Here is a 130,888-nt window from a genome sequence, read left to right as displayed (position 1 = left end):
TCTGTTCACCAAGAAAGCCTTGGGGAAATGGGTGCTCCCAGGACTGAGTTATGAGGCAGTAAAGGACCATGGTGCCTTCCACTTATTCTCAAATGGTTAATCCACTGATTACATGATAATGTTATGCTGTTGGATTATACAGAGTATCTAGATATGTCCATCTTTTTCTGCCACCCCTTTCTGCCTTGGGGTCACTAATGTCCTCATCCTTGTGTGATCACTGTGTAAGCCACAGGCTCCCTGGTCACATTCCCACCCTACTCACCATGTGACTGGGCAGCCCCCTGCTCCATCCCTCTTCCTGTCCCTCCACACATCTCTACCCTCTGGAACTCACCCTGCCTCCCACTGCAGAGGATGCTGCTTCCTCTGCCCAGCCCCCACACTGGCCAGCATCGAGTCCAGGCTGCTGCTTGCCGCTCCAGCGCTTTCTCCCTTGCTCTGTTCTCATACCCCAGTGGCGGCCTAAGCTTCGGCTCTGCTGCATAGTGGTTGGGTCCATCTTCTGCTGCATTCCCAGAAGCATGAACAGGAAGCTGGATGGCAAAGGGCACATCCGGGACTCGAACCAGGACTGGAATCGGCATTAGAACCAGCTCTCTGATATGGAATGTTGGTGGTGTAAGCAGCAGCTCAGCCTGCTATGCCACAGTGCATGCCCCCATGCCATGACCCCTTCTCCAGGGATAGGATCCACCTGCAGCTGCCCCAGGGTCGCAGCCTTCACTGCATGTGCCCCCCATGGTCCCCTGCCCTGCACTGCACTGCATTCCTGATGGGAGAAGCCACAGAGATGGACTTTGTTGGGAGAGTGTGGTGCTCAACTCCGCGCTGTGTCCGATGTGTGCAGAAACCTTTCAGACAGGTAAATGAGCCTGTGGCCAGGGTCACGAGCAGCAACGCTTTCCTGCAGGGCCTCAAACTGTCCTGCTGAAACGTTGCAGGAGACAGTGCCCTGTTCCTTACCCTCTGCTTGTTCCTCCCACTTAGGAGAAAGTGCAAGGAGGTATCTGATCAACATAGGTGGCTGCCTTGTTGCCAGGGAAACAGGATGAGTTCTGGGAAGACGTGTGAGGAATGGCAATGCCTAAGCCCAGTGCTTCCAGAGGAGCCTGGGTCAGAGCCCTAGGAACAATACAAAGAATGGCTGCTCACGGGGTTGGAGTATCTGTGGGGTGAGGAAAACCTCCTGAAATTGTGCCTGAGGTTGCATACTCTATGAATACTGACAATGTACTTACTGGCACAGTACACCTGCTGCACCACGTCACCTGTGGCTTATATCCCATACACCTGTGTGAAAAAGCAAGCTGTGGCAGAGTCACACTGGGAAAGGTACCACCAAACAAACAGCCAGCGCACATACAACCGACCTCTGGAACCAGCTGTGTGTGGCCCTCAGCCCTGGCCACAGCTGTAACCAGCTGTGTGTGGCCCTCAGCCTTGGCCTGTCTCGCTCCAACACCAAGGCTAGCTCCCTCCCTGGCGCAGGAGGGTGCGGCCCTGCCCCCTCACCCGTCTCCATTGCTGTGCTGGGAGCAGGAGCACTGTGTCCCTTGTCTCTGCAACAATGCCCAACACAGTGCCTGGCACGGAGTGGCCTGCCGGTGTGTGTCTGTTAAAAAGTGAATTCTGTTCATTATTTTGATACATTTTTCTTTTAGATATCTAGTAAGTGTATCAATCAGATATTCAATTACTTGATAAATATGCAATGAGTATGGCCATAACATAACTGCCAGTGAAGGTAAGCATGGCTGACATTTGAGATTCTGGGAGCATTGTGACAGACACCCTGAAAGCTGAAATTCTTCCCAACACGTGTCACCTCCTGGATCATGAGGCATGTTGAGGTGACCAGCATTGGGGAAGGAACACCATGACAGCCACTGCAATTGTGTGGGAAATGCTGTCTGTCTGCCCAACCAGCATCCCTCTTCCTCCCTGGGTGCCCTCCTGCAGCTAGCTCTGATGAGGGTACAATCCACCTGTCCTGGTCCAACCTAAGGACACCACAGTGAGAACCCCAGCCCTCCCCGCCAGGTACCCGATCACATCATCATCATGCCACCTGGAACTGCACTCCCCAAGGCACCTACCAACCTGCAGACCCCGGTGCCCCTGCCAAGAAGGGAGGAGGGTGTGTGTCTGCACGTGTCTATGTGTGTCTGTGCATGTGACTGTATGTCTCTGCGTGTCTCTGTGTGCATCGGTATGTGAGCATATGTCTGCATGTGTATCCGTGTACATGTCTCAGTGTGTGCTATAACTGCATGTGCCTTTGTGTGTCTGTGGGTATGTGTATCTATGGGTTTGTGTGTGTCTGTGTGTAACTCTGAATGTGTCTGTGACACTGTGTGTATGCATTTCTGTGTGTCTCTTGTGTGTATGTGCGCACCTGTGTATTTGCATGTATGTCTTTCTGTGCATGTATGCATGTGTGTCTCTCGGTGTGTGTCTGTATGTCCCCAAGAGCTAAAACTGATGGACAGCAGATTTTTTCCAAGGGAAGGTATGAGTGAATGAACGCATGGATCCCATCAGCCCCCCTCCCCTGAAGATTTCTCCCCAGCTCAGGAAGAAGTGGCTGCAGATTGCCACGGCCACTGCCAACTCCAGCCTCAACCGCTGCGTCTCCCACGCTCAGGGCTGTCTACTCTCTGGCCACACCTGGAAGAGCGCCTGAGTCCCACCATCGCTCCACTGCCCACCTGTCTCGCCCTTTCGTGCCCACCTCCCACTGTGCCCCCCTCTAACACAGCTCCCGCTGGAGCCCTCCTCCCTTAGCACCTGGGCCTCCCTGTGCCCTCTGACAATCCCAGGCACCTGTGTCAGCAAAGCTGGCCCCAGGCCAGGCCACCTTTCCAGGGAACCCTCATCACCTGTCATCAGTATCTCTCACTGTCCTGCCCTGAGGCCACTGGCCCTTCACCTTCACCTAGTCATCAAACACCTGTGGAGCGCTCACCCTGGACCAGACCTTGATCTTGGGGCACTTCCTGCAGGGGAGTGACTGAGATCCACCGCCCCCTCCCACTCCTGGGAGTGATTCAGCCAGCAAGGCTTCCTGTTCTTCCCCCTGCAGGTGACTGCCTCCTCCTTGGGAGCCCTGGTGCTTTGCCAGCCAGGCCCTTCGCCCGTGTAGTTGGGTCCCTTTCGAGGTACACAGACCACCGCCTCCCCACCCCTGCCACAGGTTCAGCCCCAGCACACTGTCCATGGTAGATATCACCCGTCCCAGCGTGCTCCCTGCAACCCTAAATCCACCCCGTGCTGCCTTCAGACCCTGTCCCCTCCCCAGCTCCCCTTCCTGAGGCTGCAGAGTTTGCTAAAGGGCTCAGGCTCACAGAGCTCAGTGTTGTTGGTTTACTCTAGAGATTCAACTCAGCAGGAGCCCCGTGGAAGGACAACAGGGGTAAGAAATGAGGTGGGGAGTGCCTAAGGCCCACTTCCTCAGGTCTCATCCTCAGGGGCCTTACGGAACCTAGTGGGATGGTCCTGGAGGTTTTGGTGCCAAGGCGTGATTAATCACATTCAGTCCCAGAGGTGTGTGTGTGTGTGTGTGTGTGTGTGTGTGTGTGTGTGTGTGTGTGTGTGTGTGTGAGTGTGTGTTGGTGTGGGGCAGGAGTGGGATAGGTTGTTTGAAAGTCCCAGCTTTCTAACCCAGCCTTAACCTTTCTGACTAATTCTTCAGATTAAACTCTCCTGGGCCTATGCAAAGTCACCCTTTTCACATGGGAAAAGAAACTCTTAGTACTGCCCAGATGCCAGGGGTCTTAGAAGCTCCTGTGTCAGAAACTGCCAGCAAATACCCAAATCTCCTTCTGGTTACATTGAGGTGTCACCTGTTCCCACCATCTCCTCCATCGCAGAGCATGCTGGGAGCCTCGCGCCTTAGGTGCTCTGAGTGGACAGGGGCCACCCACAGAGTTTCCTTTCCCTATGACCAGCTGTCCCACTGGTCCTCCCTCCCTAGGTTGGCAAACAAGCCTCAGCCTTCTTCCCTGGTTGCTGGGCTCCCTCCCAGCCACTACCACTTCCTGCATCCTGTGCCATCCACTTGGTCACTGTCCTCCCTGTTCCCTGCCATGCTTGCCCATTTACTTGGAAACAGAGGTGTCTATGGCACATGCTTTGTGCTCCGGGTGACAAGGGGACAATCTCCCAAAGCCAAGGTTCCAATATGGAAGGCAAAAACATAAAAACGGGGGCGAGCAGAGCTGAAACGTCTCCTGCAAGGAGCAGCATTCTCTCGGAGGAAGTGGCAGGACCCGGGAACCTGGGCAAGTCCAGGCCAGGACTAGCCTGTGCAAGTGGAGCCGTGCCCTCTAGCCACGGCACCCCAGCTGGACCTGTGCCGAGTGTCCAGGTCCCTGTGCCACCACATGGGAGACCAGGATTAAGCTCCCAGGTCTTGGCTATGGCTTGGGAAGTTAGTTAGCAGAGGGAAGTTGTCTTGCTCTGTCTCTCAAATAAATAAAAGTTAAAATTTAAAAAGCGCTTTAAAATGAATATTATTTAGGATAACAGAAAAGAGAACAAATTGTACATCTTGGGACTGGCATGGTGGTTCAACAGGCTAATCCTCTGCCTGTTAGTGCCAGTATCCCATATGGGTACTGGTTCATGTCTTGGCTGCTCCACTTCTGATCCAACTTCCTGCTTACAACCTGAGAAAGCAGTGGAGGATGCCCCAAGTGCTTGGACCTGTTTATCCAAGCAGGAAAGCCGGAAGAAGTTTCTGGCTTCTGGCTTCAGATCAGCTCATCTCTGACTGTTGCGACCATTTAGGAAGTAGACCAGCAGACAGAAAACCTTTCTGTGTCTCCTTTTCTGTCTATAAAGTCTGCCTTTCAAATGAAAACAAAAAAGTCTTTTTAAAAACATTTTACATCTAGAACTTGTTAAATCACAAGTCCGAATTCCCGTGGAGTCATCAGCTGTGGCTGGAAAGTGGACATCCAGGGTGGCTGGAATGTCCAGACGTTGTCCCCATCCACTTCCCAAAGATGCTGCCCTCTTGACTTCCACACAGTCTCCTGGCTTGGCCCGTCGTAGACTTAAGTGCTATGTTCTCATTAGTACCTGTCACTGGTGGGTGGAATTAACTGTCTGGTGTGCCATGGTGTGTTCCAGTGGCCTGTTTTAACCTTTGGGCTATGATAAATAATGTTGATTTGAGTATCATGGTACAAGAATTCATGTGCTCAGGCTTGGCACGATGGCTCAATTGGCTAATCCTCCTCTTGTAAGAGCCAGGATTCCATATGAGTGCTTGTTCTAGTTCCACTTCCCATCCAGTTCCCTGTTTACGACCTGGAAAAGCAGTGGAGGAGGCCCAAGGCATTGGAACACTCTACCCATGTGGGAGACCTGGAAGAAGCTCCTGGACTCTGGCTTCAGACCAATCCAGCTCCAGCTGTTGTGGCCATTTTGGGAGTAAACCAGTGGATGGAAGATCTTTCTGTCTCTCCTCTCTATAAATCTGTTTTCCAATAAAAATCACTTAAAAAAAAAGAATCTATGGGCTCAGCATTTCTTCTCACTAAAAACAGCTTCGTTTTTAACTTTATTTTCATGAACTTTCCTAAGTATCCTTGTAGAAATGTACACCTTTCTATTGCTTATGTGTCAATGAGTGAAACCGCTGGGCTAGAGGATGTACACATGTTAAATTCACGTAGATAATTCCCTATGGTGTCCCATTTGTTCATACACCTGTTGGTGTTGTGTGAATACATCCTCTGGTACAACTCTTGGTCCTGCAGGAACTTTGCATTTTAGCTGTTTTACCTCTGTGTGAGATGACAGTCCTTCTGGTTTTAGTTTGTATTTTCCTGGTGACTAATCACGGAGAGAACATTTTACTGTGCTTATTGGTCATTAATGTATTTTTTATTGGACTGTTTATTTCCTCATTATTGAATCCTAGGCGTTCTTCATATATTCCAAATACTAGGCTATTGTTAAATGCATTTGTGTGACTATTTTCTGCTCTGGGTTTTAAAATAAATGTATTTATTTGAAAGGTAGCATGACAGTGAGGAGCAGGAAGAGAGACAAGAGAGTGGGAGTTTTCATTTCTGAGTTTATTCTGCAAATGGCTGCGATGGCTGGGCAGGGAGCCACCTACGGGCTGACCCCTTTGGGAGACTGCACAGATCCTGTGCACATCCACTCTCGCTCTCATCTCTGTTTCCAAGGGGCAGGTGGTTTGAGAGCCCTGAGGGCCCTGGACAGGGCATCTGTGGAATTACCTCTTTTCCAAATCAGTAACTTTCATTTGCTGGTCACATGTCGATCTCCCTAAACGCTGTTAGAAAGCTGATCGTTCACTCATGTTGGTGTCTAGTCAGAAGTTAACCAAGGACAGTGTGTGGGAGGCCCCACAATCAGGCATGGTGATTTTCCATGGGATGAACTGGCTTGCTGTCACAATGTCAGCTGACAATTTCATCCCCAAGGCCGAGGCTGGGATGAGCACTCCACACGGAAGTGGGCCTGGGGCCACCCTGTATTCTCCAGGGGGATTAGGCCGTGTTGACTCTGGGTGAACAGCTGACAATGCTCTTATTCAGAGGATTTTGTGCATTACATGACCCAAAGTGACTCCTTCCAAAGAGACTGGAAATGCGCGCACATTTGTACTTGGTGTTTATACAACGTGTAGGCGTGTGGTGGAAGGAGGAAGTGTACTCCAAAGGCGTAGACTCTCAATGCAGTCTGTTTCAGGGCGGGGCTTCATGGTCAAGTCTGAGCAGTCTCCTGGACAGCCCAAACCACCTGCATTATCAGTCTCCCTCCCAAACACCTTGTCAATGGGGATGAGCAACATCCTATCCAGCCTTGGACTTCTGATGTTCGGGGGGGGTTTAACAACTGACCACTAAATGCTCAGCCAGCCTGAAAGATGAATGGAAAAGGAGGAGCTGACCTTGTGGCACAGTGAGTGAAGCCTCAGACTGTGACATGGGCAGCCCGTACTAGAGCACAGATTTGTAGCTGCTCTGCTTCCAACACAGCTTCCTGCGATTGCACTTAGAAAGGCAGCAGTTATGACCCACACATGTGGGTTCCTGGCCCCCACATGGATCAGATGAAGCTCCTGACTCCTGCTTTCAGCCTGGCCCAGTCGTGGTCATTGTGAGCATTTGGGGGGAAGGGAGTGGATTAGCAGATGAAAGAATTCTGTCTCTTATTCTTGCTGTAACTGCCTTTCAAATAAATAAATAAATGTTAAAAATAGGAATCATTTTTTTTTTAAGATTTATTTATTTATTGGAAAGTCAGATATACAGAGAGGGGGAGAGACAGAGAGGAAGATCTTTCATCCGATGATTCACTCCCCAAGTGGCTACAACAGCCAATGCTATGCCGATCCAAAGCCAGGATCCAGGAACTTCTTCCGGGTCTCCCACGCGGGTACAGGGTCCCAAAGCTTTGGGCTGTCCTCGACTGCTTTCCCAGGCCACAAGCAGGGAGCTGGATGGGAAGCGGAGCTGCTGGGATTAGAACCAACACCCATATGGGATCCTGGTATGTTCAAGGTGAGGACTTTAGCCACTAGGCCACGCTACCGGGTCCAAAAATAGGAATCATTTTAAAAGAGAGAGAAGGGTGATTGCTTGGTTAAGTTCTATTTTCTTGTACAAAGATAATGACTAGCATCATGCCGGCTTCTACCAACCACAGCAGACAAAAAAAGCAGTCTCATTTCATCTAAAGTCCTGCTTAACTTTGTCCATGATGTAGGTCATATCTCACTCTGGTTCATTTAGGACAGTTCAATGTCCATATTAATAATACTAATGAAAATAGTAACACATTTCTACAAATAACATTTGTGAAGGGTAATTGTGTTAACTTGACCATAACTTATTTGCTTTTTACTTATTAATTTATTTAACCAGTAGATACTAACTGCCTCTTAGATGTGATAAGCAAACAATGAATTTCTAAGGTCATATATTTTATAGTTCATTTTATCAATGTCCATTTGTGAATTTAAATGCAATGAAAAATAAATCTTTTTAAAAAAGATGTATTATTATTATTATTATTGGAAAGGCAAATTTACAGAAAAAAGGAGCGACAAAGATCTTCCATCTGCTGGGTCATTCCCTAAGTGGCCACAACAGCTGGAGCTGAGCTGATACGAAGCCAGGAGGCAGGAGCTTCTCCCAGGTCTCCCATGAGGATGCAGGGTCCTAAGGTTTTGGGTCATGCTCTGTTGCTTTCCCATGCCACAAGCAGAGAGCTGGATCAGAAGTGGAACAGCACATGGGATGCTGGCACCACAGGGTGGAAGATCAACTCGTTGAGTCATGGCACTGCCCCATGCAGAACAAATCTTAACGACAAAAATTTAGCTACAAACTTTCCTCTTTGCTTCTCATGCCACATAACGCGGATTAGACAGAAAATAAGATTGTGTTGTAACAGAGAATACTATCCACATGCAAGGAGTAGCTGTACCCCGGAAACTGCTAACATTATCTAACTGGTACACTGGATGACGCCGCGTTAGCACGTGGAGAAGGATCTGCCTACACGGCGCTTTCCTGTGGAGGTGTTTTCTACAGCGCAGGTTCACATGTGTCATTACCTTTGGGATCTGCTTTCTAAAAGCTTACAACCTAGGCAGGTGCCTTGGCCAATGCTTAATTGGTGCCTGGCACATAGAGAAAAAAAATACCCACACACACTTGCTGAATGAATGCATGGATGAATACAGTCTTAGTCCACATGAATAAAAGGAAGTATTAGACCCACACAGTTCCAGTACTTCCTGAATGCATTTCAGATCAACTCAGACGTGGAGTTTGTACACACCAGCAGCCAATCTGTGTAACTGCCACCTGCCAGGATCTATTATGTGAAGGGGGAAGTGAGTCCCTCTTTTGTCCATAGTGGGAAAGCTCTTGTGTTGCTGGTTGATGATAAAGGGGGTGATTTCATAAGTTGTGCCAGGTAGGATTTTAAGATGACCCCGGTGACCTTCACCCATGTAAAATCCCTTCCCCTGTGGACACGAAAGGTCTTTTATTAAGTTCTGGGATGGAAAAGATTTTGCAGATGTAGTTAAGGTTACTGACCAATTTACCTCTAGTTAAGGCCTAACCTGTCACATAAACCCTTTGGAAGGAGTTAATCTGCTCCAGAAGAGGGGCCAGAAAGAAAGGTGCTGGCTGGCCACACTCTTTCTGTGTTCTATACGCGGGACCATGGTGAAAGGACAGAAGGAAGTGAAGTGCCAGCCAGTGGGAAAATGGGAACCTTGGTCCCACAGCCGGGAAAGACCAAATTTGGCTGATAGCTGATTTTTCCCAGTCTCCCCTGCAGGCCGGCCTTGTTCCAGCCTGGCACCCTGAGCTGAGGAGCCAGCAGGATTAGACTGCCCCACAGGGCTGCAAGGTAGCTGGTGGCTATTGTCACAAGCCACCAAGTACGCAGTCACTGTCCCGCAGAAATAAGACCAATCCATTTGCTACTGTTCTCACAAAGGTTTGGACAATCCCTCTGCAGGTTACAGGCAACGATGGTTCTGAGAACAGGAGGGGTTAGGCAGGTACTCCTGGCTGGTCACCTCAGAGCTGATGGGTGTCGGGGGGCTGAGCGGTATGAAGGCCACCAATGCCTCAGCGGGGCACGCAGATGGGCAAGGTGGTGGGTATGTGTGCCCACCAGGCTTAGGAATCAATGCAAGAACACATTTCTTCCTTATCTCTTCTTTTTTCTAAGATTTATTCACCTCTATTGGAAAGGCAGATTTACAGAGAAAGGAAATACAGAAAGATCTTCCATCCATAGATTCATTCCCCAAATTGCTACAATGACCAGAGCTGAGCTCATCCAAAGCCAGGAGCCAGAGGCTTCCTCCTGGTCTCCCACACAGGTGCAAGCTCCCAGTGCTTTGTGCCATCCTCCGTTGCTTTCCCAGGCCATAGGCAGGAAGTTAAATGAGAAGTGGAGCAGTCAGGAAATGAACTGGCACCCATAAGGATCCCAGTTCTTGCAGGGGAAGGATTAGCCAATTGAACCAGTGTGCCAGGTCTGAAAACATTTCAAACAACACAGGCAGTGAAGGCAGTCAGTACATGGACAAGACAGAGGCTGCTAGGAAGGCATGGGGGAGAGGCTCTTTGGGGGCATCTCTGAGCGGGGGTGAAACTTCAGCTGGGTTCACCCAACCACATAAAAGCCAAAGTCAGAGAATTTTGGGCAGGGAAGAACAAGCACAAAGACATCAAGGCAGGAAGAGCAGCAAATGGTGATGAATCTCATCTATAAGACATGCTAAAGCTGAGCCGTGCAGATCCAGGCAGGGAGCGGCCGGTGTTGGACTTCCGTGTGAACGTCCTGGGCCACAAGCAGGGAAGTCATGCTGCCTGGTGCACTGTTTGTTCATTTAAGCCTTACTGATTTGAAAGACAGAATTGGAGAGAGACATATAGATACAGATCTTCCCTCTGGTGCTTTACTTCCCAGATGACTGCAGCAGTCAGGGATGGGCCAGGCTGGAGCCAGGAGCTTCTTCTAGGTGTCTCATGTGGGTGGCAGAGGCCCAAACACTTAGGCTGTCTTCTGCTGCCTTTCCCAGACCATTAGCAGGGAGCTGGATCAGAAGTGGAGCAGATGGGACTCAAACTGGCACCTGCTTGGGATGTCAGCCAGCATTGCAGGTAGACTTTGCTCACTATACAACGCTGGCCCCTGATGTACTGGTTTATAACATGCCTGTGAGGGATGGGGAATGGGGGAACTGGCCTCACAGGGGAGGGGTAAGACCTAGGAGACTAAGAAGCTGGCTCTCACAGCAGCGGTGGCATGGGACAGAGGGGACTGTGATGATGTGGAAACCCAGAAAGCTTGCTTTGGAGACACGGGCAGGTCAGACCTTCTGGCAGCTCTGCCTTGGCCAGCAGCAACTCTGTGCTTGACCAGAGCCCTTCTTCCCAGAAGAGAAGGGCGAGGAGGGACAAAGGGGTGGTTAAGGTGGGAAATCTACCCACAGGTCTCTTAGACTGCTTCCTGCAGAGAAGGCGAAGAAACGGGTTCTAGAAAAAAAAAAAAAAGAAAAAAAGAAAGAAATTTTGTGGGCTTGGCTCATCTGGCCAGCCCTGCCCAGGCTCCGGCAATGCTGGATGGGGCTTACTCCTGAGGCCCCAAATAGGCAATTCACTCTGACCTTATCTGGAATCAATGAGGACACTGCCTCTCCTCCATGGAAAAATGCACAAATCCAATACCTTTTCTCAGCTTAGGGAGACTTCAGGACTCCTTGAACAGACAGAGTCCTGGCGCTCCATGCTGACCAAGGGTTCGCGTGGCAGATTTATCCAGGGGAGATTCAAGAGAACCCCCACTGACCAGGTCAGGATGCACGTGAGAAAGCCGTATGTCAGCTTTAAAAAAAAAGTCTTTGTTTACAACTTATTTTCACTTAACTGAAAGGCAAAGCAGCAAAGACCTTCCTTCAGCTGGTTTATCCCCTGAATGCCCAAAGCAGTCAAGCCACTGTTTGTGATGTTAGCAGCCTATAATACAGAATCAGTTCAGACTAGCAGTTCTGCTCCCAACCCAGCTCCCTGCTCCGAAGATGGTCCAAGTGCTTGGGACTCCTGGATGAAGTTCCTGGTCCCTGGTGTGGTCTGGCACAGGCCTGGTTGTTGCAGCCACTTAAGGAATGAACTACCACACAGAGGCTCTCTCTGTCTCTATCTGCTACTCTGCCTTTCAGATAAATAAATCTTTAGAGAAAAGGCATTATGCCATTGGTTCTTGTATTACTATAAACCAAAAATAAGCCTGTGCATTGTTTGCAGGCAAACTTTAAAACTTCATGACTTACTATGAGGCGTCGCGTTGCTCTGGGGGAATCAGCTGCCCCTGCACTGGGTAGGGAACACAGTGACGTCACAGGAGGGTTTCCACACTCTCTATCCCTACTAATCAATTCTCTGGCACAATTTAACTCCTCCCACCCCACCTCAGTCTGGCCAACTGCCAGGCTCCGACTTGTTCCAAGAAGTCCTGCCACCTCTCCTCTTCCTCATCACGGTGGCCAAGTGGGGGCGTGTGTCTGAGCTTACACACAAACCTGGTCCTGCCATCAGCAGGCGGGCCGTCTCAGATGGCCAGGGCTGCGGCACTGTGGCACTGCAGTTTAGACCACTACCTCCAATGCCCACATCCCACATGGGTGCTGATTTGAGCGCCCTCTGCTCCACTTCCGACCCAGCTCCCTGCTACTGTGCCTGAGAAACTAACAGAAGGTGCTCAAGACCTCTGGGCCCGGCTTCCACCTGGTCCGGCTCCCCTGTTGTGGGCATTTGGGGCGCGCAGCAGCCGATAGAAGGTATGTTTTTGTCTCTTCCTCTCTGTCACTTTGCCTTTCGGGCGCAAATAAAAAGCAGGTAGGGAGGCCAGCCAGGAATCTGAGAATCCAAAAATGGCACTTATTTGAACTTGGGCAGGAGGAATGAAAATGAAGGAAGTGTTAAGAGATCTCTCAGAAGCACGGCGGGGCAGCGTGGCTGCAGGCCCTCCTTCGGCCGGAGTCAGCGGCCAGCGAGTGTGCTGAGGAGGGCCGACGGCGGCTTAGCCGCCCAAAGGAGATGTGGTTGAGTGCCATCCAGGACTCAGGATCCAGGATCCAGGGGCTCAGGGTCCAGACTGCCAGGGCCCAGGGACCCGTCCAGCCTAGCACGCCTGGTTCTGGAGTGAGTCCGGGAAGCGAACCAGTGGAGGCAAGGTCTCTCTTTATGCATTTTAATAAAACCGAGTCTTTCAAAAGAACTCTTCCCCCTCAGGTTTTCATCTCTGTGAGAACGCTGCGTCTTCAGATTTCTTAAAGATGGAGTTAAAGAAAAGGAGGTGGAGAGAGCTTCCCGCTGTTGATTCACACCCCAGGTGGTCATCACAATGCAGGCCGGGCCAGGTAGAAGCCAGGAGCCTCTCCCGGGTCTCCCACGAGGGTGCAGCGGCCCAAAGACCCGGGGCCCCCTCCACGGCCCGCCCTGAGCCCCGGCCACCGGGCCAGCGCTCCTCACCCCGCCTCATCTCTCTCGGACACCTCGCCTCCACGATCCGCCACCTTCCTTCTTCCGGGGACGCACACGCTTCCTGCGGGCCGGAAGTGCGTCATCGTCTTGCGCCGGCACCGCACGCCGTGCTGCCGGGCGTCTGGGATTCCGGTGCTGCGGCGTGTAGGTGCGTGGGGATCCGGCACCCCGGCTTCTATCGCTGTCCCTCGCCGTCGCCATGCAGGTTTCCAGCCTTAACGAGGTCAAGATTTACAGCTTAAGCTGCGGCAAGTCTCTGCCGGAGGTGAGTCGCTTTCCGATCTCTCGGGGCTCTTTCGTGCTGGGCGTCCGGTCCTCTCTCTGCTGGCCCCCGGGGCCTCTCTGTCCGAGAGGGGCTCCCCGGCCTGTGTGTGAGCCGGACCGAGAGGCGAGGGTTCCGCCGGGAGCGGGACCGAGCTTTGCCGGGAGTTGGGCGACGTTGTCCTGGGCTTTGGTGGTGGTCCGTGGAGGACAGCTTGGGCAGACGGGGGGACAGACAGCCACACTGTCCTGCCCGTGCATGTGCTGGTGCTCGACTTGCTCGGCGTGCCCGGGGCTGGGGGTCCAGCGGTGGACTGTGCGTGTATGCGGCTGGTTGCGTGGAGGGCAGCGTCTCCCGGCTGTGCTGGACACGACTTGTCCGGTGGTCAGAGCTGAGAGGGGCGTTTTGCGAGATTCAGGGAGAGCAAGGGGGAGGTAGCCGAGTCACACGCCGGGACGGCCATGCCTCGCTTCTCTTTCCTTGACGGATGATCGAGGCTCAGGCCAGGCATTTCCGGGGAGGGGGGAAGGTTCCGCGAGTTCTTTTCCATGTTAAGACCCTGTGCTCGTGGGAAAGTGGTTTAAAAGCCTGTCACTTGATAGTGCGCCACTGTTGGTTGTTAACTAGAATGCATACAACTCTTTCTTCAGAAACGTGGGGACCAGTGGCCAGAGTCCTCAGTTCTCATCAGGATTTCAGGTTCTCTGCCTGTAAGCCCAGGGTGCCTAGTGCTTGTGTCAGATGGGGTACCTCTTGGGAAAAGGGCTAAAGAAAATGAGTGGGAGGGAGGGTGAGTGCCAGGGAGGGGCCACGTGGAGTGCGTGCTGGGGGGGGGACCCCCCAGGGGGTTGCCTGGGATCCGGCATCTGCTGGCCAGCCCAGCTTCCTGCTGACCTGCCGGAGGAGGCAGCAGGTGATGGCCTGTGTTCGTGAGTCCCCACCCATGCCCGTGGGAGACCCGAGTGGAGGTCCAGGCTCCCAGCTTTGGCCGGCTGGCCTTGGGTGGTGGCTGACCTTCCAGGGGGGAGGTGATCCAGAGGGGGGGGAGATTCCCCCTCTCGATTCCTCCTTCTTTTTCTCTGTTGCTCTGTCTTCCAACTTAAATAGGTGCAGCTCTTAAGAGTGCTTTGTGTGCTTGGAAGACAGTTGTGGTGCCTTCAGCATTGAGCATAGGGCTTTGGACAAAGTGTCCACTCTCCTCGTGGCTTCATTTCAGAAGTGTGAAGGGTGAGGGCTCGCCAGTCCTGTGCTGACGTGGCTGAGAGCCCAGTGCTGAGAGAGCAGGACGCACGGATGTCCCCGAGTGGCAGTGTCCTTGGCCTGGGGGAGGACTAGACTGGGGAGGGGTGAGTGGGAAGGCTGAGGTGGCCCTTGTGGGCAATGGAGAACATGTGCTTATCCCTAGTGCTGTTGGGGCTCACTGGAGTTTTAGGATTATTCTTATTATTTTAAGCTCTCTTTGTTTATTTGAAAGGCAGAGTTAAAGAGAGAGGTCTTCCATCTGCTAGCTCACTCCCCGACAGTTGGTTCTTGGCTTCGGCCTTACCCCAGACTGGGGTGTTGTGCGTTTCAGGAACAAACCAGTGAATGAAAGATCCCTCTCTCTGTCTCTCTCTGTCTCTTTCACTGTCACTCTGCCTCTCAAATAAATAAAGAAAAAGGCCATCACCTGAGCCAAGCCTTTGACAGACTCAGGCCCCTTGCTCCTGTGCCATGCAGCGCCCGGCACCTCCTGAGCGAACCCCCTTTCCACCTCCGTCTCCCCCTCGGTGTCCAGCTCGAGGTTTTGCTTGGGGTACCCTGCTACTGTCAGGCCTACCTCTCCCCTCAACATAGCACCCCAAGTGGAGAATGTTACCCTGGTGACAAAAACACCTTCCTTCCGGAGGAGTGGAGGGGCAAGAACGCTGGCATGCCAGGATTTGTTTGGAGGCAGCTCGGCGCAGGCTCTGAAGGCTCAGTTCTCTGCCTTTCCCAGGCTCCGGTCTCACGCTCAGGTCCCAAGTGGCCGTGTGGGCAGACAACCTGAGGGTTGGGATGCCATGACCTTCCAAAAGCAATGCATTTGGGCTTTTGGAGATGGTATTTGGTGGCTGGTTTTGATTTGTCTTTTAGCTTGCTTTTCTTTCATATCCTCTCTGGTGGACTTTCTTAGCCTTGGTAACCATTGCTTGTTGTGTTGGCCACCTCATGCGTGGTAGGCTGTCCTCTGCCTTCTGTATACCAGGGCGCACCTGTGCCTGGGACAAGGGATGCCCCTGGAGGTGCTGAGGGGCCTCCGGAGGCCAGTGTCCTGGGAGAGTCTGAGAGAAGTGCTCCATCTGGCCTGTCGTGGAGTCGCCCTGCTTGCCAGCTGAGGTGCTGAGCAGAACTGCGCCAGCACAGGGAACCGTAAAAAGCACTCTTTATTTCTTAGCAGTGCTAGTGTCTCGACTAGTTATCCGTCTGGTTTTATTCTTTGCTAAAAAACAAAAAAGTTATTTCTAGAAGAAATTTCTTCTTTTGAGAGTTTGACTGAAAACGCAAAGCTGCTGAATACCCCAGTCTAACCCATAGTATGTGAGGCTTGAGGAGAATTGGTTTTCCCTTATTAAACAGAAGGCTCAAAAGAATACTATTTAGGGCCCGGCAGTGTGCTTTGGCCTAGCGGCTAAAGTCCTCGCCTTGAACATGCCGGGATCCCATATGGGTGTCAGTTCTAATCCCGGCAGCTCCACTTCCCATCCAGCTCCCTGCTTGTGGCCTGGGAAAGCAGTAGAGGACGGCCCAGGGCCTTGGGACCCTGCACCCGTGTGGGATACCCGGAAGAAGTTCCTGGATCCTGGCTTTGGATCGGCATAGCATCGGCCATTGCGCTTACTTGGAGAGTGAATCATCGGACAGAAGGTCTTCCTCTCTGTCTCTCTTCCTCTCTGTATATCTGACTTTCCAATAAATAAAATAATAATAATAATAAAAAAATACTATTTAATAAGTGAAAATATTTTCAAGAACAGAAATCCAGAAGATTTGTTAGAGTTGATTTAGGATTACGGAATCATATTTTATTTTTTAGGTTGTGTATTGCTAGTGGTTTAAATTTTTAATCTGAGCAGATACTGGGGTTTTTTTCGCAAGCAGAAAACTGTACAGTTACGTTTGTTTTCAACTAGTCTCTTTGTTTTCTCTAGTGGCTTTCCGACAGGAAGAAGAGAGCGCTGCAGAAGAAGGATGTTGGTGAGTGGTGAGCGTCCCTGCTTTGGCTCGTGGGCCACCCGTCCGGGCAGTGTGCTGTCGCTCGGGGACTGGCGGTGCACCAGTGCAAGAAAGGGTTGCAGCGCTGCAGTAGGATTAACGTACTGGGAACCAAACGTGTGTCCCCTTTTCCTTCTGAGGAATCTTTCTGTGTGACTGCTGTGCCATAGTGGACGCAGGACTGGATTTTTCCCTGTTAGTCTCTTACCATTTCATAAGTTGGAGACAAGGAGCAAATTACACGGCCGTGCAACCTCTCATTCCCCTCTGACTGACCCGGGGGCGCTGAGCACTCGGTGGGAGCGTGTTGCTGAGTCCTGAACTTGCAGTGCCCCTTGCTTGGATAGTAAACTCGTGGTCCAGAGGGGACATGTTACCTCAGCCGAGGCCCTGGAGTCACCCCAGCAGGTACAGGGGGGACTTGTTACCTCAGCCAGGGCCCTGGAGTCACCCCAGCAGGTACAGGGGAGACATGTTACCTCAGCCGGGGCCCTGGAGTCACCCCAGCAGGTCCAGAGGGGACATGTTACCTCAGCCAGGGCCCTGGAGTCACCCCAGCAGGTCCAGAGGGGACAAGACACCCAGATGGAGCAGTTCGCACTTGTGTTCCCTCTGCATCCGATTCTCTTTCTGGTCATCAAATCCATTTGTCAGTCTTTGAGAGATGAAGAGAAGGAGCATTTAATTTTTGGACAAAGTAGCTTTACATATGGGCTATACAAATGTGGGTATAATCATAAAAGATCCTTGTAGAAAGTTATTTATTTGAGGGGCAGTGAAGGCTGCCAGGCAACCCCGTGGCTCATTGCTCAAATGCCTGCGGTGGTTGCTGTGGGGCGTTCTGGGAACTGGGGGCCCAGTTCCTAGTCACATCAGCAACCTAGCTCTTGGAGCCGTAGTCACCTGCCATCTTTCACAGCGCATGTCAGCAGGAGCTGGACTGTGGAATACACTGGAACTTGAACCTAGGTGCTTGGCTGTGGGATGTGGGTGTCCTAGTTGGTGTTGTAATGAAGATTTTGATTTAACTTCAGCAAAGAGGATATGAATATAATATCATTTTATAATGCAAATCATTTTGGTGAGCAAATTTTTGCTAAAGTTTCTTCATACAACTTATCATATATAAAAGTAGGTTTATCTTATTCTAACATAAGAGCTAAATGCCCCAGGGTAAGTATCTTAGAAAAATAGTCCTGTCATAGTACTGAAGCCAGGAAATTAAAACTTTAAATCAAAATAAAACAAAGAGCTGCTTTAGTACTGTTTATAGATTCTGATTTCATCTGGTTCTCCAGTTCCAGTTCTTGTGTACAGCAAAACAGCCTCAGACTATTTTCAGGAAAAGAGATTGTTCCTTAGTTGACATGCCCTAAGCAAAAAAATCTAAAATGGAAGATGCCACAAAGTCTGATGCTGTTCGCTGACCTGACACCACTGATGGTAAATGCCGTACAGGTAAAACACAGCTGCACTCGGCTGGCATAGAGTGAGCTCAGGTGGTGTGTCAGGTGCACTGGGAAGTTGCCTGGAGCAACGTTCAGGCAGGTGTACACGAAGTTCAAGTGGGTCTCCTCTTTAGACTTGGATTTTTTGCGGTATTTGCTTATGTATGTGCAGCTCTTATAAACTGCCCCCAAATCTGAAATTTGACACATTTCTTTCTGGTCCAAAGCATATCAGTAAGAGATGCTTCCGTCTTGACGATACCTGGGCAGTGGTAGTGGTTGAATGTTTATTATGTCCACTTCTTATCCAGTTGTTAAAACTGGATTCTTTATCATTATCATAGAACTTTTTTTTTTAAATTAAAATGATACTTTTTCTTTTCTGGAAAGTAAAAAATAATTTAACTTAGAATTGAGAAAAAGCCTTTTTAGTAAGACGTTTTTACTTGAAAGAGACAGAGGTCTTTCATGTGCTAATTGACTCCTGGAAATATGCACAACTGGTCGAGCCAAGAGCCTCAGTCTGGGCCTTTCGCGGTGCATATGAACCAAGGTGCTACGCAGGTGATGAGCTGCTACGTCCCAGGGTGTGTGTGAGCGCGAAGCTGGACTTGCAAGCAGAGCTGGAACCCAACCCCGGGCACACTGGTCGGAGCTGTGGGTCTCCCAAGGGCCATTTAGCCCTGGTGCCAGATGTATGCACTTTGTTCCATGTTCCGTAGTGGGCTCCTGGCGTGGCCCCCGTGGCTGGGGAGCGTGGGGGTGTGCTTTACCGGTTTGTGGGGTGCTGTAATGAGGAAGGAGCATGCATCTGTTAAGCTAACTTTGCTTTTTCTTTTTGTAGATGTCCGTAGGAGAATCGAACTTATTCAGGATTTTGAAATGCCTACTGTGTGTACCACTATTAAGGTGTCAAAAGATGGACAGTATATTTTAGCAACGGGTAAGCATCTTCTTGAGTGTGACTTACCTTCCTTTTATAGAAGGAAATACATATTGTGGTGACAAAGATCACTTTTTTCCTCTGAGATTTTAATATTAAAAAGTTTAAGAAATATACAGATACTGAGAAAATTGCGCAATGACCCTCCATTTATCCACGGAGTAGATTCTGCAGTAAGTAATTACTGTATTTGCCTCAGCACAGATCTCTCCACCAATCACCCCCGTTTTCTGATGGATTTCAACGCACATTGCAGATTTCAGAAAACTGTATTTTGCTCCTAATGCTTTGGCATGTGGATCATCAACTACACTTTAAGTGCCAGTGTTTATTCATGTCTTTTTTTGAGGTAAAACATAGATCTGTGAAATGCGTGGATCTTGCGTTTCCTGGTGGGTGAGTGGTGAGAACTAGAGGCCTGTTGGGTTACAAAGCACTCCTTTGTGCCGGCAAGGCTGCTGCTGCAGGCCGTCCTGCTCGCCTGCCACAGTGCACGCTCTGCTCTGGGTCTGCTTTGTGAGCTGGTCTGTGTCGGGCAGTGCCCCTGGGCTTTGGTCTCTGGTGGACTCGTCCCTGTTGCGCTGTGTGGTGGTAGCTTGTCCCTCACCACTAGGTAGTGTTCCGGCATGGGAGTACACCTCAGTATGCCCCCCCTTCTGCGTGCGGTGGGTGCTTGGGCCGTTTTTGCTTTGTGTTCACCGATAAAGTGCTGTGGGCAGTGTCTCTGCAGGCAGCTTTGTTTGTGCATGCTCTCACTGGTCTTTGTTGATTCCTTAGAGTGGAGTTGCTGGGTTGTGTGGCAAGCAGGTGTTATAGGAAGCCACTAGGTCCTTCCCCAGGTGGGCATGACGTGGCACTCCCTCCAACAGTGAGCTAGGGTCACAGGACAGCACATTTTTCCTATGATTTTATGTATGAGATACTTTTTTTTTATATTATAAAATTGTGCATTAGCGATGTTAATTGTGGTTAAAAAGAAGTCACGCAATAGGGGAGTTTTGGATGTGTTGTCACAATGAGCTCTGTCACCCAGCCATTTTAGTTATTTGGTTGTTATATCCTGTGTGTCATCCGAACATTTGCTTGTTTAATAATATTGGTCTGGGCCCAGCCCAGTGGCCTAGCAGCTAAAGTCCTTGTCTTGAATGTGCTGTTATCCCATATGGGCACTGGTTCTAATCCCGGCAGCTCCACTTCCCATCCAGCTCCCTGCTTGTGGCCTGGGAAAGCAGTCGAGGACAGCCCAATGCTTTGGGATCCTGCACTTGTGTGGGAGACCTGGAGGACGTTCCTGGCTCCTGGCTTTGGATTGGCGCAGCACCGGCCGTTGAGGTCACTTGGGGATTGAATCATTGGATGGAACATCTTCTCTGTCTCTCCTCCTCTGTGTATATCTGACTTTCTGATCAAAAATAAAATAAATCTTTAAAGAAATAATATTGGTCTTTATTTTTTTCCCTCTCTTTCTTGCTGTTGTTTCTACTTTGTTTGAAAGGCACATCCATGTGGGAGACCCAGAAGAAGCTCCTGGCTCCTGGCTCCGGGCTGGCTCAGTGCTGGCCTTTGCAGCTTTTGGGAAGTTCAGCGGTATTTGGAAGACGCTCTCTCTGTAACTCTGCCTTTCAAATAAATCAGTCAGCCTCTAGATGATGATTTCTCCTGGAGGCAGAGGTAGAGGAGAGACACAGATGGACAAGGAGACAGACAGCGCTCATGCTTTGGCTGACTCGGCATCTGCCTGCTATGGCTGCGAGTTGGGGTGCCCTCCAGGTGTGTGGGTTCCCCCAGGCAGCCTGGAGCCCTCACTGCTGCCTCCAGGGTGTGCAGTGGGAGAGGCTGCCCTCTGCAGCCAGTGTCCGGGATCACACCTGGAATCCACTGTGGGCTGCCTAGGCCAAATGCCTTCCCTGCTTTTCTTATTCAGAATGCTTGGTTTTAGTTTTATCTTAAAATTTTTTCCCCAGAGAATATATGAGACATAGCTAGTGAGAATGTGGAACTGAGCCTTAAATTTTATCTTTTGCACTTGTATCTTATTAGCCATAGCTGCTGGCTGTGCACGGGACCCGTGTAAGAGGCAGTTTTGGGCTTGCCTTCTCCAGAGTCCGTTCTGTGCCGTGGGGTGGGGGCACGTGGGCTGTGCTCACTTCTCTGCTGAATCCCAGAGGGTTTTCCTTCGCTCTTTGGCACAGTAGACTAGAACCAGGGGTAGTGCTAAAGACTGAACCATGATGGGACTAGCCAGGCACTTGGTTCCTTTTTGTAAATTAACTGAGATCGTGCCAAAGTTGAATCTATCCCTTTTAAAAACTTATTTCCAATTTGATTAATTTATTTTGGGGGAGATTTGCTTTTTTCAGAAAGACAGATTTATTAGAAAGGAGATAGAGAGATAAATATCCTCTGCTGGTTCACTCCCCACTCCCCAAGTGGCCACAGTGGCCGGAGCTGAGCTGATCTGGAGCCAGGAACCAGGAGAGTCCTCCAGGTCTCCCACGTGGATACACGGTCCCAAGGCGTTGGGCCATCCTATACTGCCTTCCCAGGCCACAAGCAGGGAGCCGGATGGGAAGTGGAGCTTCCAGGACACAAACTGACACAAATATGCTATGCCAGTGCTGCAAGCGGCGGTTTAGCTTGTTATGCCATGGCATGGCTCATAAATCTATTCCTAGTGGTCGTGTTAGTTCTGCTGGTACGTAGGGAAGAAGTATAGGAAATTATGTATATTCATAAAATGCTTATGATACAGCAGCTCACTGGCTTTTAGGTTTCTCTGGAGATGAGATCTTAGACTTTGATCACACCAGAAAGCGTGGTAAAGCTTTGTTCTTTTGTTTGTATTGGTTTTAAAAATGAGATTTACTTTCGCCTGATTGGAATGTGTTAGACTTAACACAAAATGCAGATGTTAGAGAAATATGTGAATGGATGGTGCAGGAGCAGCCCGCCAAGGAAGCTAGGCGGTGTTCTAACTCCAGCTCCCGCCATGCGGAGGACACATGTTGGTTGTACAGCCTTGGGACTGTGTGTGTCCATCACAGCGCGCTCTGGGACCCTGCTGCCTTCCCTCTCCCTGCACGTGGCCGTGCGCTTGGGCAGCCTTCCGCGGGAGGAGGGGGTGGGCCTGCCACCTGCTGTTTATGAGCTGTGTGCCAGGCCCTGTGTGCTTTTACCATCGCTGGCTTCAGCACGTCCCTATGGGTGGACATTTTATTCGGTTTGTCTCTAGCTACGTATCTTCCTCTGTGTCCCGGTACACTTGTGGGTGTTCTTGTGTAAGTTGCTCTATGGATTTGGGTTGTGTAGCTATCAGTACCAACAGGAAGTCTGTGCTAATCAACCACAGAGTGTGGAAGTGCTTATTTCTTTATTTTTAAAGATTTATTGGTTTATTTGAAAGGCAGACTGGCAGGGAGGGACAGAGAGAGATACAGAGAGAGCGAGAGAGGGAGAATTCCAGCTGAGACTTGGCTTTAGCTGAGCCTCTTTCCCTGCCTCCCAGGGACAGCAGGAAACTGGATGGGAAGGGAAGCGGCTGGAACTTAGTTACTGAAGAGTACAAAACCCTCAATTAAAATCAATTAAGATCAATAAACTGACAGCTTGATCAGACATCCTGTCTTGCTGTCCATTCTTCGTGTCTCTTGTCCCCCAATCTCTCCTAGATGGTTGCGACCCCCGTTGACCGTCGTACTAAACGGGACAGTGCTGATATGGGATGCCGGCATCACAACCCACAGCACGATCCTGGAAGTACTCATTTTTAATCCTTCCAACACAGATATTAACTATATTTTGTATCTTGGCTGTTCTGATGTGTTAAGTATCTCAGAGTCCTGCCTTGTGAAAACATGAGTCAAGTTGCCTCTTGTGTATCCAGCATCCCGTATCAAAGTTCCAGTTCAGGTGCCAGCTGCTCCACTTCCAATTGAGCTCCCTGCCAATGCGCCTGGGAAGGCAGTGGAAGTTGGCATGAGCCCTGGCACCCCTGTAGCCATGTGGGAGACCCACATGGAGTCCTGGCTCCTGGCTTTGGCATGACCCAGGCCTGGCTGTTGCAGCCATTTGGAGAATGAATCAGTGGAAGGAAGAGCTCTCTCTGTTGCTGTTTTTCAAATAGACAAATAGATATTTTTAAAAAGGTATTGCATATTTTAATCTACTTTTGTTGAACTTCTTATAATGTTTAGTAGTTAATAATTTGTATTTTCATTTTCTATGATTTCTTTCTTAATTCTATGTTCATTTTCCTCTTTGGATGTTTAGATTTTTAAACAAGGTGTGCATGTGTTAATCTGCTTTTGCTAGACTTCCTGTCACGTTTATTATTTGTATTTTTATGTTCTGTAACTTCCTTGTTGGTTCTGTGTCCCTCTGCATCGGGGGCTGTTTGGAAGGGGCTGAGTTAGTCCCTTGCTCTCACTTGGTTCTGGTGAGGACTGTCTTTGTCAGCCAGCTGTGTAGCGTTGTGACTCTGCAAAGTATGTCTTGGTTTTTTGCTTTTGCATCACATTCCTTTTTTTTTTAATAGGAACATACAAACCTCGGGTTCGATGCTATGACACTTACCAATTATCCTTGAAGTTTGAAAGGTGTTTGGACTCAGAGGGTAAGAGACAAAGACTTCATGTGAACAGCTTTTTTCTCTTCTTTTCTTTTCAAGATTTATTTCTTTGAAAGGCAGATGGGGTGGTGGGAGAGACAGAGATGGAGATCTTCCGTGTTCTCACAGCCAGGGCCAGACCAAAGCTAGCAGCCTAGGATTCCCAGGTCGGTGGCAGGGGCCCAACACCTCGTCTTATCCACCGGTGCCCATCAGATGTGCCTGCTTCAAGCCTCCCAACTCGCCCTCCTGCTGCTAGGCAGAGGAAGCTGCTTGGAAAGCTCGCAGGCCTCCCTGCCGCACTCTGACGCACAGAGCAGAGGGCTCTGCATGAATGAGCATGTGTTACAGATGTTTGAGAGGACGCTCCAATCAGCTAGTTGACTCCCGGGATACCTGCGACAGCCGGGACCGGGCTGGGTCGACCCCCGGCCGGGAACTCAGGCCTGGTCTCCCGCACAGGTGGCAGGAGCCAAGTGACGTTAGCCACACCTGCTGCCTTCTTCCACCCTGGAAGAAAGCTGTAGCCAGTTGTTGAACCTGTGCGCCCGGAGGGGATGCAGGCCTCGCGGGGGCTGTCTGAAACACAGAGCCTGCCTTCCCTCGAATTCTGCTGCAGAAACGTTGTCGGGGTGAGGGAGAAGGCCGCTGGAGGGCGTTAGTTACGTTTCTGGCCAGCAGAGAGGGAAGGTTCAAGTGGGGAGCGCAGCTGCGTTTGCCGCTGGGCCTGGAGAGTGAAGGGGAAGAAGCTGACGGGGTGTGTTCTCTGGGAAGCCCGCGGTCCCGTTGAGTTTGGAGAGAGCTGCGGCTCTGTGCGCCGCCCTAAAAATAGCTGCTTCACAGTTTTTGTTTAGCAGGTCACCCGTGAAACGATAAAAAGTTACTGTTTTTGTAAGCAACAGTTTTTAATGTTTTTGAATGTAAACATCTGGAAGTCTTGAACATCTCAGAAAAATAGCAGCAAAAGTTGACAAGTCATTTTCTTCTGCGACTTTGCCTCATATGCCAAAGCCTAGTTAATGTGATGTACTTTTATTGTCCAGTTAATGTTTTTGGTGGCCATATGGCAATTTTGTTCTCATTTATTTAGACAAAAATGGAAAACTTACAGTGATATTCATGTGTAATTTCTGAGTTGAACAAGGACTTTGTATTAAGGTTGCATTATTTTTCTTCTAGTTGTCACCTTTGAGATTCTGTCTGATGACTATTCAAAGGTATGTGTGATAGCATGGGTCTGTACTGGCTTTACCTAGGAAATGACTGAGTGGAGTTTATTGTAAGAAGTGTTTTTATGATATTACTATTGAATGAAAAATGACTAGTAATCTATCATGTTCTTCTGTGTTTTTGGTTTGGTGTGTGTATGATACTTAGTGTCTTTTTTTTTAAGATTTATTTTTATTTTTATTACAAAGTCAGATATACACAGAGGAGGAGAGAGAGGATGATCTTCTGTCTGATGATTCACTCCCCAAGTGACTGCAATGGCCGGTGCTGTACCAATCTGAAGCCAGGAGCCAGGAACTTCTTTCCAGGTCTCCCACAGGCTTTGGGCCATCCTCGACTGCTTTCCCAGGCCACAAGCAGGGAACTGGATGGGAAGTGGAACTGCCAGGATTAGAACTAGTGCCCATATGGGATCCTGGTGTGTTCAAGGCGAGGACTTTAGCTGCTAGGCCACCGCACCGGGCCCAACCTAATGTCTTAAACAGCAGTGATTAAGACAACCTTTGGCTAGTCTAATATTAAAATGACCTTTCCAGTTGTGTGTGGGGGTGTTGTTTGTTTAAGGATTTATTTATTTGAAAGACAGAACACCTGAGAAAGATGGAGAGGGAGATTTTCTATGTGCTGATTCATTCCCCAGATGGCTCCAGCAGCCAGTTCTGGGCTGAAGCCAGGAGCCAGGAACACTATTCCTGTCTCCATGTGGGTGCAGGAACCCAGGGACTTGAGCCATCACCCTCTGGCTCCCCAGGCATGGTAACAGGAAGCTAGGTAACAAGTACAATGTCTGGGACTTGAGCTGGCACTCTGATATGGAATGGCAGTTCCACAAATGGCAGCTTAACCCATTGTGTCACGACGCTGGCTCTCAGACCTTATTTATTTGTTTTACAAACATTTATTTATTGAAGACAGAGTGACGGAGAGTGAGTGGGGGACAAATAGAGAGGGAGAGAGAGATCTTCTGTCCTCTGCTTCTCTCCCCAAAAGGCTGCTGTGGCTGGGACTGCAGCAGGCTGAAGCCTGAAGGCTGATGCTACATCCAGCTCTGCGCGGCGGTGACGGGGCCCAGGTCACTGGTCCGCCAGCCCCCCACCTTGTCAGGAGCATAGCAGGGAGCACCTGGCACTCCTGTGTGGGATTCGAGTGTTGCAAGCCTTGGCTTAACTTGCTGCATCATGAAGCTGACTTGTGAATGTGTTGTTTTAAAGATAAAGATTTATTAGTTAATTTGATTATTTGAAAGAGCTACAAGCAAAAGGAGATGGGAGGAGAGAGAGATAGAGATGGATCTTCTTCCATTGGTTCATTCCGCAGACAGCTGCAGCTGCAGTGAGCAGGCTGAGGAGCCAGGAGCTTCTTCTGAGACTGCCACGTGCGTGACGGGCCCAAGGACCTGGGCCTCTTCCTCTGCTTTTCTCTGGCTGTTAGCAAGAGCTAGACAGGGAGTAGAACGGGGATGTGAACCCGTGCTGGAATGGGATGTGGGAGTGAGGGCTGCCTGCTGTGCCACAGTGCCTGAGCACCTGCCCACTTGGTATTTAGAAGACTCAATCTTCTTAGAACAACTGACATGTAACATTTGTTATTCTGGGACCCAGTGCGGTAGCCTAGTGGCTAAAGTCCTCAACTTGTACCCACCAGGATCCGGTATTGGGACTGGTCCTAATCCCGGCAGCCCCACTTCCCATCCAGCTCCCTGCTTGTGACATGGGAAAGCAGTCAAGGACGGCCCAAAGGTTTGGGACCCTGCACCCGCTTGGGAGACCCAGAAGAAACTCCTGGCTCCTGGCTTTGGATCGGCTCAGCTCTGGCCATTGCAGGCACTTGGGGAGTGAATCATTGGTCAGAAGATTTTCTTTCCTGTCTCTCTTCCTCTGTGTATATCTGCCTTTCCAATAAAAATAAAATAAATAGTTTTTTATTTTTTTTTTTTTTTTATTTTTTTTTTTTTTAAAGATTTATTTTTATTATTTTTTCATTGGAAAGGCGGATATACAGAGAGGAGAGACAGAGAGGAAGATCTTCCGTCCGATGATTCACTCCCCAAGTGAGCGCAACGGGCCGATACTATGCCGATCCGAAGCCAGGAGCCTCTTCCGGGTCTCCCACGCGGGTGCAGGGTCCCAAAGCTTTGGGCCGTCCTCGACTGCTTTCCCAGGCCACAGGCAGGGAGCTGGAAGGGAAGCGGGGCTGCCGGGATTAGAACCGGCGCCCATATGGGATCCCGGGCGTGCTAGGTGAGGACTTAACCACTTGCGCCACCGCGCCGGGCCCAATAAATAGTTTTTTAATATATTTTTTATTTTCAATTTTGGATTATGTGGTACAATATTGTATAGGCTGGGATTTTCCCCTCCCCCCCAAACTCCCACTCCCAACAGATTTTCCCCACTTTACTACAATGGTGTATTCCTTCGTAAGGAATCATAATTCTATCAGTCTCTTATTTAAGTGTACCCGACATTGTTGGTACAGACAATGTCAGACAGTCCAGCATCCCATTTTCTACACATGTCCAACAGTTTCATTGGGAATCCATCTTTTGTCCGGAAGCAGGGATGCATGTTCTATTAGTCCTCCTCATCTGTATATGACAGACCCCAGTACTCCATCACTGTACATTTCCATAATTGGGAAGCCATGAAACTAGGTCAGCAACAGCAACAGCATCGACTGTTACCGGGTGTGAGCAAGATCTCTCCAGACATGTCTAAGGTTGATTAACGAGTCTTTATTAACCAATCTTGGTGATAATGGAGCATACTAGAAATAGCAAATCACAAGTCCATATGGCAATCCAACCAATCATAATCCCGAAAGGAACAAACGGTCATTACCCTGAAGTCCATCGTTAAGCTGAAGACCTATGTCCCAGCTTCCCCAACAATATAAGTTATCCTAAGAGACATGTAACAGATGACCTGGACACACTTCCAAAGCTGCAGACATCCACCTTTCCCTGGCTTCTCTGCCCACATTCCGTCACTGCTAGGCCTCACCTCTCCTGGAACTGCTGACAGCACACAGACCAGAAACAACATTGCTATATCCATTGTCCCATCTAAGCAGTACACAGGGACCATGATTGCTCCGACCAGCAGAGCCAGTAACGTGGACAGGGAGAGGGTCTGGGGATGAGGCACCGACAGGAGACCAGTGATGGTGGAAGTCTATGAAGTCTTGCTTTATTGCTCCTTCACCTCTCCTATGCTGTTCCCCCCACGTCCTAACTTAGTAGGACATTGGGTACAGATGAGTTCTAGTTAGTCTAGGTGTTTTTAGCCACAAGCCCAGGTCCTGTTCCTGCCCAGCTCAACAAGTGGTAATCAACTCCTTAGCCCACTGTCAATGGGTGCTGGCTATCACTGGCTGCCCCCCATGACATCAACAACAAATTACAGCACCATGAAAAAACGCCACTGAGTATCCAACACATGAGTGACAAAAAGGAAACACAGAAGTTTCTTGGGAAAAATGATGCCACTGTGTAATCATGAGCCAGTGATGAATTCGATGAGAAAAGAAATTATTTAGAATTAACAAAACTGAAATAAAAAACATCAGAACACATGGAGTATAGCCAAAAAAGTAAACAAACAAACAAAAAGCAGTATGGATCAGATTATTGGAGTTACACTTTCCGTGTTGTTTTCCTTACATAAGAGAGAACATATGGTACTTGTTCTTTTGTGATTGGCTCATTTCACTGAGCATAATGGTCCCTTAAAAAAATTGTGAATCTGAGTATTGATTTCCCAAGTTGCTTTCATTTTCTTGTTCATAAGAAAAAACACAGTAAAGTAACTTTAATTATTTTAACACTGGTGGCCATCACTGTTCTGGAATGGTCCACGGCACAGTTACATTTGTTTCTTGATACCAGTAGTCCATCTTGGACTCTGGTTGTTGTTTTTTACCAGTTACAAAATTGCCAGTTAATTACTTACTCAATTTTAAATGACTGATTTTAGTGATGCCAAAGGCAGGTTTAGCGTCCTTAGCTGATCTGTGTTGTATATTATCTTTAGTTCTGGAAATTGGGGTACACTTTACCCTCTGTCTAGGGCAGTTGTTTAGCACATTTTGACACATGCAATTTTGTAATACATTTTCTCCAAATCTTGGTAAATTTAGCTGTATCACCCACAGATTTTTAAGATATCTTTTTTGTGCACTGAAGTTGAATTGAAACCCGTGTGTCAAGGCCCGTGTGGTATTTCAGGGTTATTGAAGTGTCTTAGACAGGAGGTGGCCCCTGGAGGTGCCTTCCGAAGTGCAGGTGCCAGGTACAGGGGACATTTCCAGCCCTTCCGTGGGGGGCTGCAGCAAGACTGGCTGGCTGCAGGGGGCATTCCCTAATGGAGCACCTGCGTGCAGAGAGGGGGAGTGGCTGAGGGCAGAGGGCTGAGGGCAGAGGGCAGAGGGCTGAGGGCTGAGGGCAGAGGGCTGAGGGCAGAGGGCTGAGGGCAGAGGCTGAGGGCAGAGGGCAGAGGGCTGAGGGCTGAGGGCAGAGGCTGAGGGCAGAGGGCTGAGGGCAGAGGGCTGAGGGCAGAGGGCAGAGGGCAGAGGGCTGAGGGCAGAGGCTTTCTTCCGGCCTTGGTTTTAGTGCTGTTGGAGTAGATGTTCTGCTTAGGAAGCTGACTGACTGTCTTGTTTTGTTTCAGATTGTCTTCTTACACAATGATAGGTACATTGAGTTCCACTCGCAGTCAGGTTTTTACTACAAAACCAGAATACCCAAGTTTGGGAGGGATTTCTCTTACCACTACCCATCGTGCGACCTGTACTTTGTGGGCGCGAGGTATGTCTCCTGCCACCCAACCTGCTTCTCTGGAATTTCTTATATGTTTCTTTCTATTTAAATGCTTGATTACTTTTATAATAATAATAATAAGTAATGTGGTTATTGTAAAAGCCAGAAATTTTAGAAAATAAGGGATAAACAAAAGAAAAACTTGTTTACATATTCATGTATCTTATTTATCTATGAGCATTTATTTATGTTTGTATTTGAAAGAAAGAGAATAAAGTTTCATTCACTGGTTCACTCCCCAGAAGGCTGCACCAGCTGGGCTGGGCCGGGTGTCAGGATCTCCTGTGTGGCAGGCTCACCTCCCTGGCCACGGTCTGCTGCCTCCCCGTTGCAGGAGAGGTGAGGAGGCACTGCAGGGTGGAATACACACGCCTAGGACAGTGGCTTAACCCACTGCTCCACCATGCCCAGCTCTCCTGTAGTTCTGACACCTGTTATTAGTATGAGATTTTTTTACCATCAGAAGTGACTGTGATGGTTACTGTCAGTGGTTGGACCAGGAGCTACTCATCAGAACTGTGGAAGTCTGGTTAGCGCAGTGCAGTTGCTAATGTGTGCCCATGGTGTCGATGCATTTTTAGTAAAAAGGAGGCAAAGAGAGAAAATAGAGACCAGCAGGCAGACGAGACAGCTCCTGTGTGCTATGTCATTCCCTAAATGCTGGCAGCAGTCAGGATTGGGCTAGGCCAAAGATGGGATCCAGGCATTCATCCCAGCTCTGTGGGCACGAGGGACCTGGGTCCCTGAGCCAGCGCCTGCTGCCTACCAGGGTCTGGTTAGTGGAAAGCTGAAGTCGGAACCGAACCAGATGTGAGTGCAGGCACTTCTCAGAGACGGGGATCCTAACCCCCGGGCCTGAGGCTGCTCACAATAGCTGAGATGCTGGGGTGCTACCCCCCCGCCCCTGGGCCTGAGGAGGCGGCTCTCACAATACTGCTTTGTTTTGTTTTGCTTTTTAGTTTTCCAGATGTGTTTACTTCCTATATCTTGTGGTTCCTGTTTGTTCAGTATCAAGCATGAATTTCTGTTTAGGTATTAGTGATTTAGGTCATATACAACTAGGGACCGTAGTTTAGAAAAATGGGGGGTGGCTGGCTTTAAAGAGGTTTAAGATGTGGTGCCCGCCTTGGCTGTGGCTGCTTGAAACATTGGCTTCTGTTAGTGGGGCGTAGGTAAGCTGCTGGGGTGCTCCAGCTGGGCAGGTCAGTTTCCTTCCTTCCTTCCTTCCTTCCTTCCTTCCTTCCTTCCTTCCTTCCTTCCTTCCTTCCTTCCTCCCTCCCTCCCTCCTTCCCTCCTTCCCTCCCTCCCTCCCTCCCTTCCTTCCTTCCTTCCAAGATTTATTTATTTTATTGGAAAGGCAGATGTACAGAAAGGAGGAGAGACAGAGGAAGATCTTCCGACCGATGATTCACTCCCCAAGTGGCTGCAACAGCTGGGCTGCGCCAATCCAAAGTCAGGAGCCAGGAACTTCTTTCCAGGTCTCTCAAGAGGGTGCAGGGTCCCAATGCTTTGGGCTGTCCTGGACTGCTTTCCCAGGTCACAAGCAGGGAGCTGGATGGGAAGTGGAGCTGCTGGGATTAGAACTAGTGCCCATATGGGATCCTGGTGTGTGCAAGGCGAGGACCTTAACCATTATGCTATCGCACCAGGCCTGGCAGGTCAGTTTCATAGCTGGCTTAGCATGCTTAAATGCTACCCTTTCCATGGTTATAAAACTACGCATTCACAATGGAAAATGGGGACGATACAGCAAAGAGTAAGAAGTAGCAGGCATTGTGCTGCCAGGGCTAAGCTTGGGCCACTTGCGTCTCAGCTCAGTCCCTGGACTTGGAACCCGCGTCCGCTTTGCATTCAGCTTTCCTGGTGTTTTCCTGGGTCTCCTAGGCCTGGCACACGTGTATAGGTGCGCGTTAGACTTTGGAGTTTTGCGTTCTCTGTGTTATCTCTAAATATTCTGCTTAGTTGATTCATAATGTTTCCTTGGCGGATGAGTGATTTAAATCAGTTTTATATGTAAACAAGTTCAGAAATAAGACATTTTTAGGCTTTGAATACATTTTTTTCTGTTGGCTTATAGATAAATACTCATTGTGTGTATATATATATATATGTTCATAAAATGTATGTATTTACTTGAATATATGGATTAGAAGCTTGTTCTAGATTACTGAGTTCTAAAATTTCCTTTATTGCTTCGCAGCTCTGAAGTTTATAGATTGAATTTAGAGCAAGGCCGGTACTTGAATCCGCTGCAAACAGACGCTGCGTGAGTATGCTGCTTGCTGTTCTTATTTTGACCAGGAGATGGAGCCAGATGCTCACACTGTTACTATGAGCAGCTCTGCACTGAAGTGGAGCTTTGGCCCAGCGGTTCTGGCAGATAGCAAATACGTGTATTTAAAAAAAAAAAATAATTTTTCTTTTCCGAAAAGTTTACTGAAAGTCCCGGTGATCTTAAAATTATATAAAACTTACTTAGTAACTTAGTTATTATTATTACTTGTAGTATTCTTTCAAGTTTCTGTCATAGTTCTGTTTTGTGTTATTTTTCCCCCATGGGAAAATTTTGAATGCAGTTAGAGTCCTATTTCTTAATTTTTTTTTTTGGCTAGTAGACATGTCAATGTTTTTGTTTCTCTCTTATCATATGTTATAGTCCATGCTCCCCTCAGAGGGGAATGCTTTAGGAGTGCGTCTGTCTTTGTTATCCGTCATAATGAACAAGAGCAGTGACTTCAATAGTGGAAGTGTGTGTTATGGGCCAGGTTAGAGAATTACTTGACAGCGACGTGTGTGTGTGTGAAGAGCGAGGGGTCCGCGTGCTGCTTGTGATGCCCGGCCTGGCCAGGCTGAAGGCTAGAGCTGGGAACCCAGCGGGGGTCTCCCCGGGCATGGCAGGAAGCCACCTGCCCGAGCCGTGCCCAGCTGCCTGCCAGGGCCCGCAGTAACAGGACGCTGAGTGAGGAGCCGGAGGTGGGTATCGAACCCAGACCCTCGCAGATGGATCGTGCAGGTCCCAGCCTCTGTGCTCACCGCTAGGGTGAGTGACCCCTGAGGAGCTTTCCAGGTTCCAGGAACCTTGGAATAAAAACCCAAGCAAACTCTTCACGTCTTTCTATTTGGCTTAAATTGTTCTTATTTTCTTTCGAAAGATTGTAGTGATTTCCTGACGGCATTGGCACATGTGAAAGCTGTCTGCCCTCTGGCTTGTAGCTTCCTGTCGCAATCCCCGCGTCTTCTGTCCTTGAGTGCTTCGGACCTGCGGTGGCATGAGGCAGTGGATCAGAGCCGGGACCAGTTCTGGTCCTCCCCATGAGCTGCTGGAGCACCTCCGGGGCTGGCCTCTCCTTCCCTGCCGCCCCACAGCACCCCAGCACCCCACGGCAGAGCCTGGGTCGGCGCCTTAACCCTTTCATGCCAAAGAATGAGAAGCTGTCCTTTTCCCTCAGTTTGGGTTGCTGCAGGAGGGTTTTGAATGTCCCTTCCCCCTGCAGCGGCTGCCAGCTGGTGTGTTCTCCCCTTGGCTTTGCTGTTTCAGGGAGAATAACGTTTGCGACATCAACATGGTGCACGGCCTGTTTGCCACAGGAACCGTCGAGGTAAGCGCGTGCGGGCGCGCTGTCTGCCCGGGCTGGGGGTACGTTTGCTCCCGAGTGCTGTGAGGCGCCGGGTGCCTGGGAGCAGGACAGCCGTGCGGTGTGTATTTCCAGTGTGTGGGGTCGTTGATCTGGATTGCTTGGGCAGGCTTCCACACGGGGCTCAGAGACTGCATCTGCAGGGCTGAGGGGCCTAGCGTGGCCTGCCCTCCCTGCTGCACCTGGTCCCCTCTGGAGACGGTGTGTCTGGGCTCCCAGCTCCTTCCCCACGTGGCAGGAACTTGGTTCTGAACGTGGGGTGCTCCTGCGGGCCGACCTCTCGCTGGAGAGACTGGGCTCACAGAGCTCCGGGTCCTTTTCGCAGCCACGTGGCTGAGAACCACGTGCAGTGACCAGAGCGAAGGCAGCGAGCAGGCGTGGCGGCCCGGGACGGGCGGCCTGTGGCGTGGCTCTGCTGGGCGCCTGCGCAGGCACATTGCCCACCGTTTGCGATGCTTCCAAATTAGTGTCCTTGCGGGACAAGAATTTAATTTTTCTGTTTACATTTTTAATTTATAACAATGATAAATACAGTAAAAAAGAAAAATACAAGCGTGTCGGAGGCAAGTGGTTAGAAGGTGTCCCTGGGGCCTCTGGCCGCCGGTCCGAGTGCCTGGGGTGTTTCCTCCATATGTGCCAGTACGCATGTGTGTACAGGTGTTGGTTTTGAAGTTTCTACGAGTGAAATCGCAGGTGCGCATGCTTGCAGTGACGTCACGTTCTGGAGGTGTGTCCCTGGCAGTTCACAGCTGTGGGAGCATCCTGGCGCAGTCAGAGCGACTCGGCTGTGACGTCACGGGCGCGAGTCCCGGCCTCAGCAGGCTTGTGCTCTGTAGTGCACGGCTGTGCAGTGTGCCATCTGCTGCTGTTGATAGTCACTTACACTGTAAAATTAATGTTTTAAAACTGATGGGTAGGATTCTATTGTTTGAGTGCACTGTGAGTTACTAAAGCAGGCCCACAGGCAGGAAGTGGAGTTTTTATTCAGTCAGATGACTTGCACGTTAGGAAATGAGGATTTGAAATGGGGCCTACGAGGCTGAACTTACAGAAATATGTAAAGCCTTGAGTCTGTTAGGATGTTATTATTTTTTTAAGATTTATTTATTTTTATTGGAAAGGCAGATATACAGAGAGGAGGAGAGACAGAGAGGAAGATCTTCCGTCCGATGATTCACTCCTCAAGTGAGCTTAACGGCCAATGCTATGCTGATCCGAAGCCAGGAGCCAGGAACTTCTTTCCAGGTCTCCCACACAGGTGCAGGGTCCCAAAACTTTGGGCCGTCCTCGACTGCTTTCCCAGGCCACAAGCAGGGAGCTGGATGGGAAGTGGAGCTAGTGGGATTAGAACCGGCGCCCATATGGGATCCTGGTGTGTTCAAGGTGAGGACTTTAACTGCTAGGCCACGCCGCCGGGCCCAGGATATTATGCTTAAGTCATGTTTCTTAAGATTGCTAAGGGCAATATATTTTTGAAAAATTTATTAACTTATTTAAAAGAGGTCAGAGAGAGGAGAGAGATATCTTCCACCCCCCGAGTCACTCCCAAATGGCGACAACAGCCAGAGCCGAGCCGGGCCAGGCCGGAGCCGGGAGCTTCATCCAGGTCTCCCACGCAGGTGCCAGGGCCCCACTGGATTGTCATCTGCTCTTTTCCAAAGTGCTTTAGCAGGGAGCTAGCTCTGACTCAGAGCAGCCGCAAGTTTAACTGCCAGCCGTGTGGGATACTTAGCGGGCTAGGCCACGACACTGGCCCCAAGATGTTTTTCTGAAAGAGAATGTCTTCACCTATACAATCATGACATCATGATTAATAAATAAATAAATTTATTTACTTATTTTTTTTTTACTGGAAAGTCAGATATATAAATATGAGGGGAGAGGAAGATCTTCTGTCCCCCGATTCACTCCCCATGTGGCTGCAGTGGCTGGAGCTGTGCTGATCCAAAGCCAGGAACCATGAACTTCTTTCATGTCTGCCAAGCGGGTGCAGGGTCCCAAGGCTTTGGGCTGTCCTAACTGCTTTCCCAGGCCACAAACAGGGAGCTGGATGGGAAATGGGGCACCAAGACACAAACCAGCACCCATATGGGATCCAGGCACAAGCAGGGTCAAGATTTTAGCCACTAGGCTACCATGCTGGGCCCGTGACTAAGGAATTTAATACTGATATGATATATTAAATTTTAGGCATTGGTACAGTAGTATTTAAATATTTTCCCAGTATTCCAAACTATCTGTATAGCTATTCCCCTGCCCACCCCCTGCTGTAATCCAGGTGCAAGCATCATGCATTGCGTTTTAAATCTTTTTATTCCCAAGTGATTTTTTTTTTCTTTTTATTTTGTGAAAGAAAATCAGCTCATAGTAAAATGAAACTTATTGATTATTCTTATTTGGAAGATGTAGAGACAGAGATAAATATGGACAGCTGTCGCATCCATTGGTTCTCTCCCTACATGCGTGCATGTGTCGGGACGGGGTTAGGCTGAAGCCAGGAGTCCAGAACTCGGTCTGGGTCCTGTGCATGAATCACAGAGCCGCAAGTGGTGCCACCGTCTGCCACCGCCAGGATTGCATTAGCTGGGACTGTACCAGGCGCTCCCTTGGGGGAAGCGGCCAGCCTAAGTGCAGCCTACATTGCCGCACCAAACACCTGCCACAGTAAAGGGCTTAAACAGGTCTAAAGTAACAAGTTCTGTTTTATTCTCCGTGAGCGAATCCCTGCTGGTGAGGCGGCCCTTGGCCCTGAGAGGCTTGCCGGCTGCGACTTTCATTCGCCCTTGGTCTCCGTGTTTAGGGCCGAGTGGAGTGCTGGGACCCCAGGACGCGAAGGAGAGTGGGCGTGTTGGACTGCGCGCTCAGCAGCGTCACGGCGGACTCGGAGTGAGTAGACCCTAACCCGGGGAGGCCGTCCGGCACCCCGAGCCAGCGGCTCAGACTGAGTTCAAGCACGTCAGTGCGGGCTAAGCCCTTGAGAGAGCTCTGCTGTCAGGCAGCACGAAGAGGGGGAGCCGGGGAGGGGGCTTTCCTAGTCCCTTGCACAGTGCTCACTTCCGTTGCCGGGATCTCTGCCAGGGTGGGTGCTCCTGCCCTGTGCCACCTAGGGACAGAATCGGGTGAAGAGACGCGCTGTGAATCCTGAGGCAGAGGGGACTGTGTTTCATGCTTCTCATTGCTGTTTGCCTTGAGGGTGCAAACCTCAAAAACTAAGTGGGGTCACCACAGAAATCGTGGAAGTCCCCATCCCCCCCGCTGTTCCCCAGGGTGCCTGGTGTTTCCCAGTGGTCGGGCATGTTCCTGGCCCTTGTCAACACAGGAGGGAGCAATAGGCAGATTGCTTTGGACCCTGCGCTTGAGGTTGACTGCTGCCATGAGCCCGGGAATGCCTCCCGGCTCCGGGTGCTCAACGTGCTGCCTTGACCTGCTGGCCCTTTCAGCTGTGCGGGAGGGCGTTCAGGGCTGTGGGTTGTGTGTGGGAGGGTATTCGCTGCTTCTGCGTCCTGTGCAGGGGATGGGGTTGGGGGAACGTTCATGGCTGCCGGGTCCTGTGCGGGAGGGCCTTCAGGGCTGCCGGGTCCTGTGCGGGAGGGGGTTAGGAGCTGCTGGGAGCCCTCTGAAGTGCTATAGTATTTTGTGTATTTTGCATTTGGAGCAAAGGAAGATTCATTTCCTTTTTATTAATTTTAACAGATTTATTTGTTTTTATTGGAAATGTAGATTTAGAGAGAAAGATCTTCTGTCTGCTGGTTCATTCCCCAGGTACTCACAGCAGCCAGAGCGGAGCTGATCCGAAGCCAGGAGCTTCACTGGGATACCAACCAGTGCCAATATGGGATCCTGATGTGTGCAAGGCGAGGACTTCAGCCACTTGGCTACCATGCCGGGACCCCGGTTCCTTTCCTTTAAAAAAAAAAGTCAGTTCTTGCTCCACTTCCCATCCAGCTCCCTGCTTGTGGCCTGGGAGAACAGTGGAGGACAGCCCAAATAAATTCCAAACCTTTTAAAGAAATCAGTTTATATAAAACAGTCTTACCCAGAGAAGAAATTAAGAGTGCCATGCAGGAAGGAGACCTTTGTCTAATTGCATCGTCCCTTTGTGGTAAGCTGACGGGAGTATTTTCATCCGTGTATTGTGATGTTGAACGTGGACCCAGGGACACTCGTGCCTAGCCCTGGCTTTCACTGAAGGAGGCTCCGGCGGCTCCGTTACTGCTGCTTTGAAGGATAGTACATTAAACTATTCTAAATCGCACAGCTTGCTTACTCTGTGCTTGGTAACAGAATAAGCCAGTGGAAAACGCAGAGTGTATTGGTGTGGAAAAAAAAGGATCAGAAGCTTGTGTGTTTCGGAGGCAGAGGAGGTGTAAGCTGGAGACCCACTCCTGGAAAGCAGTTACTTTTCCTTTGTTCTTAAACACTAACTTGTCCTGGAATTTGAAAAAAGAGCATTACTTTATGGAAGTGTAAGGAAGCTAGGCCAGCAGGCGTGCTTCGTGCTTCGCAGTGTGTCCTGGGCTCCTCTCATTCTAGATGTAGTGGTTACAGTAGAAGTAACATTGTAGGAAACTTAAGGAAAGAAGGCAAGAGAACATTCTTATCTTTGGGGCCTGGTGCAGTAGCCTAGCAGTTAAAATCCTTGCCTTGCACGTGCTAGGATCCCATATGGGCACTGGTTTTAACTCCAGCAGCCCTGCTTCCCATCCAGCTCCCTGCTCGTGGCCTAGGAAAGCAATCGAGGATGGCCCAAAGCCTTGGGACCCTGCACCTGTGTGGGAGACCCACAAGAGGCTCCTGGCTCCTGGCTTCTGATCGGCGCAGCTTTGGCTGCTGTGGCCACGTGAGGCGTGAACCATCGAATGGAAGATCTTCCTCTGTCTCCTCCTCTCTGTATATCTGATTTCCTAATGCCTTAAAAAAAAGACACCATAAATGGGGTGCACATGCCTAACACAATACATAGCACCTGAGAGTTAAAAAAAACTTTCTTAACTTTGGTATTTAGAAACGCGGTGGTATTTATTCCGTTTCCTTTTATACTAGAACATTGATTTTTAAGCATTTTGGGTGGTCTCCTTTGTCCTTGAAGGTAGACCACTTTCCAGCTCTCGTATTTTTTTTTGCTACCTGAAAAGATAATTTTATTATTTAGAAAGATGATTTATACTGAATATAAAAATGATGGCAGATTTGAAAAATACTAAAAAGGAACATGGAAACAGAAGCAGCCTGACGTCCCAGGGCGACGGAGGGGTGGCTGAAATAATCAGCTCGTGACGGCCACGCAGGGCGCTCACGGCGTGCGGTCGCGTGTTGCCCTCATTGCCTTCGTTCCCTCGGCCGTCTGTGTTTAGGGCATTGAGGACAGGGTTAACTCGTCCTACAGGATGTCATCTGCCCACCCGATCACAGCGAGCCTCACTCCCTCGGGCCCCTCGGGCCCCTCAGACCCCTCAGCCTGTGGCAGGTGTCCCAGCGCTGTCACTAACGGGAACGTGTCAGGGAGAGTCTGGGGTGCTGATAGCTAACGCGTGGTGGAAGCAATGGCTGACAGGGTGTGCCTTCTGTTTGCCAGCCCTAAGTATTTCACACATACCAGAGTACTCGCTGCCTTCCCTCTGTGCTGGGCACAGTCACTGTGCTTATCCATGGCCTGTGTCCTGGAAGGATGCTCCACCCAGGCCACCAGGGGGACGGGCAGACCAGCGGTTGGTTGTGGAGTTGTAGTGCCATTAGGTAGGACAGCCGCGAGCCCCTGTGTGTGATGGGGCAAAAAGGCGGGGCATATGCCAAGGCGTGCATGGTTTTTCTTGCTCAGTTAATTTCAGGTGATTTTACAGATTTAGTTCTTAATACTAGGTTTACTTTTGTCCTCTGAATGTTCTAAGCTGCCACTTCATTGTTTAACCAAGTTCTGGAAGGTTGAACCAGGAGGGTGAGAGGAAGCAGCCCTGGGATGGAGGAGGCCGGCGTGGTGCCGACATGGCGGGCTTGTCGGCCTGAGAAGCCCCGCGGAATCAGCTGGAAGCCTTTCAGAACTAACGGGGTGGCTGCGAAATAAATGTGCAAGATTTGATAGCTTAGGTGTTTTCAGCAATGTGCAGTGAGAAAAATGTCATGGGAAAATCATTTATAACCACAGGACTACATAGAGAAAACAACACCATTCTTACTAGGAAACAAAGTTTTAGTGGAGCAAGCTTATCACTGTATTGAAAAATTATTTGTTCAAAAGGTTTATTTATGTATCTGAAAGGCAGTTACAGAGAGTGGAAATAAAAAGTGAAATCTTTTATCCACAAAGGCCCTAACCAGGAGCCTGGCTTTGCCAATTTTGCCACAAAATTGGCCAGGTTCAAGTGCAAGACCATCTTCTGCTGCCTTTCTGAGCACTTTAGCAGGGAGTGACTGGAAATGGAGCAGCTGGGACTCAGTTTGGCATGGGTGCTGGTTTCACTTGCTGCCAGGACCCCAGCCCCTGAGAGTGAGTGATTCTAATCAACTAAAGATGAGGCAAGGGTCTGCATGTTTCGTGTAGTTCCGGGCTGAGGCTGTAGGTGGCAGTAGAGACTTGAGGAAGCTGACTGCCAACTGCCTGGCCTGGGCAGGAAGCGTGGACCAGTGTGGAGAGCAGGACTGCTGTCCACCTGTGACCCAGCACCTGGATCTCTGCCCACTGTGGAGCATTGCTTGTGGTGCCGAGCACGTGGTGGGTGGGTGAGAAGTGGTCAGACCATTCGTTCTGTTTTCTACAGATTCCAGTGGCCTCATTTGGTGATTGGTCTTTTTCCTTTAAAGAAAAAAAGATTTCTTTGGTTATTTGAAAGGCAGTGAGAGAGAGAGTGAGATCTTTAATCTGCCAGCAAGTAGGTTCATTCCCCAAATGGCTGCAAAGGCCCAGCTGGGCCAGGCTGAAGCCAGGAGCCTTGAATGCCGTCTTGCTCTCACTGGGGTAGCAGGGCCCCAACCACTTGGGCTGCCTTCCTCTGCTTTCCCAAACACATTAGCAGGGAGCTGGATTAAGATCAGAGTAGGTAAGCCTTGCACTCTCATTGGGATGCCAGCATCACAGGTGGTGGTTTAGCTGGCTGTGCCACAGCACTGGTTCCTGATGATTTATCTTGATTTACCGGGACATGGATAATTTTAAAATGATCGTTGTAGCCATGTCCAATTAGAACATTTCTGTTAGTTAAAAAAGGATGTCTCTGAAAATACCTTGTTCTGGCTTAATTACATCGCAGGCATTTAGGCTAAGAGTGGGACTGTCTACACTCTGAGTGCTTGGTTGTAATTCTTGGCCCCATCTCCCGGCTCCGCATTCCTGCTGCCGCAGAACCTGAGTGCAACAGTGGAGGCTCAGCCCCCTGATTCCTGTCACCCCCGGGAGGCTGGCCTTGAATCCCTGCGCCCCAGTTTTAGCCTTGGTTCCCCTTCAGTGGTTGGATGTATTTGGGGGTAAACCAGTAGATCGGAGCTCACCATCTGCCTGTATCAATTAAGAAGCTAAAAGAGTTAAATGAAAGGTGAAGAGGGTTGCATTTGAATATGAAGAGTATGTGATGAAAGGCCGGGTGTAGTCACCGTTTACACAGAAAGCTGGGAGGATGACTGCGTTGTAGAGTGGAAGTGAGGGTTAACTGAGTGAACTTGGGAGGTTGACCATATATGTTCATGGAGTGTGAACATTTTCTCCTTGCAGGATAAGCACTTTGCCAACCATCTCTGCTTTGAAATTTCACGGGGCTCTGAATATGGCCGTTGGGACATCCACGGGGCAGGTAACTGTCAGCACTGGAAGCAAGTTTGTGTTCTGAGCCCTCAGGATGAGGTGTTCCTGTTGGGGCAGAGAGAAGGGGAGGCCCCCGCAGGCCGCGTTCCTCTAGCTCCCGAGGAGCCCTGCTTTGCTCGGTGGTGGCCTGAGATGTGCTGGGGCGAGAGGGGCAGTTCTGTTGGCCCGCAGAGCTTTGGTCCAGTGTCCCTTGGAGAATTTTCCGGATTGTGTGGAACAGTGTTCTGGGGTTTGAGCTGGGAGTTCTGCTGCAGATTGCCGTGGGTTTGAGTATAGGTGGAGGCTCTGAGAAGTCCTGCAGACTTGGCTTTAGCTCAGGCGGGCTCGTGGTGGCGCTATGGTCCCGTGCTGAGTGGTCAGGGTCAGCAGTGGGTCTGAGCGCACTGCGGTGCAGCCCTGTCCTTCCCTGCCCAGCTCCAACGCTGCTCCCAGAGGGGTCTGAGATCTGTCACTCGTCGCCAAGACCAAACTTCTTACGACGGGGTCAGAGTAGGCCACTCCTCCAGGCAGGATGGTGATGGCTGTCACCACAGTTCTGCTGGCAACGCCAGGCCTTCCCGTTTGATTCAGTTGCCCTGTCATTGTCTGCTATGGGACAGACCCTCTGTGTGTATTTGCTGAATTAGCAAATGAAGTAAGTTCTTTAAGAGTTGTTCTTTTTTTTTTAATAAAACTTCCTTTCTTAGCATAGCTCAATAGTTGTTAAACTTGTGTGCCCAAACATATGCCCAGGATTGAATTCATAAAGCTATGTTCTCTAGGAGTCACTTAAGTGATTGTTATAGAAAATTGTTGGCTGTCTTTAGAATGTCAGTACCTTGAGTAGGGATCTTTATTCTTTCAGAAGAAGGTAATGAAACAGATGGGAATAGTAGCCTGTGTGGTTTGCTGCTAACAGTGTCTCTTCTTTGTTTGAGGTTCTCTTGTATGATCTTCGGTCCGACAAGCCATTGCTCGTCAAGGACCACCAGTACGGACTGCCCATCAAGTCAGTGCACTTCCAGGAGGCAATGGATTTGATCTTGTCTGCCGACTCTCGGATTATCAAAATGTGGAACAAGAATACAGTACGTATTTTTGGTTGAAATTGCTTTCTTCATTACTCATATGCTTCCTCTCCTGCTACCTTTGCTGAGTTACGTTGGGGCCTTCAGGAAGAGGCAGCCAGCGTCTAACTGGGACATAGTCAGTTACCTTAGGTTAACTGGTCATTTTCTTCCTGTGAAGAAATTCTGATTTGCTGAAACTGGCATGCATTGTAGATGTTTTCTGAGTGAAAATCATTGTTTAAGAGTTTTGCTTTTCCCTTCCTTCAACTCCAAGTGTCATTTTAAAGTGTGATAATCCACATAGAATATAGCAATATGTGCTGGTTTGAATTACCTTCTACTTTTCATTTTATTTATCTACATACATATTTTTAAGGACTTATTTAATATTTATTTGAAAGGCCAAGTTACAGAAAAAGGTAGGTAGGTGCGTGCACACAAACACACACACACACCAGATTTTCCATCCACTTGTTCATTCCCCAGATGGCAGCAGTGGCTGGGGATGGCCCAGGCCAAAGCCAGGAGCCTGGGATTCCTTCTGGGTGCATTAGCAGGCAGGTGGATAAGAAGTGGAGCTGCTGGGACTCAGACCGACGCCCGTGTGGGATGCTCACACCGCAGGCAGCAGCACCCCAGTGGCAGCCCCTGCTTTTCATTTTAAGCCCGGGCATGTCTTGGGTGTGTGAGAGAATAGCAAAAGGTTAGTTTATTGGGGTATTCACTTTTGTGTGGTGTCCCTCATTGCATAGTAAATCTGTATGCCTTTTCACCTGCCCTTTTTTTTTTTAAGTTGGCTCATTAAATTACTGGGAAAACACAGTGAGAATAACAATTGTTTTTAAGCATTCTTTACAGTCATTAGAAACAGCATCTTTCAAAAACCTATATATTTTTTTTTATAGTTGATATGTAATTTTTTTTTTTATTGTTGCTTACATTGTATTATGTAGTACAGTTTTATAGGCACTGGGGATTCCCCCCACCCCTCCCATACCCCTCCCCCCATGGTGGATTCCTCCACCTTGTTGCATAACCATAGTTCAAGTTCATTTGAGATTCATTGCTTGCAAACACTTGCCTAGCATAAAGTTCAGCGTCTTATTGTCCAGATAAGTTCAGTGGCCTCTTGGGGAGACCTTCTATGGTCTGAAGATAGGTCTAACAGAGTAAAGATCCGGTCAGTTAAAAGCCCCAACAAGGCGTCAGTATCAATATACAACATTATGGAATGATATGTAATTTTTATGAAGTGGGGGAGTTGAGCCTGGTGGTTAATATGCTTCTGCCCTATTTTGGAATGCCTGGGTTGGGTACCCACCTCCCGCTCTGAACTCCAGCTTCCTGCTGACCTTGAGCAGCATGTGCTAGCATGACACCTGCTTGGGCTCAGTCACAGCTGTTCTGAGCATTTGAGGGCATGAACTAGTTGGGCGAAAAAGTTCGCATTTGAGATGAAGTTGGTGCACAGATCGTCAGCCTCGGCGTCGGTCACCTGTAGCAGGTGTCTCTGGCCGGAATTTTTCTCTGCTGTTTTTCTGGCCATCCCAAACTAACTTGAGTCAAAACAGTCTGTTTGCAACACACACTTTGAAAACGTGAAGTTCTGCTCAGGAGGGTGTGTGCATCCCGCCAAGGCAGCGGGTGACTGGGCCAGTTTGCTTGCAGACTGCTTACTTGCTGCAGTTTTCCATAATATGGATTGGGTAGAAACTGTGACTACTTCCATTTCATTTCCTTTTTTAAGAAAGTATTTATTTTATTTTTATTTGAAAGGCAGAGTTACAGAGAGAAGGAACGATAAAGATTGAGCTCTTGGCATCTGCTGGTTCACTTCCCAGATGGCCGCAGTGGCTGGAGTTGAGCCGAGCTGAACTGAAGCCAGGAGCCAGGAGTTTTCTCTGGGTATACCCCATGGGTGCAGGGTCTCGAGGCCTTGGAGCACCTTTCACTGCTTTCCCAAGCCACAAGCAGGAAGACGGGTTGAAGTGGAACAGCTGGGACTTGAACTGGCACCTGTGTCAATGCTGGCACTGCAGGTGGAAGCTTAGGTTACTATGCCACGCTACCATCCCCTTTCACTTCTGTTCCATGCTGCTCTTCCTTCCTTCTCCTTTGCCTTGAGCAGAAAAGGAGGCAGCTGTGTGTGTTTCACTGCTGGGTATCGAGGAGCGTGAAGTTGGCACCGGATCTATCCAGTTCTCTCTGTTGCCCTGGCAGCTCACCTTGTCCTAGTTTGGCTTCCAAAAACAAGTTACAAGCTTAAGAGCTTGCAGAAATTTTGCTGGTCTCACATGAAATCATTATGCTATCATCACTGCCATAAATTTGATGTTGGCATTTTTTTGTCTGCTGTGACTAAACACTTCCTCTTGACTAACACCCAGGTTCCCTCGCTTTGCGTGACTTACTGGCCTTGTTTATCTTTCTCATTGCTTTCTCCACACCCAACTTCTTGTCTTCTTTTTTCTGCTTTTTTACTTTCCTTCTCATTTAATTTCTTCAACTACAACACATCTGCTAAGCCCTTGAAGTGGAGATGTGTGTCCTTGCCCGCAAGCCGTGTGGGTCTCCGTGTGTGGGCAGGAGTGTGTCTTCAGTGATTGTCCTGCTCCTCAGCCTGGGGGGCAGTGCGGCAGAACTGCTGGCCTTCCCCACTGGCTCGCTCTCCTGCTCTGGCCTCTCTGGGAACCACCTGAGTCTGTTGCATAGATGGGAAATTTTCCAAAAGTTGATGCACAGAGATTGTAAGTGCTGCCGTGTCCTGAAAGGGTAGGCTTGTCTACAGCTTTATATTCCTGTATTTATTTTTTGACAAGTTGCCTTTTTTTCTTGCCCCCTGTTTCTTCATCTCTGAAATGAGAATATTTGATAAATTTATCAAAGGAGTTCCCAAAGATTTTTCAAATCTAAACTCTGTGGTTATTTTGTTTTCTTTGCAAAGTGTAGGTGGTTGAGTTATCCCTCTAGTTTGCTTGCTTTATGTGACATTTCCAAGAGTTGCCTGCCTTTAACTATCCTTATTCATTTTTGCTTACATTTTAGGGGAAAATATTTACTTCCTTGGAGCCAGAGCACGACCTCAACGACGTGTGCCTGTATCCCAATTCAGGTATGGAGTGTGTGGCAGGCGGTCACTCGGTGAGGCAAGTCTAGGCACTGCGTCATTTCTTAAGGCAGAATTTGGCTTGGTCTGGACAGTTCTTGCTATATTATTCTTACATGCAGAAGCCAAGAAAAGGAAGTGGTGTTGATGACTCAGAAAATGGCACTCTTCATGACTCAGTGAGTCTTCAGCCTGCCTAGCTATTAGTAGAAACAGGTAACAATATACAGGCTTGTGGCAGGTGCAGTGCTATTTTAGTGTGCTCTTAGCTCTTTTATGTGATTAGCAGTAGTGCCTGTGGCAATTGAGGTTAGGGATTGGAGAAGGCCGGAGCAGCCTGATGATACAGAGATGACACAGAGCCTGTGTGCTTTGCTCTATTCTGTGTGGTGTGCTGTTCAGCAAATTGCATGGTAGATTTCAGAAATTGGTAAGGCCTTTGAGGCAAATCTGAAGAATTTTGGGGTCCGAGAAAAAGATGAGATCAATCTACTGTCTGGCAATACCGTCCTCAGGTCTTTATTTAACATTTATTCATTTATTTTACAAACAGAGAGGAGCAAATTTTCCATCTGCTGGTTCACGCCCCCCACTCGGCCTGGGCTGGGCCTGAATGTTGAATTCATCAACATTGCTGTCTGCTTGCTTGACCACACCTTCCTCCTTCCACTCTGTGCTTTACGTTTTCTGCTTAATCATAGTCTGCTTAATCATGTTTTAGGAAAGCTACAACCTCTTCTTTCTTTATCTGCTCCCTTACTCACTTGGGAATAATCCCAGCCCTGTGAGGATTATTGCTTTGTAATGGTTTCCTGACCCCAAGGCACCCCAAGCCTTGAAGGGCCTGCCTCCTGGCCCACTTTCCAGTCTCTGCTCACTCACCACGTGCTGCTGGAGGCGGGGCACAGCTGGGGCTCCAGAATCTTGGGGCGGGTCACGCTGGTGACTTGGGGAGCTAGCAGCCCTACCTGCATCTGAGGCTCATTCTTTCTGCCCAGTCAGGACCAGCGAGTTCAGCAGCATCGGCAGAGGAGAGAAGGTGCATTTTGGGGTCCAAAATACCTAATTAAGGCTTATAGATGCAAATTACCCAGCCTCAGCTTTCTCACCTCCTTACAGGGCTGTTGGGGATTGCCTGTACTTCCATTACTTTTTTTTTAAAGTATTTATCTTCATTCATTTGAAAGACAGTGCGAGGCCTTCTGTTCCAGGTTCATTGCCTGAATGAACAGCCGGGGCCGAAGCCAGGAGTTCACTAATTGTATTGGGTGTGAGTGTGTTTGTGTCTGTGACAATCCATTGATTATATTGGTGTGTGCATGTGTGTGTGTGAGAGAGAGAGAGATGATGAGAGAGAGAGAAAGAGATGATGATGATCCATTGGTAAGACAAGACAGGCAAGATGAGAGAGACCACTCTGCCAGCACTCTGCCTGAATGGTAACTGAGCTCAGTCACTCAGCATTTCAGTTTGTCACAGCATAAAATATCCTAGCCTTCTTCTTTTTAATCTTATTTTTTTATTTTGATGATCTTTACTTAGTTGATTAGGGCTCAAAGGGTCAAGGGCTGCAGGAACGAGGGTAAGACCACTGTTTCTACATTCTCTTTTTTTCCTTCCTGCGTCGAGGGGAGAGGGAGAGACAAAGGGAGAAGCCATATCCAGCCTTCCAGCCATCCCAGGGTCCCTGGCGTGGGGCATGCTCCTAGGGCACTGCTCAAGTGGTTTCAATAGTTCAGCTGTTCTGAATTCCTGCCAATCTTGCCCTTCCAAGCACGATGAAATCTCTTTAGAATGTACTGGCTGACATAGTCCACGTTAGCGTCTCCACTTGCCCAGAATTTCACTGCCAACACTTGGCTGAGCTAGTTGATCAATTTGTTCTGTCCTCTGTTGTGGTCCAGGTGTCCTCTGCAGGCTCCAATGTGCTACCACATCCTCCAGGTGCACCTGGATATGCTGGCCACTGTTCTGTCTGAGCCTCTGAGGAGGCTCATGGTTGGGGTTCTGAGTCTGGCATTTCGATGAAGGGGATCCCCAAAGAAATTTTGTCTGAAGTGATCCCAGACCAGATTCTCAGGTGTACTTGCCAGTCCTTCACCCTTATCAGCCTATGCATATGGTAGTGGTTACAATTGCTAGGTCAGTTCTGTTTCTAGCCTTGTCTTCTACACAAACCAATGGGTGTTGGAGCCCATCCCAATCCTGCCCACCACACTTGGCCATGTAAACCAGTGGGAGCTGCAGCCTAATTGGGGCGGCTCCCAATAACCCTCACCAGGCCCGCCCCCTGCCCTGGTTTCCATACTTGCCAGTTTGTACAGCAGACTGGTCCAGACTGTCCCATATCCTATTAAGCTCTCATACTTGTCAATTGGCATTAAAGAACTGGTTCAACCCAATAGCTGCACCATCCAGCCCACACACTGCCAACTGGTGCCACTAACCATCTAGCCATGCCTGCCCAAGTCCTGATTCTCATGGTCACCAGACAAAGTGGCATCCCAGAAGAGAGGTGCCCACTGTTTCCCTCCTGGGCCCATTTCCACTCTTGGATCATGCACTTTCCAGATGGTTCTTCAGTTTGGCTTGAAAGAATTAGCACCCAGTGCCAGCATCTGCCAGCTGGTGCCATGGCAGAGCCCAAACAATCCACACCCACACTGACCTATGCTTGCACCAGTACGAACAGTCAACCCAGGCTGGCTTTTCCCTGACCCAGCTCACATGAGGCCAGCAGGTGTTATAGCTCTTCCAGGTCTGGTCTGCCTTCATCCCAATTCATGTTCTCCAGTGAGAGTGTTAATCCAGCGGGGGAGCCCTCCACATTCCTCCTACCAGCTCTTTCCGGCCCCCGGGTCTTGCATGTACTGGTTGGGTGCTGTGGCCCTGTCTGGCATGGCCTGCCTCACCTGAACTTTTGCCAGTGGGTGCTGTAGCCTGGCCTGGCCCAGCCCACCCCAAATTCCAGCTCAGGTTTGTGGAGGCTAAAGCCTAGCCCAACCCAGCCAGTACCCAGTCCAAGCCCTCATGTGTACTGGTGTGTGTTACAACCAAACCTGGTCCAACCCATATTCTGTTCTGGTGCTCGGATTTGCCAGTGGGTGATATGAACTGGCCCTGCCTGGTTCACCCCTGACCTGCACCAAATTATGCCACTGGGTACTGTTCCCTGGCCTCTTCTGGGCTGCTTCCTATCATGGTTCTTGCGCTCATCTGCATGGACTGTGTATCGATAGAGGAGTTTCCTGGGCTCCTCCATCAGAACCTCTCCCAGTGCCAGATCTCATGCACGCGGGTGGGTCCTTGGGCCAGCCCTACTCAGTCCACCTCCTGACCTAGCAGGAATAATGGCCTTTCCTGTCCGGCCTTCAACTCATTCCAGTTATTATTGTCGGGTGTTACAGTCCAGTCTAGCCTGGTCCACACTTCTAGCTCACACCCTGCTTATCAGGGGCAAAAACCTAGCCTAGCCGGACCTACACCTACCCTTGTCCTCATAAGCACCAGTGAGTGTAGGGTCTAGCCCAGTCTGGCTCACTCAGGCCCAGCCCACACTTGTGCCAATGTATGCTGCAGCCTTATCCAGGCCAGAGTGTAACTCCTACTCCAGCCCCGTGTTTACCAGTGGTAACTCCAACCCAGCCAGGGCGTGTCCTTAGCTCCTCAACCAGGTCTGTTCCCAGCTATAGATCTTGCTTGTGGCAGTGGTTGCTCTGACCCAGCTTGGTCTAGTCCTTCACCTATCATGACCTTTGCTTTGGATGCTGTAGCCTGTCCTGACCCAGCCTACCCCAAGTCCCACTACTTGCTGACAGGTACTGGAATCTGGACCTGCTCTGTTTGTTCCCCTCCCAGTCTCATGCAACCTTGGTAGTTGTGACAGCCTAGCTGAACTTGACCTATGCTCCAGCCTGGTTTCTGCTCTTGCTGGTGGGTGAGGTAAGGTTGGCTCGGCCCTGCCAGGTCACCCCACCCCCTCTAAAACCAACCCACATATTACCCAACAGTTGGAGTTACCCTGCTCATGCTGCCCAACACCCAGGCCTGAAACATATGCTCATGAGTGGGAGCTGTGGCCCCCAAGAGGTTCCCCAAGTTTCCAAGTTTCCCTGCTCGACCCACAGCCTGACCCAGAGTGCACATGCTTCAGCAGGTGCTAGGTCCTGGCCCAGCTTAGCCTGCCACTCCATCTTAGCCTTTGTATGAGCTGGAGGATGCTGCGGCCTGGCCTGCCTTACACTCTGTGGTAGGATGCATGTGCAGGTGCTGTAGCCTGGACCTGCCAAGCCTGTTTCCAACCCCAGCACCCGTGTCAATGGGTTCCATGGTCACTCCTAGCTCAGCCAATCACCACCCCAACTCTTAAGCTAGCCAGTGGGAGTTGTATTTCCACACGGTTGGGCCCATTTATCCCCCATAGAATCTACCCCGGACCTGGTTCTCTCGCGTGATGATTAGTGTCGATCCTGCCTAATGTGACCAATCCCCTGTTCCAACACTCAGTCAGGTATTGGTATCTAGCCCTGCCAGAGGCCTCCAGCCATAGCTTTCGTGTGGACTGACGTGTGGCAGTCAGCAATGTTCTATGCTAACAGCCCATCTCAGGAATCCCATGTGGGCCGGTGAATCAGTCTGACCCAAACATATCTTATGGGCTCTTCCCTGCCAAACCAACAGCTCTCAGCCCCCTCACTTACCTGCAAGCACAGTGACCCCGTCTCTGGGAGTCACACAGGATCCATCCCTTGCCTACACTCACGTTGGCCTTATCCACGGATGTCCCCAGGCAGCAACTCTATATCCCAAAAAACCCTGGAGCTCACTGCCAGGTAGCCAGCAGGTAGAGCTGGCGCCACTTGGCACAATGGCCACCCAAAGCCCAGGACTCACTCACCGTGTGACAGCAGTGGCCATGGCCTGAGTCCAAGAATTGGGTCCGACCTGGCTCAGGTGCACTCAGCAGCTGCCATGCTGCTGCGGGCTCCTTTCACCCAAGCCCGTGCCGAAACCCCCCTCGACTCCCCCTCTTCTTAAGAGCCGTTATGGATAATGACTTCCTCTGAGAGAAGGGAGTATGGCTGGGGAATGGCCAGGGCTATTTGTGATGCACTGGCTTTTTCAAAAATAATATTTATTTATTTCTATTGGAAAGGCAGATCAGATTTACAGAGAAGGAAATACAGAAAGATTTCCTGTCTGATGGTTTACTTCCCAAGTGGCCACAATGATCAGAGCTGAGCTGACCTGCAGCCAGGAGCCAGAAACTTCTTCCTGGCCTTGCTGGCAACTGACCACCCTCGACTGCTTTCCCAGGCTACAGGCAGGGAGCTGGATGGGAAGTGAAGCAGCCAGGTCATGAACTGGTGCCCAAATGGGATCCCAGTGCATGCAAGGAAGGATTTAGCCAGTAAGTTATCGCACTGGGCCCTCTGATAATCTTTATGTCTTCCCTCTGTGGATTCTTCCATTGTATCTTTTTTTTCCCCTTTAAAGATTTATTTTTTAATTGGCAAGTCAGATATATAGAGGGGTGGAGAGACAGAGAGGAAGATCTTCCATCTGTTGATTCACTCCCCAAGTGGTTGCAACAGCTGGAGCTGTGCTGATCAGGAGCCAGGAGTTTATTCCAGGTCTCCCATGTGGGTGCAGGGTTCCAAAGCTTCGGGCTGTCTTCAACTGCCTTCCCAGGCTACAAGCAGGGAGCTGGATGGCAAGTGGAGCAGCTGGGACATGAACTGGTGCCCAGGTGCGATTCCAGGACATGGAAGGTGAGGACTTTAGCCACTAGGCTACCACACTGGACCCTCTTCTGTTATATCTTACAAGTTGATTTTTTTAGATTAAAAAACATTTTCAATATAGTTTTAAGTTTATAAAACAAATTTTGAGGTAGTAATACACAGAGTTCTCATATGCCCATCTCCCTACTTTTCTTGTTAGAATCATCTGTTAGTGTATTTGTCACAGTTTATGAACCACATCCAGTTATATCTTTTTAATCCAAACTCTTACTCTGCTAGCCTCTCTCAGCCTCTAGTGATCAGCATTTGGGGGGGGGGGGGGCTTAAGTTTTAAGGTTGTTGTTGCTACTTTCATGCGTGAGGGTATTTATCTTTCTGTGCTTCCCTGTCTTCACTCAGCATGACATCCCCTGGTTGGTTCGTTTGCTCGGGTGATAGGTCTGCGCTCTTCTGCAGAGAAGGGAGCTTGTCCCTTGCCGTGTGCTCACCTTGCCATTGTGTTTATTTTCAGGAATGCTGCTGACTGCCAATGAAGCCCCCAAGATGGGCATCTATTACATTCCGGTAAGTGCTGTGCGGAGAAACACTCGAAATGGAATGAGCAAGGACACGTGGGCCTTGCCTGGGTGTGTTGTGGGCTCTGGGCACTCAGCAGGGCTGTGTCCCTGAGGCCCACTGCTGTCCGCCGGTGCTTGCCCAGGCCGCCAGGGACAGCCATTAGCACCGTGTCCATGGCACAGACGCGCAGCTCTTCACACTGTGTTTGCTTTTGTTTCCAAGTATTTTAGAATCTTAACCTTTCAACTGTGAATGGTTCAAAGATCTCATTCACAAGCCGAAGCCTACTGCTCTTCCAGTCCTCTCGTTGTGGTGTCTTCTATTAAGTGTTGTAGAGGGAATGTTTGTTAACAAAATTCAGCTGTGAAAATACAACCAGTTTACATATTCTCACCCAAAAGAAATGACAGCCAGAAACACAGGCTGCAGTTTACAGAGAAGCAGGTAGATTTTGAGGCACACGTGGCCAGCCTCTGTCTTGCAGGGTTACCCCTCCTGTGAATTCCCTGAAACCTGCTAGGGTATGCCTTTCCACAAAGGGTTTTTCCACATTCATTACATTTTTAGAATGCTTTCCCTGTGTAGTTTTGCTGATGTTTGTTGAAGTTTACTTTGGACCAAAAGGTGTTTTCCACTTGCATTGCCTTTCTAGGGTTTTTCCTCTGTGTCAGATCTCAGACAGACAGTGAATTTGTTGCATTAAAAAAAAATAAATTTCATACAAATAAAACATTTTGGATCAAAATGGTCAGTGGTGACATATAATTAGCAGGTTTTTTTTCCCCCCTGAAAATTCATACATTCCATAAGTTTCTCCTTCTATTATTTAGTCTCCAGTGGGAAAGAAACGAGGCAATGTGATCTGCTCAGCGGAAATACATGGCATAGGGGGGTATTGTGCTTCTGAGTGGTTGGAAGGCTCTCGGTTGTCTGAGATGCGGGGCCTAGGGGGCGGCCTTGAGGGGTGTGAGCAAGCGTGTCCGCTTCCAGAGGCACAAAGCCTGCTGCATGGGTGTTTTTTCCGGGTAGCTCAGGGGAATCTTGGAAAGTGTTCTTGCTGTCGCCTGTCTGTGGGTTTGGAAACCTCATGACGTGACTGGCAGGACTGTGGCCGTTCCTTTTGGGTCACAGTGGAATGAAGGCCATCCTGGCAGGCTGCATTTTGGTTTCCCCAAGGTGTCATCTTTTCCTTGTCCTTAGGCTATCCACACAGGGTCCTTCCATATTCCTGTCTGTCTCGTCTTGTTTGATCAGACATCTGTGGAGTGCTCAGGCACTGAGCTGTACCTGAGCAGGTGCCGGTGGGCAGGGCACCGCCCTTTTCCTCCAGGAGTTCCTGCCAAGTAAGTAAAGGCAGGAGGTGATTTGTTTTTTCCTTATTATTTTTTTAAGGTGAGCTTTACATTTATTTTCACTTTGAAGATTTATTTATTTGTTTGAAAGGCAGAATATCAGAGAGAGAGAAATTTTCCATCCTCCGATTCTTTGCCCAGATGACTGCAGCAGCTGGGACTGGGCCAGCCCAAAGCCAGGAACTCCAGCGAGTCTGCGATGAGGCCAGCAGAAGCTCTGTCCTGTGCTGCTTCCCAGTGGAAAGCTGAGCGATGGACGGAGTGGTTGGACCTTGAACCGGGCTCTCTGATACTGGGCACGAGTGTTCCAAGCCGCTCCTTGACTGCTGAGCCCAGTCCAGGTCTGTGGATGCTGTGAGAGTAGAAAAGAGTTAAACTTTGAAGGCTCATAGGGGAGTGGTCCAGGGAGCAGTGTGGCGGGTACGCAGGGCTTCCGAGGAGAGGGCCGAAGCTGCATGTGGAGCTGGATGGCATGTTCAGGCAGGCTGGGATAAGGAACGGAAGAGGTGCCTCAGCTCTGAAGGAGAAATACGTGATCGGCATTAGAGGAGGGCAGGAAGTTGAGAGCCACCCTAGGAAAGGTGCTGTCCACCCAGGGTGGCCTGGGAGTGTGGAAAGCAAAGGACTAATGATAGGATCAGACTCATGTTGTGGGGAGAAATACTCTGGCTTGCACAAGGAGAGTGGATCAGATCGGATCCATTCAGTCTGGAATCTGGACCTAGGCTGTGCAGTCCGCAGCAGAGATGAAGGCACCGATGGGACCTGTGGCGGACCTCCTTGATTCTTTTGGGTCCTGGTTTGATTCAAAAATAGAGGTTGACTCTGGCAAGCAGTCATTTCAGAGTGTGATTTTCCGACTTGCCCACGCGGGTCTCAGTGGCATTGACTGTGACCTGTGCAGGCCTTCGGCCAGTGCTGCACTCAGAGGCGGCAGCAGCCCAGTTGCCTGCACTCACCCCGGGGTCGAGGCCAAGGTCTTGTTCATCTTCCTCATGGGAGCACTCCCAATGTGTTGATCTTCAGTGACTGCCCGCTGAGGCCTCCAGTCATACATCCCTTTGCTGCGACACAAGTCAGCAGAACCAGCTAGGGGGCAGGGAGCACTTCCGCAGATGGAGTGAGAGGGACTGCGGCCTTAGAGGAAACTCTAGGTGGAGAGCCTTGTTTGGTCTGTGGGTAGCTTGCTGGCAGCTAGGGAGGAGCCAGAAGACGTGAAGACATCATGAGGGGCTGGTGGCTGACTGGATGTTGAGTGGGAGCCAAGCAAAGAGCGCAGGATGGCACCCCTGTGTCTGGACAGATGTGTTACTGGTGGCGACTTTCTGCATCCCGGGAGACATGACACACCTTGAAAACTGTTAGTATTTTCTGTACTTTATAAAATGGCCTTTTACAGAAACACACACACAGCTTCTAAGTTAAGCCAACGATAAGGACACATTCTTGTTTTAATCTAATTGTGTTTTAAAGTACAGTGAAGAACCACCAGGCCCGCCAGGGTAGTACTATGGCTGTTAGTATTGGGATACATTTCCTTTCAGTTATGTTGCAGTGTTATTTGTGTGTGCAGTCATCTTTTTAATGAAAATTGTATCCTGTTTCTTCAGTTAGTCTTTTTATTTTATTTTTATTGCAAAGTCAGATATACATAGAGGAGGAGAGATGGAGAGGAAGATCCTCCCTCCGTCCGTCCGATAATTCACTCCGCAAATGATCACAACAGCCCACGCCGAGCCGATCCGAAGCTGGGAACCAGGAGCTGTGCAGGGTCCCAAGGCTTTGGGCTGTCCTTGACTGCTTTCCTGGGCCACAGGCAGGGAGCTGGACGGGAAGTGGAGCTGCCAGGATTAGAACCGGCGCCCCAATGGGTTCCCAGTGCATTCAAGGCAAGGACCCTAATCACTAGGCCATTAGGCTGGGCCCTCTTCAGTTAGTCTTAGAAATACTGATTTTGGGCCCGGCGCAGTGGCGCAAGTGGTTAAAGGTCCTCGTCTTACACGCCCGGGATCCCATATGGGCGCCGGTTCTAATCCCGGCAGCCCCGCTTCCCTTCCAGCTCCCTGCCTGTGGCCTGGGAAAGCAGTCGAGGACGGCCCAAAGCTTTGGGAACCTGCACCCGCGGGGGAGACCCGGAAGAGGCTCCTGGCTTTGGATCGGCATAGTATCGACCCGTTGCGCTCACTTGGGGAGTGAATCATCGGACGGAAGATCTTCCTCTCTGTCTCTCCTCTCTGTACATCCGTCTTTCCAATAAACAAAATAATAAAAATAAATCTTTAAAAAAAAAAGAAATACTGATTTTAAGGAGTTAATGGTTACCTAATGCACTTTAATTCTGTCCATTATACCTTATTGCCTGGCTTAGAACCTGCGTGTTCTCTGAAACTGCCAGAGACCTGCCACTCGCTCTGATTTCTGGGTCTGTTTCTTAGAGTGGGCTTTTTGCTGCAGGTAACAGGGACTTCAGTGGCACGAGCAAAAGGGGCAGTGATGAGAGCCGCCTTCTGGATGCATCTTATCCTGCCTGGGAGCCCTCATGACCCTGAGCAGGGAGCTGTGGGGGAAGGCTATACAGCCCCGCAGGCAGGAGCCCTCTCCCTTGCCCTCCTTGTGCCTAGAGCTGGGCTGGGAGTGCTCGCCTGTCCTCCGTGCTGCGCAGTTGCTACTGCGCCCAGCCGTATTTTATTGTGCTGCTTGGAACCCATCTTTGTAATGCTCCTTCAGAGCCAAGAGAGAGCCCAGGGGTCTGAAAGCCTGCCATTTTCCAGGAGATTTTATCAGACTCACCAGGCTGACATTTGGCTCGGAGGCGCGTTTGAGGCCCACGGAGCCAGAGAGGCGTGTGCTTAATGCACGCCTGGTGCCAAGTTGAGGAGGCGTGGGCTGTGATTTGTAGTAACATCCCATTAATCAAGTAGGAAACTCGCTTTCTCCCCTTTGGGCTGGGCTGGAAACGAAGACAGTCTGTGTCCCTTTAGCTTGCTTGGCTCTGCCTTCCAGTCTGACCCCACCTTTCTTGGGTTCTAGGGGTCTGTGTAGACGAAGTTCCTGGGCTGTGCTTCCCCCACACAGGTCACTGATCCTCTGTGACTGAGTGGGTAGCTCCAGCCTGTGTGGTGTCCTCTCAGAACCCCCCAAAATGGCTTATTCTCGCCTCGAGACCTGGTGCTATTACTTCATTTGAGTGTTGCCTTCAGGGTCTCCTACGTCCGCAGCTCCAGAGACTGACGCCAGCAGCTGAGCTGTGATTTAATCTTTGGTTAGCTCTTTACGATGAACACCGTTGGCAAGTGTGTGGGCTTCTGAGAGGCTCCAGGTCCCAGGGCACCCAGCCCGCGCAGCACTGCTCCTGGTGGGATGTGGCTGAGCACCTAGCTCCAGCTGCCGCTGTGTCTTGAATGGGTGCATGGGCCTGGGGGAAGTAGAGAAGACAAATACTGTTGTTGGTTTCAGAAGCTACTTGACCAAGATATCAGTAGTTCGGCTAATGGAAAGTGGTTGTTTTGTTTGCTGCAATTAATAGATTAAAGCTGCTCTCACCACGTGCAACGAATGTCACTGAACCCAGGTTGCAACTACTGGCAGTTAGGTATTTATTTAAAGCATTTTTCTTAGGAAAAACCTACTGTATTATTTACACTGAAATACTTCAGTTAATTATAATAGATTGACAAAACACATTTAAATTTGTTCACTATTTGGAATGAGTACTCTTGGAGCCCAAGGAATCAGCTGCAAGTGAGTTGAAATTAGAAACAGGAAGGATTGTATCGGCTGCATTTGGTCTTAGGTTCCTCTTAGGAAACAGCCCTGGACCTTATCCAGTGTGGTTCCTAACAACCCCAGCACTCTTACAGGTACAGGAGAGTAGTTAAGACACCTGGGCCCTCAGGAGTATTGGCGTCACTAAATTCTGAAATGTGTCCTCGCAGAGGCATGCGGAGCCAAAGGTAACGCACAAAGTTTGAGTCACTACTTGGGTAGGATGGAAGGCTCTCGAAGGTTGTCAACCCAGAGGGTTACCACACTCTCCAGTGGGGATCTGTGTCAGGGCCAAGGTCTGCTGGCACTCACGGGCTCATTTGCCTCTGTCCATCCAGGGACAGACCTCTGTGTGTAGGGCCGGGGAGGTGTTTGCGGACGGTCAGGAGGTGATTTGAAATAAGTTAGTTATGGTATGTGGAGATCAGTTTTAGGAACTTGGAATGGAAAATGTGTGTTGTAAATATATGGATCTTTGCAGTTTGGCAGATAAATAAAAGTAGGTTTTGTTCTGTTTTGAGAATCAGAGAGCCAGAAAGAGAAGACAGAGTTTCTGTCTGCTAGTTGAGTCCCCAGCTGCCTGTGGCCAGGACCTGGGAACTTGATGTTCCTGAAGGAAGCAGGTGTCACTTGAGCTGTCATCATTGCTGTCCCACATTATCTACGTGGCAGAAAGCTGGAGGCAGGTCTCAGAGCTGGGAATGGAATTCCAACCCTTGCGTGTGAGAACCAGCGGCTTAGCTGGTGACCAAAGAGCCGCTCCTGATAACATAGTTACTCCGATCAGTATTTTCCCTCTGATAACTTTTGCAACAAAAACATTTAAGTGGAAAGTATTTTAATTGTTCTGACAGAGATAGGTGGACAGGAATCTGAACTGAATTTGTTACTCTAGTCCTAAACTTTATGGCCATGTCAGGTTGCCTGTTTTATGTATGTGGTTCCTTTTTTATCATCCCTAAGTGGTCTGGGAACATCTATTTTTCTAGTCTAGGATTCCAAATATTATTTTGCTGGTGTGTTTAGCATGATTTGCAGGAAGTCTGGGGATACAGCATGACTACCAAGCCTGGAAAGGGTGCAGGGAGGTGGGGCTGGAGAGGGAACAGTTAGGAATCCGACATGCAGCTGGATAATTGTTCTTTAGGGCGGTACGGTAACTGTGGGTGACAGCAGACCATGGCTATTTTGAAACAGCTGGCCAAGAGGATGTTTTTAAGAAAAGGTTTGTCTATTTGTCTGAAAGGCAGAGCAACAGAGAAGGGATGGAGAGAGAAGGATCTTCTATTCGGTGGTTCAGTTCCCTGAAAAGCACACCAGAATTAGGTCTGGGCCAGGCCAAAGCCAGGAGCCAGGAACTCCCTCCAGACCTGCTGCATTGGTGGCTGGTGCCCAGGTGATTGGGCCGTCTTCACAGCCTCCCCAGGCGCATTAGCAGGAAGCTGGACCAGAAGCAGAGTACCTGGGACTTGAACTGGCACTCCAGTATAGGATGCCCTTGTCGTAAGTGGATGCTTAATTCAGTGACCCAGTGTTGACCCCAGTAGAGGGGCTTTGGCATGAGTACTAGCACAAAGAAGTAATAAGTGGCTGAGTCGACAGAGGCTGCTGTCTCTCTCCTTCTGGTATTCTCTTCCCTTGCCCTCCTGTTGCTGGTGAGGCTCGTTTCTGCCCCTCCTCCCCCCCGACTAGGCCTCACAGCTGCCTGTGCAGTCACCCAGGGGTGTCTTCCCACAGGGCAGCCTTGCCCACGGCCCAGGCCGCAGGACTCGGGGTGTGCAGGTGCTTGGCTGCTCCGCCTGGACGTCTGACAGCACAGTACACTCAGCATCACTACAGCAGAGCTACAGCCCCACCTCCCCGCGTACACCCTCACCTGCCAGGCTTCCCATCCTGGGCTAAAAGTGTGGGAGCCGCCTGCCTGTCCTGTACCCTCCACTTCCCCCTGCCTCGTCACCTATCACCAAATCACTTCAGCCGTTGCCAGCTGTTTCTTGGTGTTCCTTCCTGTTCCTTACCCAGGTCACTGTAGTGGCTTTTGGGCAGGCCTTTCGTTGACATTTGTTCCTTTTGTAGTCCTTTACCATACAATCCCAGATTCACTTAAAAGATAAAAAGATGAGTGGACACAAATGAAATGGTACTGAGGTTCTATCAGGATGATAGTTAAACTCCCTTGGACAGGTAAGACAGGCAAATGTGAAAGCTAAGGGTATTAGCTTTTGTTGTAGCTTTTCTGGAACTTGTACAAAATTAGCTTTGCAGCTAGTGCAGGCAGAGCTCGGTGTGGTCAGGGTTGGAACGACAGCCCCGGCCTCTGCTCATGTGCGTATCTGCTTTCAGCTGAGCTCCTGACGGTGCTGTGCTTGGTGCTGTGCTTGCTCCTCGAGGTTGGGGTTTGGAGGCGGGCCATGACTGCTCTGGTTGGTGCATTGCTGTTGAAAAGCAACACTGGAGGGGCCCGGCGCGGTGGTGCAGTGGTTAAGGTCCTCGCCTTGCACGCCCGAGATCCCATATGGGCGCCGGTTCTATCCCGGCAGCCCCGCTTCCCTTCCAGCTCCCTGCCTGTGGCCCGGGAAAGCAGTTAAGGACAGCCCAAAGCTTTGGGACCCTGCACCCGCATGGGAGACCGGGAAGAGGCTCCTGGCTTCGGATCAGCATAGCATCGGCCGTTGCACTCACTTGGGGAGTGAAACATCGGACGGAAGATCTTCCTCTCTGTCTCTCCTCTCTGTATATCCGCCTTTCCAATAAAAACATAATAAAAATAAATCTTAAAAAAAAAGAAAAGCAACACTGGAGATTCACTTAGGTTTACAAATTTGATATTCTGGAGAATTTCCCAGCTGAGAGATGTCTTCACCTACTGGTGTGTGTTGAAATGTCCCTGACTGTATCAGTGTCCCTGTAGAGTCCTGAGAGACAACAGAGGACATACTCGTCTTTGAAGCACAGAGCTGTAGGACAGTGACAGACGTCATTTCTTGAGGAATTGCTATTTTGTAGTGCCAGTAACAACAGAGTCTCTTGGCTTGGGGATGTAGTGCCAGATGTAAAGAAAACTGTCCCTGGGGGAATTTACCAGTACACAAAGGATGTACAAGACAGAACATAAGCTAGACAAGCAGTTGCTGAGATGTTCCCACGGAGGGATTTTTCAGTGTGCTCCACAGGAAGGAGGAAGCTTTTGAAGCCTGGAGCAATGGAGGTGGAAGGGATCTTTGAGGTCTCCTAATCCAGTCCTTTAACTCCCAGCTGAAGAATCAAGCCACACGTTCAGGGTCAGATGACAAGTGTGTAGCAGAGCTGGCTCCTGAGAGCTTTCCTTTTTAAGATGTGTCTCTTTGCAAGGCTGAGTGACAAAGAGAGGGAAAAGGAAGGGAGAGAAGTGAGAGAGCTACAGGAAGATGGATGGATGGATGGATGGATGGATGGATGGATGGATGGATAGTTTGCTGTTCCACCCATGGGATCACTCCTCAGATATCCACAATGACCAGAGCAGGGCCAGGCTGAAGCCAGGAGCCAGAGCTCCATGTTGGTAAGTGTGGCGGCCGGTGCCCAGCCACCTGGGCCATCATCCACTGCCTTCCCAAAGCACAGCAGCAGGAACTTGGCCTGGAAATGGAGCATACAGTTCTTGGACCAGCTCCCTAGTATGGGATGCTACATTACAAATGCTGTGTCATGATGCCATCCCCAAGAAGGTGTTTCTGAATTCCACACTGTGGAATGGATAAAGCCTAGATGCGATTAGTTACATCCGAGTTTGAATACTAACTTTGCTACTTAAAGTTTGTGTGTCCTCGAGTAGTTACTTTTTACCTCTAAAGATTTATTTATGTGAAAGACAGAAAGAGACACACTGAAGAAAGAGGGGTTCACTTCCCTCTATTACCACTGTGGCTGTAGCCACAGTAGCCAGGCCTGGGCCAGACTGAAGCCAGGTCTCCCCCACGAAAGGCAGGACGCCACACACCCATCTTCTGTTCTTTCACAGGGGTGGTAGCAGAGAGTCATGGACGAAGTCGAGCTCTGCTCTGGTATGCTGTTGCAGGCAGTGATTTAGCATACTACGCCGTGACGGCCCCAAGCCCAGCATCCTAAGCCATAAAAGAGAGGAGAGTTGTAAGGGAGGGATGATTTCTTGCAATAAGCAGAATTTGAGAAGCCTAGTGGCAGAGAGATTTTTAATAACAATTATGTGGGCACGGGCTTTCATGTAGGTCTTGAAAGGAATACTATATTAAGCAAAATAAAAATGCTCTGAACAGGTTGTGACAAAATCCTAAATATGAGCCAAGAAAATAATTTCAGGAATATTCTTTGGGATTGTTAAGTCTATTATTAGATTCTATAAAATGCAGGTGCGAGGGAGCCCTTGAATGTCATTGATTTTGCCATTTAATATTAAAACAAAAAGTAGTAGTGAAAATCTGGTTGATTAAATAAAAATATTTTTTTTTAAGTGAAGTCCATTTTATCCCATTCTGTCATCAAGATGTAGTCTTTGTGGAAAATATGGCAAAGACAATTAGATTAAAGCACAAATACCTGTCTCCTACCCAAAGGCAAACGCTTTTAGCTGTATTTTCTCAATATTTAATCTGAAACGTTGTTGATACCATTTTATATTCTCTTCTTTGCTTAATATTTCCCTGTGTTCTCATAAACTCTTGAAAGTAATAAAGACAAATTTGTATGTGGATATAAAAGTAATTTTAGTTATTTTTGTAATGTGTGGCAATCAGAGATAAAAAGGTGGAGAGGCTGACGTTGTGGCTGTTAGGTTAAGCCATTGCCTGTACTACCAGCATCCCAGTTTTGGTTGCTGCTGCAGGTTCAGGACCTGGCTGTTCCACTTTTTTTGTTTTTTTAAGATTTGTGTATTTTTATTGGAAAGACAGATTTACAGAGAGTAGTAGAGACAGAAAGATCTGTCCAATGATTCATTCCCCAAGCAGCTGCAACAGCCAGAGCTGAGTCAGTTTGAAGCCAAGAGCTTTTTGGGTGGTCTCCCACATGGCTGCAACTTTGGGCCATCCTCCACTGCTTTCCCAGGCCACAAGCAGGGAGGTGGATGGGAAGTGGAGTAGCTGGGATACAAACCGGTGCCCATATGGGATCCCGGCACATGCAAGGTGAAGATATTAGCCACTGAGCCATAGCGCCGGACCTGCTGTTCTACTTCTGACCCAGCTCCCTGCTAATGCCCCTGAGAAAACAGAAGATTCCTTAGATCCCCTGCTCCCTGTGGGAGACCTGGAAGAGCTCCAGGCCCAGCCCTGGCCTCTGAGGTCATCTGGGGAGTGAACCAGAAAAAAATCTCTCTCTTTCCTCTCTCTCTCCTTCCCTGTAACTCTGCCTTTAAGATAAATTTAAAAATATAACTTTAAAAAAAGGATGGAAAAAAGAAAAAAAAAAACGCAGCTTTAGTCTCACCAAAGATTTTTGCTACATTTTCTTTGCATTTGGAACTATTTTATTAGTTATTGATTAGGCTTAAAATGAAATCCCGTGATTGGTTATATCCTGGGGGTGCTTACCCGCCTTAACCTTGGAACCTGTTCTCTATTAATAGGTTTGGCCAATGAAACGAAATGCCAGAAATATTAAATGTAATAGATGGAGAAAAAATATTTAAAATGTGGTTAGTGAGTTCAGCCTGGCACAGTAGGCTTTGCAGCAGTATCTATGGAATGCATCTTGGGGGTTTGGTCAACACCCCTCCGTGCTGCCCCCGTGAACAGTGATGGAGGACAGGGTGCTGCGGCAGAGGGGCTGTGTTCCCCCCAGCCCCTGCCCCCGCCATGAGCGGTAACAGAGAATGACAGGTGCTGTGGCAGAGGGGCTGCATTGAGCCCATTGGTGTGTGTTGAGAAACAGGAGTATTGTCAGTGGGTGTGAGTTGGAGAAAGCAGAGAGGAGATTTTAGCAATTGTGTTATAAGGCACCATATAGGAGGAGGCATGGTTTTAGAATGTAGATAGAGAACATTACAAGGGCAGGTCGCATGCCTGCATCCAGTATCTGGGTGCTGAGTAAAGTTCAGTACTTGGCTTGGCTTCTGACTCCAACTTCCTGCTCCCTGTGCCCTGGGAGGCGGTACGTGACGGCCTGGGGATGGGCTTCCTGCCCCCGACACGGGGTCTGGGTTGAGTTGCAGGCTGAATGAGTGCACTCACTGCACCCTCCTCCAAATGAGAAATGAGCATTTTTCTGAAACAATGGAGTGTCGGACTGAAGGGGGAATTGTTACTGAGAGTGTGAGGAGGTATGGGACAGGGAGGGAGTGAGCGCGCATTGTTCAGTTTCTGAAAAGCAGGCTGATTGAAAACGTTCCCTTTGCCCGAGTGAGAGACGGTTGTTTCTTAGGCAGCTTGATGCATCCTAGTGCATTCGGGATGTGTTTTTGATTTGATTCTACAAAACAGTCATTTTAAAAATAAAGCCCAGGACAGACATTTGGCCCATATTTGAGTTCTTTATTATTATTTTATTACTAGAAAGAGAACAAATTTCTTGTATCTCATAAGTATGGCTCCAGTTCTAGCTCAATGCTCTAATTGCACCCAGGGAGGCGCCCGGTGACAGCGAGGTCCACATCATCCACCTCACAGACTCAGTTGGGTTCTAGCATCTGGGCTTTAGCCTGGGCCAAGCTTAGCTGATGCAGGCTTCAAGGACTGAGCCTGAACGCACATTCTAGGGAGCGAACCAGTGGCCGGAAGAGCATGTGCTCTGCCTGCCTATCAGAAAAGACAGAGAAAGGGAAAAATCCCTACACAGGTAAGACATGTTAGAGAAGGAAAAAGATCTATTTTTATGGAGGAAAAAAACGTGAGGTACTTTGAGGCAAAATCGAGCAGGCTTCCGGGTTAGACTTCAGTGCTGTATTTTCGCTTCCCTTTCCTAATTAATGAAAAGGGAGAGGGGTTTCCTGTGTGGGTTTCCTCAGTAGCCCAGGCTGCTCCTGGGTGAGTCTGTCCTGTTGTGCAGGGTTGCCTTAGGGGCTGCGGCCCTGCCCGAGGGTATTCTCAAGTGGGGAAAGCTGAGCTCAAGTGTCAGGTGGGGAACTGACACTCTGTCCTACAAACAAGTGGCTTACAGCTTTACAAAAGGGGAAACGTGGGCTTCCTATTTTAATCTAAACACTTTCAGGCAGCAGCAGTATCTATGGAGTTTTTCTCAACAAAGGAAATCCTCTCCATTTCCCATCACAATTTATTGGGTCATGAGAACAGCAGACGCACACAAAGCATTAATGTGTGACCGTCAGGAAGTAATTTTCTGAGCATCCTGTCACATTTTCAGATGTTAATTTCAGTTCTGATTAGGTACCAATTCATGTCACCTCCGTATGGAAGTATGTGTCGCACAGATGACACGCATTGTGCTGTGTGGACGTGTCAGATGACTTATTTTTGCTTCAACAGCTACACATCCTGCTGCTTGTTTTCCTCCTCATGTGCTGGTTTGACTCAGATGTGACCTTGCTCCCTACGTGTGCATGTTCCCCGCTCCTTGGGGCTTGGCAGGCTGACCCCTTCACCATTCCTCCATGGCCAAGCTGGAGAGGCTCCCGCATATCCTGTGAGGCTGCAGGCTGGGCTGCTTGTGGAAGCCCCCACAGTCTGCTGGGCCAATCCAGTGGGGACAGGATGCCAGCTGCTCCAAACAGCCGTGTATGGAGTTGTTGGGTGTCAGGGCGTCCGACTGGCTGACTGCTGGGAACAGTCGTGCTTGGCTGGTGAGAAGCTGCCCCGCTCTCGTCCCAAGTGTCTGCACCATTGTGGATTCCCACAGTGACTGGGGAGTGGTTATTTGTTCAGAAAAGCAGAATCGCACACACAGACACAGAGACTAAGAGAGAAGGAGAACCAACTTCCATCCACTGGTTTGTTCCCAGGGGTCCATCCAGGTCACCCCTGTAGGTAGCAGGGGCTGGCATATCTGAGTCCTTGTCTGCTGCTCCCAGGTGGCATTGGCAGGGAGCTGGAATGAAAGCAGAGTAGCCAGGGCTCGTGCTGGCTCGAGCAGCAGCTTAACCACTGCATCACAACAGCCATCCAGCGTTTTGTGTTGGAGTTATTCTAATGGGCGTGTGTAGTGATATTTCATTGTTATTTTAGTTTGGAAGTATTATTTTTGTATTGGTCACTCGAAAATGCCACCCTCTGTATTCTACTTTTATGGGCTGAAGTATATACACTGTATGAATTAGTTTTTAGCCTGAGTATGTGGAGTGGCTGGGTCAGGCACTACACACATTTAGTAGGCGACTTTGTGTGTGCGCACCGAGATCCATGGGCATCATCAGTGCAGTCGGCTTGGAGGAGCGTAGGCACTAAGAGCCGAGAAAGAAAATCGCAGGGCCGACAGTACTGAGCTGTCAGGGCCTAGGCCTACTGCCATTCTACCAGCTCAGCTAGTTTGCTTCCAATTTTAGGTGGAGTGACTGTTTTGAAAGGTTTTATCTAGAGGCGTGAGGTCAGGTGTGTGGGTCAGATTCCTCAACCTGGAGGCAGGGTAAGATCTTGTAGTGGATGGGGCCAAGTCCCTGGCCTGGCAAGCATGGGGGAAGAAGTGAAGAGCTACTTCCGTGATGTGTGGTGGTGCTTGGCAGTGTGGGGGAGGCAGGGAAAAGGGAACCGGGGAGTGACCCCACTCCACTGCAGGATGAGTTGCCCTGTGTCCTCAGACAGAGTTTTTCTTTCTTGTTTTCTTGTGGTTCATCTGTCTGGAAAGGCTCAAATGTTGTCAGTTAGGGCATTGGGTTTTCTGGGAGGAAGAGAGAAGCATCTGTGCTGTCCACGCTCTGGCTTCCCTTAGTCAGTGGCACGGGTGGCTGTACATGCCGCTGGCCTCCCCCGGAAGTGTGCATGGGCCCTGTGCTCCTTGCTGCAGAGTGTATTTGCAGTAGTTGATGCTTCAGTTTGATTGGCAGCACCTTTTTGATCACTTGTTGTCTCTATCCATACCTGTGCTTGGATCCTTTTGAGAGTGCTTTGCTTTAGAAATAAATGCTCTTTTTTTTTTTAAGATTTATTTATTTTTATTACAAAGTTGGAGAGACAGAGAGGAAGATCTTCCATCCGATGATTCACTCCCCAAGTGACCACAACGGCCTTTCCTCTGCCAATCTGAAGCCAGGATCCAGGAACCTTTTCCGGGTCTTCCACGTGGGTGCAGGATCCCAAGGCTTTGGGCCGTCCTCAACTGCTTTCCCAGGCCAGAAGCAGGGAGCTGGATGGGGAGTGGAGCTGCCAGGATTAGAACCGGCGCCCATATGGAATCCCGGCACATTCAAGGCGAGGACTTTAACTGCTAGGCCATGCCACCGGGCCTGAAATAAATGCTCTTTTAAAAAGATTATAAAACTTTGAGGTCAGTGTTGTGAGGCTGCACGTTAAGCCACTGCCTGCAGTGTCAGCATCCTCTAGGAGGATCAGTTCCTACCCAGCTCCTGCTGAAGTCTCTGGGGACTCAGCAGAAGATGGCCCCGGGTCTTGGGGACCTGCCATAGCCTTCCCTTGGCCTTTCTGAGATGGTAGAGCTCTTCTAGATCTGCCCTGCCCTGTCTTCCTTGTGCAGCTCCTGAGCTCCAGAAGTGCAGTGAGTGTGGCCAAAGGATGGAACTTTCTGTTACACTTTCATTTAACCAAGCGCATGTGATTGGTGGCTACTCTGAGTGCTGGACAGCACACCCCTGAAGTTGTCCAGGATCAAGTGAGGTCGTTACATGGCTTTTGCCTTTGAACGTTACAATCTAATGCAGTTTCTTCCAGGGTGAGTAGCTGTGGGGTTTCCTTTGTGAACCCCTACCTTAAGGAAAGAAATGAGTGTTATGGGAGTCCTGTGAAGAGCTGCGAGGCAGGGCCCTGGGCCTTTCTCCCTTGGCATGCATCCTCTTCTGCCAGCATTGCCAAGGTGTCCAAAGGCAAACTTCTGGCTCAGTTATAGCAGTGATCTTTGCCGTTTCACCACCCTCCACATTAGATGGAACCAGCTGGCCTCTCATTCAGTTTAAAGATGTCATTGAGGAGATTCATTTTGTTGTGATGTTCTTAAAACTCTTTTTCAAGATGGATTTGTCTGGGATCTGTCTTTAGACTTCACTAAGCAGAAGTTCCTGGTATGTGTTCTGTGCTGCTTCCTCCCACGGTCCTGCACTTACTTCTATGGTGTATCTTCTTTTTTTATTTCTTTTTATTTGAAAGGTTGAGTTACAGAGGAGAGAGAGCTCTCCCATCCGCTGGTTCACTCCCCAGATGGCCACCACGTTCTAAACTGGGCTGATCCAAAGCCAGAAGCCAGAAACTTTTTCTGAGTCCCCCACATTGGTGCAGGGATCCTAGAACTTGAGCCATCCTCCACTGCCTTTCCAGACCACAAGCAGAAAGCTGGACCAGAAGTGGAGCATCTAGGACTATAGCTGAAGTGCTGGAGCCCCTGTGGGATGGTGGCATTGCAGGTGGAGGCTTTACCTACTGTGCCATTGTACTGGCCCCAGTGGCGCAACTTCTAAATAAGCTCCTTTTATCCAGTAGATATCCACAGCTGCTAGAATCTTGTTATCACCTCAGAAAGACTACATTTTACCCTGGGTTACAGCAAGTACTCAAGTGCTTTTATATTTGGCTACATTGTAGCTGGATTGAGTCCAGCTCAGGGTACCATGTCATGCTGTCCTTTGGTTTCATTTCGGGTACATAGAGGACATCTTTTTTGCTCAAATTTAAAATGTGCTCCTGAGGGTTTACATAGCTTTCGCCCAGTCATGGATGTGATCTGTGAACGGGAATTGGTAGTAAAATGTTTTTGACGGGCATTGTGAAGCCAGCAAGCCTTGAAAAATAATACCTGGGTTTTCAGAAATTTACTCTTCCTTTGTTCTGCCAAATTTCCTTCCTTGGGTATTTTTAAATACTATAATACTTGGAATTCAGAATAATGAGTTGGACGGCAGTAAGAGTGAGGTGACGATTTATTACTAAATGCCTTTGCCTGCAAGGAAATAGGAGAGAGCTGGAAACCACTGTCAGGCTCACCGAGGATAGCACCCTATGCCATTTGCTGCCAGGCTCACCGAGGATAGCACCCTATGCCATCTGCTGTCTGGCTCACCGAGGATAGCACCCTATGCCATCTGCTGTCGGGCTCACCGAGGATAGCACCCTATGCCATCGGGAAGAAAGGACACAGCAGTGGCTTGGGCAGTGCTCATTACCAGGTGTGTGATCATGAAGATAAATCTGTTCTGAGCCAGTTGGCCCAGTGCCTTGCCCCCACCAGGGGGAGAGGGCTGGGTGCATGTGTGCTGCCGTGAACACTGAAGCGTGGCGGGGGTGGGGGGGTGGGGGGCGGGAAGGCTGGCACTGAGGCTGGAATGCTGCTGTTGTGGTGGTCATTGCAGACCTGGCCTGAGCTCTCAGGGCTATGCGACCTGCAGGTGTGGCAGAACCCTGGCACCAGACGCTGCCCTGTGGCCACTGTGCATGGTCAGGCTCTCAGGAAGGAGTGGGCCCAGAAAGAGAGACACACAACCCACTGTGGCTATTTCTTTCTTTCTTTTTTTTTTTTTTAAGATTTATTTATTTTTATTGGAAAGTCAGATATACAGAGAGGCGGAGAGACAGAGAGGAAGATCTTCCATCTGATGATTCACTCCATAAGTGGCCGCAACGGCCAATGCTATGCCGATCCGAAGCCAGGAGCCAGGAACCTCTTCCTGGTCTCCCACACGGGTGCAGGGTCCCAAAGCATTGGGCCGTCCTAAACTGCTTTCCCAGGCCAGAAGCAGGGAGCTGGATGGGAAGTGGGGCTGCCGGGATTAGAACCAGCACCCATATGGGATCCTGGCACATTCAAGGCGAGGACTTTAGCCACTAGGCCACGCCACCAGGCTGAGAAGCAGCTATTTCTTATGTAGCCAGTGGTAACCAGTGGTGGAACTTGGAGAAAACTGCGACCATGTAAAGATTTTCTCTTTCTTGAAGCTTGAAGGAGAAATGGAAGTTGGTTTTTCCATGCTTCTTAGGGGAGCACTTGTATCTATAAGTTAAAAAGCAGAAAGAAATGTAAAGCTTTTATTCTGCTTCGTAATAGAATAGTTAGAATAGCTAGAATAGTTAGGTCCAGTCTTGAATACATATAAGAGAGCTTGAAGAAATTTGCTCATGAAAGAATTTCATGGCTTTAAGTAAAATTTTTGCCCACTTAAACTGCAGTGACTCATTTGAGAGTAATCCATTTCCATTATTCTTTTAAAAGATTTATTTATTTTTATTGGAAAGGCAGATATACAGAGAGAAGGAGAGACAGAAAGATCTTCTGTCCAATGATTCACTCCCCAAGTGACCACAACGGCCGGTACTGCGCCGATCCGAAGCCAGGAGCTCTTCCAGGTCTCTCATGTGGGTGCAGGATCCCAAGGCTTTGGATTGTGCTTGACTGCTTTCCCAAGCCACAAGCAGGAAGCTGGATGGGAAGTGGGACCGCTGGGGTTAGAACCGGCGCCCATATGGGATCCTGGCACGTTCAAGGCGAGGACTTCAGCTGCTAGGCCACCGCGTGGGGCCCATTTTCGTTATTCTTAAATGTAGCAGGAATATCTGGTTTTTAGAAAGCTTGTGTTTGCTGAGTGATCCTGTACTAGCCAGGGTTCCCAGAGGCCTCTTGGCCACCGCAGGTGTCTGGATGGGGAGCCGCATTGGGTTGTATGTGTCTCTCTCGTGGTGTGTTCGTGCTCAGTCTTTTTATATGTGTACTGAGCAGTGATTGCCCATCATCTCTCTGTGGGAAGAGTTGGGGTGTGCCTTTCCACAGTCCTGCCTGCTCGGCTGTAGTGGGAGGAGTGGGCAACATTTTCTCGCATCTTTCTGGCTTCTCTTTAGCTCGACGTAGCTCTTGAGAAATTTAGTTGGCTCCTGGAAGATGATCCCCGACAAACCCTCTTGCGTTCCCCTTCCTAGAATCCTATTTTATACCAAAAAATAATGAACATAAAATACTGTAAATAGTAACAGTGTAAAGCCAAACACTTAAATAGAAACAGTTTGAAGTGTTCTGGCGTAATGTCACCTACATGGGTCTTGTCGGGAGCGTGTAACTGGTTGTAAAAATAAGGAGCAGTCAGCATAATCTAGCTGTGAAAAATAACCCCAAGATTGTGGGAAGCTCCCCGCATCAGCTCTAGGAAAATGCCAACGTGGTGAAAGGGCCAAACAAGGAGGTGAGCTTCTGAATTCAAAAGAAACCAAAGAAACCGAATAGCCTATTGCAATGTGCAATCCTTAATTAGATATTTCAAAGCAGTATTTTTATTAAGATGTAATTCATATGCTTAGATGTTTACCCCTTTAAGGCCCTTAAGTAACAGTGTTTATATATGCACAGAGTATTCAAGCATTCTGTTCATTTGTATTTCATATTGCAGAGTGTCCTGTGTGCAGTGTCCAGTTTTTGAATACTTTTGTACTGAACAATCCCCATCTCTTCAAGTCAGACTTTTTTTTTAATGGAGTGTTTTATTTATTTGAAAAGCAGAATTACAAAGGGAAATCTTCCATCCTGTGGTTCACTCACCAAATAGCTGCAACAGCTAGGGCCAAGCCAGGCCAAAACCAGGAGCCAGGAGCAACTTCTGTGTCTCCCATTAGGTGCAGGGGCCCAGCACTTGGACCATCCTCCGCTGCTTTCCCAGGTGTGTTAACAGGGGGCTGGATCAGTGTGGAGTGGCTGGGACTTGAACTGGCAGTCATGTGGGATGTCTGCATTTCAGGCAGTGTTAACTCACTACACAGCACAACGCTGGGCTCAAGGCAGATTTTATAGACTGCTGTGTCCCTCTGCATATAGGCTCTGTTTTTCTTGTTTGTGGTGTTTAGAACCAGGCACTTTAAATAAGATAGGTTTGGAAACTGGCACTTAGTCCCCTGCTACCCTTTTGTTGTCAGTTTGGTCCATGACTCTCCTGGGTTGGTTTTGTACAATCTAGTGTTTGCCATGTGTGGCCACTGAGGTCTGGCCTTCACTGCCAGACTCAACAAGTACCAGCCTTTGCCAGAGTGGTCCTTGTCTGTGCAGCGTCACATCATGTGCATCCTCTGCTCTAAGCCCTCTCAGGCTTGCTGTCTTTATCAGGGTGGAAGGTAGGGCTCCAGTGGCCTGCGGGACTCCGCAGGGCCAGCCCCTCCTTGCCCTGCCTCCCCCTGTTGAGACCTGTTGGGGAGGACCCCACAGGACCAGTCCCTCCTTGCCCTGCCTCCCCCTGTTGGAGCCTTTGGAGATGTCAAGCTGCTCTGAGCCAGAGAACCTCACCGGTCACATGCTGCTCCCTTTGGGGTCTGTCTGGTGGTGACTCCACAAAGGCTTCCCCACCTCTGGTCCCCTCCCCCTCCCTCCGAGGCCTTGCACTGCTGATTGGCAGCTCTGTGTGCACTTGGTCTTGTCCTCGGGTGGTTTTCATGCTGAGCCTCTAGCTCCAGACATCAGTGGCTGAAGTCTGTCTTTGAGGACCTTCATTCTCTCCAGAAAAGACCCCCCCCCCCAATTTCTTTGGGGGTGTGAGGGGTGGAGGCTGGGCTGATGCGGAAGCACAGCTACATCTGCTTGGCTTCCACCATCCTAAGAACTGGAAGAACTGGCTGCAAGTCCCACTGTTGTGTGTGGAGTGATCCACATGCCCTGTCCCACCCTGTGTAGGGGGGCAACCTTAGTTTTCCAAAGAAGAATCTGTTCTCTGTAGGGGTGGTCGGAATTTAGGGGTGCCCCTCAGCCCCATCAGCCCCTTGTACTCAGCCTGTGCTCCATGTCTAGCAGCTGGAGGTGCTGGTCTAGAGGATGCTCATGGAACAATCTCCTTTCTCTGCTTTCCACCTCTGCGCTTCCCCCTGTTTAGTGGTAAACTTTGTCCAGCTGCTGCGTTCTCCCATTCATTTATCACCCTTTCAGCAAGGCCTGGGGTAAGCGGGGGTCCCGTCATTACCAAATGCCCGCTGTGGTTCCTCACGTAGTTTGATGTTTGTTCCCCTGTGTGCCTGGGCTGTCTGTCTCCCACAGCTCTGCAGGTTGGGGACACATGGAGCCTGGCAGAGGCAAGCTGCTCTGAATGTGAGGGGCTGGCTCCCGGCGACACAGAACGGCAGGCAAGCTTAGGTGTTTCCATCATTCAGCTTGCTTTTTCTCATCAATTTTTCTTCTTTTTAAAAGTCAGTCTTTTAGAATGTTCAAAGCAAATTGCTCTTTGCTAATCTGATTTTTAGGAACAGAGAACAAAACACTACAAGTCGAGTGCCTTTAACTGAGTCATAATTACTCACGCAAATGTGTGTAAACTTGGCTCTACAATTAGGCAACTCATTATGCTACAGAACAATTACATCTTACAGACACAGCCGCTCCCTCTGGCTCACCCAGTCATTTCTCTTATTACTGAGCCTCAGCTGTCAGAATTTGAAAATACATGCTGGTGCTAGTGAGGCCTTTCAACCAATAATGAAGAAAAAGTTGGAAAAAGAAATTTTCTTTTGAGTTAATCTATTACAGAGTTACTCATCTTGATTTGTAAGCTGTGATTCGCTCGTCGGTAACCCAGGCCTTGCAGCTAGAAAATTTATGCTTAATCATAATCCTGGTCAGTGATATTTACATTTACCACAACTATATTTAGTATATATTTTACTACACACAGTTGTTTTCAGCATGCATTTTTAAAAGATTTTATTTATTTTTACTGGAAAGGCAGATTTACAGAAAGGAGGAGAAACAGAGAAAGATCTTCTGTCCACTTGTTCGCTCCCCAAATGGTCAAAATGGCTAGAGCTGAGCCTATCTGAAACCAGGAGCCAGGAACCTCCTCCAGGTCTCCCATGCAGGTGCAGGGTCCTAAAGCTTTGGGCCATCCTGTACTGCCCTCCCAGGCCACAAGCAGGGAGCTGGAATGGGAAGTGAAACAGTCAGGTTTAGAACCAGCACTCATATGGGATCCCGGCACATGTAAGGCAAGGATTTAGCCACTGGACTATCGTGCTGGGCCCACATGTATATTTATAGTATAGCTCTGTGTTATCTGCAATTCTGAAATAAAAATACCCTAGGGTATGTTTCTTAGATCATTGGCCTAATCTGACTCCCTGGGACTTAAATCTGACCCAAAATATGAGGCTCTTTCTAGTCTTTTCCCAAATCACAGTGTAAGCGTATGGGGGTTTAGCAGCAGACTGCTTACTTGTGGGGCCGCAGGACACACGTTGTTTACAGTGGACAAGCTGCATCACTTTAAATAGCCCCGCCTCAGGCTTTCTAATAAAGAGTTGATGGCCTCCTCGTAAGAATGAAAGAGTCTAGGTACATCCTGGGTTTGAGTTCTGGTAGGGGGCTAAATCCTCCTGCCCTTTAGAGTGTTGGTTCAAGTGCTGCTGCTCTGCTATTACTGCCCTTAGTGGCCTGGTGCTGCAGGCTGTGTTCACAGTATCCTGAAGATGCTCTGTGATAAAGCAACAGACAATTTTCATGTGGCTGCTAGGTGGAAGTGGTGCCAACCTGTAACATCTGTTTAATGCTGTCATAGCATAAGATTGTTTCAGGCAAGTTTCTAGGATTGACATCATGTAGGATCACTAAAGGCAGTGAGTAGTTCTTGAAATTAAACCACTTAGATGTAATAGTGAGTGAAATACATAGGTTTATATAGCATTACATTGTCGGGGCCGTCCTCCACCTTTAAACAGCGGCGTGCTCTGCTTCCCATCCAACTCCTTGGCTTGTGGCCTGGGAAAGTAGTTGAGTATGGCTTAAAAAGCCTGGGGACCCTCACCTGCATGGGAAACCCTGAAGAAGCTCCTGGACATGGATAGGCTCAGCTCCAGCCTTTTTGGCCACTTGGGGCAGTAAAATAGCAGATGAAAGCTCTCTGTCTCCACTTCTCTGTGTAAATATGCCTTTCTTTAAAAAAAGAAAGAAAGAAAGAAAGAAAGAAAAAGAAACTATTTAGCGTGGCAATTATAAAACCCTAACCTCTCCAAGTTTTCTGAGGCCTAGCGTGGTGCCCCTCCTGTCAGGGCTCTGGCCCATTTTTAAATTTCTGTGTCATATAACACTGTGCTATGTAGTATTCGTTATCCCAGGGAAGTGCCTACAATCGATTACTCACACAGGAAATAGGCCGATTTCAGCTTGCAGGGTTGTGTTTTGTTTTTGTTTTTAATTTTTGCAATCTTTAAATTTTCATTTATTTTTTTTACATTTGAAAGACACAGTTGCAGAGAGAGAAGGCTAGAAAGAAAGATCTTCCATCCACTGGTTAACTCCCAAATGGATGCAATAGCTGGAGCTGATCTGTTTGAAGCCAGGAGCCTAGAACTTCATCCAGGGCTCTCACTATTGTGGCCTTAGCTAGCTCAGGGTCACAAGCTTGGAGGCCACGCCTCCTCTACCTATGGGGGTCCTTTCTACACACCTGTGTCCCTCACCTGTCATCAGTTGGAACCCAGGAAGGGGCGGGATTATGTTGTTGCACAAGCCCATGGTAGGGAGGGGCTGTCTCTTGGTCCTGTGCTTTCATGGCTCTAGCTCCCCAATAGCAGCTTGCTCTCTGGCTTCCTGCACAGACTCCAAGAACAGGTAGCCCCGAACATGGCTCCTGTTCACCCTCTGTTCAGTGCTTGAGCAAGTCAGTGAAGCTGCAAATGCTTCGTGTTTCTAATATGTGTACTTGCAAGAGTTTTAGGAGAGGTGAGGCCCAGCAGTAATGGAATGTGAACAGAGAAGCCACAAAAAAGGTGAATGTTTACAGCTTTGTAAGTATGTCCAGGTTGTTCGCTGCAAGTCTCTTAGCATGATTAGCAAATAGAATTGCTGGGGAAGCTGCGATATAGGTCTTCAGTTTAACAGACAGGGTTCATGGTAATGACCAGTTGTTCCTCTCAGGGTTTCAATTCAGACTGGATTGCCACATAGGCTTGTCATTTGCTAATTTCTAGTGAGCCCTGTTGTCATTGAACTTGGTTAATAAAGACTCCCTAATATATTCTAGACTAGTCTGGCATGATCTTGTACCTCTTAACACCATGAAGATGCAGGGACCCAAAGACTTGGACCATCCTCTGCTACTTTTCCAAGCCATTAGCAAAAATTGGATAGGAAGCTAAGCAGCTGGGACTTGAATTGGAGCTCACATGGAATGCCAGTGCTACAGAGGCTTAACTTACAACACCACAGCACTAGCCCCAGTTGCTGGTTTTTTTAAACATAGCTCCCACTTGCTCATTCACTCCCCGGGTACGTGCAGCACCTGGAGTTGGACCAGCTACAAAGCAAAATCTGGGAACACTATTCAAGTCTCCCATGTGGGTGGCAGAGCATCACCACTGCCTCTCAGGGTTGACTCTAGCAGAAAACTGGAGTAAGTAGCTGGAGTCAAGTGTCTGACCCCGGCCCAGACGGGCGAGGCAGGCATCCTGACTGATGTCTCAGTGGTAAGACCAGTGGTCGCCCCCAGCCAGAGTTGGGGAGGTCACACTCCAAAATTGGCATCCCAGTGGTTCAGCAGCTGGTGAACCATCGTATTTTGGTTTTGATTGCTTTGTTTGCTTTTTATGTGAGGGGCAGAAAGGTGGAGATCTTCCAACCACTAGCTCATACCTCCAGATGCCCACAGCAGATAGGGCCAGGCCCAGAAGTTCACCGGCTATCCCTAGTAGGTACCAGGAACCCAAGTGCTTGAGTCCCTTGGGGCGACCTCCTTGCTGGCAGAGTCCCAGGGAGGCACAGAGCGTCACAGGCAAGGGGGAATGTCCATGTCAGTCCATCTGTTCTTAGGAAGCCACTACAGGACTCCACCGGAACAACTGAAGCTGATCCAGTTACTGCCGGAAGCTCTCAGCTCCAATACAATTGAGTGTTAACCTTCTTAGCATCATGGCTTGGGACCTGGGGTTTGAACTTGTGCATGAACTCAGGGCCAGCTCAATCCCATCATGGCACACTCGATTGTTTCTCTCCGTTGTTTTACTCCTGTTTGTCATTTGGTACTTAGCGTTTAGTAACTCTTAATTAGCAAGAATCAACAAGTGTTACTGGATTACTGTTGCTTCCAACAAGTGTTTCTGTATTTGAAACAGCTCTTTTTATTTTCAGATTTCATTCTAGAACTTGTTTTTAGAACATATATGTTTCACTTAGAACATAGTCAATATGCAATGAATGGAAATGGTATAAATTGGCCTTTATGCATTCAGTGCTTCTAGTTTTACATCCTTCTGTCTTTTCCCTGGCTCATTCCACTACACTATCAACTTTTCATTCATCTTTCATCTGTGCTCTTCACTATGTCTGCTATTGTTCATTCTGGAAATTTTATAATTGAATATTTAAAATTATCTGCATGTCCTTGGATATATTATACTCCTATTTGTGCTAATATAAATGTATCAAAGTTTCCCGTGCATAAGCTCATTTTGTTATTCGTTTGTTGCTATAATTCTAACAAGTGAAGTAGTTAAGTTTTTCATTTGTTGTCTTTTAAATCATTGGTTGAAAACTTGAGGTGATAGCCTCCAGTTCATTTGCTGCTGTATTATCAAATATTTTCTTATCTTTCATTAATAGAATGTAAAATAATGAAATTATCTAGTCATGCTCTGGTGTTGTGGTATAGTGGTGGTTAAGGCCACTGCCTGCAACCCATCCGGACACAGGTTCCATCCCAACTGCTTCATTCCCAGCCTGTTCTCTGCTTGCAGTCTGGGAAAGCAGCTGGAGATGGTGCAAGCGCTTAGGCCCCTGCCATCCATATGGGAGGACTCCCATTAAATTCCAAAAACCTAATAGTCTTACCCACTTTCCTATAGCCCTTGAACCTTTTTACCCTAATTAACTATGTAAAGATTGTCAAAAATATAATAGAAAAAAGATAACTTCCAAAAGCCCTGGATGCTCAGGTTCCTCATTTAAAATGGGGGGAGGGGTTATTTGTGTGTAACCTGTGCCTGCCCTCCTTCTACCTTAAATCATGGCTAGATAACTTATCTTACCTAATGCCGTGTAGAAGCTATTCAGATACTTACACTGTGTTGTTTAGGGAATAATGACGAGAAAAAATGCCCAGATCCAGTACAGGCTCACGTCAGAAACTGGTACGTGCTCAGGCTTTGATTGCCATGGCAGGGTCCTGGGGTCAGCCCCCGTAGGGACTGACGAAGGACTGTCACTGGAATGCTGCTGCCTTAGTATGTTTTGGTTGCCTGTCATGGTAACAGCGCATTGTTCTTGCTTTAATAACCCCGATCTGTTCACATCGTCTATTCAGAGTCTAGGATTTCTGTCTCTCAGCACAGTGTCGGGTGTGGTAGTTTTGAAAAACTGAAGCAGAGAAAGGGGTATCCTGTCAACTCCCTGTTTCACTCTGCTTCCTCCCCACCCTTAGTCACTTTTGTCTATCACCAGAATTATTGGAATCTTGAGTTTGGAATTAAGCACGTGTAACGAAGACCTTAAAGGCAGGTTGTAATTGTAGCAGTCCGGCCAGCTGCCCAGGGTTTATGGCACGTGTTTTTGTCTGATTTAAAACTGATTTTTCCTGGACCAGCATTATGGTACAGTGTGCTGATCCACTGCTTAGAACACTGCGTCCCATATCTGAGTAGCAGTTCAAGCCTTGACTGCTGCACCACCTCTGGTCTGGCTCCCCGTGAATGTGCCTGGACAGCAACACATGGTGGCTCAAGTGTGTGGCCCACATAGGAGTTGCTGGCTCCTGGCTTTGACTGGATCAGCCCTAGATGTTGCAGCAATTTGGGGACAGTCCCTGTCTCCCACTCTTTCTCAGTCACTCTATCCTTCAAATAAGTAAATAAATCTTTAAAATAAAGAAATAAATAAAACTAGTTCTTACACTGGAATGGATCAAGATGCAGATACTTGAGTGCCAATAGTTGTGACCGTCCCGGCGGGTGTCAGTAGGTGCAGGTCCTTTCCTGTCTGGAAATGCAGGCATCCTCACCTCGTTTGGTGGATCTGAGCGTCTTCATCCTCTCCTGGCTGTGTGATGAATCACTTTTATTTTTTCTGGTTTCACTGACCTGTGATGAAAAAAAATACACTTTTTAAGATTTACATTTTTATTTGAAAGGTTAAGTAATGGAGAAAGAGGGGGAGAGAGAGAGAGAACTTCTACTGGTTCACCTCCCCAAATGGCTGCAACTACCAGGACTGGGCCAGGCCCCAACTGAGAGCCCAGAACTCCAGCCTGCTCTCCCTTGTAGGTGCCAGGACCCAGATCCTTGGGTCATCACCTCTGCCTTCCCAGGTGCACAGCAGGGAGCTGGAGCAGAAGCAGAACTCAAACCAGCACTCCACTGTAGGATGCTGTTGTCGCACGCACTGGCTTAACACACCGGGCCCCAACCCTAGCACCTGACTTAAGACATCCTTAGCAGTTATTACTGGAAGGTCCTTACCAGGTGATGGCACTGGAACAGTCCTCACCAGCATGCTGAAGCAGAACTAGGGATACGTGTAATAATGTGTAGTGATCAGTTTTGACTGAAGTATAAAATGTGGCAATATAATTACGTGCAGGAAGCCTGGGACATTTGATGATGTAGTAATATTCCATTGATGGTTAAAAGAGGTCTTTTCCTCAAGTGCAGAACCTGAGCTTTAGGAAGGACGTGGCTTGCAGTTTTAAAGATCAGTTGAAGTTTACTGTACGCTATGGCTATGAAGGCAGTAGATATCTGTACATGTTAATTCTGTGACCACTATAGGTAAGACAGAGGTGGGTAAGCCCTCCTTGTTGGCTGTGTTTGACCTCTGTGTTGGCACTGCACTGGCTGGCAGGCGTCCAGGGAAAGCTCTCTGGTAGCTATAAGCGTGCAGTTAATATCGCTGTAGATCAGAAATTTCAGCTTTGTTTTGGTGGAGCTGGTGTTTTTTTCTCTGAAAAGAAACTGGGGAAATGGAATTAATAAAGTCAACCACTAGATTTAATTTTGTTTTTGATGGAAAGATTTCCTCCTGTAAGATTTAATGGCCGTGAGTCTGATTGCTGGACCTGTCCCCTGAGAAGCAATTGAAAACAATTCTGGAGTGTGGGAGGGGTTCGGGCGTTGGGGTTGGGGCAACTGCAGCTCCCTGCAGGGTGGTGGCTGTGGGGGGGCGTGCCCCAGCCAGGCCGGACCCAACGCTGGGGACTCAGGCCAAAGCCACTGCCAAAAGGCAGTGACTGAGTGCTCGGCTTTCTCCAGGCCCAAGAGCTCTTCCCTCATGTGATGAACTATGTTCCAAAAGCTGATTTAACTTGCTTCGAATTTAGAGACATCTGCTCGCAAAATTATGGAATTTGGAAGTTACAGAGAGCCTCAGAATAGTGCCGAAAAAACATTTGAATCTGCAAGCTATTGAGCCCAGATCTTGGGAAATCTACATGTCTGATGGGAACAGCTTACATAAAACTGATGGCCAGATATATCATGGGAGCAGCACTGGGCACATCAGACACAGCACCTGCCTACAATACCACCATGCATATGGATACTGTTTGCTATCTTGGATGCTCTTCCAATCCAGCTCCCTGCTAATGGTCTGGAAAAGCAATACAAGATGTCACAAGTGTTTGGGCCAGTACCACCCATTTGGAAGACCCAAAGTTCCTGGCTCCTAGCTTCAGTCTACTACAACAGTGGCCATTGTGGCCACATGGGGAATGAAACAGCAGTTGAAATATCTTTCTCTGTCTCTTCCACTTGCTGTGTAATTCTGATGTTCAAAATGAATAAATAATTTTAACAGTATTTATTTTAGAAAAAAATAAAAGAAAACAATTCCATTAAGACCAGATAACTAATCAAAAGGAATGTTGTGGAACCTTGCAAAGAAGACTGAAAGGCTGCTGAGCTGTGGTCCTGCCCCTGGCCCAGTGTGTCCTTTCTCCTGTAACCAAAGTCTGCGTTTATGGCAGATTTAAAGGGGAAATTACATGGGTATCCATGTCTAGGGGCCCCCATCTGCAGCTTCAGTCAGCTCATGGCTGGAAATTATTGCAAAAATAATTATCAGGTGGTTTGCTTGCCATTCATTATTCGCTAAGTACTACAACAGTAAGCTGTATAGCAATGTGTTGTAATCAACGTGGAGCTGATTTACAGTGTGGGAAAGGACACGTGTACCTTGTCCACACATTCTGTGCCATTGTGTAAATGGCACCTGAGCACCTATGGATGCTGATGGCTGTAGGTGTCTGGACCAAGCCCCCAAGCGTACTGAGAAGTGGCTCTCCTTTATTTTGAGTGAGTGGTGTCCCTGGCAGAGGAGCCAAGCTGGAGCGGACTCACCACAATGTGTTCTTACACCCAAGAGGTTTATGTTGAGTTCTAGAATAGTGGTGATAATGCACTTCCCTCCTGTCTCCGTGAAGACAGGACTGCATCTTGGGGAATGCTCATTCTGTGGTAAAGCTTTGGATCTGCAGCTTTAAGACAGTGGGCCCTGTACCTGCTTGGGGAACCCGGAAGAAGCTCCTGGCTTCAGATTAGCTCAGCTCCAGCATTGCCGCCATTTTGGGAGTGAACCAGCAGACGAAGATCTTTCTATCTCTCCTCTCTGTAAATGTACATTTCCAATAAAAAGAAATAAATCTTTTTAAAAACGCTAATTGGCAGCAGACACAGCCGTATGGTTCCAAGAAACTCAGCTCTCTCCATGGTTTTCCCACCCTGTTCTTGTGGCGTGAGGGAGGTGATGGGCGAATGTATGCATGTTGTTAAAAGGTGCCTGGATAATCTGATTGTATTTGATAGTGCGAATGGCCGTTTATGTCTCAGCTCTCCTTTCCGACTTCATCACCTATTGCTGTCTGTTTTCAGTACTTCCAATGGGGGCAAGGATTAGGAACTCACATTTGTGGAGTTCTTCCTGCCTCCACTGAGCTCCACCCTGACCCCACCACAGGTCCTGGGTCCTGCCCCCCGCTGGTGCTCCTTCTTGGACAACCTGACGGAAGAGTTAGAAGAGAACCCGGAAAGCACCGTGTACGATGATTACAAATTTGTAACCAAGAAAGACCTGGAAAATTTAGGTAAAAAATATATATATATATTTTGTGTGTGTATAAATGTATGTTTATATAAATATGTATAGTTTTCTTGGAATTATTTTCTTTTTTTTAGTTTTGAACATTAGAATTGACTGAACCGTGTTATTGCAGTTTTCTAAACCTTCCCTTGTCGCTATTACAGTAAACATTAATGCTGTACTTTGAATATTGTGTACAGGCCAAATCAGGTATTACACACATATACATTGTCAGACTTGTGATGTCTGCATAGAAAGAGGTTCAGGCAAATTTCATCTACTAAAGTTTTTTCATTCCTACAATGGGGAATAGTTTCTGTTCCCATACTAGCTACATATAGAAAAATCTCTGCCAGGAAAATAGTGGTTGATTTTCAAGTGCTGAGTATAAGGGTTTGAAAATATCTCAGAGATCAGAAGTAAATCCTGGCCCCTTGTAGGGTTATTTTAAAAGTACATAATCCAAAACTGAGAACCCACAGACCGAATCTGAAAATACAGTACAACTTGAGTAGTTTATGTTTAAGGGATACAGGCTAAAACATGTCTTCCCAGAATAGCTTACTGCTTACCCTGTGACATTTAAGCAGTTTACATATTGTGCACTTAATCCTCACTGCCCTATGCAGTGACAACTCTTAGGAGTCCAGGTTATTGATGAAGAAACTGAGGACCAACAGGGTGCAGGTAGCATACCTGAGCTGGGCTGAACCCAGAGGTTCTGTTCATAGGTAATTCTGATATCTTCTAATGCTTTTTTAAAAGGGCTTATTTTATTTTTTTGAAAGGCAGAGCTACAGTAAGAGCAGCAGAGCCAGGAACTCAGTCCAGGTCTGGCTGTGTGGGCAGTAGGGGCCCAGTGGGCTCAGCTGTCCCCTGCTGGAAGCCAGGAGCCAGGACTGCACCCAGGGCCCTGCTTTGGACACAGACACCAGAACCTGCAGGCCAGACGCTCAGCCCAGGGTTATTTTTAGTGCAGCCTTAGTAGCAGTGAATGCTTGCAAGTTCTGACTCTTCTGCTGTTTATAGCTTTGGGCAAGCCTTAGTTTGTTATCCCCACAGTGTTCCGTGGAATATTCCCTGTTACATTACTGTAACTACAAGAAGGGCTAGGTAGGTAGCGTAGTGCCTTGAACATTTCTACTAGCCTGATGTGGGCTTATTGTGTTGGTTTATTACAGGTCATCTTGTTTAGGAGATGGTAGTCTTACAACTTTTTCTGTTTAAAACTTTGCAGTTAGTTACCTCTGTGGCCGAGGTGCAGGTCTTTATGTGGCCATCAGCACAACTCTCGGTGCGACCTGCTCGAGCCAGAGAGGCTGAGGGAGGGTGATGTGTGACCCGGGTCACCAGGCGCTGGTGTGTGCAGACTGTCCTCACTCCCCAGTGACTTCATTGTGTGTTAGCATGTGCAGCTAACGTACACTTGTATTTTTACATGTGTGTGAGTGTCGGCTGCTCTTTCTACTTGGCAATATGAAAATCAACAACTTCATGTTGATTCCCAGTATGTTTTTAAGAAGCATTGGTTTGTAGGATCCAGAAATCTGGGACCCACTTAAGAGGAACCCTCTTGACCAGTCTGAGTTTGTGATGACTGTCTCACTACTTTGATACTTAGTACTGTGTTCAATGTAAGGATGATATTAGTGAAATTAATTAAATTTTCTGTGTAGATATAAAAACTCTAATCCTTAAGGTTTTTTTTTTTTTTCAGAAGTAAAAGCTTATTATCATCAAACTGTTGTCTAGGAAAGACCTTATTTTTAATCAGAATTTCATCAGAATCTGTCCCTCTCTAACTCCTCCAGGGCTGACACACCTCATCGGATCACCGTTCCTCCGGGCATATATGCATGGATTTTTCATGGATATAAGACTCTATCACAAGGTGCATACAGAATTACTGCTGCTTTAAGATGCTAGTGGGCGGTCTGTGGTTGTTTCTTCTCTATTTGCACTTTCATAAAACATACTGACAAGGCCAACACTGGCAGTGCAAGGTTGGGCCAGTACCCGCAGCACCAGCATCCCGCATCACAGTGCGGGGTCACGTCCCAGCTGCTCTGCTTCTCATTCAGTTTTCTGTTGGTGTCTCTAGGGAGACAGGGGAAGCTGACCCAAATACTTGGGCCTCTGCCCCACACATGCAAGATTGGGATGGAGTGCCAGGATCCTGGCTTTAGCCTGGCCCAGGCCCAACTATCACAGCCACTGGAGGAGTGGGCCTGCAGTGGTAGAGGGATCTCTCCCTTCTCCTCCCCTCCTCCCACTTTCTCTTTTTCTCTATCCCCATCACTCAGTATTCAAAAAAAAAAATAAATAAATGAGGAAAACGTTCGAATCTGTTCTTAGACATAACAGTCATCGTGTATATTAAACATTCTGTTAATCATTTTTTCATTTTGAAAAGGTAAAATCGATGGTAAATCCATTTGCATATGAAGAATACAGGAAAGACAGAATTCGGCAGAAGATAGAAGAAACGCGTGCACAGAGAGTCCAGTTAAAGGTACAGCTGTGTTCACAGTCACATTCTCCAGAGACATACCTAGCTTTCATTTCGTGTTCTGTTCCAAAGAAAATATGCTATTCTTTTCATGGTTTTCCCACCTTTTACTAGCAGTTCTACTGTTTTGTTGGGTGTGGGGTTGGGCCCTCTTTGCAGCTTTATCGTTATGAACTTGTGGTAATGGTATTAGCGGAACAATGGTAGTAGAAGGACCACTTGTCACCCCATGAAGAAATCTCCTGGGCTGGGGGCAGTGTTTGCTGCTTGAGATGGCCACACCCATATCCAAGTGTCCCAACTCTGCTTCCAGCCCCGTGTCCTGCTGATGTGCATCCTGGGGACAAAAGGTGATGGCTCAAGTTCTTGTTTCTGCAACCCATATAGGAGACCCAGATGGAGTTGGAAGCTTCTGACTTCTGCCTTGGGCCAGCCAAGGCTGTTGCAGGCATTTGCAGAAAGAACCAGTGGATAGAGGATATCTTCCTGTATGTTTGTCTTCCTGCCTTTAAAATAAATACAACACAATTTTAAATTAAAAAAGTAAAGTCTGATGAGGTTATCCAGTGAATTTTCAGTGTTTTGGTGGATTGAGCTTTACTAGTCCCCACTTCTTGCCGACTTTTAGCGGGTGTCTGGTCATGGAGACATCATTAGACCAAATCAGGAGACTGTCTGCTGTGCTAGTAGAGCGAATTTAGAGCAGACAGGTTTTCTCCAGGTACTATACAAGAACTGAAAAGGCAAAAATGCCAAGGTTTGTGTTAGAGATAGTACCTGCACTTCACTGCAGGCAGAAAGCGGAGGCCCTGGAGCTGGGGCCTAGGCTCTGAGGAGCAACACAGGTTGTGCTGGGTCCTTGAGGGACCATGGGATATTCCTGACAATTTGGGATCCAGCAGACCAAGAGCCAGCTGATGCTTCCAGGGCAGGTGCCTACCCCAACAGCAAGGCAAGAGGACAGGAAAGCCAGTGTCATGTCCCCTTTGCTGCCTGCCAGCCTCTTTCCAGCAGCCCCTACTGAGTGCTGTCACCACGTGGGGTAAAGATGGGTTTAGAACCAACCACATGTGTATGTGCCTTCAGCATACAGGACTCGGTTCTTTTCCCTTTTTCTAGAATCTCTGTGAGGAGTGTGTATGTGCTGGCAGGGGAGGCGACAAGAGGGCACCCTTGGCACCAGCTCTTTACTCTGCCCGTCCCACGGTCTGTTTAAATCACCACACGTGGCACATGAGCACCAGGTGGTAGATGGAGATGCACGGCTCAGAACTTTGAACTGAGAGAGGCCAGGCTCAGGCTTCAAGCTCCCTTGGTGCTGCCAGCATTTGTAGTAGCATCCTGACTGTTCCCTGCAGTGCCGCCAGAGCCTGCAGCCCTAACCCCGCTGGCCTGCTCTTTCCCAGTGGGGGACCTAGCCTGTCTGGCTGTCGGAGGCCAGGTACAGCTTCTCTCGGGTTGCTCCTCCGTGTGTTGAGAGGAGGCAGGATGAGGGCACGTCGTCCCATGGCAGGTGCAGGTTGCCCCTGACAGCACCCCTCGTGCCCACATTGCTCCCTGCTCTGAGAACAATGGAATGTCTCCTTCCTGAATACTTCCAATTTGTAGGAGTATTAATCTTCAAAGCTAAACTAGATTCCTAGAGTGCTCTTAGTTATGGCTATTTTTTCCCTCTCCATGTCTATCAGAAACTGCCGAAAGTTAACAAAGAGCTGGCACTTAAGTTGATTGAAGAAGAGGAGGAGAAGCAGAAGTCTACATGGAAAAAGAAAGTTAAGGTAAGCTTTTGTAAAGCAGAGAAAATACTGGTAAGCTGTATCCTTTTATTTCCTTTTACTTAAAAACATGTGTAAGGTTTGGGGTGGTGAGAAAGGGTTGGACTTTGTGCGTGTAAGGTAGTATGTGTTTAGGGTAGGACCTTAGGAAGATAGTATAGTGTGTGGGAGTTCCGGAAATAGAATACTGTCAGGAAGTAAGCTGCCGTACAACTCCTCTTCCTACTGAAAGGTGTCATTAATACATCAGGGAGTCTCTTTCCCATTTCATATCTTTTTTTTTTTTCTGTTTTGTATCTTTTAAAATCATAAACTTAAATAGCAAGACAGTTTTGTATGTATAAACAATCTGTCTTGGTTCAATAAAATGCCACAGTCTCCCATCTTGTTAGCAGCTGTACAATCTGTGTTAAGGATGTATCGTGGTTTACTTACTCCTTTTATTGTGAAGTGCTTAGGTTATGTCCTGTTTTCTTTCTACTGACTAGTTTATGATGCTGAAGACATGGAATCTTAACACTTGGCATCACTGGGAGTGTGCAGGCTGCCAGGTGACTGGTACCTGCCTTCCTCTACTAAGTGGAAATAGACAAAAATCAGTCAAAAAATGCTTCAAACTGACATTGTCAGGTTTTCTCAGCCATATGAAGATTTTGGGGGGACCTCCCCGCACCCCACCCTCACACATGCACCCTGTTTTCTCCTGGAGCAGGCAGGCAGGAAGGCAAGCTTGCAGGGTGCGTGTGAGCCTTCAGGGCCCTAGCATTGGCATGGCTTTGGACCTGCTGTGGGGTGTACTGCTTGGGGAGGTGGGGGATTCTGGTTTGCTCTTCCTGGTCTCTGTGCAAGAGAGCCGCGCAAGGCCTGCTGCTGTGCCTCCCGGCTCTGCCAAGACCCAGGAGCTTCAGCCAAGGACTCTTGGTTCTGACTTCCTTACCTATTCACGGGGCCATGGCTTTCTATGATGTACCAGGACCAAGTGAGGTATTCTCTGTGCTGGGTCTTCTAGGGGGGATCCATCTACTCCCTCTACTCTCACTGGCCTTCCCCAGGACCCCCATACCTTGGCCTGCTACTGTCTTCAGTGCATTATTTGCATATCAATTTTTGGAAGCCTTTCTTAAGGTTAAGTCTCCATGTTCTCTGCATGAATGGGGCATCAGTGTTGGAACCATCAGTGTAAACTTCCTGCCTTGTGGCTGTTCAGCTTCCCGTTTCATACTGCCGCCTGTGCGTGGGCACTGTGGACTTTAAGGGCTTATTAAATGCAAGGGTTTCCACTGGGTTGACCTTGTCCTTACAGTATGCACATTGATCTTGCTAGCCAAAGGTGCCTAGGGAGCAGCTTTTCAGGGTCACCGTGTCACTTCACAGACTGCTCAGTTGTAAAGCGATGTTGGGACTGATGAGCCCTAAAGCCTTGGTGGGAAGAGGGTGGGGCTCACCTAAGCTGCAGACATGTGCCTTCCCACCTGGGTCTTACAAAGCCTGAGTCCTTGTGGGCTACTCAGGTTCAAGTGTGAGCTCAGCGCAGTGTGCCTTATAGGGCCTTTCTGGGAGGCCTTGCGCTTATGCAGAGGCAGAGGAAATCCCCTCAACTTTAATGTGTTCCCCACCTCCACCCCTACCCCCCTTTTTTTTTTGCAACTCTATAACTTTCCTCAGCAACTCTTGCTCACCCACATTGCACATTTGGGGAACAGAGTGCAGGGGTGCAGAGCTTGTCTCGGAAATCTTCATCCCCCTTACATTGTTGGGGCTGTCTTTCCCCAGCGCATTCCTTGTTCCCTTGACCCAGAGCCGGCTGCAGTCCCGCAATCCTGGATCTTTGTGAGTTCCCTGGGGGAGGCCTCTGGGGCATCCAAGGCCCAAGCTGGAACAGAAGTCCCTTCCCCTCTGCTGGGCCCGGCCTTTGATGAGGCTGGGCATGGCCAGCCAAGACAGAGTCCACCATGAGGCAGGGAGGCAGAGGTGGCACGCTGAGCACCACAAAACAGTCTTCATCATCAGCGGGGGGCGGGGGGTGTCCACAGTTACTGCATGTCACTGTCAGGACATCGACAGGCAGACTCAGAGTGTTATTTGGAATGTCAGAAACAAGACATGAGCATGTGTTGTATTTCTTTGTGAGAGTTAGAACTTGTCAAGAATGCTTTGAACGCTGCTTGCTTTCTCTTCCTCACAGTGAACTTGGGCTGCAGAGCCAGCGTTCTGGGCCCTAGCAACTTGCTCTACTCTTTCCTGAGTTTGACTGACTTCCTATATTTTATTCTTTGTGTTTTCAGTATCATAAAATGTCTCTGAAAGTTCCCTTAGTGTGAAGTTTCTTGCCAGTATCCCTTCTACTGGGACCTTTTTTCTCCTTGTCACGGCGTCTTTCCTTATCTGGGGATACTCAGCTGCTGCCCATGGTCCTCAGAGAGCCTAGCGTCCCCGCCCGTGGCAACATCCACACCCCGCACCCAGCGCTTTCCTCCCCAACTCCTGAGTGTGCTTGCCTTGTTCCAGAGTTGCCCTTATTGACCAGGGGCCACCTATAATGCCCACTTTTGTCCAGTGTCCCATGGTTTATCTGTGAGATACATGGGGGCAACACCACTCCTTATTCCTAGTTTATGTGAACACGGCTGCAGCGGCCTGGCTGGGGACAAGCTCTGCAAGAGGTGACATGAGTGACTCCAGGTCAGGTGCACATCTCTTATTCACTAGAGTTTGTGGTCAGGAGCTGGCAGCCTAGTTCATACTTTGTTGATGAGCAGACGTACTGAAATCGGAGCTGTATCTTTGGGGGTCCTGGTATTTATCTAGCTACAAGGTGGCCAATGCAGAGAATCGAGGATTTGTCTGAATGTATTTGCGATCAATTCTGGGTGCAACTGCCATTCATCTTTGCTGCCACACACCCTCTAGTTAAGAGTCAAGATGGAACATTTATATGGCCTAGAATCTTTGTCGGATCATCCTGCAATGGCTGTCAGCTCTCTGGCATTAGCTGTGGTGCAAGAGCAGGAAGGGGACCCTCAGAAGTCCTGAGTGCTCCATCAAACAGCTGTCCCGTCAGGCTCATGGCTGCATGCAGAGTCTTGGTAGCCTTGTCATCTGATAACAGGATTCTGCTGAAAAAGGCTATTTTAAGATGAGCCCCTCGTTTTCTGGTTGACGACTTGCTGACCCAAAGCAGGCATTGCTTTCTGAGTTCAGTTTCATGCCATAAATTTCTTACATATGGCCTTCTAAAACATGAGGCTAGACTTAGGGAAAGTGTGTATACTGTGTTATTTAACAATTTTATATTACATGAAATGAAGATCTTAAGAAATATTTTATGGATTAAGAATACTTCAATACAGTTGTAAAAAATACTTGAAAGAATTGTTAAATCCGTCAGCAAGTCATTAGTGTTGTCTTTGAACTCCACTCTTCAAAACTTCAAGAGCTTTAATAGCTCTGATATCTCCCAATTTGAAAGTCCATATCTTAGAGTTATGTTCTGCTTTGGTTACAACTGAACTTTAATGGAGACAGACAGTGAACTGTGTTCCTCCTGTTGCTCTCAGCGATAACATAGTAAAACCTAATAAGATGTTTACTGTGCCGTTGGTGTGGAACTGCAGTGGGAAGTGACTCACCCCTAATGTCAATAAGATTATCTGGACATTCTCCAGACTGAGAAACTGCTGGGGGGGCGGGGAGAGTGTTCATTCTAATTAAGGATTAATTCGTTTGTCCTGTGACAGTTACTTGCTGAGTTCCCAGTGCATCTAAGCCATGTGAGGAGACATAGGCGCCTGTGCCCCGTCAGCTTGTAAGGATCTGACTTTCAGTTAGAGTTGTTTTTCCTGCAAGTGTCATTTTCTGCCAGTTTCCTCCGTGGCCTTGAAGCCTGTGAGCGTCACGGCTTGGGGCTGTGCGTGAGCTCTCCACATGGTGAGCTGGCTGTGGCTGGGAGACCGTGGTGGAGCCTCGGGAACTGTGAGGGCCCTGCAAGTCAATACAAAGTCATCGCTCACCTCCCCAGGGCGAGGCGTCTGTACAGACACACTGCGTTGTACCACATCCATTTATCACCCAGAGTATTTTAAAGCTTTCTTAGTACCAATTAAACATTTGTATTTGTTCAATTTTAAAAATGAAACGTTTTACCTTGTTCTGATCAGAGGTGGGCTTTCCCGTCATCCCCCTCTTCCCACCCTCTCATTCTCACCTCTTCTGCCTGTTGAGCTGATATTGGAGTGTAAGCCTCGGCGTCCCTTTTAGCTGGGCGTTCCCTTTGGCTGGCTGCCACTCCCGGTGGGGCCCTGAGGCGATGTCCGTTGGCATCCCCACGCACGGCTTGCTCGTGTTGTCACCATTGTGCCCACCATTCAAAGCCAGCCAGAGTGATCTCCCCACTGCCTTCATTCTCCCTCCCAACCCCAGTTCCGTATCAGTGTCTGACTCTCATCTCAAGATAACTGTGTCAGTCAGATGGTGCGTTCCTTTATCTTCTGGAAGAAACTGCTTCTGGATTTTTTGTGCCCTACTCCACTCAGGACTGGTCGGCTTCACCATGTCCTGGGGATTCACTGTAGCCAGCACCTGTGTAGGATAAGACGCCTTCTCTTGTCCTCACGCCATCTCTTCCAGCATGGGAACGTGGACACAGGAGGAGAGGGAGGAAGTCTCACATGTAATGTAGTTGTGCTGTGCTGAGGGATTTTCTTTCTACTTTAAATCTCTTTCCCTAATCTTTGGTCATTTCTTCATAATAAAGAATGTGGGAGAGACCAGTGTTATCAAGCAGCGCGTTAACTTGCTTGTGCAGCACCAGCATCCCATGTGAGCGGGTTCAAGTCCTGGCTGCTCCCATTCCAGCCCAGCTCCCTGCTGATCACCAGGGAAAGCAGTGGAAGGTGGTCCAAGTGCCTGGGCCCCTGAGCCTACACGGGAGACACGGGGAGATCCAGGCTCCTACCTTCAGCCGGGACCCCTGCGGATGCACGGGTGACTCTGGGAGATCCAGGCTCCTGCCTTCAGCCTGTCCCAGCCCTGGCCTTCTCAGCCATTTGGGGAGTAAACTGGCAGGTGGAAGATCTCTCTGTTTTCCTACTTCCTGTCCTCCTTCTCCCTGCATCTCAAGTCAGTCAGTCAGTCTTTTAGAAAGAAAGAATTGAAGGGAAGGAGGGAGGGAGAGAATGAGGAAGAAAAGGAAGGAAAGAAGGAAGGAAGGAAGAAAGGAAGAAGAAAAGAAAGAATTGAAAACTGTGAAAACTCAGAGGAGAGTGGCTCGCTCACGGCGTGGTGACTGGCCACTGCGAGAGCTCGGCCACGTGTGTGCTGCAGGTCTCTTCTTGGCCAGTCAGATCCTCATGCTTCGGGGATGAAGGCCTGGCAGCTAGCATTCTCAGAGTTGGCAGCAGGGCTCACTGTCATGGCCTGTCCAGGCCCAGCTGACTTCCCTGCGAGCCCAGGGCCTGTCTCAGCCGGCGCTGACCCCATCCTCTGGCCACACAAGCCAGGGGGAATTTGAAAGGATCTTTTTCTTGCTTTCAAAATGTGATGGCCCATGTTCGTCCCACCCTCGTCCTAAGGGACTTTTATGGTTGGGGAGAGGAAGCTTGGAGATGCTTGTGTTCAAGCCCTCGTCCCCACTCAGAAGTCAGTACCAACCTCATTTCATGGATCCTATAGCACTGAAAAAAGCAGTGTTTCAAATGGCAAGCGTTCCATGTCACTGAGCAGTCTAGTCAAATCTACAAATGTAATTCTTTGAGGTATGCCGTGCTGTAAACAGTGTGAAAATGCTCTAAGATGCTTCCCACATTTTAATGGTTAAGTGTTGGGCATGTGCGTATGTGTGTTTCTAGGACAGAAGGACAGACCTCTGACTAGATATTTGTAATTACTCCGGAACATTGCTGCCTACACCAAAGCCAAGTTTGGTTTTTTGTTTTTTGTTTTTTTGTTTTGTTTGGTTTTTTGTTTGGTTTGGTTTTTTGTTTAAGACATCCGTGAAAACAAACAATTGGATTAGGAAAATCCCTGGGCAAAGTATTTTTACTGCTAGATTAGAAGAATTTTTATTTATAAATTAAGTTACAATTTTTCCTCCCAAGCATCCTTTTTCTCTTGGCAGTGTGCGTGCTGTGTTACACTGAGGCAGCTGGATGTGTGCGTGAGGCCTCTAACCCTGTTTTAATAACCCTGCTGCCTCGTCCGTAGCTGCACCTGCTGGTTCTGACTGAAAAGTGTGTCTCTCGACAATTTCTTTCCCAGTGGGTCTGTGCCCACCTGTATATTCTGTTTGCCCAAGCTCAGGCCCCTTTACTCCTTGCTCCTTTACTGAAGTGTTCCTTGAAAAGTCTGTACTTAATGAAATTAAAAGATGTTTCCTTTAGTGCAAGAATATTTGGAATCCATGCATTAAAAAGATCTTTTTTTTTTTTTTTTAATTCTGGGGGAAAAAAATGTATTGCATGAACAAACTTACCTAGACTTCAAAAAAAAATTTTTTTTGTCACAAAATCAATTTTTCTCTTCTCGTTCTCCACACACTTGTTCTCTGTACAAGTAATAAACAGGCCAAGCTTCTTAATGTCTTATGATTTACCAAATTTTGGTGTAGCATCAGCACACCAGCTGTGCAGTCTCTTCAGTGGGGAGCTAAGCCTGCCCCAGCAGGCCGGCATGCCCCACGTTCAGGACCATTCACTCAGGTGTACAAGCCATTCTGAGTAGGTGCTGTCTTCGGCCAGTAGCTTGTAGAGGTGGAATAGTAAGAAGGCCCTGAATGTGTAACGGTCTCTGTCACCAGTTTAAAGAAGCTGGAAAGTTTACAGTACATTTTAGCGGACTCCATTTAAAGTGGTGCAAGAATGGCATACGATGACAGTCCTTAGCTAACCCAGGGGGCCACGCAGCCAGAGCCTGGCCTACACCCTAGAACATGGAAGAACACTGCAGAAGCCATCTTCTAAGAGATGGGCGTGGCCTTCGGGCCTGCATTCTCGGTGTCTGCCAGCTGCCCACCACGCCAGCTTCCCTGGCTTTGTACACCACTGGGGACATATATTTTCTCTCCTAGTGTGTTTCTTTGTTTTCTAAATATTTTTTTATTTATTTATTTTTATTGGAAAGGCAGATTTGATTTTATGGAGAGAAGAGACAGAAAGATCTTTCATCCTCGAGTTCACCCCAGATGGCCGTGATGGCCAGAATTGAGTCCTTCCAAAGCCAGGAACCAGGAGCTTCTTCCTGGTCTCCCTCACAGGTGCAGGGTCCCAAGGCTTTGAGCCATCTTCCACTGCTTTCCCTCACCACAGACCGGGACGTGGGTGGGAAGTAGAGCAGCCAGGACAGGAACTGGCACCCATATGGGAACCTGGCCCTTGAAGGTGGAGGAAGATGAGCCATTTGAGCCACCATGCTGGACTCACTTTCTCCTGCTTTGTTGAGCTTAAAAGACCTCAGGAGAGCAGCTGTGTTGTAAAAGCTGGGTTTTAAAAGCAGAATCTTTTTTTAAAAAATGTTAATCTGTTAAGCACAAAGTTAGCCAAAAAAGTCTCCTTTTTTGCTCATTATGTGTAATAACCAAGTAATGTAGGTCACTTGCAAAGTAGATGGGTGGAGTAAAACCCAGCGGCAATAAGAAAGCTCTAGACTCCTAGAAAATTTCATAATGAACGAATAATTTATACTGTTTGTAGCTTGTTAATTTTTTATTGTAGAGTGAGAGGTCTCAGGGCATCTCCAAGATCTCATTCACCCATAACGTTAGATTTGTGCCTAGTTTTTTTCTTTCTTTCTTACAGAGCCTTCCTAATATCCTCACCGACGACCGGTTTAAAGTGATGTTTGAGAACCCTGACTTCCAAGTAGATGAGGAGAGCGAAGAATTCCGGCTTTTGAATCCACTTGTTTCAAAAATTAGTGAGAAGAGGAGGAAGAAGCTGAGACTTTTAGAGCAACAAGAACTTCGTGAAAAGGTAACGTGTTCCTTCCGGTTTAGAATTTGTTGCTGTCCCTTGACTGTTCCCCTGTAAGTCGTTGTGCTGCATTGTGATTAACGACACCTGAGCTGCTTGACTTCAGCCTGGAGCGCGTCTTATCTGGCTCAGGATGCTTCTTCCGACACGCTGCACGTGCTGGAGCAGCTGGCACGTACGCTACGGGACTGCTGCTACTTAAAATAATGGCTCGCGTTGGACCGGGGTCAGGAGCTACTGCTTACTATTTTTATATTCCAGGAAGAGGAGGAAGAACTGGAAGGAAAGGCAAGTGATGCAGAAAGTTCGGAGAGTTCCGATGATGAAAAAGCCTGGGTGGACGAGGTCAGGAAGCAGCGCAGACTGCTGCAGCAGGAGGAAAGAGCGAAGCGGCAGGAGCGGCTCAAGGAGGACCAGCAGACAGTCCTGCAGCCCCAGTTTTACGAGATCAAAGCTGGAGAGGAGTTCCGAAGCTTCAAAGATTCTGCCACAAAGCAGAAGCTGATGAAGTGAGTAGCGCTGCCTGCATGGCCAGGGGACTGGCTGATGGAGCCCCCCTGCTTGTGTGGCCCTGGCACCTGCCCTTGGGGAAATCATTTCTGTCTTTGGTGAAGACAGAGGGAGGAGGCAGTGCGAGGCAAACACCAGGCAGACCTGAGGGAAGTGTCCCATTGAAGTGCACGCATCCCTAGTTTATTTGCTTCTTGAAGGACTTTGTGAGCTGTGGTTGACACGTAATGAAGTGCAGGGTGTATTCGTATGGGTATTGGTAAGTATACAGGAGAACATTTCCAGCCTTCCAGCACCCTGTTCTGTTGGTCTCCCGTCAGGCTCCCTGCCCCTCAGACCCTGCTCTCATTGGATGCCCACTCAGGCTGTGCTTCGCTGGTTCGTTGCCCCACACACTGATCTTTCTCAGCGCCTAGATAAGTGGTTTGACTTTTTTGGACAGTGGTAACGAAGAGGTAGTAAATTCTCATAACAGAGTTACTTTTTATTTTTTTAAAGATTTATTTTTATTATTTTTTGATTAGAAAGGTGGATATACAGAGAGGAGAGACAGAGAGGAAGATCTTCCATCCGATGATTCACTCCCCAAGTGAGCGCAACGGGTCGATGCTATGCCGATCCGAAGCCAGGAGCCTCTTCCGGGTCTCCCACGCGGGTGCAGGTTCCCAAAGCGTTGGGCCGTCCTCGACTGCTTTCCCGGGCCACAAGCAGGGAGCTGGAAGGGAAGCGGGGCTGCCGGGATTAGAACCGGCGCCCATATGGGATCCCGGGCGTGCAAGGCGAGGACCTTAACCACTTGCGCCACCGCGCCGGGCCCCAGAGTTACTTTTTAATATGAGAATTTCACTTCCCTTTAATTTCACCTACCTCAATTTACCTGATTATTAAAAAGATTACCTAGAAGATTTGCCTCAAAGTTTAAGCCTTTTACAGGGAAGTTGAAAGATCAAAAGAGAAGGGTGTTCTGGAAGAGTTAACTGTTAGATGTTCTGGAATAGTGGCTGCCAGGGACTAGAGGAGTGAAGAATGAGGACATGGTGTTTGTTGGGTCTGGCAGTGGAAGGTGGTAGCAGTGGCAAAACAACATGTGTACTGAATGCCACTGTCCGCTTAAAAATGGCTAACATGGTAAGTTTTATGCTATGAATATTTACCACAATAGGAATAAAGATCAACCTTGGAACAGTGGTGTCATCTGAACAGTTTTCAGGAGTCTAAGGAGCAAGCCCAGTGTACAGTCCAGGTTATGTGTAAGCTCTAGGCTCCGAACGCTGTGCTTGGAGATTCTAAAGCAAAGCGCTGATGCTGAGGGGCAAGACTTAGAAAGGAGAGCTGGGATGTGTGGGAACCGAGGTGAGCTGTACTGAGCTGTCCACTTGACGGCAGGGCAACTTGTACGGCTCCTCCCTCCAGAAGGGAGGGCAAAGGCAGGCCTTGCCCTGCTCACCCACCAGCTTCTAGTGCTTACCTGGGTCTTTACTGTGGGGGGAATCCTTCCCTGCGAGGCCCGGGCTGCTCACCGGCAGGGATGTGGGAGAGTAAAGGTGCTGTGGTGTCCCGTTGGCTTGGGGGTGTTTTCACTCTGGGTCTTGCTCACTTTTGTAAGGATTTTCCTGAGGTGTCGTTTATATAGCCACGGGTCCACCAGCCTGAAGTGAGATGGATTGTTGTTCAGGATATTCAGAATGGTGCTGCCTTCTCCACAATGTTAGAACATTTTCATCACCCCAGAAAGGAACCCCCTGCCCCATGAGCTGTTCCCCCCTTACTCCCTCACCCCATCTCCCAGACCAAGGCAGCCCTGAGCTGTCCCGCTGGTCCATCGATGTGCCTGTTCTGACACTTCACGGAAGTGCAGCTGCAAAGTGACTGGCATTTGTGTCCATCTTCTTAGCACACTGTTTGAGAATGTATCTGTGTCCCGGTGGATGTCCATATTTCATTTGTTTTGTTACCAAGTAGGATTCCACTGTGTGCAATTCCACGTCTCAGGTATCCACTTCTCTGATGATGGACACCAAAATTGTTTACACTTTGGGGGTCTTATAGATAATGTTGCTGTGTAGAATATCGTACCTACATCTTTGCCTGCACATGTTCTCGTTTAGGCTGGCCCTGTAATATCTGGCTCCTGAATCAGTACTTAGAATACAGCAGACACCTGTTAGATACTGGTTGAAAAATCTGAATCTTTTATGCCTTGGCCAGACAGCATGCAGCTCCGGAAGCCACCCCTCCAAGGTCTGCTGCAAAAGACTTGATTTCCCAGGACCCCACTGATGAGGAAGATCCAGGTGCTGCTGTTGTGCCTGTAACCATGGCAATAAAAGACCATGATCTGGGGGTAGGGGCTGAACAAATGCCCTTGACATTCCTCATGCTGCTGTGGGCTGCAACAGGATATTAATGTGAAAAACAAAAGGGATGAAAGACTTCGTATTCAAGAATAAGCAAAAGCTAAGTAAACACACTGCAGCGAAGCTTTCTTGTAAGTTAAACATCGTCTTCAAGAAACAGAGCTGTGTAAATCATCATGCTTCAAAGCAGAGCCCTGCTGTTCAGTCATGCCCGCCTGGTGTGGCCAGCTCCCAGCCTGCCGGTGTTTGGCACTGACTGCCTGTGGGATCCCAGTCATGACATCCTAGGCTTGCAGTGTCCTGAGACTATTCTAACAAAGCGTTGAGCCTTTCCCCTCCAGAGGACCAGCGTGACTCCTCATGTTGATTCTGAGCTAACCACAAGGCAATCAACCAGGGACAGCATCAAAATGGAGTGTGTAATGTTTAAAATCACTTGGCCTTGGCCTAACTTGGAATCTATTTTTGTCTAGGGAAGCATAAATACAAAGATAGCCCAGTGCCTGAGAGAGCTGGCCACTTCGCCTGGCGAAGTCCTCCGGCTCTGGCTGAATGTCTGTTTATGCCTCACAACATGTTAGCATTACTGTGAGTTTATCCATCCACTTGGCTGTCTGTCCGCTCACTCACCATTCCCCGGTACCTGGTGTCAACACACTGCTCTCCTGACCTCATGCAGGGGAGGGGTGCCATGGCCCCTGTGCCACTGTCACCACATTCTAGCAGGTGCCCAGGGCAGGAAGAAGCGTGGGACAGGGGGCCTGAATGGGGGAAACTTCAGGCAGCCTTGGGAGAGGCCATGTCAGAACTGCTTTTGGGGCCCATGTGCAGTGTAGGGGAGCTCCGGCTCAGGCTGGAAGACTGTGATGTTTAAGCCAAGGTCATGGTGATCCAGTCTATCCTAACATCTCTCCGAATAATCTCAATGCTTTCATAAAAAATAGCACATTTGTAGTTGTAGAAAATAAAAACATGTTTCCCAGAATCCTGCTGATAGAGAGAGCTTCTCCGGTTTAGAAAGGTGATGTTGGGGAAGACTGGGCCCGGGAAGGTCAGCTTGGAACCCTCCTTGAGCAGTGCGGGGAGGCCATGAGCGGGGGGTGAGCAGTGCCTGTGGGCACAGGCCCGCAGTGCTGTGTGGGTCAGCCCACAGAATGGGAAAGGTTGGCTGTCATCATGTAGGGGAAGACAAGGACTCACAGTGGAAAATCAGGGTTTTTCTTGAGTGTGTGATTTTTTAAAAAGTTGTATTTAGAAAACTACAAATGTGTACAAAGTAGTACCCAAAAATATAGAGACATCACAGATGTACCAGTCAGCTGGGGCTCCAAGGAGAAGACGAGTGGTAGGACACAGTGAGGCGCTGTCGGAGAAGTAGAGGAGACTGGGGGACGCTGCCCTTGGAGAGGGTGCCGACGGGGGGAGATGCCCTGGGCAGGGGAGACCTGCAGCCAGGCTGAGGGTGACCACACAGATCGTGGGGATGACACTTCCAAGGAGCTAGGTGGGGAAGGTGGGGAGCCTAGGGCCAGGGCTCGGGGCAGAGGATGTGGGCTGGGGAAGCTAGTTTGTTAATGGGCAGAGAGGAGCCAGCCCCAAATCGGGGCAGTAGAGCAATGGGAGGGCAGAGTTCTTGGTGAGGTCCAAGAGAGCCTCAGGGTACATGTTTGAAAGAGCTCCAGAGAGTGGGGGAAGAGGGAGTGGGGGGGGTGGTCCCAGCCTCCCAGAGGCTGGGTAGCATACCCCTGGGGAGGGAAGCCGTAGAACAGAGACCCCCGAGTTCACTGAGGGGGCCCTGGAAATGCTAGCTGCCAAGTGCCTCTCCGGTGCCCTGAAGGAGGTGTTCTCCTGTGTGCCTGCCCAGTGGTGGGCCCGATACACAGTTTGTTTATTTTTAAAAATTTATTTATTTCTCTGAAAAGTAGAATTACAGGGATAGAAAGAGACCAAGAACTCTGTCAGCTAGTTCACTCCTCAAGTGGCAAGACAGCATACCTGGTCCAGGCTGAAGCCAGGAGCCAGGAGTTCAACCAGGTCTCCCATGTGGACAGCAGAAGCCCAAGGACTTGGTCCATCTTCCTGCTGCTTTCCCAGGTGCATTATGAGAAAACTGGTTCGGAACCTGAACTAGCACTCATATGGGGTGTTGGCATCACAGGTAGAGGCTCAAGTTGCTTTGCAACAATGCTAGCATCCTCCTCTTTTTTTGTTGTTAAGTTTTTTTCTTTTTCTTTTTTTAACTTTTATTTATTTTTTATTGGAAAGGGAGATTTACAGAGAGGAGATACAGAAAGAGCTTTCATCTGCTGGTTCACTCCTCAAGTGGCTGCAATGGCCTGAGCTGAGCTGAGCCGAGCCGAGCCGAAGCCAGGAGCCTAGAGCCTAGAGCTTCTTCCAGATCTCTCACGCAGGTGCAGGGTCCCAAGGCCAATCTTTACAGCTAACTTCCTCACGAATATACTGGAACTTGGTTCCAATGGAAGTATTTAAAAATCTTTCTAATTGTGAAGGTAATTTAATTCTAAGTGACCTTTTCTTTCTCAAGCATGCATGTGCAATAACACGTAAGCATAGTATCCGTGTAGTGCTTAACAGTGTGGGGAGAAGTGTATCTCAGCCAACTCTTGGGTCCCAGCTGGGTGCGCCTGCATGTGCCCCCACTGGGCATCCTTTTTAAGATGCCGTTTCTGCCTGCACTCATGTCCTTGCCATGAGTGGGTTGCTCTGGTCATGTGGTTGAACTAGCTCCTTTTGCTGACCTGTACGGAGAAAGACAGCTGGTCTGCTATGGCCATGCTGCTGCAGGTGGACTGCAACATGTCATGTGACTTTGCCCCACTCATGCATGTACAGGTGGTTTTTTGTTTTCTCTCTTTTTAAATGTATGTCTTCTCTCAGGGTCTCTGCAGCAGCAGAGGCCAACCCTGGGCTTGCTGCCTCGTACCCTGTGCAGTCCACACTGATGCAGATATTGCTAGCCAGACAAAACAAGTCACTCATGGAGGTCTATTTCAGCAGGGGAGGTAGGCAAAGGGCAGGGAGAAGCCAGAGCAGAGAGACAGAGAGCAGGAGGAGAGAGAACAAAGGGAAGGGACACAATTAGAGGTGGGTGTGGGGAGTGTGGGGTCTGGGATTGGCAGATGCAGCTGTAGGTGGACCCCAGGAATAAATGCCCAGGGCATTGGTGGAGCCCACGGTTGAACCTGAAGGTCATTAAGCTTACTTAGGCAAGTGGGACTTAAGGGGGCCAAGACCTAGGGGCTTTACGGTAGTGCTGGGTAAAGAGGTATTCAAGGGGACCAAGACTTAGGGGGCATTCAAGGTGACCCTGAGTCCAGGATGGTGGGGTCGGTCTCAGGGTCTCACAGATACGACCAGAGCTGGTTGTCTAAGGACTGAAGCACCTCTGGGCCTGTGGATTCCAGTCTTCCTGTTCGTCCTTTGAAACCCCCATGGCATGGGCCCCTTCCCTCTGCTTCCCCTCCAGGCTTGGCTGCTGGAAACTGCACTCAGGAGCAGGCTTCCTCATTAAAGACATTTCAGCATTTCTGGATTTTAAGGGCTCAAAGCCCCAAGAAGTGATGCAGCTGGAGCCTCCCCTTTAGTCTGCCAGCTTCCTTTTGTGGTGTGCGGCCCCAGTGCTAATCTCTGCTTCCTGCAGACCCTGCCCTCCCAGCTGAGCCCCTTGCATACCCTCAGGAGCCTCTGTCTCGTTTCTTCGCAGTCACCACATCTTCGGCGATTGTCTTGCTGTTCATCTTGTCTCACTTAGATTTTTCCCTACAACACTTGGCTTCAAGGGGGGAAGTTCCCGAGCCTAGCAGGGGAGGGTGAGGAGGAGAGCTTGGTCTGGGGCACGTCGGGGGCTTTGCTGTGGCTGCTATCTGCGGGGCAGTCACAGCTCCCTGGTCCTGTGTCACTGCAGCCCACTCCACCTGCTAAAGTGGTATCTGACAGAGCTCGTGGTGGGCCTGCCGGGCAGCGGCCTGTGCCGAGAGCCTTCCAGGGGGCGGGAAGCGGAAGCTGCTTTCATGTGGAGCCGGGCACACACAGTCCCCAGCCGTGTCTGATCTCGTGCCCTGCCCATCCTTGGCCCGCTGGTGTCTGCAGGCTGCCGAGACGGACAAGCCCTCACAGGTGCCCGCGGGAGCCCGGAGTGTGTCGTGGAGGGAATAAGGTCGTCTCGGAGAGGAGTCATTTCCCATAATTGACTTGAAAAGTCCTTCTCCTCCCAGATGGCTGTCCTCCCCATCCACCTTGTCTCATGGCTCTGTGGTTATCCAGACTCCAGCTGTGAGCCCCGAGTTTAGGAAAGAACAAAAATGAAATGAGCATGTTGAGGAATTTACTTCAGCTGATGTTAAGTCACACACATGCTGGAGTTGGCTTACACTCCACTTTTAAATTCTTGGGTTTTTTTGTTTGTTTTAACTAAACTAAATCTTAATGTCATCCAGCTTATCATGTAGAAGCTGGTCATTGAGAGTACTTAACAGCTAAGTTCCTGAACTAAAGTGTCAGCCGCAGACTCCGGGGCGAGGCTCGTGGCGTTAGACCGGGACCCCAGCCCGGGCCTGGGCGAGTGAGCTGTGGGGCACCCTGCCTCCCTTCTCCCTTTCTAAAGGATAAATACTGTGTCTCAGGGATGTTGAAAGGATTAATTAGTTGGTCTGTAAAAGGCTTTGAAGATGAAGCATATTTTAAAAGTGCTTCTTAATCACATTATTGCTTAGAAAAGAGTACGGCTTTTATGCTAACCACTTTATGTCCCAAATTACAGAAAGCAGGTAAGTTTAGTGCCTTACTGGTAGTTATAGAGCAGGGGTAAATCTCACGGTGTGAACATCAAACACGAGCTTCAGCATTTCAAAGACACATCTCATTGTCGTGGGGATGGCTCAGGAGCTGTGCTCCGTGCCGTAATTATTACAGAGCTCAGCGTTCAGGGGAGAAAAGGCCTTTGTTTCAGTTTTTATTCAACCAAAAGCTTTGGGCCTGACGCTAACGGGGTATGTTGCCAAGGCTCTCTCCTCTCCCATCTCGTCAGGGAGAGAAGGAATCTGTTGTCTCAGCCATTTCTACAAGAGTTAGAGCTCATTGCTCAGACTACTGAAGGTATTTCTCTTTAGGCTTAATTCAGATACTGTTGCCCTCTAGGCAAGTTCACGACAAGGGCCAGGGTTGTGACTGCTAATAGAACATTGTGGTAACAGTCTGCAATGAAGTACCCTGTGACATGCCCACAGGTTAATGGAACATCACTCAGAAGCAGAGGTGGGCTCTTGTCAGTTACAGTAGACTAACAGAGACGCCAGTGTAAGGGACCCGTGCAGTGCTGGGAAACATGGCAGAAATTGGAAGGCATGTTGCCTGGAGAGAGGGCAGTGACCCGAATGGCACAGGTGGAATGTTCTGGAGTGCAGCGGCACGCATTCCCTTCCTCCTGCATGTGATCACACCACTTCACGGTTCAGGTTGTTCATCCTGCTTAGACTGAATGATGGGAGAAATGACCGCCTAGCGCTGTCCTCCGGGGCCTGACCCGGGGCCTTCGTCTGTGCACTCCTCTGCCAAGGCCCACGTGCTCGCTCAGGCATGGTCTACACAGAAAGCGCCTTCAAGTCATGGACTCCCCCGGCCATTGTAAATGACAGGCTTCGGGAATATATTGCCACTTGAGTTTTGGCTTCAGAAATGGGATTTAACGAGGGAAATAGTTGGAGATACGGACTCTTCAGTGTCCAGTGCGGGGCTCTCTACCCACCATGCTTCTTACCATGCACCTGCTTGCATGAGGAGTAACTGAGTTCTCACGAATTCTTTCGCTCCTTGGATTAAGCGACTGGTGTTCTCTGGGTTTATCACAGCTGTAAATTATGCTTCTTCATGTGGTGAGTCCTCATCAAAACCTATACTTCAGATGGTCAGGCAAAGCGCAGTGCGGGGCAGTAATGGTGCCGGGGTCCGCCTGTGTACCCTGTCACAGTCCACAGCCCCCACCTGCAGCTCCTGGTTCCCGCCCCCTCCCCACGCAGAGTCTGAATCGAGAGCTTGGCTCTGGCTGTAGCTACTGCACGCATTTGGGGACTGAACCAACAAGTGGGAGCTCTCTGTCTCTCCCTTTTTTGCCTCTCAAATAAAAATGTTTGAGGTCATACTGCCAACTAATGTCATTCTCCTAAATTCCCTACAGTAAAACCCTTGAAGATCGTTTGAAACTTGAAGCGAAAAATGGGACGTTGAGTGTATCAGACACGACTGTTGGCAGCAAGCAGTTGACATTCACGTTAAAGAGGGTAAGTTGTTCTCTTAAAGTCACTGGTCAGCTCAGAGGAGACTGGCCTGTGTGGATCCCAGCCCCGGGGAAGGCTGGCCTGGTCCTTGTGGCCAGAGCCCCCATGGGCCTGAGCCAGGATGTCGCGGGGCCTCCATGCTGCCGGGCCAGCTGCCCCGCTTTCTGGGTCACTCTGTTGGCCTGAGGTGCTGGCTCGTGAAGCAGGAGGGCTGGCCATCTAAGGGTGTGGAAGAACGTCCTGCACTTACATGGACCTTGAAGGAGACCAGGGCCTGCGGGTCCTGCGCCTCTGAGAAGGCCAGCAGCCGTTTCTGTGGCCGACACACCTCGCAGGAGTGTGCTGTGAGCTTATGACTGAAGCAGCGTGGTTCTATTTCTCATTTTTTGTTTTCACTTGTAGTTGCTTTTCAATATAAGCAACTAATAGAAAAGAATCACAGAAATTTCACCCATTGCTTTTTTTAAATTGACGTAAAGTGTACCACTTGGTGACTTTTAGTATGTCTTGCTGAGTTTTGTAACCACCACACGATCTTATTTTAGAGCATTTTATCATTCAGAAAGACTCCCATTCCCAGACCCTTTAGCAGCGCAGCCGCACCAGCTCGTAGCCCCGACAGCCACTCCTCTCCATCTGTCTCCTCGGTTTGCCCACCTGGGCATTTCATGCCCCCACTGCAGAGGAAGCATCCCACTGACTCAGGAGCAGGTCAGTGGGAAAGCAGTGTGCGCCTCCCCACGTGATGCAGTGCTAGCCACCAAAAGGAGGGCAGTCTGATGCCCCGTGATACGGAAATGCCTTCATCCCTGGAGCTCAGGGGCGCAGCCCTCCTGCCTGGCAGAGGCAGGGCCGGGGCTGGGTGAGGGCAGGTGCTGCCGGAGCATGAAGCCTCGGGAGCTTGTAATGTCCTGTGGGCTTCTCACCGTGGACACTAGAAACCTAGTCAGGGGCTTTGTAGCTGGGGGAGCTCAATCCTTCCTGGGTGTCAGATTTTGCGCTCCCTCCCTCCCCATATCCCTCGCCCCACCTCCTTAATTGAGAGGAGACAGCAAAACCCGTGGGAGGTCAATGTGAAGGTTTGTCTTCAAGAGTCAAATACGGGTGACTGTTGTGAGGGTACGGGGCTGAGCCAGCAGGTGCACCAGGTCAGCCTGGCCGTGCCTTCCCTCCCTTGCTGGCGCTCCACAGTGCCCACTCAGGGCACCTTCGCAGTTTCTAGTCGCACCAGCAATGGCTATTGTCCTCGGTTGATATTGTCCTATAGCTCTTCCCTTCCTTGTGAAATCTGTGCTGAGTCTTTAGATTTTCTGATAGACTGAAAAGGAGAGGCAGACATTGAGCATCCTCGGGGTCACACCCACCGTCCTCAGCAGCCAGGGTGGGGCAGGGCCGTCAGGAACCCCATGCAGAAGCCCCGTACGAGTGGCAGGGGCCCAAGGGCCAGGGCCGCCTCTGCCCCTTCCCAGGAGCGTTAGCAGGACACGGGAAGCAGCACAGCTGACTCAGTGGGCCACTGCTCCAACATGGGTTGCTCCAAGTAACAGTATAAGCCCTTGAGCCGCACTGCCTGTCCCTGCACGGCTTCTATTCTGAGGCCTTCTGGACTTGGGGCCAGGGTCCGCAAAAAGAGCACCAGTCCTGTGTGAGCCCGGCCTGCTCGTCGGCTCCCACGCCTCATTAGCAGTGCTTATCGATGGCAGGGCTCTGCTTTCCCGGGGGGTTGGGTTTTTTGGTTTTTTTTTTTTTTTTTTTTGTGGAAAGAACTAAAAATTCTTTGGAAACACTTCTGGGTAAGTGCTGAGTCAAGCATGGGTAATAATACACGTTGTATACGCCTCAGGATGTTTGTGTTTTTAAACAATGTGTGTAAGTGGTAGTCCTGGCTTATAAACAGAAGCCTTGTGCAAGATGCAAGGATGTGATTTTTCTGCTGAAGATGTCTTTATTATTTCTTTTTAAATACATATACATATGTATGTATCTAAAAAACAGAGTTAGAGCAAGGGAGAGCCACACTAGCAGAGAATTTTTTTTATCCACTGATTCACTCCCCCGACGCTCGTGAAGGCTGGGGCTGGGCCAGGCTGAAGCCACAAGCTCCGAGCTCCTTCTGGGTCTGCCGTGTGGGTGACAGCAACCCAAGCTGTCACGCCCACGTTTCTTATCGTCCGGCAATAAGAGGCAGACGCGAGTGAAGTCTTCTGCGGTAATCTTTATTGCGCACACCAAGATGAGGAGGGAAAGGCTGCGACCCCGGCAGGCTGTCTGCTCTTATGTGCTGACTGGCCCCGCCTCCGCCGATGATAGGTCGGCGTCATGATTACGAAGGGTCCTGGGCGACTGGATTCGTCAGTCCCAGTGTTCATGCGCCGGCCACGCCTCAGCTCACTGTGCATGCGCTAGGCGCCTGCGCAGTACTGCGAAAGCTACGTAACTCTCCATCAGGAACCAAGGTGTGGCTTTTCCGGCCAGCGCCATTTTGGGTACGGCATGTGGCCAGTACATACAGATGCGGCTGGCAACACCAAGCACTTGGGCCATCTTTCTGTGCTTTCCCACGTGCATTAGTAGAGTTGGAAGTTGAGCAGCCAGAACCCAGTCAGCAGCCCATATGGATGCTACTGTCACAGGTGGTGGCTTAATTCGCTACATCATAATGCCCGTCCCAGAACATCATCATCTCTGACACTCCGACTGGGTTCTGATTCTTAACAAGTTGATGCATTTAAGACGATCATGGTTTCTTACCACACGAATACATTAATTGCAAAAACAAATGACAGCTCCCATACCCCACCCCCAAGCAGCACAAGGTCTTTGAGCCGCATCTTTGCTCAGCACAAGGTGTGAACGTCTGCACGCGGGCCTTGTCCTCCTGCAGGTGGCCGCCTGAGGCTGCCTGCTAATGTGTGTGCTTCGGTTGCAAACCTGCCTTCCTTCCTTCTTCATAAACGGCAGGGTGGTCAGGCTACTTCTGCCCAGGCGGGTCAGCTTGCTTCTCCGGAAGTCATGAGGAAAGCTGGCCTTCGTCCTGCCAGGCCAGGCAGGGCCACAGGGCCAGAGCAGGGGCCTGCCAGCCAGCCCATTGCCCTGAGCCCAGGGTCACGTTTCTGGGTCATGGTGGCTGCTAGTGCAGGTGACATTCCGCAGAAAAGGGGTTGCTGATGTTTTCTTGCCCTCTGCCTCGTCTCACGGAATTTTCTCTTTCAGTCTGAACAGCAGAAGAAGCAGCAGGAAGCTGAGAAACTGCATCGACAGGAGAGGAAAAAACTGCGGCGGTCAGCTGGTCACCTGAGGTCACGCCACCGGAGAGGCCGGCCCTTCCACTGAGCAGAGAGCAACCTGCGGAAAGCAGGGGAGAGCGTGTCTCCCCCAGAGTCATCAGTCTCAGGACGGCGGAACCCACACTTAACGCTCCACATGGCGCTTGTGGGTGAAGGCAGGATTCATGACCTGGGTGCCAGCAGCTGCCCGTTGCAGAGTGCCAGGGCTGCTCGGGGTCCTGTGGTCCCCATAACCATGATGCTTTGCCCGGGCTTGCTTAGACTAGGTGCTGAAATGGACACCATGTTGTGGAAGCCTCACACCTCTGGGACTTTACCTGCAGCATCTGCTGCCATTCACAATTAAAGCCCCCGGAAATCAACGTGCTGTGCCGCTATATGTGTTGGCCTAGTTTTCAGAGTTGATCCAGATTTGGTCACAGGTCAGAGGGTTGTCCCAAAGCAGTGTGGCACCAAAGAGGGCGTGTCAATGGTGACACCCAAGACGGAAGCTGCTGGTCATTCCCTCGGCCTGTCACAGGAGACCTTCTCTTCCTTAAAGGCAATAGGCAGAATCTTGCTGGAGGAAACGTAGTGATTAATATGTTTGGATGCCTCAAATGGCCACACTGGCAGGACTGCGCTGGGCGGAAGTCGTGAGCTGGAGCTTCTTTCAGGGCTGCTCCGGGGCACAGAGGCCCCAAGACACAGCCAGCAGCTGCATCCCAGGCCCCAAGCAGGGACCTGGATGGAAGTGGAGCTGCTGAGACAGGAACCAGTGTCCCATTTAGCATCCCAGCACTGAAAAAGATTGCTTGCTAAGCCACCACACCAGCCCCCATTTGTAGGATTTTAAAGTCCATGTACAATTGAGAGTGTAACTCTGGGCTTGGTGTCGGATCTCTCCAGAAATGCTATTGACCTAAGGCATAGAGCGCAGGTTCATTTGCTGCACCCAGGAAGGGCCAGCTCACAGCCTCACCCTGCTCCTCCTCCTCCTCCTGTCTCTTCAGTCTCCCCTCATCTCCTTCTCCCTACCGTTGCCCCGGCAGCCTCTGTCCCTCTGGACAGGCCAGCTCCCGAAAACAAGTTGCTTCAGTGATTTGACTTAAAAATCTAAAGAAAGGGGGCCTGTTGCAGTAGCCTAATGGCTAAAGTTCTCCACCTTGCATGTGCCAGAATCCCATGTAGGTGCTGGTTCATGTCTCACTGGCCCCACTTCCCATCTAGCTCCCTACTTCTGACCTGGGAAAGTAGTCAAGGATGGCCCAAGGCCTTGGACCCTGCACCCATGTGGGAGACCTGAAAGAGACTCTAGGCTCCTGGCTTCAGATTGGCACAGCTCCAACTTTTGCAGCCACTTGGCGAGTGAATCAGCAGATGGAAGATCTTCCTCTCTGTATATCCAACATTCCAATAAAATATAAATAAATCTTTATAACAAATAAATAAATAAAAGAAACTTTTCAACATGGAACATGTTAAATGTCCACCCAAGCCAGGAGGGGTCCAGTGAACTGTGGGCCCCACTTCTGGCCTCATCAGCCACTCGCTTCCTCTCCACCTCAGTGTTGTGAGATAGTTGATCCCCAACATTGTCACTACCACCTGGTCGTTGTTTGCCACCAGCACCCTTGCACACACAAACCAGAGCGTACAGAGGGCGTGCGTGTGGTCCATGTGCCCACTGCTCTATGTGCAGCATCCAGAACAACTGCAAAGAACATTTCCGAAGTGAGTGAGCGTGTCAGAACACACCAGGCTGCATGTGGGCCGGAGACTGACCCTCCCTCATGCCCAAGGGTGTGGACTTCATTCCAGACGGTTCTATGAGAACCATCATTGAGAGTGGAGGCAGAATATAGTTACTGCGACCCGGGAGAGCAATGTTGGCTGCAGGGATGTGCGAATAGATGAATTGTCCATGTCCTGAGGACCTGGCTGGGTGGCAGTTGAATTTGGTTCTGAAGTGGTTTTCCGGCCTCACTTGGCCCAGTAGCCCTGAAGTTGCTCCCACAGTGCGTGGTTTGTAAGCAGCCGGGAGACGGCTGGTGTGCCAGTACCTTCAATCTGTAACACACAGAAGAATCGTTCTGTGCGTTGGAGGGAAGCCAGCGCACATGCCCGTTCTGGGTGGATGTAACTCAGCCCTCTGAACTTGGCAGTGGTTAGTTAATCCCAGTGCCTCGTGTCAGCAGTATTAAGAGGGTCAGAGAGTTACTGGAGCGGTGGTGTCTTTAGGTAAGGCCTTGGGGAAGTGAGGCACTCAGGTGAGCTGGATTGGGGAGGCCCCTGTTGGCTGTGCTAGGAGGAGGAGAGGGAACTCCCGGGGACAGTCAGGCCCTCTGTTGCCACAGGGTGCCCTGCCAGGTCAGGCTCCAGGGACTGAACCCCGGATACCTGCCTGGCCCTGGACCACACACCTGCAGAACCGTAAGTCCATCCAACCATTTGTGAACGAAGCCTGCCTCAGGTATTTTGTTACACTGACAGAAAGCTAGCACAGTGTATTTTATGAAAGAGGGAGAAAGGAAGGCAGGAAGATAAAGGGAAAAAAAAGGTAAAGCTTATTTAAAAGTGGTCGAATTCTTAGCAGGCTGTTGTGGTATGCAAGTTAAGCTACAGCCTGCAGTGCCAGTCGGATGTGAACGCTGGTTTGAGTCCCGGCTGCTCCACTTCCAATATGTCTCCCTGCTAATGCTCCTGGGAGAGCAGTGGAAGATGAGTATTTGGATTTCTGCTTTTTGAATAAATGGCAGAATCAGAGGCAGGGTCTGGGGAGAGATCACCCATCATCTGGTTCACTCCTTCACTCCTCTGATGCTTCCGACAGCTGGGCCTGGGTCAGGTCACAGCCAGGAGCCCCGAACACCTGGGCCTCCCACGTGGGTGGAGGGACCCATACACAGGGTGTGCTGGCCGCCAGGATGTATCCACAATGGAGGAACCACTTTCACCAGAGGCAGCTTGATCCACTGTGCCACTGCACCTGCTGCAGTGTGAAGCACTGTGATTACAAATTGGGAGACGTCACTAAAACATTCCTATATACCAAGTTGGCATTGATGCCAACTTGGAAATTCAAAAATTTCGAATTGTGCTGGTGGGGTCTGCGTGCCGCCTGCTGCTTGCTGCATTTCCTGCTCACAGTGAGCACAGTCGGTGCACAGAAGGAGCTGCCAGCTGTGAAGTCTGGGCCAGTCAGGGTGCCATCACAGAGCAGGGCCGCAGGAGGGCCATGGCTCCCCGGCTGGGCCAGCCTCCTGGGCCCCCTCTCCTGCAGCTGCGTAGAGGACGTCCCCCCACCCCCCGCCACCACCTCTCACCCATGCTCAGTGGGCTTCCTGCCTAGTGAGAGTTTCCATGCGCATCAGGGCACAGGAGGAAGTCATTATTCTCTGTCGGCAGCCTGCCCTGACCCTGTTTGCGACTATTTTTTAAACCCAGGTGGGACTTCAAAGTTGCGGGCGGGCGGAAAGCCAACAGTGGGTTCCCCTCGGATGCCGGACGGACTCCGGACTCCTGCCCGGAACACCTGCTGATTGGGTTCCCCGGCCTGTCGCTCAGCTCGGCTGCCCAGCTTCCGCTCACACCGGATCAATCGCCAAGCTTGGCTCTCCTTCCAGGAACTTGGATTGGGATCTGAAGCCTTCAACCCCCTCCTCGCCCCTCCTCCTCTCTGCTTGGTCTCCCAGGGTGCTGCAGAGGAATTCCCATTCCCTGTGGCTGCTGCTGCCTCTGGCCACTCTGAGGGGCATCTTCCCACTGGCTCCTTGCAGCACTCCCCGTGGGGGCCCCACAACACGCCCCAGGCTTTCTGCCTTGAACCTTGCCTTGCCCATCTCCCATTTGCTCTGTTCCCCAGCTTCCTACCCACCGAGTGCCAGTTCTCTGACACTCCAAGTCCAGCGTGCTAGGGACAGACTCACGTGTCCCACCCACCCACTTCCTGGCTGCAATGCCTCCCCAGGCCTCCGGCTACCTGACCAAGGCCCCAGCTGTGGTTTGTTCGGCCACTCTGCCTCGAGCTTGCTGTGGGGACTGTCCCATCAGTGTTTGCGTCTTCTTCAGGGAGATAGCTGCTCTCCAACTGCGTGACACAGATGTGCTTGGGATGGGAAGTGAAGAGAGAGCTGGGAAGGCCAGGGGACTTGTCACTGGACATCCCCCTCCCCTGGTGAAGCTGAAGCTGCTGCAAAGATGGAGAAGTGAGCTGGCCACAGCCTGGGGAGGAGCCCTGCAAGCAGAGGGCCTGGGGGGCTAGGGCAGAGCCATGGCGGCTGCTTGCATGCTAAGGGCCAGCCCCCAGGCGGGGTGAGTGCCCCGGCTAGGTCCTGGCCACTGGCCCTGCAGTCCTGAGCCCCCTCTGTGGAGACCTCCCCAGCTCCATGTCCCCTGCAGCAGCCGCCACCTCTCCTGGTTCACTGCCTGGGATCCAAGGGCGACAGCGTGTGGGGACCCACCCTCACCCCGCCCAGGGCAGGCTGCAGCAGATTCTGCGGCCTTCACATTGCAGGGCTCCTCACAGCCGGGCTGCAAGACCAGCACAGAGCTGGGAGGCAAGAGGGCACGGCGGCCGGCCCTGACTTGCCCACGATGAAGCTGCCAGTTAGTGGCCGAGTCACTTAACCCGTCCGTGCCTCGGTGTCTGCGTGTGTAAAGTGGGTTTACTAGGATCTGTCCCCTGAGGACTTGAGAGGCTGTCTGGGGGCCTTAATGAGTGAGGTCCATTAACCACCTCAGCAGAGAGAAGCAGCCAAGTGCCCAGCACCGTCGTAATTACCTCCCGCCAGGTCATGTCTTGTTTTAAGAGGGTTGCCATGGAGACCAGCTTGCTTGACAAGCTCAGGAGCAAAAGGCCCAGCATCATTCTCACCAGACCAAGTGGACTCTTGCTGGCTTCGGTCGTAACTGAGTGCTGAGCGGCTCCTATCAAGTCCTACAGTGACAGCCAACTATCAGAGGCCTGGCCCACACAGTGACGCCTCCAATCCTGGAGCCAGTGGGCAGCCAGCATCGCCAAATAGACGAGGTCCCAGCACCCAACACCTGGGGCCGGGATGGCCAGTGCCAACCCATAGGCCAATGGGATGTGTGCATACACATGGAGGATATATGCAAAGAGGTGAGACCATGAGTACTGAGAACTTGCCGATCCATGGTCAGAGCCAGGAGAGCCCAGGGCATAGGCTGTATGCGCATCTGAAGCTGGAAAGACCCAGATCCAAGCAGAACCCCCTTGTTCAAGTTGCAGGAGAATGTGTGAGGCAGGTGGGCAGCAGACACCCCTCAAGCCAGCACACCTTCTGCCCTGGCCTTCGGTGCAGCCAAGCAGGCATCTCAAAGGGCACCAGTATGCTTTGCTCTGTCTCTGAACACAACCATGTGCAGTTGATGTACGTAGCTGCCCGTCACATTGGCATGTGCCAGCCCCGCTGTGGAGCATCTTCCCACCTGGCTCACGGTTTTGCACCAAGCTCCACCTGCCAGTCCCAGGCCAAGGGTGCCTGCCTCCCAGTCATTAAATCTAAGAAAAAATGTGCTGCCAAGACTTGGCACTGGCTACCTGACCATCGTGCCAGGCAGCACGGGGCCCATCAGGATTGTTATCTACATCTCTAAGGGGAGATTCAGGGCCCGGCCCAGGTCCACAAACTGAGGTTCATGCATCCTGCCACAGCCCATGAGACTACTGCTGTCTCCAGGGTCTACCGGGAGCCCCACAATGCCCTTACATGTGCCTGACATCAGGAGTGAGCCAAGACTTTCTCCAGTATTTGGTTCAAGCATCTCTACTTGTCCCCATGAGGCCTCAAAGCCACATAGCTGGACCAGGGATCCGTGGCCCTATGGCCTCCACAGTAGATCCGTATGAATGGGATCATTGGCATGACCAAGTAAATTAAGTCAGTCTCGATGTAGGGTTGGCAGACTTTCCTGCTATTATTATTTTTTAGGATGTATTTATTTGAAAATCAAAGATACAAAGAAAGAGGAAGAAAGAATGAGCTTCCATCTGCTGGCTTTTAACTGGGGCTTGGGCCAGGCTAAAGCCAGGAGCCAAGAACTACATCCCATCCAGGTCTCCCATGTGGATACAGGGGCCGATCTGTTGCTTTCACAGGTGCATTAGCAGGGACCTGGATCAGAAGTGGAAAAGCCAGAATGGGATGCTGGCATTGCAGGAAACAGCTTTACCTACTGTGCCACAGCACCAGGCCCTGGCAGACATTCTTTGTACAAGGAAGCCTTTAGACAGCTTCCTTGGTAGGAATTAGGGAAGGCTCTCCATGACCTTGAGATGACGTAGATGAAAACAGCTAGGGATGCGTGGAGAGCAATCTTGGCATCACAGGGTCCCTGGAGCACGGACCATGTGTCCTTCCGGGGTGTCGCTCTCCTTCCCTGCCTTTGCTCTGGCCCCTGCACAATCCCCAGGCTGGAGCCCATGGCAGGTCCTCAGTCCATCCAGCCTTATTGGATGAATAAATGAATGAATGAGCAGATCATCACGGAATAACTGGACCCATGGACACTCACTGGGCTCAGCCAAATGTTGGGGGCTACTTGGGGTCATCAGTGAAGATTTTGAGATACCAGCTGGGACTCAGAAGCCACTTTGATGAAACCTGAAGACTGCAGAGATAGAAGAGGATGGCGGAAGCCACGGCTGGAAGTTACGGCAGGAGATCACATTCAGGAGTCTGGGCAGGCTGGGCGCAGGTGAGTTGGGGGGCCATGGGGTACCCCAGCTCTGAGCACCTGCCTTGCTGTGGGCTGGGCTTCCATTCTTGAACAGGAGATGAACCTCAAATGAGAAAGCGAAGTCCCTCTGGCTCCCCCTGCTCTGGAACTGCGGTTGCAGGATTACCTGTGTCCACGGGGTCCGAGCCATGTCCTACCACTGTCCAGCTCCTCTGGAAGCATCTGAGATGCTCAGTGCTCTTGGCCGCAGGGCTGTGGGCCTGGGGCTCTGCATTCTCACAGGAAGAGGGGTCCAGAATGCACAGTGGGCATCCTGCACACAGCAGGTGTCCTGCTCACGTAGGCACATGGTGACACAGGCACATGAGTGAGGGCCCAGCCACTGCACCAGGCCGCAAAGGCAAGAAGGGAGCCAGAAAGGCAGCAGCTCCTCTGGATGCGGCAGGAGCAGGGCAAACTGGAGATTCGGGGGAATCTGGCTGTGGAGGAAAGACAAGGACACGGGCCACCCGGGGCCAAGGTCAGCTGGATGCCAAGAGCAAATCCACCTGTGCTTGGAGGTGGCTTCTTTGACCCATGGCCCTACCCTCTGAAGGTGGCAAGGACCCTGCACAGCAAGCCCAGTGGAGTGGAGACAGAGAGCCGGCTGATAACAGAGCTGGGATTTGAAGGCAGTGGGGTACACTGCCAGCCCTGGGATTGTCACCAATTGATGACAGCTGGGTCCCTCCAGGGCTGGTGACTGACAGGACTATCGAAGGCAAGAGGGGGCAAAATGGGCTGAGTTGAGCATGGAGTTTCAGCAGGTTTTCCCAGCACTGGCATTTTATTTCATTTGCAGAAACTGGGGCACAGCTGGGACAGGAAAATAAGAAGTGCAGAAACAAGGTGACAACCCTCTGGGTGGACAGCAGGGCCCCTGGGGCTGGACAGCAGGCTGGGCCATGACTGAGTGGCAAGGATGCCCCAGGCCAACGCCTTGCTCTTGCCCCATTCCTGCTCAGAGCAGGAGCTGCGCGTTTCTGCTGGAGAAGGATGCTGGCAGGGAGGACCGCGCCCCTCTTCACAGCTAGGAAAGTCAGCTGCGTGGCTGGTGCCACGTGCAATTTGGGGAAGACAGCCGCTCATCCCCGGAGGTGGCCACATGCATCACACAGCCCCGGCCCGGCTTCCCGCCCTGTCCTTCCTCTGCTTTTATTGCTATTTTTACATATTTGCTCCTCTGTTCCTAAGGCCTGTGGCGTGACCCTTAACCCTCAGCTTAGCCACCTCCGGTCCTAGCAGGTCGCAGGCCAAGCTGCTGTCTGCCGAGGCATCAGCTGGGAGGGGTGGCTTGAGTGCTCTGCCCAGCACACACTGGTGACATTGGTGGCCATAGGCAAGGCAGAGCAGGTTACTACCCTCAAGGAGCTGAGTGTCTGCCTGCTGGTCTGATCTTGGTGAACTGGACCAAGCGGGTAGTACGGTGAGAACCCCGGGCCACTTCCTGTAACCAAGATGACAACACAGTCAACCACAAGCCTCATACACACCTGGCTTGGCCCAGTGGAATTCAGGGGCTGGGGTGACCGCAGGTGCTGGGATGACCCACAGGTGCTGGGATGACCACAGGGGCTGGATGCCGCATGGCCCAGGCAAACAGCCTGGGCTTAGCACTTACACAGGACACCCTGAATCAGCCATGCTGTGCCTAACGCTAGCTGGATTTCCTGATCTGTCCACTGGCTGGCATTACTGCTACTTCAAAAGAAGACTGGAGGGGCTGCTGCTGTGGTACAGCATGTTAAGTCATAGCCTGTGATGCTTGCATCCCATATTGCTGCTCTGTTTCCGCTCCAGCTTCCTGTGGATGTGCGTGAGATACTGCAGAGGACGACCCCAGGGCTTGGGCCCTACACACACTGGGAGATCTGGACAGAGTTCCAGGACCTCTCTCTGCCTCTCTCTCTTTCTGTCTTTCTCTCTGTCTTTCTTTCTCTCTCTCTTTCTCTCTCTTCTCAATGTGATTAGCATCCTGGGGTCCCCTCTGCAGGCTTCTCCCTAGGGTTCATAATGAAATTGAGACAACAGCTGACCTCACGCTGACCTGCAGTCTGCCGATCCCAAGCCAACAAGGCCAACCCTTTGGCTTGGTCTGTGGACTGCTTTCATCGCATTGAGGCCTAGCAACTAAAACACAACACGTGCACATCCCAGGTGGGATGTGGAGTCCAGCTGGGTTCTGGAGCTGGGCAGGGACGGCGTCAGCAGGGACTTGGGGAGCTGTAGGAGGCCATGAAGGTGGTGGGAGTGCCCCAGCATGGGTTCCTACGATTGTACTAATGCAGGATGCCAAGAATGTAGAAGTGGCATGGGGCGATGGCACCGCCTAGATGCCCCAAACATGCTGGGATAAGTTTACAGAAAAAGCTGCTTTTGAAGATGTGAGACAGGGCATACAGGCATGGTTTGTTGGTTGGGCGTCCTCTGTTCTCAGGCTGGACCGCCAGTCACACTCAAGGCCCAGGAGGGTGATGGCTATGGTGGCATCTTCCCAGCTACGTGGGGGAAAGAAAATGAGTGGCTGCTCCAGGACCCTGACCTGAACCCCATGTAGGTACAGCCCACCCCTCCCCTCAGGACCAGTGCCTGGAGCTGGGAAATGCCATGGGAGAGAGGACAGTGCCAACAGGTGCACAGGGGCCAAGGCTGGGCCTGCTGCTGCCAGATATCCAAGGGGGCACACAACCCCCAGATGGGCAACGCACTGGGAGAGCAACAGCATGACTTACCACCCAGCCAGGTCAAGTAAGGCCCCCATCCCCTCAGGCCAATGCAGATGGAGCACCTGCTCCGAGGAGTTTCTACAAACTTTAGAAAGTTCATGAAAATGGAGATAAAGGTATGGGTTTAGGGGGGGTTATTTGGTGGAACATCTAAGATGCCAGATCCCTGTTGGTGCCTGGTTTGAGCTCTGGCCCTGCTCTCCATCCCAGCTTCCTGCTGATACACACCCTGGGGAGGCAGCAGGTGAGGGCTGAAGCCATTGGGTCCTGCTCACCACGGGAGAGACCTCTACGGAGTTCCTGGCTCCCGACTTCAGCCTGGCCCAATCCCAGTTATCACAGGCATCTGGGGCAAAGGGAACGGTAGTTGGGAAACCCCTCGTTGTCATTCTGTCTTTCAGATAAACACTTTGTAAACAGACATATAAGATTATTTTGGCACAGAGTCTTTATCGTGATTCGTGGAAAATGCATATAATGAAAGCATTATGCATGTATGCCAAAAATTGCATCAAAATAAGCTCCTATTTTACATTTCATTTTCCTATTTTGCTATCTTAATTGCCTGAGACCAAGTTCAGGAAATCAGTTCTGAGAGGCCTGTGGTTTCCCCAGCTTCCCCCGTGGCCCAGTCGGCCCAGTCGTCCTGTGTCCCCCGTGAGGGCCCTGGTCCTGCCCCGGTGTGTTTGCAAAGGGCCTTGTGTCAAGTCTGGAAACAGGAAGCCGAGTCCCAGGTGAGCGTCTGGGTTCCATGAGAGGCTGAAAGAAAATCAAACTGCTCCCTCCCAGTCTGCCAAGCTGGGAGCGCCTGCCTGCTTCCCACATCCTGTCCAGGACTCCAGGAGGAAGGGCCCTCCTAACACACAGGCGGGGTTTCCACGCAGGAGGCTGGCACTCGCCCTGTTATGACACTGGCCCTGCCTAGGCCTGGGCTCAGTGAGCAGCATGCTGATGGCTGGGGCATCTGGTCTGCTAGACACGGGGGAGCGCTGTCCGTCTCCCATTGACGAGCGTGCACAGGTGCATCATGGGCAGCCACCATCACCCTCACCCCTAGAACACCCTAGGCTGTGCTCCTCTCCTGTTGACCTGTCCATCAACCACTGCCTCCCAGGGGTACACACTTGGCACAGCAAGCTAAACTACAATCCTAGGACTCCCCCATGCCCTATCAGTGCCTGCTTCAAGCCCCAGCTGTCTCCTCAATCTAGCTCCCCTCTATGTGCCTAGGAAGCAGCTGACAATGGCCTGCATACACGGATCCTGCCACCCATGCGGGACACCCTGGAGGAGTTCCTGGCTCCTGGCTTGTACCTATCCTAACCCTGCCTCTTACGGGTGTTGGGGAAGTTAATCAGCAGATGGAAGATCCACCCCTGTCACCATGCACCTGCCATTCCAGGCGCCTCCAGTGCAGGCTGCGCCACCTTTGCCCTTTGTCTGTGCCTCACTTCATGGCCTTTGTAAGATTCATCCAGGGACAGCACAGGTTTCACTCTCCTTTGTTCCACAGCAGGGAAGAATCCCTTGGGACTGCCTCGCCTCAGCAATGCATGCAAGGGTTGCGGCTGTTGCTGTTTGTGCAAGAACTACGGCTGTCAGTAGCCATGCAAGGTGTGGCTGTCGCCGGCTGCTATGAGCAGGGTGTGCCATATCTGGTGGACCCCTGTCTCCCAGATTTGGGGTTCACTACACCTACAGAGGAAATGGCAGGGTCAATCCATGTTGAAATTTTTGAGGAACCAATTATTTCCTACAGCAGTTGTACCATTTAAAAAATGCTGACTTATTGGAAAGGCAGAGCCACGTGGAGAGAGAGACACACGAGACAAAGCTCTTTCATCCACTGCTGCTGACTCGCTTCTCCAATGCTCACAACAACCAGAGCCGGGCCAGGCTGAAGCCAAGAGCCCCTTCTCCCACGTGGGTGCCAGGGATCCAAGTGCTGCAGCCAGAGTCCACACCAGTAGAGAATCGGAGGGGCAGCAGAGGGTCTGCTACTGGATCCCACACCCTTCCATATGTTAGGTGGACATCCCAGGAGGTGGCTAGGCCCACTGCTCCGCAGCCCAGATGATGCACAGGCTGCTGGTCTCTCTGGATCTTGCTGGGCACTTGCTGCGTTGTTTTTCTCTATCACCGTGAACAGTTTTGGCGGTAATCATCCCCGTGAGTGTGGAGTGGCACCTCATGGTGATTTTCATATACAGCCCTCTCAGCCCGATACATGGCTGCCCAGTGTCTTTTCATGCATCCATTGGTTGCTTATAAATCTTTTCTGGGATTCTGGTGCGTGGCCTGGTGGTAAAGTCCTTGCCTTGAACATACCGGGATCCCATATGGGCACTGTTTCTAATCCCAGCAACCCTGCTTCCCATCCAGCTCCCTACTTCTGGCCTGGGAAAGCAGTCGAGGCTGGCCCAAAGCCTTGGGACCCTGCACCCATGTGGGAAACCTGGAGGAGGTTCCTGGCTCCTGGCTTTGGATCGGCGCAGCACCGGCCATTGCGATGTGGTCACTTGGGGAATGAATCATCGGACAGAAGATCTTCCTCTCTGTCTCTCCTCCTCTCTGTATATCTGACTTTAAAATAAAATAAATAAATCTTTAAAAACAACTTTTCTGGAGAGTTGTCTATTCATGTCCTTTACCCATACCCATATTTTGAAAAACTTCTATTTATTTATTTATTTGAAAGGCAAAGATACAGATGGAGAGAGGACAGCCAAAGCAAAAATCCTCTATTCATGATGTCTCTCTCTCTCTCTCTCTTTCTCTCTCTCTTTTCAAGAGGCACTCCACCATCCAGCCCTCAAGAAGTGTTTGCCCTTTCCCTCCTTACTTGCTCACCTGGTCCTTTTGCAAATAAACTTTTCTGTAATAATAATAACAATAGCAGACACTTTCATCCATTGGTTCACTTTCCAAATGGCTACAGCACCTGGCCCAGGCTGCAGCCAGGAGTTTGGGTCTTCATCTGGGTCTCCAGCACGGGTGCAGGGACCCAAGCATTTTGTGCCATCTTCTGCTGCTTTCCCAGGTGCATTAGCAGGGAACTGGGTTGGAAGTAAAGCAGCCGGGACTCCAACTGATGCTCATATGGGATGCGATGCCAGCATCACAGGGGGTGTCTGAACTCATTCTAAGACATTAACAGCCTCACTTGCCTAGATAGAGAGAGAGAGAGAGAGAGAGAGAGAGAGAGAGAGCCCAGCATGATGGCTCAGTGGCTAAAATCCTTTGCTTGCACATGCCGGGATCCCATATGGGTACCAGTTCATGTTCCAGCTGCTCTACTTTCCATCCACCTCTCTGCTTGTGGCCTAGGAGATCAGTTGAGGATGGCCCAAAGCCTTGGGACCCCGCACATGCATGGGAGATCTGGAAGAAGCTCCTGGTTCCTGGCTTCAGATTAGTGCAGCTCTGGCCATTGTGGCAGTTTGAGAAGTGAACCAGTGGCTGGAAGATCTTTGTCTCTCTGTACTTCTGATCTGCCTTTCCAATAAAAATAAATGAATCTTTATATATGTATGCATGTATTATTCAGGAGGTAAAGAGATTTCTCATCCATTGATTTGCTCCTCCAAATGCTGGGTGACCAGGAACTTAGTCCAGGCCTGCCACACGGATGGCCAAAGACCCACCTGCTGGCGGCATCGCCTGCCACCTCCCAGGGTGAGCATCAGTATGCAGATGGAATCAGGAGTGGAGCTAGTCCTTCTCCTGGGGCGCCAGCATCGCCTATGGGCACAGATCCCAGCTGCTCCACTTCCTATTCAGCTATTAGCTCATGGTCTAAAAATGTAGCAGAGGATGGCCCAAGTGTTTGGGAACTTGTACCCACTTGGGAGACCTGAAAGACGCTCCTGGCTCTCAACTTCAGACTGGTCCAGCTCCAGCCATCACTGGAGTTTGGGGAGTGAACCAGTAGATGGAAGAGTCTCTTTCACTCTTCCTGCCGGAGGCCAGTTCAACAGGCATAGAGAAAGAAATGGACCACTATAATTTCAGGATCATAATGGGCATATGCAAGAGAGTTGTCCCCTTTATGTATTCAGAAACCCTCATGAGCTCTGGCACAGACTTTTGATGTCATGGTCAAGTGGGTGTAACCAAGAATAATTTCACCTAAAAATACTCTATAGAAGTTTCTCAGTAAAAGGTGCATATCAACGAGTAACACATTCCTACCACAATTCTTATTCTACAATTTGATCTTGAATCAGTTAAGAGAGGAAATGCATCACAAAGAAAAGAAGAACCTAAAGATGAAGTGAAGAATGAAACCCTAAGCACAGTCCCTTGATTAGCATAAGGTCAATGGGGACAGCATGAATCATAAATGGCCCTCCAAGCTCACACTGTAAAAAGCCAATTCCACAGCAGCAAACAGGGCCTGAATGGATTACAGAGTTCTTCTGCAGGGCGGTCAGGTGTCCATGCACAGGGAGGTGGAGCTGCATTCAGGTGGTTGTAGAGACGTCCGCCAGGTCCTGCCATGAAGCGGGAAATTCTTTGCGGCCCTGCCTGCAATGGAACAGTACTCTTCACACCTTCATGTCCTCCACATCCATTGCACGGACCCCAGCATCTCCCTCTCTCTATTTAATTCCAATTTTCAAGTTAAAATAATAATAATAATAATAATGAAAGAGCAGAGCTAGGACCTGGTCCCAAGCACTCTGGTACAGGAGGCCCATGAGGTCAGCTGGGCTGCAGCATCAGGCCAGGCCTGCTGGCTTCCAGCCACAGGGCCCTGGTGGAGCCTTGTGCCCACGCCAAGGGCTTTGAGCTCTCTCTGGGCCAACACCCTAGCCTCCAGGGAGCCAGGTGCGGAGAAGTGGTGAGCTGTGGGCACTGGACCCCCCCATGCTGGGATGGAGAGTGGCACTCACTCCAGCATGCAGGTGCCATGGGGCCCCTATGGCTGCCAGGCATGTATACCAGCCCCTCTCTGTCTGCCTGCTCAACCCCTAAGAACCAGCAGGAGGGGGCCAAGGTGGGCTGGCATCAGGCTGGGTGGGAACACTGCTGTCCCATGAGCTTCTGCTTGGTGCTGCCCATTGCCACGGGGGGCCCACCTGATAGGCACCACTCCCGAGGGTCACACTTGCAGTGGCATAAGTGAACTCTGGGTGGGTTTTAGCTGCAGCTTGCACTGCTTGTCATGCCGACTGCCATGCCCTGCTCCCCAGTAGGTGCCCACAAATTCCAAATCAACTTGTCATGGGTGTGGTCCTCCTGGTGCTGTCCAGACAAAGCTCCAGGCCACCAGGCAGCTGGAGAGCCCTCACCGGAAAAAGTGAGCCCTGGGACCTGCAGCCACACATCCCAATGGTCCTGGAGCACTGCCTCCCCTCCCCGGCCTGGACATCGTCCCCGACCCACTCGCCTGCCCCTGTCTCCATGCGCTCTCCCTGTCACCTGGCCATGTGTCTTGCAGCCCTCCTTCCTCTTGCCTTCACCCCAGAGGGCCAGGGGGATCAAGAGCATCGGTCTCCAGGCACACTGACAGTGAGAAAACCCAGGCTCAGGCGGGCAGGCGGCTTGTCAAGGTTGGCCTGCTGCTCAGAAAGTGCTAGAGCCAGGCTTGGCCACCTTCCCTTCCTCTCAGGACTTTTTGGCTCACCTGGCCATCCTGAACCTTGCGCAGCTCAGAGCCTCCTCTGCAGGGACACCACCAGGAGAGGGCTCCTGTCGATTGGACAAGCATGAGTGCAGCAAGCACAGACGCCTGACCCGAGGCTGATCCCTGGCAGGGCTACAGATGTGGGCCCTGGAAGGTGGCTGGCAAGGGCTTGGTTAGGTGGGCCATGTGTGTCCCTCCTGGTCTCCTGGAGCAACTCTCCTCCCACCCCACCCTCCAGCCTTGCCAGACGCTGGAGCCGCTGGAGACACTTGCATTTAGGCCGAGAACCAAAACCCACGTTTCCCTGTGGAAGGTGGTCCTGGGGCCAATGCACAGTGGGTAAAATTCCATTAGGGCACTGATTTAGGTCCTGGCTGCTCCACTTCCCTTCTAGCTCCCTGCAAATGGCCTGGGAGAAGCAGCAGAAGATGGCTCAAGTGCTTGAGCCTGTACCCATGCAGGACACCTGAAGGAAATGCCTAGCTTTGCTTGGTCCAGCCCTGGCCATTGTCATCTGGGGAGTGAACCAGCAGATGCAAGGTGTCCTTATAATTCTGCCTTTCAAAATAAATAAATAGAAATAAAAGTAAGAAGATGACATTAGGAAAAGCTGAGCCCTGCCAAGCCCTGGGTCTCAACCCTCCAGGATGTGGCCCGGGGGTGCTGACGTTCAAGTGTCTGTCCGGGTTGTCTCGCTCCAGCTACCTCACAAGCAAATGCATGGTTTGTTCTGCAGGAGCTCAGAGAGTATGGCCAGAGACAGGCATTCTCTGCTCAGGCCCTTCTCTGGGTCTGGGACCCCAACACTGATGCTCTGAAGGCCCCGTGTCCCTCCTGGGCCTTTGGGAGAAGCGGGAGGAAGCCCCTAGGTGGCAGAGGCCCTGGCCTGGTACATCAGGCAGCCCTAAGACATGCCACCCCCTCCACACCAGTGGCAGGACACGAGGTGGCCAGGGACTTGGCTGATTGCTTCCTGAATGGGGTGGGCAGGCCTCTTCCCGGGGCTGCCCTCTGTCTGGAAGGCCAGCAGACACGTGCATCCGGACCAGCTGGGCCGGGGAGTACTTCCTTTTCATTGTTCATAGCCTAGGTCGCCGAAAAATATGGAAAAAGCTTGACGCATGGGGGCGGCAGCCCACTGCCAGGGGGCGTGGCGGCCATGTCATTCAGCCCACTGCTGGGGCACATGGCCATGTCACCAGCCTTGGGCACAGCCCCTGGCTTCTTAGGACCTTCACCTCAGGCCTGGCCTCTGTGTCCAGAGCACTGGAGCCCTGTCGGCCTATGCCAAGGCAGCATCCCCACCAACCCCCGACCACAAGGTGAGCCTGGGTGTGTCTGTGCTGTCCACCACAGGGCACACAGTGTCCCCAGGTCCAGTGCCATTCGTTTGCCATTTGTCACCATCCTGCGGCAATTAGTTTAGTTTTAAAAGCATATTATTATTTTCATTTTGTTTGCAAGGCAGAGAAAAACCTTCCATCCACTGCCTCACTCTCCCAAGGGCTTGGTTGGGCCGAATCAGATCTCCACACAGACAGCAGGGGCCCACGTCCCTGAGCCACCCCCTGCTCCCTCTCAGGGTGGGCATTAGCAGCAAACTGGATTGGCAGTGGAGCTGGGGACCTCAAACAGGCACCCTGAAATGGGAAGGGGGGCACCTCCGCCTGCGGCCCAGTTGCAAAAGTTAAAGTTCTGGCTTTACATTATTATTACGCACAGCTAATTCCCGCAACCTGGTTCAACCGTGAGCTGAAAACACCAGACGCAACGAGGTATCTTAGGAGGTTTATTCCAGCGGGGAAGGAACAGGGTGGAGGTGATGCAAAATGGGGGGAAGAGAAAGGGAAGGCCAGAAGCAAAAGAGACACAGCCGCACCTAGGAGCCTTTTAATGTCACTCAGGTGAGCCTGTAAGGTGTGGGGGGCGGGGATTGGGAGGGATTGAGGGCAGGCTCCAGGGGATTGGTGCCTGAGACTGTCACAGGTGATTGCCTAAGAATGATTGCTGGGGAAGGGGCTGGGAGATTGGGGGTGGGATTCTCAGGTGAGATGCCGGGTTACATCTGATTGGTGGACCGCTCCCGATCGTGAGCTGTAAGGAAGATGAAATGGCACCTGGTTTAGGGTGGGGTATTCTAATAAGTCCTTACACCTACCGTCCTGCCATCCCGTGGGAGCCTGCCGTTGGGATGGAGAGTCCTTCTCAGGTCTCCCGCAGGTTCCATGGGACAGGTGCTTAGCTCTGGACGGCCCCCTTCCCCCTCACCTGGCAGCAGGGGGAGATCCAAGCTCAAACACTTAGCAACACCACAGAAGATCATTCCTCAGTTTCTAAAAACAGCAATGCGACACAGCCCTGCCTGCAGAGGGGATCGGGTCACACAGGCATGGCACACATAGCCTTCTAGGGCTCTGGACACTGGGACCGCAGCTGGCCTTGTCATTGAATGCAGCCTTGTTTCCCCAGTGCTAGCTGTGCCCTCCACACTTGCCAGGTCTGGTTGAGGGTACGCTGCATTACTGGCAATGCCTGTCAGGCCCGACACACCTCTCCCCGTCTTCCTGCAGCCATCCAACTGGAGTATATGTGCCCTGCCTAGCTAGTGACTGAATCCCAGCCTCCCTCAAGCCAGGGGTGCCTGCCTGGCTCTTATGGAATCTCCATGCAATGGCCTGAGCTCCAGCAGCCATCTTGGGCTGCAAGGACAAGGCCTGCACTCCAGGGAGAACGCTCGAATAGCTAGGAGGAGCCTCCTCCCAGTCACTCCAGCCCCAGAGCTAGGAGAAAGTAGCCTGAACTGCTGGACAAGAGGCCACATCTGGCTATTAAAACTCCCAAATTGGGTCCAGCACGTTAGTCTAGTGGTTAAAGTCCTCCCCTTACATGCACCAGGATCCCTAATGGGTGCTGCTTCCTGTCCCAGCTGCTCCACTTCCCATCCAGCTCCCTGCTTGTGGCCTGGGAAAGCAGTCTGGGATGGTCCAAAGCGTTGGGACTCTGCACCTGCGTGAGAGACCTGGAAGAGCTCCTGGCTCCTGGTTTCAGATCAGCTCAGCTCTGGCTACTGTAGCCACTTGGGAGTGAGCCAGAGTACAGAAGATCTTTCTCTCTGTCTCATCTTCTTTCTGTACATTTGTCTTTCCAATCAAAATAAATATATTTTTTAAAAACCAATCCAATGAGAGTGGCAGGTGGCCACAGTTCCCTCTGTGGAAGAGCGTTGTGGTCTTGCCTGCACCCAGTTCCCTGAGCTTTGAGACTAGATTACGCCTGTGGCTCTGGGAGGGACAGAATTCCAAGTGGCGGCTTCCTGCCCTTTCTCCCGAGATGGCATCACCTCTGAGACATGATGAAGCAGCAGAGTGGCCTCAGTGGGCAGCACGGGCCTCAATGCTGACTCGACCCACAACACAGCGGGAGCAGGGAGTTCCTGGTGGCCACACCCACTTGGCAGCAAGGACATCGATGGGAAAGGGTGGGAAACAGGACAACAGCCACGGGGCCACTGGCCAAGGGCATTTGGGTGGAATCCAGAGGTGGAAAAGTAGCAGCTTCTCTTCTATGGCCCCGCTGGTCCCTCCCTGGCCTGGGTTCCCCTGCTTCCCCTCTCCAGGTCCACTCCCAACCTCCACCCCCTACCAGGTTGCTGGGGCCAGAAAGAGATGGAAGGCCACTTTGTCTTTGTCTTGATAATCCGTATTTACGGTTTTACAAAGGTTGTCGCTTCAAATGTAGCATTTTAAACAGATGCTTAAGAAAGAAGCTGTTGGGGGCCAATGCAAATGGCTCAGCTGGCTAATCCTCCACCTGCAAGCACCACCAGTATCTTACATAAGCGTTGATTCGTGTTCCAGCTGCTCACTTCCCATCCAGCTCCCTGCTGTGGCCTGGGAAAGCAGCAGATGTTGGCGCAAAGCACTGGGACCCTGCACCCGTGTGGGGGACTCAGAAGAGACTCAAGGCTCTTGACTTAGGATGGGCTCAGCTCCAGCTATTGCAGACATAGGACTGAACTAGTAGATAGAAGATCTTGTCTTCTCTATAGACCTGCCTTTAAAATAAAAATGAACATATATTTTTAAAAAGGAAAGGAAGGAAGGAAAATTAAAAAAGAAAATAAGCTGTTGAGGAGGCCCAGTGGTTCAGCAGGTTAAGCTGCAGTTTGGGGCGCCTGCACCCCTCTTCAGAGTGCCTGGCACAGGGTTGTGCCTCTGCCTCTGCTCCCACCCCAGCTGCCCGCTGAGGCAGCCAGGGAGGTGGCAGATGGTGGCTCAGGTGCTCGGGCCACTGTCCCCTGCACGGATTGAGCTCCAAGCCCCTGGCTTTAGCCTGACTCAGGCCCGGATATGGCAAACATCTGGGAAGTGAACCTGTACACGGAAGATTCTCTCTCCTTCTCTTGCACTGCCTTTCAAATACATGAAAATAAATAAGCATTTAAAAAGAAACCAGTGGCGAACAGAAAGAAAACCCCAGGATTACCCAACACACAGCCTTCCCTGAGATCAGACAGTGATGTCCCCAAGAAAAGTCGTGGCTTTGAGGACGCGTGTTGGGATCAAAACAGCAGCCGCAGCTCTGCCGGGAAAGGGCACGAGCCCGCCCAGGGCCTGCATGTGACTGACATCTGAACCCAGCCCTCAGCTTTGTTTCTGTGAAACCGGGCAGGGTTGGAAGGTTGGACGTGGAGGGAGGCAGCAGCTACAGCGCACATCGGAGCATGGGGAAGCTACAGGGATGTCTGAGGTTCTGTGGTCTGGGCCTGCTCCATCGGTGCCTCTAGCCACTGTGCATGATCCAGCCATGGCCAAGCTCCAGGGTCAGCCACATGGTTAAGGGACATGACAGGACGGGCAGGGAGGCCTGCCCTCCACCTTGGGCGATGGCAGCCGGCTGGGAGCAGTAGGAACCCGTGACAAGAGGCTCATCAGAGACGTTGGCTCCTGAGCGCTGGGCCCAGGAATTCCCGTACTCTGCCTTCTGGACGGACAGGAACAGGGTCTCAGCTGCTATTCCGGTATCCTGCAGTCCGGTCCAGCAGACAGCACTGACGCTCTCAGCAGCCCAAGCGCACTGGGCATCTTCCAGGCTCCCCACCTGGTGCCCACAGCTCTAGCTGGGTTGCAGATGCTTGGGTTCAAGTCCCACCTCTACTTCCAGCTCCCTGGGCAGCAGTGCCAGTGGCTCAGGGAGTTGGGTCCCTGCCCCCAATTTGAGAGACTGGGGAGTTTCTGGCTCCAGCCCTGGCAATGCCTACCCCATTGTAGGCATCTGGGGAGTGAGCCTGCCGAGAGAGGGAGATAGGAGCCTCCTGCAGCCTGGCAGGCTCGGGTATCTCTGGAACCAGGAGCCAACATAACCTTCTTGGCTTACAAAGTAGGCTGCCTGCAGTATTCCGTTACAGTAACAGAAAGCAAACTCAGGCAACAGGTGACCAAGCTACAGCCACCTGTCTGTTACAGCCCTTTGTTCCTCCTTGGCATCTTCTGCCCCACAGTCTCCCAGGCAACATGGGCTCAAGTTCAAAGGGATGAACACACAGCATGGTAGCTTTACAATGGAACAGGTGACACAGGGATTACTCTGAGAGCCCCTTTGCTGTGTTGGTTCTGAGCTCGTGTGCAAGCTCACCCATGGTCAGACTGCTCTGTCCCGCGCTCACCAATGGGATGGAGCTGCAACATGAGCGGCACTTTGGAATGTTAACCATTCCTGCTTTCACACACATCACAGAAGCAACCTTGTACCTGGGGCCATCGCAGTCACAGCATTTTCAGAAGGAAAGCAAAGCAGTTGCGCATGGCTTATTCCTTTAAATCCTTTGCAGTTGGTAATGAGCCTAGCAACTTGAGCGGTTTGTACATTGTTGAAGTCATTTGGTGGCTGTCACAGTTGGAAGAGAAAGAAGGGGCGGATTGTCCAATCAGATGAAACTACGTATCTCTTCCAAATCTGCCTGCTATGCTGAGGATCTGTTGGTTGACTTTAAAATTAGGCTAGTGGCCAGAGTCACGGCATAGTAGATTAAGCCCCTACCTAAGATGTTGTATCCTGTAGGGGTGCCAGTTTGAGTCCTGGCTGTTCCACTTCCACTTCAGCTCCTTGCTAATACACCTGGGAAAACAGAAAAAAAAAAAAAATGGCCCAATTTCTTGGGCCCTTGTCCCCACGGAAGAGACCTGGAAGGAGCTCCTGGCTTCTGCCTTCGGACCGGCGGTAGCACCAGCCATCAGCCACTTAGGAGTGAACCAGCAGATGAAAGAAAGGTCTCTATCTCTCCTCCCTCTTTTTCTCTGTTCTCTCTCTGCCTTTCAAATAAAAATACATAAATGTTTTAAAAGTAAATAAAGAAACACATCCCAGAGCCATTAGCTTTCCCCACTTTGATGACTTTTAACCGAGTGGAAGCAGTATGTCCCAAGCTTGCCCGTGTTCCTGTGGTTTACAGCACAGCTAATGAAGGTTGCTCCCTACAGACAACCCCACAGCCATGGTGACAGCCCTGGGCAGGAGTGCAGTGGCTCTCCTGGGCTGCAGCAGCTGCTTTTCCAGGCTCACCAAGGTGTCGCTCCCCCACCATGAAGGCAGGTTGTGTGTGCATCTGTTTGGGCATCTGCTAGCCCAGAAAGGCTCAGTTAGTGAGGAGCATAGGTTTCCTGTTTGTTTGTTTGTTTGTTTTAACACAATGGATCTTTTTAAAGGATTTGTTTTATTTGTTTGAAGGGCAGAGTAAAGGAGAGGGATCCATCCATCCATTGGTCCTCTTCCCACATGTCCACAGCAGCTGGAGTCGGGCTAGTTCAAGAAGCCAGGGGCCTGGAGTTCCCTCTGTGTCACCCACGTGCGTGCAGGGGCCCAAGCCCTTTGCCCATCTTCCACTGTTTTCCCAGGAACATTAGCAGGGAGCTGGATGGGAAGTGGAGCAAGTTTGGGCCCCTCCATCACCAGCTCACCTAGGAGTGGTGGCCTCTACTGACCCCACTGTACTCTGGGCGTGCTGTGGTTGGAAACGCCCGCCGCCCTGCCCGCCCTGCCCGCCCTGCCTCTGGAATGGGGACTTCATGCCTGGCTTGGCTATCTGGGCAACCTGACCCTGAATCTATTCCTTTTCAGTTGAGAGCACAAAGCCGCTCCAGCCGCACAGAGTTCCTCAGTCACTCACTGTTTGCAGCAAAGAGGTCACTGACAGCTGAGAAAAGGCCTTCTCTGTAATCCCTCCAGAGTGGCTCCTTAAAAAGTGGTGCTTTCTGCACTTGACCATTGAAATTCGACCTCCTGGGACGCAGTCACAATGCGTGGTATTGTCTCTAGCAGCACAGAAACTTCCCACTGACTGCTTGGTTCTCAGCAAGCTTCCAGTTTCCACCAGGGATTTCCAGGCACGGCCTTCCGGTGTTTGCTGACAAAGGGCCGTGTTCCGGCTTGCTGTGGTCTGGGCTTAATTTTAAGCCACTTGAGCATTCGCACACTGGCATTGCCTCTTAGGTGTTTCCTATTAATGCATTCACACACACACACACACACACACACACACACACACACACACGTACACACACATAGGCCCGCAGAAAAATCGACCTCAAGAGAACTTTCTGAACATCATTTCCATTCGATTTTTTTTAGGAGCTTGTAAAGAATTGAATTGAGTAGAAAATTTTTGTTGTTGTTAATTTGTTGGAAAGACAGAGAAATTGTCCATACTCTGGTTCACTCCCCAAATGTCCACCCAGCCTTATTCCCAGCCCCGTCCCTGTTCTGGGGATTACACGGACTCCTCCCGCTGCAGGTCACCTAAGTGGCACAAAAAATACCTCTGTCACTTGGGACATTCTGAAGCTTTTGGAAGCTCTGTGCCGGAACTGAAGCCCAAACACAAAACCTTCAGCCACACCTGTCGTTTACTCGCAATTATTTTAAAATTTTTGGATTTGGGCCTGGCGCTGTAGCCTAGCAAAGTCCTTGCCTTGAACATGCCGGGATCCCATATGGGCACCAGTTCTAATCCCAGCGGCCCTGCTTCCCATCCAGCTCCCTGCCTGTGGCCTGGGAAATCAGTCAAGGACGGTCCAGAGCTTTGGGATCCTGCACCCATGTGGGAGACCTGGAGGAGGTTCCTGGCTCCTGGCTTCAGATGGGCACAGCACTGGCCATTTTGGTCACTTGGGGAGTGAATCATTGGATGGAAAATATTTCTGTCTCTCTTCCTCTCTATATATATCTGCCTTTTCAATAAAAATACATAAATCTTTTTTAAAAAAAAAGATTTTTTGATTCTTTGGCTACACAGTTCTGAAGCCGAGGGCCCTTCACGGGAGCAGGATTCTACTGTGCAGGGCTGAGCCGGGCCAGTAGCACTCTGACTGCCGCAGCCCTGTGGGCCCCGCTGACTCCTGGCCAAGTGGGCTACATATTTGTATATCTTCCTCTCCAGGGAAACCGAGTCTTAGAAGACTGGGGTGACTGGCTCCCCGCTTTGTCCTGGTCTCCACAGGCTGTCGCTGTCTGGGGACTTGGGAAACCCACAGCTTAGACATCTACCCGGAGGTCACACGGGCAAGGCCACCGGGGGTGTGGGGGCGGCACAGGCCTGAGTCACAGGAAACCAGCTAAGACGTGCTTCCTGGAGGAAGGGATGCCTGTGGCTGGACGCTGAAGGTCATGCTGGAGGCTGAGCTGGCGTAGGACGCAGGGGTGCAGCAAGCAGCAAGCAGCCCCAGCTGCCCACGGTGGCAGCCAGCAGCGGGGAGGCCACCAGCAGCCCTGCCACAGGTCCCACGCACTGGCCAAGCAGCTTTGGCTTCACCCACAGGCCTCGGGCAGAGAGGCTCCCTGGAGGCAGTGTCAAGGTGAAGGACAGAACCTTCACACCAGCGACCTCGCCAGACACCAGCTGCAGGCTAAGGGTGGGCCTGCTGGCCACTCTCTCGGGGCCCTCAGTGATTCCCTGGCTCTCCCTTTCCTTCCCCCATGTGACGCAGGACCCAGGAAAGTGCCATGGATGTGGCCAGGGGATGTGTGTGGGGTGAGGCCAGGGCGGCCCCAGGGTACAGCCTCTGCCCTATACAGATCTCTGGCCCTTGCCCAGGGGTGCCCCCCACAGCTCCCTGACTGGCTTTCCTCAGCATTCCATCCTTGTTCACGGGTGAAGCATTCTCTGCCCTTGCTGTTGGACCTGAGGTTTCCATGCTCACCTCCCACCCTGCTGCTGGGCGAGGGTAGAAGGACAACGCTGCCCTCTGCTCGTTACCCACTTCCGCCTGCGAGATTCGCTCCCCTGGCTTCTCTGCTCTCACTCTGCCAGCGCTGCCCACTGCAGGGCCACAGGCAAGCTCCCAGACCCAGCCAACACTAAAAGCTTGCCCTGGGTTCCAAGCAGTTTCCCATCAATGTGCCAGAGGGTGATGGAGCCCCATGCCATGAAACCAGGCAGGTGCAGTGGTCCTGGGTGGCACAGGGGCCCATCCACATCCTGGCCCCTCTAGGGTCTGCCCAAGTTGTCACTGGAGTGCTCAGTCCCCTGGGGAGGGTGCAGGGTCCCGCAGTCCTGAATGCCAGGGTCCCAGGATGCCAGCAGGTGCTGGGGGACGAGCGGGCTCCGCAGGCCTGCACCCCTGTCCCTGACTTCGGCCCAAAGCACCAGGTCTTGGCTTCATCCCAGGGTCTTTTTTTCTGACAGGTGTGTCATCAGCATCACCCAACTTAGCAGAGGAGGAGAACTCTCTTCCCCCCTTAGCTTTCCCATCTGCCACCAGCAAGGCAGACACACAACAGGCAGATGAGAAGCAGGGGTGCTCCGCAGCCAGACTGGGGTCAGGGTAGCATTTTGAGCCCCTCCCCTCAGCCGTGGGGCCTGGGGACTCCCTAGGGCAAAGGATGCTGAGTCCTTCTCCTCCTGGGAAATGTTCATTCCTTCTGCCAAGAACAGGGGCTCTGGTTTTTATGTTTTGCTTGTTTGTTTATTTGTTTTTTTCTGCTTCTGCAGGCCCTTTGTGGCCTTGGCTTAGAATTACCCACACACCCGAGAGGCACCTCCTTGGGTGTCAGCCTTCTCTGACTCCCCCTCACTTGGCACTGCCCGGGGTTCCTGGTTTGGTTTCACCCTCCTGTTCAGCCTCATCTTTCATTTGGGGATCCAACAGCACCCCGTTTCCTAAGCCAGCAGCAGTGTCCTGGCTGAGCAGCTGGGGTTGGCCTCATAGAAAGCAGGGCATGAAAGTGCAGCCGCGGGTTGGTCACCTCAGTGCTACTTTCCTGGGGCCAGTGTTGTGGGGCAGCACGGTAAGCCACTGCCTGGGATGCCAGCATCCCGCATCGGAGCACTGGCTGACGTCCTGGCCCTGCTGGTGGTCTGGGAAGGCAGCAGCAGGTGGCCCAAGTGCTTGGGCTTCTGCCACTCAGGGGGAAGGCCCAGATGGAAGTCCAGACCTCTCTAT

At 50.2% G+C, this 130,888-nt stretch overlaps 1 protein-coding gene across 3 annotated transcripts; it reads left to right on the top strand.

Annotated features, from left to right (window-relative positions):
* Positions 1-13,180: 13,180 nt before the first annotated feature.
* Positions 13,181-105,736, top strand: NOL10 (nucleolar protein 10). 3 transcript variants are annotated; one of them, XM_040992822.1, is made up of 21 exons: positions 13,181-13,329; positions 16,497-16,542; positions 18,853-18,951; positions 23,486-23,563; positions 24,737-24,774; positions 29,455-29,591; positions 31,804-31,869; positions 33,142-33,202; positions 36,039-36,124; positions 40,941-41,019; positions 41,948-42,097; positions 45,125-45,191; positions 51,441-51,493; positions 80,557-80,683; positions 82,491-82,570; positions 83,093-83,191; positions 84,877-84,966; positions 92,754-92,927; positions 93,189-93,436; positions 101,988-102,090; positions 105,301-105,736. In XM_040992822.1, exons 1-21 carry the CDS (start codon positions 13,264-13,266, stop codon positions 105,418-105,420), a joined length of 2,067 nt encoding a protein of 688 aa, XP_040848756.1. In that variant the 5' UTR covers positions 13,181-13,263; the 3' UTR covers positions 105,421-105,736. The 3 variants fall into 3 exon arrangements, with proteins under 3 accessions (XP_040848756.1, XP_040848757.1, XP_040848758.1); XM_040992823.1 differs by lacking the exon at positions 23,486-23,563; XM_040992824.1 differs by lacking the exon at positions 41,948-42,097.
* The last annotated feature ends 25,152 nt before the right edge of the window (positions 105,737-130,888 follow it).

This window comes from Ochotona curzoniae, unplaced genomic scaffold (assembly GCF_017591425.1).
Source record: "Ochotona curzoniae isolate NIBS_2020 unplaced genomic scaffold, NIBS_Ocur_1.0 contig_883, whole genome shotgun sequence".
In the NCBI taxonomy this organism is placed as follows: Eukaryota; Metazoa; Chordata; class Mammalia; order Lagomorpha; family Ochotonidae; genus Ochotona; species Ochotona curzoniae.
Note: the sequence above shows the minus strand (reverse complement) of the source record. Positions and strands in the feature narration are given on the sequence as shown.

Coding starts and splice junctions, on each gene's coding strand:
- NOL10 (XM_040992822.1), top strand. CDS start 13,264: ATGCAGGTTTCCAGCCTTAACGAGGTCAAGATTTACAGCTTAAGCTGC. Junction 33,203..36,038: donor TTGCCACAGGAACCGTCGAG/GTAAGCGCGTGC, acceptor CTCCGTGTTTAG/GGCCGAGTGGAGTGCTGGGA. Junction 84,967..92,753: donor CATGGAAAAAGAAAGTTAAG/GTAAGCTTTTGT, acceptor TCTTTCTTACAG/AGCCTTCCTAATATCCTCAC.